The 139,426-nt window shown below is 41.3% G+C and overlaps 1 protein-coding gene and 2 pseudogenes across 2 annotated transcripts; 2 read left to right on the forward strand and 1 right to left on the reverse strand.

Annotated features, from left to right (window-relative positions):
• Window positions 1-478: 478 nt before the first annotated feature.
• Window positions 479-90,201, reverse strand: SLC4A8 (solute carrier family 4 member 8). Of its 2 annotated transcripts, XM_036251368.1 has the most exons (25): window positions 90,000-90,201; window positions 75,824-75,905; window positions 62,077-62,244; window positions 61,439-61,574; window positions 59,758-59,918; window positions 57,250-57,438; window positions 56,173-56,264; window positions 55,109-55,266; window positions 53,560-53,647; window positions 52,286-52,432; window positions 51,365-51,465; window positions 45,248-45,422; window positions 44,513-44,646; window positions 43,338-43,583; window positions 39,601-39,706; window positions 38,831-38,992; window positions 31,889-32,002; window positions 31,000-31,161; window positions 29,969-30,220; window positions 19,735-19,803; window positions 18,262-18,435; window positions 14,577-14,714; window positions 8,048-8,139; window positions 5,927-6,022; window positions 479-4,831 (listed from the first exon to the last, which is right to left on the reverse strand). In XM_036251368.1, exons 1-25 carry the CDS (start codon window positions 90,042-90,044, stop codon window positions 4,819-4,821), a joined length of 3,300 nt encoding a protein of 1,099 aa, XP_036107261.1. In that variant the 5' UTR covers window positions 90,045-90,201; the 3' UTR covers window positions 479-4,818. The 2 variants fall into 2 exon arrangements, with proteins under 2 accessions (XP_036107261.1, XP_036107262.1); XM_036251369.1 differs by lacking the exons at window positions 29,969-30,220; window positions 31,000-31,161; window positions 31,889-32,002.
• Window positions 28,548-28,663, forward strand: LOC118624904 (annotated as a pseudogene).
• Window positions 90,202-105,318: 15,117 nt separating the features above from the next.
• Window positions 105,319-106,416, forward strand: LOC118623778 (annotated as a pseudogene).
• The last annotated feature ends 33,010 nt before the right edge of the window (window positions 106,417-139,426 follow it).

Below are 139,426 nucleotides of genomic sequence, written 5' to 3' on the forward strand. Positions count from 1 at the left end.
GCCATTCCTTTTCTTTTCAGAAGGATTAGAAATCATTCCATTCCCTTTGAGCACAGAATCTCCTAAAAGAATTATGCCTATGGATGAATCATTCTACTTTCTGGATTTTCCCACTGAAAAGATTCACAGAACTCTCCCTTCCTCTTTTCATGATTCAAACAGTGATGGATACAGTGACTTCATACCTCTTTTGGTTACAAAAATTAGCCTCTTTTATGGTAAAAAAAAAAAAAAAAAAAAAGTTAACTGAGTCAACTGCGCATTCTCTATAATTAATGTAAGAGAACAAGGGTTCCAAGAAACATGAAGAAAAAGCCCTGGCCAGGTAGCTCAGTTGGTATAAATGTCATCCAGATATGCCAAGATCACAGGTCCCATCCCCAGTCAGGGCACATACAAGAATCAACCAATGAATGCATAAATAAGTGGAACAACAAATCGATGTTTCTCTCTCTGTCTCTGTCTCTCTCTTCCCCTCTCTCTAAAATTTATCAAGAAATAAAATATTTTTAAAAGAATCATAAACAATAGATTTGGTAGAAAAATTACTTCTATTTGGTTTTAGAATGTCTTTTTCTATTTATACTGAAATATGAGGCTGAGGGCTTGAGAATCCATAGCCCCTCATCCTAAATAAGAAAACAACTATAATGTCCCCTTTGCGAGAGCCCCAGAACTATTCAACCTCCTCACCTCTCTTGCCACCCCCAAAACTAGTGGTGGTTTTTAGAATCTCTGACGAAGAACGTCTTCTCTCTAAGGAGAACCTGAAAGACTGAGGAAAAGGCAGAAAGGAGAGGAAAGGGAACCTGACAAGGCTGAGTTAGTAAAAGGGGTAGAACTTGCATGTCTTCTTTGGCCAGACAGGCCCACAGGAAGGACTCTGCCTATGGGAGGCCCGACAGCTACAACCAAAAGTCAAGAAGGCTGAGAACCTTCAATGCAGGGCTCCCGGATGTCCTGCCAGGATGTGACTTGGAAATGTGAGAAGCCCAAAGAAAATGCAATTAACAAACTAGCAAACAGTGTTCAAAGTCTTAGGAGAAGATGTTAACGCTCTTGCAAAACAAGAAATTGAGAGAAGCTGGTAAGGCGGCAGCGAGAACATACTGTGTAGTACTTCTGATGGGACTTAAAAGGAAAGCCAGGGGACCTCGGGCCAAGGTTCTCCCGTGCTTCAGGAAAACATGGAGACTCGGAACATGGACATTGAAATCAATGGAGAAGATGCAGGGAGGACTGCTGACTCCTCTACTAAGAGAAAAGTCTGGAAAGTTGGGTAGGTAGAAAATAAAGTAGAACTGGGAACTGCCTGTTTTGAATGACCAGAAATCACAGATTCCTAGAATCAGAGACCTCTTGAAACTCACAGTGGTCATAGCCTGAGACTTCAACCAAGCCTGAGACTTAGCATATACCAGATTTTTATCAAATATTTATGACTAATTTAAAAGCCAGTCACATCCCAGACAAAGAGAAATAGCAAATGTTCACACTGTCCTTTGGAAATATATGGTTCACTATCCCTCTATCCTAAAGGCGAATGTATATGAATAAGGAGACAGGGATGGACGCTCTATGTGGTAAAGACCAGATCTCCTGGCTACTCCACCATTAGAAGTCTGAAATCATATAACTACAAAGGGCTAGCCTGCGTTTTATGCAACCAAACTTATTTGGCAACTTTATAGCATATTTTTGATCATTTTCACCTTTTCTCCAGACCCTTCCTAAAAGTCACAGACTAGGAAGTAAGCCACCCTCTTAGCAATGCCGGTTCTTCCTTCCCCCTTAGAAGCAAGATTCCACTCATTATCACTTTCTTAAATCCCTGTCCTCTCTACTATCAGCCCATCAGGGCACTGGCCTGCCAACACTCAACTAAAATCCACCCTTGTCATAAATGAGGTGGACTGTTTCACTGGCCCAAGCAAACCTGGGCACAGGAATTACCTAACTACCTGCCTTACTTTCCACCCCTAAGTCCGTTTCTCACCTTTCTCTTAGTCAAATCAGCCTATATTTGTCCTTGAGCTATTCTATTGGAGAAATCTGAGAGGGGACCCCTAGATGGGGGAATGATCATATTATTTTGATGTCCCCACAGTTTAGGTGTGCAGGCTGTTTAATAGCAGCAATGAATGCTTATGGATAAACTTTCATTGGTTGATAAGCACACATGCATATGCACACACATACACACATGCTGCTGTTTCACATCCACTCCGTTTCCTGCCCCACACACAGCCCAGCCTGACTCTGCCACCATGGTCACCAGCCACAAACCTGAGCGAGGAAGCAGCCAAGACTGAGATGGAGTGTTTGGTGGGAGCTGGGAAACAGGAGAGAGTAAGAATAGGAAATGATTCCTACCACTGAGATGTAGCAGAAATGAGTCTGGCTATTGTCTGAGAAAAATCTAATGGCCTAAAAATATTGGCACAACCTTCGAAAGCAGCTAACGCTCCTAAGGTGCAGTGACCTGTGTGGTCTGGCTCGGGAAGGACTCGAAAGTGCACACGTGGTCCTGTAACTGCTTTGCACAGTCAACAAGGACAAGGACAGATTCCCTACTCGGAAGAAGTCTAGCAGACACAAGGCATCATAAGACATCAGTGTATTAAGAGAGAGACTTTTCTGAGTGATATTGTCCCTCAGTTTTGTTATATGAAGGACTTTTCCCTGTTATGTTCCTTACAGCCTCACTGAGGTTGGGGAACAGGGGAAGCAGTCACCAACCTCCCTACACAGAGGTGGCAGGTGAAGATGGGAGGGGCAGATGGAGGGAGAGTGCGGGGTGTTCTCCAGAAACGAAGGTGAAAAAGAAGGCAAGCTCAAGGAAGCAGCCAGAGGGCAGGGAAAGCCCCTCCCATTGACAGGCTGCCTTTTGATTTTTCTAGATTAGGTAGGTAAATGGGCACAATTATTACATTTATCCCAAAATGACAAAATGTGAAGCTTTGGCTCACAAAGATTTTAATTCCCTTGTAGTTCAAATAATTCCTATTCTTGTCTGCACCACATGAAAGGAAATTGGGGCTGTCCCTAAAGCAGCCTTGTAAGTAGAAAATCATGAAAACAGGAACAATATCCACAACTCAAAGGGATATTACTTAAACATTTGAAAGCAGCATGCCTAGCAGAATAGTAAATACTGCTTGTTTACAGCAGGCATCCGTTCTGAGTGGAAGGTGTCCATCCTATACCAGTTGTTAAATATTTTGAAAATCATTTGTATATTAAAATAACTATGGCTCTAAGAGATAGGGAAATATGAAGGGAATGCAGGATTCCTTCAATATCAAAGGTCCTTAGAGTAAGCCTAGAATATACAAATCTATTTTAAAAGTCTAAGGAATGCAAAATTCCATAAAGTTATGTAGCCAACTCTTAACCTATGAAAGGAGAACACACTGAGGGAACATCCCACTATACAAAGATTTTCCAGGAGGGAAAACTAATATGATGGGATTCCTTAGGTGTCAACATACTTGCTAATCACATTCTGTGCACAAAAGAAGGAAAGGTCTATGCACACTGGAGCCCAAACCACTGATATTCATTGCAACAGAGAAGAGAAGAGAAAAAGTGTAAATGTAGTTAGTTGTAAATTAAATACCAAAATTAATTTTACCACTTACAGTTCATTTCCCAATGTGGCTTTTTACATCTGAGAGCCAGAACATTTGTCAACCAACAGAAATCCATGACAATGAAGAAACCACATGGCTGAAAGCGGCTTTGGTCCACTGAGTTGATGATATGGTTTGCTACTAAGGCAGATAAGGAGACATTACGTAAGCACTTGGATATTTCCAGGAATGGAATCAAATGTGTTCTCAAGAGACAGCAGCAAAACATGGATGTTTCCACAATGTGGCCAATAAAAACACCTTATCTTCCTTTCTACTCACAAACAACTATTATCAAACCTTAACCAGATATCTAGAAAGCAGACACTATGACGATATTCAGCCTCGAAAGTCCTTCCTAGTGTCTAAACTAATTCTTTCTGTAGCAATTTAAGTTCAGTCTCTTACTCTATCCTCAATGAAACCAAGAGAAGCTACTCATCCTCACTCATCAGTATTGATTTTCCTCTGAGTCTTTTCCTGTCTAAGCTCAACAGCTCTTGGCTCTTTCATCATCCAAGGTCCTTGCTGAGTTATGCAAACTGCTGCCAGGGAACAATGAAGATACCCCCGGGTCAGAGACGTCTTCTGGATGTGGTGGTGGGCATTGCCAATGCCCAGGTCGCTGACCTTCTTCGTAGCTGACCCTTCTGACAGCCTCTGAGTCTGACCAGCATCCCCCAGAGCAAGCAATCCAACCAAGGCCCAGGGCTGCCTCGGAGCCTACAGAAACTGGGGGAGTGGAGTGCCTTCCCTTTTCTCTCTGCTCTGCTCCTCTCCCCTACCCCATCATGTAGGAAGAGGACCTCATTGAAGGAATCCTCAATGGTAGAATGGATCCATATGGCTTGGCAGGCCAGCAGAGAGTTTCAGAAAAAATGTCTGGATGATGGGAAGCTGAGTCTTCAATGGTGGCAGTTCTGAAGGGAAAGAGACGGAAGAGGAGAAGTACCAACAGGAGGTGGTCTTCTGCTTCCATGTTACCATCTGGCTGCTGGTATGGGGATAGCTGGATGCCCTCCAACACACGCCATGAATTATGGAATGCTTCGGCATGGCTTTGACGTGACCTAGGACAGGGCCAGACTTGGTCTTGCTTCTTCTCTGAGAGATTCACCGTCTTCTCTGTAACCAGAACTTCCCTGAGGCACCTCGTGGCCCAAATCTTCCATCCTGGCAAAGACTTTTAGTTGAAGAGACTGAATAAAAGTGTTACAATTAGACAAAAAGGGAATACATGATTCATTCCTGCTTTTAACACAATACTTTGAAGATGTCACCACAATTTGGATCTGGCTATATTTTAAGTTCATTTACAAGTAGACTAGTTCTCAACTAAAAATAACCACGCGCGTTATACATTTTGACAGCTGCCGGGATTTTTCTCTAAAGGAAACAAGATTCTATATTTCACTCACATTCAGCACAGATTTATTTTAACCCATTGGATGGAGAACTAACCAGTTTCTCCTCAGAGCAGCCTTATGAGTGCAGCAGTTAGTAGTATCCCCATTTTTCTGCAGAATAAACCGAGAGCCAGAAACAGTGGCCAGATTGTATATGCAATTAATAACTAAATTAGGTCTTCTCATTGCTAGCTTACTGCTTTTTTTTTTTTTTAACCAGAATAGTTGCCTTTACTAAAACCTAAGAGCTCCTTTTCAGTTATCTGCCTAATTAAACTTAAATAGTGTTTGGACTAAATTCTTCAATTTGGGTCCATAGCCTACCTCACTGCAGGCAAAGATGCCTCAAGTCCTTCCATTTTCTTCATTAACCTGATTAAATTTGATCTATGCTATTGGCAAATGATATACAGAATTAAGTTTCCAAAATAAGAAAACAGTTGTAATTTAATACTTCAAAATCTTTACTTGGCAATAATTCTCATTATGAAGTTGTATCAATACTATCAACACTATCTGAGTATTTTAGCAGTTTCCCAGTTTGTGTACCTGCAGTAACCAGAGAAATGCTCTATAGATATTGAAATGGAGACTAGAAAGAAGATCAGGGGAACTAAGTAGATAAAGCAAGTGTACATCCCCAAATAACTGCATCCTGACTTTGGACCTGTATAAAAGGGCAGCTCAAAGCAGCATATTTGTTCAAATCATTGGGAAATGTTTTTACTTTCCTTAGGCTCCAATTATTCTTTGGGGTTAGTAGCAGTCCTGGAAGGGATATTTATTGCACAAATTCAATTTTACAATTAAAATATCTTTTACTTTCAACATGATTGCTATTTTTAAAAGCTAGAAATAAATAAAAATCAGCAGTTATAGTTCTTTTACCTCTTTTCCTTTGTATTTCCAGAATTCATACTGAGAGCTTTCCAGACTGTGGTTTTAGGCATTTCATCAGATATATTAATCTCAGAGGGGTCACATCTGAAATGAATACTTAGGATAGTAAATGTCAGACATACAAATAAAATACATAGCTCAGTCTATAATGACCACCACCCACCAGAAAGGAAAATATTAGGTCTGAAGGAGCTCAGCTAACAGCTCTTAGGAGGACTGGGAACCAGACAGTCAGAATGTGGAGAGGCAAGGTAACCCATGAGGCAGGTGCTTGCTGCTGAGGGCTGGGTGGTATGCCAGGTGGCAGCAACCCTGCCCCCACAATTCTGCACTCCTTCCAGGGGCCACTCTGGGGATGCTGATGACGGTGCCAAGATGCCATCAGAGGTAGCATCAGAGCTCCCACTTACTGAGTACTTGCTGTGTGGCAGCCACAGAGCTAAGCATTCTTCATTCATTTTCTCACTTACATGGCCAAATGTTTTCCATTTGTAGTTAACAAAGGACTTTTACAATATATTATCTTAACTATCACAGATTCAGAGACTATTAACATCCTCATTTGAAGGTACAGAAACCAAAGCTCCCAGGGCTAATTGACCATCCAAGGTCAAATGTCAGTAAGTGGAGAATCAAGACCTTGAATCCAGTCTCTGGTTTTCTAGAACCTCAAGCACTCTCAAGTTATCTATAAGTCAGACTGTCTCCTTTCAAAAAGCCAAGAGAGGAGGCAGCATCCTAGTAAATGAGGAACATTGCTCCTACTTTGCTGCCAGAGAATTCAAAGCCTATGGCTCCTTCTAGAACAACCTGTAGACAGTTTATTCAAGTCCAAAGATTCCATTTCTTTTGGGGTCAGTTTGAAAAAAAAATCAAACTTATAGTAACAGAGAGCAGAATGGAGGTTACCAGAGGCTGGGAAATGAGGGAAAAGGGAAGATATTGATCAAAGGGTGCAAACTTTCAATTATGAGATGAAAAAATTCTGAAGACCTATGAACAGCATGATGACCATAGTTAATAATAGTGTACTGTACACTTGAAATTTGCTAAGAAACTGGATCTCAATGTTTGCACCACACACACAAAAGGTAACTATAGGAGGTTATGAATATGTTATTAGTTTGTAGTGATCATTTAATACTATATACATTTAATACTATATGTTGTACACCTTAAATATATACTATTTTTATTTGTAAAAAACAAATATATTACAAAATTTTAAACCGTTCAAAGAAAAGACTTTCCTCACTTTCCCCTCAGTATAAACTATAATCAATTCAATGATTCAGCAATAAATTACCCAGGATCTAGATGACCCAGATCCCCTCTCTTCCTTTTCTGCCCCTTCTTGACCTCTGGGCTTCTTTCAGCTTGTGTATCTCTCTTCCACAGTAGAAACAAAATGCCAGGAAAGAAACCACATATGGACCACATAGCTTCCTGTGACCTATAGTGAGCAATAGCTTCAATAGAGAAGGGCTGAAATCACTGGCAGAAGCAAGGAATTTTTGTGACCCCAGTTCAGTTCCCCCTTGGCTCTTGGGACTGCAGATGTCGTGAGCCAAGCTGGAATGGGCTGTCTCTGCCCATCCCCAAAGGCTTGCCCAAGTGTGGGAATTTCATGCCCTCCGGGCTGAGAAATCTAAAAACAAAGACCATATCCTGTTCATCTTTTGAAGGTAGCAGAGAAAGGCTGAAGAAATACTGGTTTGGGGAATACAAACTTTCTACTTAGCAGCATTATGACCCTGGGCAAATTACCTAAAACCCTCCAAGCCTGTTTCCTCACTGTACAAGTGTGGATAATGAGACTTATATCAGAATGTTGTAAAGAGTAAATGAGAGCACATAGTAAATCTTCTAGCCCAGTACATGAGCTCCCTAGGTCTGTTTTCCTTGTGATTCCCAGCACTGGTCTAGTGCCTCACACACGGCAGGTACTCAATAAACCATGAAAGGAAAAGGTGTTTTCACATTTTCAAACTTGGAGGCTGAGTGTTAGCTTTTTATACCAGCACTCCTCCCCCCGCCCCAGCACACACACAAAGCCAGGTTTATAGAACAACCAAAACAGTCAACTCCTTGGTGTTTTGGGAATTTTACCTGAAACTGTTGTTCTTTCCAGGACTACTTAGTAACTTCCTGCTCTCTAAGGGAAACTTGTCTCCTCCCATTTCTAACATTTTCTCAGCCTCCTGGAAGAAAATGAGACATTGTTATACCCTGGACCACGTAAAATCGTAAAATCGTAAGTCTACACCAGTCCATTTTTTTCTATCACCACAATTTCTACCTAATTTTTCTCACATTTATTATTAAAAAGTATAATTATATTCTTTCCTAGATTTGACTCATCACAAAAAGAAAGACAACTAAATATTTGTACCTATGGTGTAGTATTTTTTTAAAATCTTGAATCTGAGTAAGCCTCTAGATCTATCAATTTACTGGAAACACAGGTGACAGATGAACATGTTCAATGACATCAAGGACACATTTAGTAAAATGTAAATGGTGGGAAAACCTATAGGACAAAGACCTAGTTTCTTCAACAAAAACTTAAAAAGATAGAAGAGGAATTCCTAAAGAGATTTAAGAAACATATCAACCAATTGCAATATATGCATCATATTTGGATCCTGATTCAAACATATTATTAAAAATAATAATAAGGCAATTGGGAGAAACATAAATACTGAATGTTCTATTTTTGTATATGTTTGAAATGTTCCATATTAAAATATTTTCTTAGAAATAATTCCATTAATACAAAAATAATGAAAGAGAAAAATATGTACAAATATGTTTAAATTAGTATAGTTAATAAAACCTAAAACAACTATAAACTTTAACAAAGAATATTTAGATTAATTACTAGATAATATTATAGAGTATTATGCAGCCATTTAAAGAATAAATATGATTACTTATTGTATGGACATGTAGAAACATAAATGTGTCATAAAATCAAGTTAAGGTGAAAAAAATAAAAAATATATATACCCCCCCAAATATACAATTATTATAGTTAAGCGAAAACTATGTTAAGGATTTGAAGAGAACATAAAGAAGTAAGCATAAATGTTGAATGCTGACATAAAATTTTGGGGTGAAATCTTTTTTTTTTTTCATTTGATTTCATTTTTAAAATAATTTCATAAAGAATTTTTGGAAAGAAGGAGTATAATGTTTACTAGCCACCTTATACTTAACAATCCAAAAGACATCTTTTGATTTTCTTCTCAAACCTGTTGTTGCTAGGTCTTTCTCATCTTAATAAATAGCACAGCCATTCATCTAATTGTTCACTCCAAAAATCTAAGTGTTGTTGATTCCTCTATTACCCATCCTCACTATAATTAGCAAAAGCTGTTGGCTCTATCTTCAAAATAAGTCCCAAATTCAGCCATTTTCACCAACTTTCCCTTAGCCTAAGCCACCATCACCCCTTGCCTGAACTATTGCCACAGATTTCTAACTAATCTCTGGCTACCTCTTTCCCCCTTCCAGCCTCACTACCTTTCTTTATGTTCTTCCAGCATACCAAGCTCACCCTGCCTCAAGACCTTTGAATTTTCTGTTACCCTGGCCTGAAATGTTCCCACTCCCAGATATTATTATGACTTGCCCTTCACTTCAGGTTACTATTGAGATGTCTCCTTAGAGAGTCATCCCTAATCACCCTGAATAAAGTGACTTCCTTACCCACCCCCCCTTACCTTCTTAAAACACATCACTACCCACAATTTTATACAAATAAGTAAATATGTGTGTATCTATCTATATCTATATCTACATCTACATCTATCTATATCAATATCTATATCTATCTATCTACACACATATATATAATTTTAAGATTTTGTTCATAGAGTATTTGGATGCCTGAAAGCTTCACATTTTATATAGTGAATTCTATCAGTCCTCTCTTTAAAGTTTTATTCCATTGATTTTGTGCTTATAATTGTTAAAGCTTATTTAGCAATACAAAACAGACATATAGACCAATGGAATAGAATAGGGAACCCAGAAATAAACATTAACAAGAGAGCCAAAAAGACTCAATAGAGAAAGGATAATCTCTTTAATAAATGTTGCTGGGGAAACTGGATATTCACATGCAAAAGAATGAAACTGCAGCTTTATCTTAAATCATTCACAAAAATTAACTTGAAATGGATTAAAGACGTAAATGTAAGACCTGAAACACTACAATTCCTAGAAGAAAATATACGGGGAAAGCTCTTTGACATTGTTCTTAGCAATGATGTTGTGGATATGACCCCAAAAGCAAAAACAAGAAAAGCAAAAATAAACAAGTGGGACTACATCAAGTAAAAAGCTTCTGTACAGCAAAATAAATGATCAACAAAATGAAAGGACAACCTACAGAATGTAAGAAAGTATTTGTAAACCATATATATCTGATAAGGAGTTAGTATAAAAATATATAAAGAACACATACAACTCAATAGTGAAAAAGAGACAAAGCACAAACCACCAAATAATGCAATTAAAAAATAGGCAAAAGACCTGAATAGACATTTTTCCAAAGAAGATATACAAAGGCCAACAGGTATATGAAAAGGTGGCTCGACACCCCTAATCACCAGGAAAAAACAAATGAAAACCACAATAAAATATCACCTCATACCTGTTAGAAGGGCTATTATCAAAAAGACAAGAGAGCCCTGGCCAATTTGACTCAGTGGTTAGAGAGTCAGCCCACAGACCAATGAGTTGCGGGTTTGATTCTGGTCAAGGGCGCGTGCCTCGGTTGCGGTTCATCCCCGACCCTGGTCAGGGTTGCAGGAGCTAACCAGTCGATGTGTCTCTCTCACATTGATGTTTGTCTCTCTCTCTCCCTCCCTTCCACTCATCTGAAGATAAATAGAAAACTATCCTTGGGTGAGAATTAAAAAAAAAAGACAAGGGAGAATTCCTGTCAAGATGGTAGTGGAGGTAAATAATGGTCCTCGCCTCCTCCCACAACCACATCAACAACAGAACCACCATAATCATTCAGAACTGCCTGACATCAAGGTGAACAGAAGTCCTGCAACTACGAAATTAAAGAAGAAGTCACATCAAGACTGGTAGGAAGGGTGGAGGTGTGAAAGGGCTGGTCCCACACCCATATGAGGTGGATAAAAATCAGGAGGGATGATACCTCGGCTGTGAAGGTCCTCCTTGAGGAGCAAGGGGTCCCTGGCCCACACAAGGCCCACCAGCTCAGGGTTCCAGTGCCAGGAAAAGAAGTCCCCATAACTTCTGGCTGTAAAAACCAGCAGGAACTGAGGCTGAAGGAGGCTGAGGGTGCTGGAGGCCCAGGCAGTTCAAAGAAACATGTCCCAATGAAATAACAAAACAAAACTCCCTGAAAAGAACTAAATAAAATGGAGGTAGGCAATCTAACAGATGCAGAGTTCAAAACATTGGTTATAAGGAAGCTCAAAGAACATAGTGAGGACCTCAAGAGCATAAACAAGAACTAGTCAGAAATGAAGAATTTACTAACTTAAATAAACTGGCCATGGCCAGTTTGGCTCAACAGTTAGAGCATTGGCCCACAGACCAAAGGTCCGGTCAAGGGCACATACTTCAATTGTGGTTCGGTCCCCGGTCCTGGTCGGGTAGTGAGGGAGGTAACCAGTCGATGTGATTCTCTATCGATATTTCTTTCTCTCTCTCTCTCTCTCTCCCTCCCTCCCTCCCTCCCTCCCTCCCTCCCCATCCCTCCCTTCCTCTCATGCTATTGGAAGACAAGTGGAAAAATATCCTAGGGTGAGGATTAAAAAAAAGAAAAGAATAATTTACAGGTAATCAGTAGTAGAGCAGGTAAAGCTGAGAATCAAATAATCAATTTGGAATATAAGAAAGCAAAAAAACACCCAATCAGAATAGCAAAAAGAAAAATGAATCCAAAAAAATGAGGATAGTGTAAGGAGCCTCTGGGACAACTTCAAGCATACCAACATTCACTTCATGGGGGTGCCAGAATAAGAAGGGAGAGAGCAAGAAATTGGAAACCTATTTGAAAAAATGACAGAAAACTTCCCTAATTTGGTGAAGGAAATAGACATACAAGTCCAGAAAGCACAGAGAATCCCAAACAAGATGAACCCAAACAGGCCTACACCAAGACACAGCATAATAGAAATGCAAAAGGTTAAAGACAAAGAGAGAATCTTAAAAGCAGCAAGAGAAAAGCAGTTTGTTACCGATTTCTCAAAAGACACTTTGCAGGCCAGAAGGGAGTGGCAAGAACTATTTAAAGTGATGGAAAACAAGGGTCTACAACAAGATTACTCTATCCTGCAAAGCTATCATTTAGAATAGATGGACATGCAAAGAGCTTCCCAGAGAAGAAAAAGCTAAAGGAGTTCATCACCATCAAACCAGTATTATATGAAATGTTGAAGGGTCTTCTTGAAGAAGAACAAAAATATGAATGATAAAATGGCAATAAATACATACCTATCAACAATTGAATCTACAAACAACATGAACAAGCAGAAGAGAAACAGACTCATAGATACAGAGAACTTTTTGTTGGTTGCCAGATGGGAGGGGGTTAGGGGGATAGGCAAAAAAGGTAAAGGGATTAAGAAGTACAAATTGGTTGTTAGACTGATGAACCTCAAAGGGAACGGGGGACGAAGGGGAAGAGATAAACCAAAGAACTTATATGCATGTATGCATAACCAATGGACACAGACAACAGTGTGGGGAAGGCAGGAGGGGGGCAGGAGCAGGGAGGAGGGATTCAGTGGGGGAAAAAGGAGGGACATCTGTAATACATTCAACAATAAGATATGTTAAAAAAATAAAATACATTTTTAAAAAATGACAAGATAATAAGTGCTGGCAAGGATGTGGAAATAAGGGTACCCTTATACAGTGTTGGTGGGAATATAAATTGGTACAGCCACTATGGAAAACAGTATGGAGATTCCTCAAAATATTAAAAATAGAACTACGTAAGATCCAGCAATTCCACTTCTAGATATATATCCATAGGAAATGAAATCACTACCTTGAAGTACTATCTGCACCCCCACCTTTTTGCAGCATTATTTACAATAGCCAAGACATGGAAACAACCTAAGTGTCCATCAGTAGATAAGTAGATAAGAAAGGTTATTACACACACACACACACACACACACACACACACACACACACACAGGAATATTATTCAGCCATTAAAAAAAAATAGAAATTCTGCCATTTACAGCAACATGAATGAATCTTGTGGGCATTATGCTAATTGAAATAAGACAGAGAAAGACACATACTGTATAATCTCACTTATATATGGAATCTAAAGAAACTAAATTCATAGAAACATAACAGATTAGTAATTACCAGGGGTGGGGGAAATGGATGAAGGTAGTCAAAGGGTACTTAGTTTAAGATGAATAAATATTGGGGATATAATGTATAGTATGATGATTATACTTAACAATACTATACAACATATTTAAAAATTGCTAAGAGAGTAGATTTAAAAGTTCTCACCATAAAAAATAATTGTGACTACGTAAGGTGATGGATGTGTTAACTAACACTATTGTGGTCATCATTTTGCAATGTATACATACATAAAATTATTATGTAGTACACCTTAAACTTATACAATGTTTTATGTCAATTATATTTAAATAAAACTGGAAAAAATAGCCCTGGCTAGTTTGGCTCATCAGTTAGAATGCTGGCCCACAGACCGAAGGTTCATGACTTCAATTCCCAGTCAAGGGCACATACCTGGGTTGAAGGTTTGGTTCCTGGCCCTGGTTGGGGTTGTGCTGGAGGCACCCAATCAATGTATCTCTCTTGCATCGATGTTTCTCTCTCTCTCTCTCTCTCTCTCTCTCTCCCTCCCCCTCCCTTCCTCCCTCCCTCCCTCTCTCCCTCCCTCCCTCCCTCCCTCCCTCCACTCTATCTAAAAATCAATGGAAAAATATCCTCAGGTGAGAATTAACCAAAAAAAAAAAAAAAAAAAAAATCTGGAAAAAATAATTTTTAAAATTCAAGATATTGAAACAAATATCTTTTAAAATGCATTGCAAAGGACACTATTTCAGGCACTGACTGTATTTTCATTTTGCTCATATCCATCCTTTGCAATGTATAGACCACTGATTGAGGGCCCACTGTGTAGATGACAGATGCCAAGTACTGAGGAAAATGAGGAAGGACGGAAAGTCCTATGCAAGTTATCTTTGCATGGTACCAACCAGCACATCATCTGCAATTAGGTACATAACAAATACTCTCAGAAAATAATAGGTTTTGTATACTTGTCAAATTAGACCTCTTGGGAGAACATGACCCATTAAATCTGATAATAAGAGCAGATTCTATGTTCATATTCTAAGTTTGAACCTGGTGAATAGACTGTAGACAAACAGAAAAAAAACAACAACTGATTATCAAATCCAAAAATGAAGGATAGACAAGGACAAGAATCCTTAATCCTTTCTCAGCTGAGAACAGCTCTGGAAGAATCTTCCTAGCTCCTAAATATAACCCTTGGGATTCCAGACATGCTGACTTTTCATGTGGCCCCTTCCTATGTTCTGTAATTTGAGGCTGCCCCAAAGTGTACAGTTGGTGCAAGAACTATGACCTCTTCCTCCTTGGCCTTCTTTTTGGCATCATCCAACTTCTTCTTTTTGCTTTCAGGCATGAGATCATCTAACCAGCTCAGCTCTCGCTTAGAGAAACAGAGATCCATAACTTTCCTGACAAAGACCAGGGCCAAAACCTGAAGAAGAAGAGGGGAAAAAAGTGAATTAAAGGGACTTCTTTACTTCCTGTACTTAAAAGCAAAATCTTATTTTCACAGCAGGCTAGGACATTTCATGCAAAATCAAACTCATAATAATCAGTATGGTTGTCTTTTATTGACTGCCTTCTTTGTACCAGATACTAATGTGTTTTATATACAACATTTTACTTAACTTTCATAACAGCTTAGAGAGCAATTACTTTAATTCCCTCATTAAAAAGAGAAAACCCTTCATTTGCAGATGGCCCTAAGAGCTGCCTTTCCCTGGCTTGGAGCCAGCAGGAAGGGCTACCGGGAAGCATGGGGTGGAGCGCCTCTGCAGGAGCACGCCACGGTGGGGCCAGTCACGCACAGCCCAAGCGTGCCTCACCATGGGGTGAGGGGACCTTGAAGGACCATCTGGATTCCCTCCAATCTTTTGCCCATACATTTCCCACAAAAACCTTGTTTTATACCCTGCATCATGGATCTGTAGTGTTTTCTGTCTTTGTGCTCTGGCCTGGCCTGACAGTCTTGTTATAAGTAGAAAACTGAGGCCCGGGGAAAGAGAGTAAGTTGCCTAAATTCTCACAGCGAATTGCCTCAATGGAAATAGCTCAAGATGTCTGATTTGCTGCTCCATGTTTCCCCGTAGGGCCATTTTAGCCAAAGGAGAATAACGGAGAATGACCTGCCTGGATTGATTGGTGTTCACCAGCTACCTCTGGTGGCTGGACAAAGAATGAGGCAAATCAGGCTTACTAAATTCAACCACATTTCTCCTGAATTTCAGTTACTGTTTTCCCAATCAATCCAACACTGATAGTATCCCTTCCAGAAGTTGTCAGGAATTTGTTGCTTTTTTAACCAAACACTCAATCTCAGAACATAACACGCAAAATGCAGAACCCAGATGTGAGGGCGATCTGACTGCAACATCTGTCACCCCACTGATTGCCAGGATTGAGTCGACTGATCTGGCTGGCTAGGCAGGCATCCCTCTCCTCTCTCACCGAGCCATGTGCATGCCCCCCGAAGCTGTGTGCTCAGTCGAAGAGGATGACCTTCCCCCCGAGGAGAGGACTGGTCTTTGGTCAAGAGTATACGAGTACCTGTGCTCCCCTGCTAGAACCTCCAAACAAGCTCTCAAATGCAGAACCCTACATCTATAATGCTTTCAACAACAACAACAACAACAATAATAATAATAATAAAAAGTGATATTCTGGCAAAATTGAGAAACCCATCAGGAGATGATATATCTAGGAGACTAGAGAAAAAGAACCCCTGTCCAGTTTCCTCACTCTTGAATATTCTCCCAATAGGAGTTCAAAAGTGCCTAAACAAGTACCAAACATTACCCTCATTGCCTTTTCTCTCTAAAGGCCCACCCTTTGGGTAACTTTTAAACAGCCCATTGAATTCTCAGCTTTCTCATGACACAGAATGAGCCAGAGAAAGGTGGTGAAATGGTCAGGTGGCAAGAATTTCATCACCACCCTAGATTTAGAAAATAGCTTGTTGCCTGTTGCACCACACACAGTTCAGCTTCTCTAGTCTCCTTTCCAAAGCCCTTGCTTTGGTTAGAAAGGATCAAGTAAGACCGTCCCAGTCACCTAGTGCTAGAGCAACCTCACCCTCTCTCGCAGTGGCTCAAAACTGCATTTCACCCTGGCTGGTTTGGCTCAGCTGTAAGAGTGTCAGCCTGTGAACCAAAGAGTCTCGAGTTTGATTCCGGTCAAGGGCAGGTACCTTGGTTGTGGTTTGGTCCCCAGCCCTGGTCGGGGTCGTATGGGAGGCAACCAATCGGTGTTTCTCTCTCATATCAATGTCTGTCTGTCTGTCTGTCTGTCTGTCTGTCTCTCTCTCTCCCCTCCCACTCTATCTGAAGATAAATGGAAAAATATCCTCAGGTGAGGATTTTAAAAAACATCAGTGCATTTCTACCACTTTAGGCACTTCTGATTGCAATCAATTGTAAGTTGAAACTCTACTGCTTTGAAGTAATATGCAAATTATTGTAAACATGAAGAATCCTTTCCACCTGGCCAGTGTAGCTCAGTGGTTGAGTGTCGACCCATAAACAAAGAGGCCACCAGTTCAGTTCCAGGTCACAGCACATGCCTAGGGCCAAATCCCCAGTGCGGGCGTGCAGGGGGCGGCCAATTGATGTTCTCTTTCATATATGTTTCTCTCTCTCTCCCTCTCTCTCTCTCTCAAAAAAAATAGAATCCTTTCCATGTCATATTCACAAAAGAAAGTAAGGGGTGGGGGAGGGAAGGAGGAAGAAAGAACAGACAGCCTGGAAAATAAACACAGTAAACTGTTATACACATGTATCCACACCTTAAGGTCCCCAAAATAATGCTGTTCCTACAAAAAAGAAAACCTTACCATCAATAATGGATTAATATCCAGATTTTATAAAGAATTTCTAAAACTCAACAACAAAAACCCAAACAACCCAATTTAAAAATAGACAATTTGAATAGGCATTTATCCAAAGAAGATATACAAATAGCCAATAATAGCCAATAAGCACATGAAAAGATGCTCAATTTCACTAGCTATTAGGAAAATGCAAATCAAAATCACAATGAGATACTTCACACCCATTAGGATGGCTGATATAAAAAACAAACAAACAGAAAATAAGTGTTGGCAAAGATGTGGCAAAATTGAAATCCTGTGCACTGACGGTAGAAATGTAAAATGGTGCAACTGCTATGAAAACCAGTATGACAGGTCCTCAAAAAATTAAAAAAGGAAGTACCATATGACCCAGAAATGCCACCTCTTGGTATTTACCCAAAATAACTGAAAGCAGGGACACAAACAGATATTTGTTTACTGTTGCTATTATTCAACGAGTCAAAGCATTATTCAAAATAGCCAAAAGGAAGTAATCCAAGTATCTAGCAACAAATGAATAAACAAAATGTGGTCTATATACATAATGTAATATTATTCATCCTTTAAAAAGGAAGAAAATTCTGACACATATTACAATGTGGATGAACCCTGAAGACATCATGCTCAGTGAATAAGCAAATCACAAAAGGACAAATACTACAGGATTCCACTCATATGAGGCACCTAAAGCAGTCAAATTCAGAGACAGAAAGTAGAATGGTGGTTACCAAGAGCTGGTGGGAGGACGGAATGGGGAGTTATTACTTGATGGTACAAAGTGTCAGTTTTGCAAGATGAAAAAAGTTCTGGAGGTGTATGGTGGCAATGTGAATGTACTTAAAAATGGTTATGATGATAAATTTTATGTCATGTACATTTTATCACAATTTTTTAAACTTATCTTTATTGTTGAATGTATTACAGATATCTCCCACTTTTGCTCCCATTTACTCGCTCCTCCCCACTCCCACCCCTCTCTTGCCTTCCCCACACTATTGTCTGTGTCCATTGGTTATGCATTTATACATACATGTTCTTTGGCTTATCTTTTCCTGCCCTCCACCCTTCCCTTTGAGGTTCATCAGTCTAACAACCAATTTTTTTAAATAAGTAAAAAAAATTTAAAACTCACCATCATTGGAAAGATAATGGCAGCTGGAGATGCCTTGATGACCCAGAGCAGGACAAGGCAGGTCAACTGGATGAGGGTGAAGAGGTGCACTTTGCGTAGCGGCACATGCCGAAGGTAAATGAAATCTGGCTGGTGCTTTGCAGGCATCCCGAAGAGTTTCAGCCGATCAAAGAACTGGAAGAAGGGGACTGTCATTCATTTTCAAGAGGCTTCTCTGGGTCAGAAACTTGTTAGGCCCATGCATGTCTCTTACATCACCTGCTCTGAAAGGTAGGCAATACCATTTCCACTGGACAGAAATGGAAACTGAGTCTTAGGAAGAACAAGTAATTTGGCTAGAGTTGGTAAGTGACAGAATCAAATTTAAGATTCCTTTTTTAAAATTTTAAGTTCACTACCTTACGCCAGCAGGCGTGGGTAACCCGTTGAACCCCATTAGTGAGGGAATCGGGGATTGCAATTATTCCCAGTAAGTGTGGGTCACAAGCTTGCATTGAGTAAGTCCCTGCCCTTTGTACACACCGCCCAAATAAAATAAAAATAAATACATAAAATACAGTTTTAAGTTCAAATTTCCTTTTCTATTCTACACTGTAGCTCCTGAGAGAGCTCTTTCTTGGAGAGTGTTGAAAATATACATCTTTCTATTATCAAAACCAAATCTCTTCCTGGTTATTGGAGGAATTTGGAAATTCTCATTATTATTTATAGTAAAAACATGAAATGAAACCTCATAACATATTGGATATAGAAAATATGACCATCCTTATATTATGAAATGGAAAACAGGTCCAGGGAGATTAAATAATATGTAATATGTAATATGTCCGAAGTCATATTACAATTCGGTGTATAAGAATAACCACTGGACATTCCATAAAAGCAAAGAGGAACTAGCCACCAATAGTAGAAGCAGCTAAGTCATTATATCATCTAGGGTACCCAGTAATGAGTGCCAAGCTCCTGAGTTTCTCTGTTCAAAAGACTCCGAGGAATGAATTGCTAGATGGGAAATGGCAGAGTGTGCAGGAAGTACTATCTGCTTATCTGGAGCAACTCCCACTACTCCCCAGTCTCTTCACCAGTGTACCCCAGTAAAAACCCCGCTCTCACTTTAGCCTGGCACTAGAACTAGCATTGTCCATGTGTGGAAACCAGTTTGGTTTTTGACCAAACTTTCATATCCAAGTTACCAGCATCTGACAAGGTACCCATTATTTAATGTGTGCCTATTGTCTGTTGAGAAAAATAACAAATGACTAGAACCATGACATCAAGCCAGGCTACTCTGTAAGTCCCTGTACCCTCATGGCTGCATTTAGCTCAGTATCCAAAGAAATGTCTAAAATAGATTAACCGGCAAAACTAGGAAAAGCTTTCTCAAGAAATAGTTTGTGCTGGAGCTGTCCCACCCTGGTCAGGACAAGTGAGCTCACAGTGAGAAGACATTGTCCTAGCTGAGCCATACAGTACCTGAATTCCCTGTAGTGAAGAAACTCCCATGTAGAGGAAGACTCCATAGAGTACTGGCATTGGGATGAACTGAAGACAAAGGGCAGAAAAACCAGAGATTACACTTGAAATCAACACACTCAAGACTATAACAACTTTTAAATTTCCAAGAAGAAAGTAAAGTCACAAAATCATAGAATAGACATTGCATTAATTTCTGCAGTCTTTTCATGATTTAGAAGTAGAAGCAAGACAGGCTATGATACAAATAATTTTGTTCTGAAATGAAATGATTACATGTAGGTGTAATCTGGTCCTGGTAAAATCATAGGCCTCATGTCTTACCATATCTGGCTCTTCCTCCTCTGTGAGGATGGACACACACACACACATCTTTATTTTTAACTAGTGAGAGAGGACAGGTACATCTTTTTCATTTTTAAAATTTTATTTTTCAATAATAGTTGACATTAAATATTACTTTATATTACTTTCAGGTTACAGCACAGTGGTTAGACAATTATATAATTTATAAAGTGATCCCCCTGATAATTATAGTACCCACCTGGCACCATACATAATTATTACAATATTAATGACTAAATTTCCTACTTTACATTCCTGTGACTATTTTGTAACTACCATTTAGTACTTCTTAATCCCTTCACCGTTTTCTCCCAGCCTCCCAACCCCCACCCCATTTGGCAACCTTGTTTATTCTCTGTATCTATGAGTCTATTTCTGTTTTGTTTGCTCATTTATTTTGTTCTTTAGAGTCTAACAGAAATCATATTAGTCTTTCTCTGTCTGGCTTATTTTATTTAGCATAATACCCTCTAGGTCCATCTATGCTGTTGCAAATGGTAAGATTTCACTCACTTTTATGGCTGAGTAATATTCCATTGTATATATGTACCACCACTTTTTTATCCACTCATCTACTGATGAGCACTTGGGTTTCTTCCATATCTTGGCTATTGTAATAATGCTGCAATGAACATAGGAATGCATATATCTTTTCCAATTAGTGTTTTAGAGTTCTTCGAATCTATGCCCAGAAGTGGAATCACTGGGTCATAAATTCTACTATTAATTTTTTGAAGAACCTCTATACTGTTTTCTACAGTGGCTGCTCCAATCTGCATTCCCACCAACAGAGCAAGAGGGTTCCCTTTCCTCCACATCCTCATCAGCACTTGTTATTTGTTCATTTATTGATGATAGCCATTCTTCTAGATGTGAAGTGATACCTCATTGTGGCTTTAACTTGCATTTTCCTGATAATTAATGACATTGAGCATCTCTTCATGTCTATTGGCCATCCGTATGTCCTCTTTGCAGAAATGTTTATTCAGGTCTTTTACCAATTTTAACTGGATTATTTTTGGTGTTCAGTTATGTGAGTTCCTTTATTTATTTTTAAATTTATCTTTGTTATTGAAAGTATTACAGATGTCCCCCATTTTTCCCCCATTGACCATCTCCTCCCTGCTCCCGCCCCCTACTGCCTTCCCCATGCTATTTTCTGTGTCCATTGGTTCTGCATATATGTATATAAGTTCTTTGGTTTATCTCTTCCTACCCCTCCCTTCCCTCTGAGGTTCATCAGACTAACAACCAATTTATACTTCTTAATCCCTTTACTTTTTTGACCCATCTCCCCAACCCCCCTCCATCTGGCAACCAACAAAAAGTTCTCTGTATCTATAAGTCTGTTTCTCTTCTGCTTGCTCATTACTTGTAGATTCAATTATTGATAGATAAATATTTATTGCTATTTTATCATTCATATTTTTCTCCTCCTCTCTTTCCCCCTCCTCCTCAGAGACACTTAAACATTTCATATAATACTGGTTTGGAGGTGATCAACTCCTTTAGCTTTTTTGTCTGGAAAGCTCTTTGCATGTCCATCTATTCTAAATGATAGCTTTGCAGGATAGAGTAATCTTGGTTGTAGATCCTTACTTTTCATCACTTTAAATAGTTCTTGCCACTCCCTTCTGGCCTGCAAAGTTTCTTTTGAGAAATCTGCTGAGTCTTATGGGAGCTCCCTTGTAGGTAACAAACTGCTTTTCTCTTGCTGCTTTTTAAGGTTCTCTCTTTGTCTTTAACCTTTTGTATTTTTATTATGCTATGTCTTGGTGTGGACCTCTTTGGGTTCATCTCATTTGGGACTCTCTGTGCTTCCTGGACTTGTATGTCTGTTTCCTTCACCAAGTTAAGGAAGTTTTCTGTCATTATTTTTTCAATTTCTTCCTCTCTTCCTTCTCCTTCTGGCACCCCCATGATGCAAACTTTGGTATGCTTAAAGTTGTTCCAGAGGCTCCTTACATTATCCTCATTTTTTTTTTTTTATTCTTTTTTTGTTGCTGTTCTGATTGGGTGTTTTTTGCTCCTTATATTCCAAATTGATTATTTGATTCTCAGTTTTACCTACTCTACTATTGATTCCCTGAATTATTCTTTATTTCAGTTAGTGCATTCTTCATTTCAGAGTGGTCCTTTTTTATGCACCTGAGGTCCTCACTAAGTTTCTTGACCATCCTTATAAACCGTGTTTTGAACTCTTTATCTGTTAGATTACTTATCTCCATTTTGTTCAGTTCTTTTCAGGGAGTTTTTTCTGTTCTTTCATTTGGGACATGTTTCTTTGTCTCCTCATTTTTGGCTGCCTCTCTATGTTTGTTTCTATGTATTAGTTAGAGTTGCTATGTTTCCTAGGCTTCCTAGGGTGGCCTATTATAGTAGGTGTCCTATAGGATCCAGTGGCACAGCCTCCCTTATCACCCGTGTTGGGCACTTGAGGTGTACCCCGTGTGGATTGTCTACCCTATGTTTTAGTTGAGTCTTGACTGCTGTTGGCACATCAATGGAAGGAATTTAATCAGGCTGATCAGCTTCAAGGACTGGCTGTGACCACTGACCACCGACCCCTGACCACCTTGGAGGATCAGCTGTGCAGGGGCCCACCACACAGAACAAGACTTACTTCAGCAGGGCTCTGGTACCCACTGAGTCCACTCCTTGAGTATGTCACTTGTGGTTGCATGGTGGTGCTTCAGTGTGGTCTGAAGTTATCCACTGGGTGTGCTGGCTCTGGGGCCTCCCAGGAGGTGCAGGCCAAGGTCAGCCACTGCCTGTGTTTTACCCAGGGCCACCAGGCATAATCTACAAAGTGATCTGCAGATGGCTGCATCTTGTGCTGAGCTTGGACATGCCCAAGCAAGGCCAAGCTGTGAACTAAGGCCAGCTACTGCTAGTGCCAGGCCTGGGGCCACTTAATGAGAGGAATGGGGCTTGCTGAGGCTGGATGCTGCTTGTTTGAGAGATTTCAGGAAAATTTGAAGCATGAACCAAGACAGGCAATTCTATGGTAAAGCGACTGGAAACATCTTGGGTGGCCCTGAAAGCTGAGTGGGGCAGAGGCTCAGGGGCAGGGCACACAGTGTGAGCCAGATTGCTGGAGTCCCAGACATGGCAGCTGTCTGCCTGCCCCATGGTGGAAGGGTTCACCAAAGGAACATCGGTCTCTGCCAGCACGTCTGTCCCGGAGAAAGCTGTCCCTCCAGATCTCATCCTGTTGCCAAACAACTAAGTTCTTCCCTGTATGTCTCTAATGCCTTTCAAGCTGCCTCCCTCATGCTGGAGCCCAGAGGGAGTGAGTCCAAGTAAGTCTGTGTGCAGGCCCTTTAAGAGGAACTGCCTGGGCCTCCAGAACCCTCAGCCTCCTTCAGCCTCAGTTCCTGTTGCTTTTTACAGCCAGAAGTTATAAGGACTTCTCTTCCTGGTACTGGAACCCTGAGCTGATGGGCCTGGTGTGGGACGGGGACCCCTTGCTCCTCAGGGAGGACCTTCACAGCCGCGGTATCATCCCTCCTGATATTTATTCGCTACACATGGATATGGGACCAGTCCTACTTCGCCCTTGCCCCTCCTCCCAGTCTAGTCGTGGCTTCTTTAATTTTGTAGTTGTGGGAACTTCCATTTGGCCCGATTTCAGGCTGTTCTGAATGATGGTTGTTCTGTAGAGCTGTAATATCGATGTGGTTGTGGGAGGAGGTGAGTACAGCATTTACCTATTCCACCATCCACAATGGTATCTTTATTCCCTCATTGTCCTCTATACCTAGATTCCTATCATGCTCCCTGCCACTTCAACTTCCTATTTTTCATGAGTTCTTTATAAATTTTGGATCTTAACCCCTTATGGGCTATGTCACTGATGAATATCTTCTTCTATTCAGTAGGTTGTCTTCATTCTGTTATGGTTCCCTTTGCTGCATAAAACTTTTTGATTTGATGTAGTCCCATTTGTTTAGTTTTATCTCGTTTCCCTCGACTGAGAAGATATATCAGAAAAAAAATGTTACTAAGAGAAATGTCAGAGATTTTCTTGCCTATGTTTTCTTCTAGGAGCTTTATGGTTTCAAGTATTACATTTAAGTCTTTCATCCATTTTGAGTTTATTCTTGTATATGGAAAGAAGATAGTCTGATTTTGTTGGAGAAAAGCATGGATGGTCTTTCCCTGTTGCTAGTGGGAGTGGGGTTCCAGGGGTACCACTGGAATAAGCACTTCTGGAGGCCCCCACAGGAGGATGAGAAGTGGTAGAAAGCTTTACTTTCATGGGATTACATCCTTGGGTTTCCAAAGTCCCATTTCCTTTAATCCACTCCTGGAAGATGTACAGCTGGACATTCAGTAAAGCTAGAGGCAAATCCAGCATCCAAAGTTTCCTTTCCATGGTGGATTTGGGTCCAGTATAGCATCAAGCTGTACATCTTCCATGGTGTGGAGTCCATTAGTCCATGGTGTGGGGAGTCCACATGTCTGTGGGTCATATGGGTGAGTGCAGGAGAGAGGAGCATGAGCGCCCCTGAGAAACCAGGAGTGCAAGAGGGCAAGAGCACAAGAGGGCCTTGTGTGAGGATTAACCATAAAAAAAAAATCTCAAATCTTCCCATGCTTGCAGTGGCCACGCCTACTCTGGCCAATGACCTGTTCCCAGGTGTGATTGACAAACAAGTACCTTCCCTATGTCACCTAGACTTTACTGGGCATGTGTCTATTCTTCCAGTGGTCTGTGGAAAATAAACTGGTGGCTACCTGGGGGATGTTATATGCAGTTTCCTGGCAAAGCTGCACAAATGACTATAATATTTGGCCTTCCTTTTGCCCATTTCCTGTTATTAATAACTGTTAATTAGAATGGTATCAGTTTCATTTTTTTTGCATATATATGTCCAATGTTACCAACACCATTATACACGGTCTTTACCCAATTGTATATTCTTTTTTATATATAAATATATTTTTATTGATTTTAGAGAGAGAGAAAAAGAGAGGAACATCAGCTGCCTCCTGCACACCCCCTACTATGAATCAAGCCCAAAACCTGGGCACATGCCCTGACAACGAACCAAACTGGTGACCTCTTGGTGTATAGGATGACACTCAATCAACTGAGTCACACCAGCCAGGGCCCCATTGTATATTCTTGCCTCCTTTGTCATATATTAATTGACTGTATAGAAGTAGGTTTATTTCTGGGCTATTTTGTTCCACATATGTCTGTTTTTATGCCAGTATCATGCTGTTTTTATTACTACAGTCTTGTAGTATGGTTAGATGTTAAGTAGCATGATACCTTCAACTTTATTCTCCTTTCTCAAGATTGCTGTGGATATTCAGGGTATTTTGTGGTTCCATAGAACCTTTTGAATTACTAGTTCTAGCTCCATAAAAAATGCCATTGTTATTTTGATAGGGATTGCACAGAATCTATAGATTGCTTTGGGTAGTGTGAACATTAATTATTCCTATCTTAGAGCATGGCATATGCTTCCATTTATTTGTATCTTCAATTATTTTCTTTAATGTCTTATAATTTTCTGAGTACAGGTCTTTTCCTTTCTTGGTTAAATATATTCCCAGGTATTTTATATTTTGATGCAATTATAAATAGGATTGTTTTCTTAATTTCTCTTTCTGATAGTTCATTGTTAGACATATACACACCTATCTTTTAAAAAACTGATACCTCTATTTTATTTTTTTTTTATTACAGTTTGCATTCAACACTTTGTTTTAGTTTCAGGTATATAGCACAGACAGACATTCATATAGTTTACAAAGTGTTTTCTTTGATAATTCAAGTGCCCACCTGGCACCATAAATAGTTATTACAATATTGTTAACTACATTCCCTATGCTTTACCTTATATCCCCATGCCTATTTTGTAACTACCAATTAGTACTTCTCAATCCCAACACCTTTTTATGCCCTGTCCTCCAACACCCCTTCCCTGTGGCTCCCATCAGTTTGCTCTCTGCATCTATAAGTCTGTTTCTATTTTGTTTGTTCATTTATTTTGTTCTTTAGAGTCCATGTATAAGTGATATAATATTGTATTTGTCTTTATCTGACTTATTTCAGTTAGCATAATACTGTCTAAGTCTATCCATGCTGTCACAAGTGGTAAGATTTCATTTATTTTTATGGCTAAGTAATATTCCATTGCATATATGTACACCACAGCTGCTTTATCCATTTGTTTATTGATGGATACTTGGGGTGTTGGGGTGTTTTCATATCTTGGCTATTATAAATAATGCTGCAATGAACATAGGGGTGCATATATCTTTTTTGAATTAGTGTTTTGGGTTTCTTTATACACATTCCCAGAAGTGGAATCGCTGGATCATAAGGCAGTTCTATTTTTAACTTTTTGAGGAACCTTCACACTGTTTTCCATAGTGTCTGCACCAATCTGCATTCCCACCAACAGTGCACAAGAGTTCCCTTTTCTCCACATCCTCACCAACACTTGATTTATTGATGATAGCCATTCTGATAGGTATGAAGTGATTATCTCACTCTGGTTTTGATTTGCACTTCTCCAATGATTAGAGAGGTTGAGCATATTTTCAAAGGTCTACTGGCCATTTGTATATCCTCTTTGGAGAAATGTGCATTCAGTTCTTCTGCCTACTTTTTAACTGAGTTAAAATGGGTAACTTTTAATCCTTTTGTAACTCATCTCTTCAGGGATTTTATGTATTTTAACATGGACTTACAAAGTTTCCTTTTTTACTAACCAAACTTGAGGGCAAGAGTAGAAAGGTGTGGTAACTTAACAGAGAGGGAATGATTTGGGAAGAAATATCAACATTATTATATTGTACTTGAGTATACATACACACACACGTACCACCTCACATTTATTAATCAAGGTAATCTTCAGACCATCTCTATGAGGTAGGGAAATGAGAAGCACAGACCTAAGACAAGGGAAGTCTCATAGCTGAAGACTAAACTCCACTTGCTTTCATTCTGGGGGTAAAGAACATTCTCAAACATAATTCCTCCCAGAACTAGAAAATCCCCTTGGAATTTTATGCTGTTACAGCCCCAGAGTGAGTAGACATCTCAGTCTGGTGTTAATTTGGTTTGTAGAACTATTGAATGGTTCCTAAAAGAATCCTCCTGAGGCAGTTGTAGAAAGGCCTGGTGATGCCCACCACCGTAACTTATGGTTACATTCCAGGAGAAGCAGCCATCTTTGGGCTCTTCCAGATGGCACCTAGACCAGAGGTGGGAGTGAGGTAGGGATGGGGACAGAGAGTAGAAGTGGGTGAGGGGAATGAGGAGAGGTGGCAAGATTGAGTGGAAACTAATGGGACAGAAACACAGTGCAGGGTCCTTTTCTATCCGTCTCAATTCTCACCCTTAAATAGCATTTGCAGTACAGGCTGCGGTGGTCGAACATTCACCAAAAAGGGGGAATGGAGGTGAGGGAGGTAACTGCTCCATAATGGTTGGGCCTGGAGATATCTGCACAGCTTTCCTTCTCACCCCATTTTCCCCAGATGCAGGCCTTCCACGCACACAAAAATTTTTTTCTCACGTTTATCTACCATCTTTCCAAAAATCCCCTTTTAAGCCCACATTTCACACCAGCCACTGTCCATTTTTCTGTTCCACTTCATAGAAAAACCTCTTGAAAGATCTGTCTGCTCACACTCTTTTCTTCCTCACCTCCTATTTACTTTTTAGTCCTCTGTAATTAAGCTTCTGCCCTATATTTTTCTTTCTTTTGTTTTTTTTTTTTTTATCCTCACCCAAGGACACTTCTGCATTCATCTTCAGGTACAGCGGGGGGGGGGGGGGGGGTTCACATCAATGTAACAGAGACACATTGACTGGTTGCCACCCACACGACCCCAACCAGGGCTGGGGACAAACTGCAAGCAAGGTACGTGCCCTTAGTGGGAATCAAACCCATGACTCTCTGGTCCACTCGTGGATGCTCCAATCGCTGAGCCAAACTGGCCAGGGCCTGCCCTATTTTTTTATTGTATCTGCTTTTGTCAAGTTACATTAGGCCTCCATGTGGCCAAATCCAATGGCTTTTGTTTAGTTTTCATCTTTCTACAGTTTCTAACCAACCCCTCCTGCTTGAAACACTCCCCTCGCATAGCTTCCCTGACACTACACCCTCCTGGTTTCCGTCCTGCCTCCAGCAGCTCCTTCAGAGTCTCTGTTGCTATCTTCTCCTTTACCCAACTTCTGAATATGGAGTTTCCTAAATCTGTTCTCTCTGCTCCTAGTTCTCTTTTATAGCAACGCTTCTCCCTACTCATCTGCTCCTGTGGCTTTCAATGCCACCTATGTGCTGTTGATGCCCACATTTATATTTTTAGTTCAGAACCTTCCTCTAGCCTCTTCAGATGCTTCCTAAATATCTTACCCAAAATCTGACCACAGCCTTGCCCCTTAAAAAATTACTTCCTCCTTCAGGCAGTCTTCTCCATCTTGAAGGCCATCACTCTCAGTGTTGTATGAAAGGAGAGAAAGTTAACACTCGCCTTGACAAGAACGGTAGAGGTTCTCGGCCCTAACAACATGCCTACACTTAAGGCATTGCCACCTATTTAAATGCCATGACTCTCCACACAGGTAGTCAAGTCAGAAACCTAGCAGGCAGTTTGCTTTTTCCATTTTACTCACCCCATTCTATATCCAGCAAGACCTTTGGATCTGTCTCCAAAATATATAGAATTTATGCCTTTTATCCATCCATACTACCAACTTCCTTAGCCAAGCCACCTGTAAAAGCCTCACTGGTCTCTCTGCTTCTATTCCCCTCCCCCCCCTAAAACTTAGTCTCTAATCATCAGCTAGAGTGATCTTTTTTTTTTTTTTAACTAAATGGATCATGTCTCTCTCCTGTTAAAATTCTTCAACGTTTACCTTTACTAGTGTCAACAAGGCCCTACACGATCTGCCCCTGCTCCATCTTCAGTCTCTTTTACTGTCCTTTCGTCTTGACTCATCATGGTTGAGCCACATGGCCCTGATGTTTCCTAGAACATATATCACTCTTTCCCACCTCAGGGCCTCAGTAGACTGCCTTTCTCCCTTTCTCCCATGCCATCTCCCACTATCCATCTCATCTTAAATACCATCTCCTGAGAGAGGCCTTTTCTAACCACACTAATTAAAACAGTACCACCCTAACTCTCTATAACACCATAGACCACTATATATTTCCTTTTATCACTTATACTCTTAATTATTATGTTTCTTCCCTTTTTTAAAAAAATATTTTTATTGATTTCTTAGAGAGGAAGGGAGATGGGGAGAGAGATAGAAACATCAATGAGAAAGAAACATTGATTGGCTGCCTCCTGCCAGTGATGGAGCCCACAGCCTGGGCATGTGCCCTGACCAGGAATCGAACCAGTGACTTCTTGGTGCATGGAATGATGCTCAATCCACTGATGTGCGGGAGGTAACCAGTCAATGTGTCTTTCTCACATCGATTTCTCTCTCTTTCTCTCTCTCCCTCCTTCTCTCCCTTCCTCCCTCCCTCCCTCCCAATCTGAAGATCAATGGAAAACATATCTTTGGGTGAGGATTAAAAAAAAAAAAAAGATTTTTAAAATTGATTTTTAGAGAGAAAGGGAGAGGAGAGAGGGAACATCAATGTGAGAGCAAAACATTGATTGGCTGCCTCACTCCCTACCAGGGATTGAGCCCACAACCTGGGCATGTGCCCTGACCAAGAACCAAACTGGAAACATTTTGGTGCATGGGACGACGCTCAATCAACTGAGACACAATAGTCAGGGCTTGTTTGTTTTCTTAATTAACTTTCTTAACTGCATCTTTCTTAACCCCATTAGAATAAGCTCTTTCTTATTTTCAAATCAGGCACTCAATATATTACCTAACGAGTGAATGAACAATTACCTTTAATATAGCTGTCATGAAGACTGAGCAGCCCATCAGCACAAAAATCATAAGGCCTGTCACTCTCTGTTCTCGGATGCCTAAGAACTTGGGTTGTTCTCCAGGAGCAGAGCACTCAGATTCCAGTTTGAGGCTGTTCACATGTGTGATGGACAGGACAGTTGCAGCCACAAACCAGGGCAGGCCCATGATGGAGCAGACACCCAGCATGATGGCCACCATTAGCAGGTCCAGGTGGTAACCACAGCCTTTCTGTGGGGAAACAGAGTCTCCGTCACCATCAGTCGGGCATAGAAGAATGAGCTAAGAGTATTCCAGCCCTCCTGGTTTGGAGGGAACAGAGAAGAAAAAGAGAAACTTTAGCCTGTCCAAAATTGCCAATAACCATTCTTTATGCAATTGTCCCCAGATCTCACTCTGAGTCTCACACATTCAAATTCATCCTTTCTTGGCAGCATAACCAGAGATCTAGCCACATCTTGACCATTCTAGATGGTAGACAATATAGAGGTTGAAGGTAAATGTCCTACACACACCCCCAGATCTCTGCCAAATATGCATGTTGCCTACTCTGAGTAAGAAAAGAACAGAGATGAACGCATGGAGCCTCTCACTAATACATGCACTGGAACCAACCCTACACCTTTGTAGGATCCTTGGTCTTAAGGCTCAGTCTGGAAACTCCAGTAATGAATAGCAATGAGAGAATACCTGCCTCTAGGAAACTGTGGCCCAACCTCAGGAAGATAAGCCTAACCCAGAGCATGGGGCTATATAAGGACCACCAGGAATTTACCTGACCACTTCTCCCATAGATTTGAATGGAGAGTGACGGAGGCCAAGCTTTTGTATCATATCGTCATGCTCCACTCTAGGGATTGGAAACCCCTAGAAACCACTTCTGAGCTTCTTCTGTGACTTCTTTTATCCAGATTCTACAGTTCCTAGTCTAAATGGGTTTATCCTAAATTTAAAAAATATATATAACAGGATGATGCCATTAATCCTTCTAGGTCAGAATTTCTTGTTACCTTGAGCTTGTGTTCCTTCCTGTTAATGATAACAGCTGTGATCTGCTGGTCCATGAATATTAAGATAGTGCAGAGTAGAGCCGGGATAATTGCAGCTATCACAGTCCACCAGGGATTGGGGCCAATGGGACTAATAATCCACCCTCGATCATCCCTTGTTGGCTAAAGGAAAAAACAAGATTTTATTTTTGTATTTTAAGTTAACTATAGTCATTTAATTTTTTCCTTCAATCCTCACCTGAGGATATTTTTCTATTTATCCAGATAGAGTGGGAGGGAGGGAGAGAGAGGGAAAAAGAGAAAAACATTGATGTGAGAGGGACACATTGACTGGTTGCCTCCCACATGACCCTAACAAGGGCTGGGGACAAACCACAACTGAGGTACGTGTCTTTGACCAGAATCAAACCTGCTACTCATTGGTCTGAGGGTGTAAAAATTTCGCTTGCCTGATTATCTGCACCTGCATACATATATGCTTCCTTATCTTCAATTACACTCAAATTGTATTCTATTTAATTTTTTTTTCTTTATTGATTTTTTGAGAGAAGGGAAAGGAGAGGGAGAGAGAGGTGGAAATATTGATGAGAGAGAACATCGAATGGGTGCCTCCAGCATGCCCCCCACTGGGGAACAGGCCCACAACCTGGGCATGTGCCCTGACTGAGAATTGAACTGGTGACCTCTTGGTGCATGGGTTGACGCTCAACCACTAAGCCACACCAGTGGGTTCGTGAGTCTATTTAAAGCCAGCCTAGAGCCAGCTGCTGTGGCTCAGTGGTTGAGCATCCACCCATGCACCAAGAGGTTGCTGGTTCAATTCCTGGTCAGGACACATGGTTGTGGGCCTGATCCCCAGTGGGTACCAAGTACCCAGAGATCTGTTTACCTTGAACACACTGGGAACTTGAAGCTTTGGTGATGGGACTCCAATCAAAAAATCAATAATCACCATAGTGAAGATCGTGAGGAAAACAGCAAAGTCACTAACCATGGAGCGTACCTGGCATACAAATGGATTAGAAAAGTGTTTTAGTATGTTGAATACAGTAGAAGAAAATTTAATATTGTAAATGGTTTTAAAATCCTCAGAAGAATGTTTTAATTTTATACTTAAATTAATACAAGAAAATTTAAACAACAGGAATATGTTAATATGCCCAAGTTAATGCCTCCATCAAAGCCCTGAAATGGTTGCTCATTTCACTGAGTTAAAAACCCAAAGGGCCTTCTTGGTCTATGAGGCCCCCCACATACTGGCATCATTACCTCTCTGACCTCAGCTCTTAATGTTCTCCCTCTCGCTCATTCTGTTCCAGCCCACAGTCCTCCTTGTTGTTTCTTAAACATGCCAGACTCACTCCCACCGGAGAGTCTTTGTACTTGCTCATCCCTCTACTCTGAATGTATTTTCTCCAGTAATCTTTTGGGTTGCTCCTTTACTTCCTTCATGCTCACTCAAATAACACTTTCTCCATGAGATCTTCTCTGATGACCCTACTTGAAATTGGTGGCCTCCCCAACCCCAGCAATTCTTCTACTACTTTCCTACTTTATATTTCTTCATAGCGCTTATCACTATTTTGTTCCTAAGACTACCCCACTTCATAGTTTAGTGTAACTTTAATAAAACGCAATGCCTTTGAAATTCTCAGTGCCTGTCTTAAGCAGAGCTTCCAACAGAGATAGAGCAAAATATATCTCAGCTACATTTGACATCACTAATACCTGAACCTGACTTTGCTTTCATTTGAAATGTGAACTTTCCAGCTCCCCTTCCCTGGTTTTGTTGGTTCTACTCTGAATGTTACTTAAATTCTCTGAACATGTGGCTATCCCCACCATGAAGCCCATCTTGACCATCCTGGGGCCCAGCGGCTCTTCTCTCCTCTGAACTCCCATGGCACTTATATCCTAGGCTGGCATTCAACTTTAAAAAAAAAAAATTATTTATTTATTTTTGTTACAGAAGTTTCTCCTTTTCCCCCCACTGATTCGCGCCGACCCCCCCCCCCCATCACTGCCCTGTCCCCAGCTTTGTCGTCCATGTTCATTGTTCATGCATACATGCATATAAGTTCTGTGGTTTATCTTTCCCTCACACTCCCTCTTCTGGAGATTGTCAGTCTGTACCCCACTTCCACATCTCTGGGACTACCCCATTCCTCAGACTGTTATGTTCATTATATTCCACAAATAAGTGAGATCATATGATACTTGTCTTTCTCTGTTTGGCTTGTTTCATTTAGGATAATACTTTCCAGGTCCCTCCATGTCGTCTCAAAGGATAAGAGATCTTTCTTTCTTATAGCTTCATAGTACTCCATTGTGTATATGTACCCCAGCTTTCTTATCCATTCGCCTACTGATGGACACTTGGGCTGTTTCCAGATCTTAGCTATTGTAAATAGTGCTGCTATGAACATGGGGGTACATAGATTCTTTCTGATTGGTGTTTCAGGCTTCTTAGGGTATATTCCTAGAAGTGGGATCACTGGGTCATATGGCAGTTCCATTTTAAATTTTTTGAGGTAACACCATATTGTTTTCCATAGTGACTGCACCAGTTTGCATTCCCACCAGCAGGTACTAGAGTTCCCTTTTCTCCACACCCTCGCCAACACTTGCTTGATGATTTGTTGATGGCGGCCATTCTGACAGGTGTGAGGTGATACCTCATTGTTGTTTTAATTTGCATCTCTCTGAGGATTAGTGATGTTGAGCATTTCTTCATATGTCTCTTAGCCATTTGTATGTCCTGTTTGGAGAGGTGTCTAGTTCCTCTGCCCATTTTTTAATTGGGTTCTTTGTCTTCCTTTTGTTGAGTTGTATGAGCATTCTATATATATTGGAATTTAACCCCTTATCTGATGTATCATTGGAAATTATGGCCTCCCATAGAGTGTTTGCCTTTCCATTTTGGTGGTTGTTTCTTTTGCTGTGCAGAAGCTTTTGAGTTTGATGTAGTCCCATGTGTTCATTTTCTCCTTTGTTTCTGTTGCCTTAGGTGATGTATCAGTGAAAATTCTGCTGCGTATGATGTCTGAAATGTTGTTGCCTACATTTTCTTCTAGGATTTTTATGAATTAATGAGTCACATTTAAGTCTTTTATCCATTTTGAGTTTATTCCTGTGTATGGTGTAAGTTGATGGTCTAGTTTCATTTTTTTTGCATGTAGTTGTCCAATTTTCCCAACACCATTTATTAAAGAGGCTGTCTTTACTCCACTGTATGCTCTAGCCACCTTTGTTGAATATTAATTGTATTAATATTGTATGGTATTGTCTTGGGTCCATTTCTGGGTTCTCTATTCTGTTCCATTGATCTATCTGCCTATTCTTGTGCCAGTACCAGGCTGTTTTGATTACAGTCGCTTTGTAGTATAACCTGAAAACTGGTAATGTGATCCCTCCAACTTGGTTCTTTTTTAAGATTGTGGCTATTCAGGGTCTTTTTTGGTTCCATATGAACTTTTGAAGTATTTGTTCTAGTTCTGTGAAGTATGTTGTTGGTATTTTGATGGGGATTGCATTGAATCTATAGTTCACTTTGGGTAGTATGGACATTTTAATGATGTTAATTCTTCCAATCCATGAACAAGGTACGTGCTTCCACTTTTTTATATCTTCCTCTATTTCTTTTTTCAATGTCCTGTAGTTTTGCGAATAGGTTCTTTATTTCTTTGGTTAAGTTTATTCCTAGGTATCTTAATTATTTTGCCGTGATGATAAATGGGTTTGTTTTTTCAGTTTCTCTTTCTGTGAGTTCATCATTGGTGTATAAGAATGCCATCGATTTCTTGACGTTAATTTTGTATCCTGCTACTTTGCCAAATTCATTTTTTTTTATTATTATTTTTTTATCCTCACCTGAGGACACTTTTCTATTTTTTGTTCAGGTAGAGTGGGAGGGAGAGAGAGGAACAGAGAGAGAGAGAGAAACATCGATATGAAAGGAACACATCGAGTGGCTGCCACCCACACGACCGACCAGGGCCGGGGACAAACTGCAACCAAGGTACAAGCCCTCAGCGGGAACCAAACCCGGGTCTCTCCGGACCGCAGGCCCACGCTCTAACTGCTGAGCCAAACTGGCCAGGGCACCAAATTCATTTTTTAAGTCTAGTAAATTTTTGATGGAGTCTTTGGGGTTTTCTACGTATAGTATCATGTCACCTGCAAATAATGACAGTTTCACTTCCTCCTTTCCAATTTGGATCCCTTTTATTTTTCCTTCCTGCCTGATTGTTGTGGCTAAGACTTCCAGTTCTATGTTAAATAAGAGTGGCGAAACTAAGCATCCTTGTCTTGTTCCTATTCTTAAGGGAAATGCTTCTAGTTTTTGCCCATTGAGTATGATGTTGGCTGTAGGTCTTTCATATATGGCCTTTATTATGTGGAGATACAATCCCTCTATTCCCATATTGCTGAGCGTTTTTTTGTTTGTTTGTTTGTTTTTTCTTATCCTCACCCGAGGATATTTTTCCATTTTTTGTACAGATAGAGTGGGAGGGAGAGAGAGGAAGGGAGAGAGAGAGAAACATCGATGTGAAGGGACACATCAAGTGGCTGCCACCCGCACGACCAACCAGGGCCGGGGACAAACTGCAACCGAAGTACGTGCCCTTAGCGGGAACCGAACCCGGGTCTCTCCGGACCGCAGGCTGACGCTCTAACCGCTGAGCCAAACTGGCCAGGGCTTGCTGAGCGTTTTTTTATCAGAAATGGGTGCTGGATTTTGTCAAATGCTTTTTCAGTGTCTATTGATATGATCATATGCTTTTTATAAAATTAATTTATTTTTGTTATAGGTGTTTCTCCTTTCCCCCCACTGATTCCCCCCTCCCATTCCCTCCCCACCCTGTCCCCAACTTTGTTGTCCATGTCCATTGTTCATGCATACATGAATATAAGTTCTGTGGTTTATCTCTTCCTCACCACCCCCTCTTCTGGGGATTGTCAGTCTGTACCCCACTTCCACGTCTCTGGGACTACCCCATTCCTCAGACTGTTATGTTCATTATATTCCACAAATGACATCAGGTCATATAATTTTTATCTTTCATTTTGTTTATGTGGTGTATCACATTTATTGACTTGAGAATATTGTACCAGCCTTGCATCCCTGGGATGAATCCCACTTGGTGATGGTAAATAATTTTTTTGATGTATTGCTGGATTCGATTTGCTAGTATTTTGTTCAGGATTTTGGCATCTATGTTAATCAGGGATATTGGCCTGTAGTTTTGTTTCTTTGTAGTGTCTTTTTCTGGTTTTGGAATTAGAATTATGCTGGCCTCATAAAACAAGTTTGGAAGTCTTCCTTCTTGAATTTTGAAATAGTTTGAGGAGAATGGGTATTAGTTCTTCTTTGAATGTTTGGTAAAATTCCCCCGTGAAGCTGTCCGGGCCTGGGCTTTTGTTTGCTGGGAGAGTCTTGATTACCTCTTCAATTTCCTTTGTTGTTATTGGTCTGTTCAAGTTTTCAATCTCTTCCTGGTTCAGTTTTGGGAGACTATGTGTTTCTAGAAATTTGTCCATTTTGCTTAGATTGTCAAATTTGTTGCCATATAATTGTTCATAATATTTTTTAACAATCCTTTGTATTTCTGTGGTGTCAGTTATTATTTCTCCTGTTTTATTTTTGATTTTGTGTATTTAGGTTCTCTCTCTTTGTTTCTTGGTGAGTCTAGCTAAGGGTCCATCAATCTTGTTTATCTTTTCAAAGAACCAGCTTTTTGTTTCATTGATCCTTTGAATTGTTTTTTTGGTCTCCATGTCATTTATTTCTGCTCTGATCTTTACTGTTTCCTTCCTTTCACTTGCTCTGGGATTTTCTTTTTGTTTGCTTTCTAGTTCTTTAAGTTGTGAGGTTAGATAGTCTATTAAAATTTTTTTTGTTGTTTCTTGAGCTAGGCCTATAGTGCTATGACCTTCCCTCTCAGAACTGCTTTCGCAGCATATCATAGATTTTGTGTTGTTGTGTGTTCATTTTCATTGGTTTCCAGGAAGTTTTTAATTTCTTTTCTGATCTCCATGGTAACCCATTGTTTAATAACATGCTATTTAGCCTCCATGTTTTCAAATGTCTTTGCATGTTCTTGTTGCAATTGATTTCTAGTTTCATGCCATTGTGATCTGAGAAGATGCTTGATGTAATTTCAATCTTCTTGAACTTGTAGAGACTTAGTTTGTGCCCTAACATGTGGTCTATCATTGAGAATGGCCCATGTGCACTTGAGAAGAATGTGAATTCTGCAGTTTTGTGGTGTAATTCTCTTTAGATATCTATTAAATCCATTTGATCTAGTGCTTCTTTTAGAGTCTCTGTTTACTTGTTAATTTTTTGTCTGGATGACCTATCCAGTGATGTCAACGGGGTGTTGAAGTCCCCTGCTATGATTGTATTGCTGTTGATTTCTCCTTTGAAGTCCTCCAGAAGATTTTTAATATATGTTGGTGCTCCTATATTGGGTGCATATATACTTACCAAGGTTATATCTTTCTGTTGGATAGAACTTTTCAATATTATGTAGTGGCCTTCTTTGTCTCTAGTTATGGTCTTCATTTTGAAATCTACTTTGTCAGATATGAGTATTGCTACCCCAGCTTTTTTTTCCTTTCCATTTGCTTGAAAGATTTTTTCCCATCCCTTCACTTTCAACCTACATGAATCTTTTGTTGTAAGGTGGGTCTCTTGTAAACAACATATATATGAGTCATGCTGTCTTTTTCAGTCAGCTACTCTGTGTCTTTTTATTGGATTATTCCAACCATTCACCTGTAAGGTGATAATTGATAAGTACTTATTTATTGCCATTTTGTTTAGTGACATCCAACTCTTTACTACTGTCTCATATGGACCTAGTTATTTCATATGTTTCCACTTTCTATCCAATGGTAGAGACCAGGTTTTAAACTTCTTTTGCATCCCCAAAGCACTTAACCCAGACTTGAAAAGTAGTACACAATTGCCACCTGTTTGTTCACTATTTGTCCAGAGTGAAAACAACGACCCAGAGCATATCTAGTATGTGCCTCCTTAACTACTGTGTAGACGCACTGAAGTCTAAGAATGTGCTTTGGTCAGATATATGTATACAGTAAATATCCATATGTATACAGTAAATATCCAATCAACTGAGCTGACTCCCCATTCATACACCCTGCTCTGCAAATGTGCCAAATGTGCCTGATTGAAACCTCATTTACAGAAAAACCACTAATTCCTCCTGACTTGAGCTCCTTTCCAAAGCAGTGGCCCCTTCAGCTACTCTGCACGTGGCCTATAATTCTGTCTACCATAAGTGGTCGTGACAAGCAGCGCCATCTGCACCAGGGAAAGGTTGTTGAGGCTTCAGTCATGCAAACCAAGTCAGGAGTGTTCTCACTGCTGCAGTCAATGTGACCAGTGATTTCATAAGGTATTACAAGACTCATCCCTGGGAGGAGACTTTGGGGTCCCCTATGTAACCAAAGCAATCATCCCAATTAACTATATTAAGGAGCCAGCTGTAGCTATTGCATTCAGGAAATAAAACTTAATCGCATTCTAGAAATGAGACTTAATAACTTGTGGAGAATACTACTCCACTTAAACTCACCTGGGACTTTTAAATCAAAAAGCTTTTACATATTAAGTCTGTATTCCACAGCACACATCTATGAAAGGGGCTGCTGGACACTAGAAGAAGGGGTGCTACAGTGTGGCTCATCAGGAAATGTAGAGCTCTCCACCTGCCACTCTACTCAGCAAGCGGCATGGAGGCTGAGAACAGGCCCTGTTATATTAGAATTCTAACACAAAAGAAATGTATGAACATGCTCCTACTCTGGTTGGGAAATAGCGGCTTGTCTTAAATGTCTTTAAGGTGCTCGAGAGGATGAAGGTGGTGAAGAAGAGAATGCAGGACCAAAACAGCACATCAGGAGTATAGGGTCCATGATGGCCACACGCAGATCCTGTGAACTCTCCATGCATCTCTTGGCATTCCTGGAGGAACAAACATTCTGGGTAATGAAAGGTAGGCAGCAGGGGGAACTAGCTGCTGTGTTCTGAGTCCACCACTCACTGTCATCCATGGTTGCTGGGGAGCACAAGCTGCCAGCAGCACTAACCTCCATGCACTGGTGGGCTCTTGCCGGCACAGGACCCTTCCAGGTAGGGTGACTACTTATGACCTGAACTAAGACACTTTTGAAAATGAAACCAGAACTGCCTTAGGCAAACATGAGATGCTAAGAGGGCCTACCAATTTGTATTATTTTTTTACAGAGGACTTCCTGATTTGAATGTCCATAAAACCTGGATATGCACCCCAGCCCTGCCTGGTTTCATCCCCACATATTCTTAGTGCAGGGTCACTGGGTAGGGGGTGGCTACTGCATGTGAGAGAGAAGAGGAGATAACATTCTTTTCCCTTTATGTACAAGAGAATTTTGAGAGGGAATAAAAAGTCAGTAAGAATAGTTAAAATTCTTTTTTAAAGCTTTGTATCTGTAAATGCCAAAGCTTGCTAAAGGGCTACCCACTTCTACCTAGGAGAACCCCCTGAACCTGGCAGTCACAATGCTAGGTCATCTGGAAGCTCCCCAACTTACAGTGACAGTCAGGTTAGCCCAGTGAACTTCTGTTGTCACGATGTCATGGTCCTTCCAATACTGTAATGTGTGATTGTTTGGATTCTCTGGGATAGTACACCTGCAGCTGGAGAGGGGAAAAAAGGATTCCTGAGGAGAGAGAGCAGCCAACTATTCAATTTAATAATTTTAGCCATGACTGGGCTAATGGCTCTATCATTAGAGCCTGCCTTGCTTCTCCTTTGTCCACTTCAGATCCCTGAGGTTGGTCCTATTGGTCCCATACCCTGATTTTTCAGTCAGTCATTAATAACAAATGACTCAAATCAGTGTTGTGGGTCTTGGATTCAGTTGTACTGAAAACCAAGCTTAGCATCTGATGCACCCAGAATGAACCCTGGACATTTCTTAGTTTCTGTCTCTTAGGCTCGTCCTATAGAATTCCATCTACATAGCAAGGAGGACATGATATCCTATTCAGCTCCCGACAACATCTTCTAAACCTGGATATCTTGCTCCCTATACCCCTGTCACATTCTTGTTCTAAAACTCAGAGTCTCCTGGAATCGTGATATAAGCTCTTCCTGACACTGTGTCATACCTAGTAATCCATTACCTTGGCCGTTCACTGGCTTCCCAGACCTCTTCTTCTATCTAAACAAGACCAGATCAGACCTGTCCCACTGGCTACCATGCTGCCTCCCTGTCCCAGCATGCTTCATGCTGACTGGCTCCCTGACCTGCAACCTTCGTTCCACCAACTTTGTTTCATCTGAGAACTTAATGGGCATGCCTTCTAATATAGCATGAATAGAATTAAAATTCAAAAAGATCTCAACAGTTTATAAAATAGAAGGAAATCAACAAAATGAAAAGTAATAGGGAAAACTATAATGTCCTACATTTAGGTGTAAAAAAATCAATTCCAAACTTGGAAGCTACAGAGATGTCCTCCAGTAGGTGAATGGATGTACTGTAGTATACCTAGACAATGAACTATTATTCGGCACTAAAAGGAAAAAAACCTAAGGGTCCTTCAATGGACAATTAGATAAAGAAGTGGTATGTGTATACAACAGAATACTACTCAGCCATGAGAAAGGATGAAATGCTGCCATATGTGACAACATGGATGGGTCTTGAGAATATCATGCTAAGCGAAATAAGTCAGTTGGAAAGAACCACATGATTTCACTCATATGTGGAATATAAAACAGAAAGAAACAAATGAATAAACAAAACCAGCAAACAAACTCATAGACACAGACAACAGGGAATAGGGGTGGGGGAGGATGACGGGGGTAAAGGGAGTCAAATAAAAAGTGGGGCAAAAGTAGGTTTACAGTTGTTTGTATGGAAAATAATACAATAATCAATAAATAGTAATACAAGAATAAACTTTGTGATTCACATACTCACAACTATAAACCTACTTTTGCCTCACCCTGTATGGTGACAGAAGGAGCCTAGCCTTTGTGTGGGTAGTGAACATACAATGCAATATACAGATAATGTATTATAGAATTATATACTTGAAACATATAATTATTAATCAATGTTATCTCGATAAATTTAATTTAAAAATTAATCAAATTCAGCCTTGGCCGAGTAGCTCATTTGGTTAGAGCGCTGACCTTATATGCCAAGGTTGTAAGTTTGACACCGCCCCCCATCATGGCACCTATGAGAATCAACCAATGAATGTATAAATAGGTGGAACAAGTCAATGTTTCTGTCTCTCTAAAAAAATAAAGAATAAAATATAAATATTTTAAAAATTAAAAGAAATGAGCTATCGAGCCAAAACCCATAGAAGACTTTCAAGTGCACATTAATAAATGAACAAAGCCAATTTGAAAGCCAAATACTGTATGATCACAACTATATGACATTGTGGAAAAGGCAAAACTATGGAGACTGTATAAAGATCAGTGGTTGGGCTGGTAGGGTAGAATGAATAGGTAGAGCACAAAGGATTTTTAGGGCAGTGAAACTAATCTGTATGATGCTATAATGATGGATATGTCATTATACATTTGTCAAAACTCATAGAATGTACGATACCAAGAGTGAACCCTAATATAAACTATGGACTCTGGGTAATAATGATGTGTCAATGCAGGTTCACTGATTATAACAAATGTACCACTCTAGTATGGGATGTTGATAGTGGAGGAAGCTGTGCACATGTGGGGGCAGAGGATAGATGGGAACTCTGTACTTTCCACTCAATTTTTCTGTGAATCTAACTAAAACTGCTCTTTAAAAAATTGTGTTAAAAAATTAGTTCCACACATATTAACATAAAGTCATTTAAAGAATTGAAAAGTTCTAGCTTCACATCAGCTCCATATGAACCAACATTGGAATGCAAATAAGAAAAATACCATTTGAGCCCTGGCCAGTTTTGCTCAGTGGTTAGAGCATCAGCCTGTGGAATGAAGGGTTACAGGTTCGATTCCAGGTCAAGGGCACATTCCTGGGTTGCAGGTTCAGTCCCCAGCCAGGGTTGTACACCAGGGTTGTATGGGAGGCAATCAATCGATGTCTTTCTCTCTCACATTGATGTTTTTCTCTCTCTCCCACTCTAAAAAATAAAGAAAAAAATCTTCAGGTGAGGATTAAGCAAAAAAGGAAGGAAGGAAGGAAGGAAGGAAGGAAGGAAGGAAGGAAGGAAGGAAGGAAGGAAGGAAGGAAAAGAGGGAGGAAGGAAGGAAAGGAGGGAGGGAGGGAAGGAAGGAAAGAAAAAAATACCATTTGAGCTTTATTAACAGAGAATTACAGTATTCAGAGCCAAAGCCTACTCAGTGCAGGGCTGATCACTTTTGTCCATCTTTTCCCACTTGGATAAAACCTCATGAGGATAGATTCTCTGTCTGTCATGTTGATCACTGTTTTCTGGGCCTAAAACAGTGCTGGCACATAGTAGATGCTCAACAAATATTTATTAAATAAATAAATGATTTTAAAAAGGCCAAAGAATGAACCTTACTCCAATGCCAATGGGCAATTCCGAACTCTAAGACCAATTGACAATCTACTAGGCTTCAAAGATTATACTCCCTTTATGGTTGTTATTTTGTGATAAAACAATTTTTAGAAATTCTAATAATTTTTTTAAAAATTTTGATTTGTTGTTGTTAATCCTCTCCCAGAAATATTTTTCCATTGATTTTTAGAAAGAGTGGGGGGGGGGGAGAAAGAGAGAGAGAGAAACATCCCTGAGAGAAACACATCGAATGGTTGCCTCCAACACAACCCCAACTGGGACCGGGGATCAAACCTGCAACCCAGTTACATACCCGTGACTGGGAATCAAACCTATGACCCTTCAGTTCACAGGCTGACACTCTAACCACTGAGCAAACTGTCTAGGGCTAAATTCTGATTTTTTAGGTGGATGAACAGATAACTAGAATCTATAAAAGAAGTTCTTCCAACAACCAACCTGAATTCTCCCTGCTACATTTGCGGCCTATTTTTGTCTCAGTGCCTGGAACCAAAAAACATGCTTGGGAAGCATTTCTCAAGTCCCATCTGAGTTTCACTCTTAGTCCATCCTCTCTGTCATCAATATTGACTGTCCTCTGGCAGCCCCCAAAGTCTCTACATCCATATCTGAGCTCTGTTTCCCAAAGGGCCAAGACAGTTCTGTAACAGAAGCTGTAAGCACTGCCTGGCATACTACATCAGCCATTAAACTCAGGCCCTTTGCTCAATTAAAAAAAAAAAAAAAGACCAGCAGAAAGCATACTTACTAATATAGGCTAAGGTGGTTCAGTTGGCTGTGCATGTGGATGGGGTAGGTCTCTGCCAGGTGAATCAGCTTTTCTATTGCTTCGTAGATGAAAATAATGCAAATCAGGGAGGCAAAGGCTTCTTCAGTGAAGCGGGTAATGTAGCAGACAAGGGAACTGGCATCAGTTGCCACAAGGACAATACATAGGAAGGCGGTCCACAGTCCGATACAAGCACGCAAGGAGAGGTATGAAAGAGCGTAGTCTCTGAAACAAGACCAAAGTTCATCAAGAAGCATGGATGGATGGCATTAGGAGACAAAGGGTCAGAAACACGGTTAGTTCATCTCATATTATTCATGCCAGTATTGCAACCCAATTTCTCCCTAATTCTAACTGAACTTCACTTTTTTTTTTAAGGCTACCCTGGGACGTTGTGACAAAGATTTGCTTCATGGGTGGTATCTGCTGTAGCAAGGACATGGAAACTGGAGAATTGTCCCACACACATATCTGCCATTACTGCCCAACAAGATTAAGATCTTATTCTTGCAGTTAAGAAAAAAGAGCTGTATGGCCCTTGTTCCATGTGCTCCTATTTCTAATACAAAATGAAAAAAAAAGTCTATTAAAAAATCGTTCTAAGAAATGAGGACATTGTTGAACGCCCACCACCAGCAACCAGAATTAAAGGGGTATATCAGGCGAAACGAAAAACTAACTTGAAATGGAGGAGTTTGAATTATTTAGGGAAAGCTTTTTTAAAGATAAAGTAAAGATTTAAATAATGGCCGAGGGGCATTAATAAAACTCTTTAAGACTAGAAGATCTCCCGCCTAGCTGGTGTGGTTCAGTTGGTTGGAGTGTCATCTCATACACCAAAGGTTGCAGGTTCGATCCCCAGTCAGGGCTTGTATGGGATATTTCTTTCTCTCTCTCTCCCTCTCCCCATCTCTCAAAAATCAATAAAAACATATATTCTAGTGAGGATTTAAAAAAAAAAGACTAGAAGATCTGCTGTTTTAGGTATGGTACCACCCAGAGGCAGGACAACAGACCAAATGATGTTCTTCCTTCAGGTTTTTACCATCCAGAATGATATTTGCCTACTTATACTCCACCTGGGACACTGGAATTGAACCCTAACAGCACAATAACACATCCAGTTAGAGTTTTCAGAAAATCAAGTGTCTTACTTGCAGAATTTGAACAAAATCTTTTCAAAAACAAGCACCGGCCCAGTGCTTCCCAGGATGGTGAGAGCCTGTCCCGCAAACAAGGAATAGGCAATTCCAGTCATGGAGGCTCCGAACAAGGATTCAATTGCACTCTGAGGGGGAAAAAAAAAAAAATCACTGAATCCACAGCTCATCTGCAATGAGCAATGTGGGCTTATACACATTCCTGACTTAGCTCTCATGTGCACCCCGATGGATCATTTGCTTGTATTTCATCTTAGCCAGAGTGATGTGTACACACTGTCTAATACTCCTGTAAATGGTATCACTCTGGTAATTCAGAAGCCCAAATCCATCCACATCTGATTCCTTAACTAAGTCCTGTTCCGCAGTGACTCACTTCAGTAGATTGTACAGAAAGCACATTGATATCATTCACACTATGGGCTGTCATACAGAGTCACCAACATCTTATTTTCAAATGACATTAATATATTATTTTCCATCCTTGGAGCAATGGGCAATTCAACTGGGCAATCAGCTAGTGAAATTGATATTCAAGTATAAGTGAATGTGTTCTAAAGGAAGAACTGTGTTGCTGCATGGTATGAAGTCAGAATACACAGTAATTCAATAGAAAGACTACAGTCTCCTTAGTCCTAGCCTAGGCCCTTTCTCTCCCAGTGGACTTGACAGCCACCACAATATTTCAAGTCTTCTTTGGGACCATTAGGAGTGGTTAAAAGTTCTTACTATGCGTCCCTCAGTGGCCTCTCCGAGTAATCCCCCAAAGGTGATGACAGGTGACATGCAGGCACAGTACAGGAACAGAAAGGAGGCCAAACACTGTAAACTGAGTGCATCCCGGTAGTCACTCCAGTACCAGGGGGTCTTCCGCTTGATGTCCAGCACCAAGCCCCCAAAAAGCCTGTGGAAACATGGCAGAGAGGCTTCTAGCACAGTCCCTCTTGCACAGAAGCATATGAACAGCACACATTTAAAAGCACTCAAGTACAAGGGATCTGTTCTAGGGTCAACACAGATTCTATTTGCAAACAAGGCATGGATATGAATGATTATTCCAAGCATAAAATGAATTAATCTAGGTGTGCATATTATCCATTCAATAGAAAGTTCCAAAAAATTAACATGAAATTAAATATTAGCTTCAAACTTCAAATCTGAGCTGTTAGGAGGAAATGTACAAAACCTATTCAAGGAATTAAAATTGTTAGTTTTATTACATCTTTTCTAGATAAAACGCCTCTTTCACATGCAATTTCTACTCTGAATAACTACCCACCTTATGCTTGAGAAATGAGCATAATTCATTCATGCTGTGGACAAGTAGAAGATACTTTGTGCCAGGCACTGTGCCAGGTTCTGGAGATGCAGCAGTAAGCAAAACAAACACAGCCCTTCTCTCCAGGACCAAAGGTCTAGTGCAGGAGACAGGCAGTACTGTGGGGTGCCACGGCAGCACGGGACAGGTAGGGGCATTTCAGCGAGGGCTCGGAGAATGGCCCAGGAGTTAGCCTGAAGAGGAGGGGGGCTAGCATGGATGAAACTTAGAGGTAAGAACTCAAAGCAGGTTTGAGGTTCTGAAAGAGATGTGGCTGGATAAGACAATGTGAGGGGCAAATACCAATAGCCGAGACTGGAGAAGCTAGAAAATCTGAGCCACAAAAAGCTCTGGAAACTGTTTTAAGGAATTAGAACTTTATCCTAATGGCATGTCAATTCACTGAAGGACTGTAAACAGGGGAGCAATATAATTAAACCTGCATTCTGGAAGGATCACTCTGGTAGGAGCATAATGAATGGAACACAAGGCAAGACTAGAGGCAATAGATTAGGATAAGGAGAAGTGGATTCAGGGGCTAATCAGGAGTTAGAATCAACAGAACTTGGTGGGAAGACTTCAGGGCCTCTGTCCACTTCTCAAGGATGAGACAGATCAAGTGCAAGATATCTCACACCAAGGGTGAGTAGTGTTCCCACAATGAGTTGCTTCTAAGAGTGGAATAACTGCACCGTGGTGAAAGTTGTCAGGTGAATAAGAGAAACAGCCATTCAGCATTCTACAGGACAATTTGCCTGGTTTCTTCTACAAATCAATGGCATAGAAAAAAAGGCGGGATGGCTGTAATAGAATGGAAATATAATAACCAAATGCAAACCATGACTGGATCCTATGTTAAACAAATTAACTCTAAAAAGGTGCTGCACATGGAATGAGCAATATTTAAATATAAAGAATTATTGTTAATTTTGTTAGATTTAATAATGGCATGGTAGTTGTTTTTAAAATGTCTGTATCAAATGAAGATACATACTGAAGTAATTACAAGTAAAATGACGTGCTATCGGTGATTTGGTTTAAAATCTAGAAAACATAAAAATAAAGCAATTAAATGGGGAAAAATAGGTGAAACAAGACTGACAAAATGTTGATAACAGTTGATGGGTACATAGAAGGTTCATTACACCATTCTCTCTTCTTTATCTGTTTGAAATTTTCTAAGGTAAAAGCTTAAAAAAAACAATCTAGCCCAACTGGTGTGGCTCAGTTGAGTGTCGACCCATGCACTAAGAGGGAGCCGGTTCAATTCCCAGTCAGGACACATGCCCAGGTTGTGGGCCCGATCCCCAGTGAAGGGCATGCAAGAGGCAACCAATCGATGTTCTCTCTCATTGATGTTTCTATCTCTCTCTCCCCCTCACTTCCTCTCTCTCTCTAAAATCAATAAAGGGAAAAAAAATTTAAAAATAATCTATTCTCTCATAAAAGCAAATTTGGCCAGCCCTTCCTTCCTTCCTCCCTTCCTCCCTTCTTTTCTTCCTCCCTTCCTTCCTTCCTCCCTTCTTTTCTTCCTCCCTTCCTTTCTCTTTTTAGGCCTGGAGGTGTACCACAAGGTCTGCAACCTGTATGCTGGGGAAAATACACAACAAGCTCTCTTTCTCCATGCAAAAACTCTCGCTCATCTGGCTAGGTACAATGAGTGTGCTGGTAGACACAGGGAAGACACTGTTCTATCATATCCACTTGCTCTTTCCTCTGGATTGGGTGGACATAGCTGTGATTCACCCTTTCTCAGTTTACAGCAGTAACATCCCAGTGTGGATCTGGGCTTAGGGGAGAGTAGCAGAGCCAGCCTTGTGGCCTGCTTTGGTTTTAGCCTGTCTGGCATACCTACTTAGGAAGGGACAATTTATAGGGTCCAACCTAGAGCACAAGAGATCTGCCTCAGGGTTTGAAACCAAGGCTCCAGTTTGTAATAAAGTGTTTTTTCTTGTTTTCTTGTCTGGGTAAATAGCCCCTTAAGGAACTTACAGGCAGCTGCAATTAGTCTGGGGCAAGATTCTAGTGTTTCTGGGTCCTTGGCCAACATAGCATCTTAGTACCACGAGAATATCACCCTCAATCACTAATGACCATCCTCTGAAGGATATTATTCTGACAGAAGAATCTCCTACAATAATGAGCCTCACCACACTGAGACAACCTGAGATGCTGCCATGATTGGTCAGCCCCTGGACGCAGGAGGCACCTTCAGGGAAGAGTGTCGGTGAGTAACAAACAAAAGATTCATGTGAAATGGATTTATGAGAAGCCGTAGAGAGGACATCTGTCTGCCTAGCAGTAATTAAAAGGGAAGAGAACAGCTCTGAGGCTCTTATTGATAATATAACTAAAAATTAATAAAATAATTTCCTAACACTGTTTATGGAGTCAGCCACATTCCTCACTCATGCAGAAAATCAGACCATAATTGCACATCTACCACAGATGTTAATCAGATATGGAATTTCCCCCCACGTTTTAGATTTCCTTTCCCTTCAACACTACCTTTAATGTTCAAATTGAGATGAGGTAGGAGGCACACAGGAACATGAATTTAAGCTGGATGCAACAAAGACTTACCTGAGCAGAGGGTCACTAGGCTCTGGAGCACTGACTTACAAAGCCCTTATCTGAAGGGCTTTAGGGACAGGACAGCCATCCATTTGTCTGGTGTGCTTTGGAAGAAACCTGTTTGAAGTGTTGAGGGGATCATAGAGATAGCAGCTCCTGATTCTTTTTTTTTTTATTAACCCTTCCCAAAAGTGGCATCCACAATTAAGTGCATAAATTTACCTTGGAAACTCCCTTTCCAGAGTACCTTCTCTGCTGTGAAGCATCTGGCCTAGGAACAGTCTGTCAGACTTCCTCTCGCTGTGTACAGGAGCGCACTGCATCACTGCCTATGCCAGCATCTAAGATGCTATCTGAGCCCTGGCTTGGTGACCAGGGAACACAAGACTCAGAGTGCTGTTTGCAACTCTGTCTCCTTTCCCCGTCTTAGAGTCTGCACTCCCACATTTCCAATACCTCTCCATCCAACGAAAACGGTAGCCTCCAAGTCTCCAAGTTCTACCCCAGGTTGTGCACCACCTCAAAGAAACACAACTAATAGTGTGAAGAATCATAAAACCCAGGCTAATGTATTTTAGTCTGTGCAGTCCAAGAGGGTCCAGAAAATTCTTGAATGTCCATCTGCAGGGGAAGGTTCACATTCACCCCCTACATAAATTGAGATTGGAGAAGAGGCCAGAGCTAGCATGGAAGGATAGTCCCTGATATAGGCATTAGGTCACCGGCCTAAAATAGGAGCAAAGCAAAGTGTTTTGGGGTCTTTTACAAAGGGCTCTGAGGAAAACTTCAGGAGCTTAGGAAGAGAAAGCATCTCCCACACCAAGCATGAATGATCCTCCCTCCTTCCCTCCCTCTCTCCCTCCCTCCCCCTCCCCCCTTCCTTCCTTCTTCCATTCAAAGCTCTCTCTCTCATCTGGCTAGGTACGATGAGTGTGCAGATGGACACAGGGCAGACACTGGACAAAAGTGGGCTCTGAGCTCAAATAACCTTTCCTCTTTCAGCTTTGTCAATTCCAGAAGTTCCTGACATGACATTATGGAAGAACTTCCTCAAACTTCATTTGAATTTGTGAGTAAAGCCATTTGTTTTTGGTGGGTAAACATTCGATGGTCCTAGCTATATAGAATTTTTTGGGAGGATGTCAGGTACCATTCCTAAGGTTCTATAACTATTGAAATCCAATCTAATAGTCTCCTAAACCCCCTATGAAGTTGATTATAGGGGACCCCACTCAAAAGGCCTGAAACTCAAGTTTCCTCTCCTCTCTCTGACACCAAAAGAAACCTGAAGTCTTACCTCTGCGTGGATTATCTATTTGGAGGAAGTCTTACTGCCCTCTTTTCTCCTACTTTCAAACTCTAAATCCTGGGGTGAAGATACCCTTTATATTCAAAAGATAAATCATAACTCTTAAATATTATCAAATCCATACCCCAAGACTCTTCTCCTTAAAAACTACCACCTCCTCTAAGACAGTCTCAATCCTGGAATCTATTCCAAGGACAGATGCTTCCCTTGAACTGCCTCTTGATACCAGGCCTCCTCACCCAATTCAGACCCCTCTCCACTTAAAAGAAAATGTTACACTTACTCTTAGAGGTTATTCCTTCTTTTCAGTGACCCTTCCATCAAAGGGATCCTCCATTCCTCCAGTGATGCCCTTCCCAGAACTTAACCTATCTTTCCCCATCCTCAATGCATTCCTCCAACCCAGAATCACACTCCCCTATCAGGCCACTGCTAATTAAGTGTGATTCTCTCCAGCTCCTCAGTCTCCTCTTACTCCCTCTCTCCCTGAATTTCCAAGAATGGAAAAAGAAATCACTCTCCACAAATAAACAAAACAAACACCTGAGTTTCCACTGGGTGGGGTACTAAAGATAGAAAAATAAGGAAAGCAATTGTAAGCAAGGAGAAAAAAAATAAAGTGAAAACAAAGGAGTAGAAAATGTTAAAAACTTCTTTCCATGATCTGAGTCTTGTTCTGAGAATCTCCTCCTCCCAGCAGATCATTCTTAGACAAGCACAACTTACAGAGCCAGGACCACAGTCTCACCTTCTCCCATTATCTGGGGGATACCAGTGGATATCACCCCAACCCAAAATCTCATCCTCTTTTACTACCACCTTACTTGGCAAATAAAACTTCCTAGTCTGGGGACCTGCTTCCCTCACCTACCACAGAACCTCCTTCTTGAACATAACCCTTAAAATCTTGGCCTAGAAGAACAGATTTCCTATTCTGAGACACACACCTAAAATAGTACCTATTTTTCTACCCTAAGGGAGTTTCATAAAATAATCGCTCAATACTTATCCATACCTGGTCCATTCATATTTCTGAATAGGCATCATTCTAAAAGTATTCATTCATTCATTCATTCATTCATTCATTCATTCATTCATTCAATATTGAGTGCCTGCTCTGTGCAGGGCTCTTTGCTGGGTTCTAGGAATATAATGGGGGTCCCAGCCCTTATGGAGCAAATATTCTAGCAGGAAAGACAATGAATCAAGCAATAATAATAAAGTATAATAAGAGGGCTAGGGGTAGGATGGCAGGCAGGCAAGGGGCAGAGCTCAAAGCTGTGACAACACATAGCAGGAACATGTAACCTCATCTACAGAGAGTCCCGGAAGGCTTTCCTAAAGAAGTGATACCTAACCCGAGTTCAAGGATAAGTATCAGGTTAGCCTGGAGATGAGGAAGGAGAACAATGTGTGGAAAGAACTGAAGGTGAGACAACATGGTAGGTGGTCTGAGAAACTTGAATGAGTGAATACAATATTTGGTATATTCATAACACTTATAGTCAATGGTTCCATTTGAAAAGTCATTCCCAGCCAATTAAGATCCAACAGAGAAGAAGGCTGAAAGCAAAAGGATGACTCATTGCTTTACGGGATGTCTGCCCAGCAGGCAGCATCATCTGTAAAACATCTCAGAACTTACCGCCCAGTGCGCTGCAGTTCTGGCCCGCTGTGGCCCCCGTGTGGTTCTGGTTCTATGTGGCAAACGTTTCCATTTGGAACACCAGGCATTTTCCTTTTTTCCTTTTAACAGATGACCACAAAATTAATTAGTTCAACCATCTAGTCTGTTCTTTCTCTAACAGGGGGGAGTGGAAAATAATCCAAAAGCAGCCAAAAAAAAATGCCCGAGTGTTTGCAGCTTTGAAATGCACTCATTGATTTGGGGCAGTTTGTCAACTTTCCTGAAGAAAAACAACATAATTTCTCCACCTATCTACTAGTATCTGATTTCTTACTCTGCCTTGCCCAGAAACAGAAAAATGGAGGCTTTGGCATCAGATATAACCTAAATTCCAGTTTCAAATATGCCTTTATATAATCTTACTTTACCTTAAAACCCTGAAGATTGTTTTACTCTTTATTCATAAAACTAAGGATAACAATACCTATTTGGGGATGTTGCTGAGAAAATTGGATTAGCATATGTAAAACACCTGGCTTACTGTCCAGTGCATAGTAGGAGTACCCTTCCCATCTTACCTGTCAAAAAAGTATGGGGAACTCTATTTGCTCTCTCTATATAACTTGCTCTTTTCATTTAAAATGGCTTATTCATGATATACTCCCAAAAAATGTCCTTCCCTCTCCTCTCTGCCATTCCACATCAATTCTACCAAAGTTGCCTTAAAATTCATCCTGGGTAATCCTGACTGAACCTATCACATCTGAGCCAATCTGTATTACTGCATATTCATTTTTTATTACTTTTCTGATATTCTAGGTGCCCTGAAACAGAGCCACATGTTGACTTATTTAACATATACACAACATGGCCTTTGCTTTGTCCACGGTTGGGCACTCAATGACACTAAGCCACCACTGGCAAACGCATATACATTACCTGGGAAGGGACGTTTTTGGGTGGTTCAATTCTAATGGAAGGGTCCCACTCCCCTGGAGGAAGCACCGTCACTTGGTCTAGGAACTCATCAATCCCTGCCAGGAGATCATCTCGCTCTTTTGCCTTATATGCCACATCATGAAAAATCTACAGAGAAGAAAAAACCCTCAGGAAAGGTGAAAATGGCTTTACTTAAAACAATCACCAATGGATATGGTGAAGAATTAATACAACCTCTTGGTTTTTATTTCTGTCATGGGGATCTAACATGTAGAAAACTTTAGCACTTAGAGAAGTGTAAGGATTTTTAAAAATAAAACTAAAAATGAAATAAATAAATAAATAAATAAATAAATAAATAAATAAATAAATACATGTCTATTTATATAAGAAGAGATAAGACAGCCCTGGCAGGTCTGGCTCAGTGGTTGGAGTGTCGGTCTGTGAACCAGAGAGTCCCGGGTTCGGTTCCCGCTTGGGACACGCATGCGCGCGTGCACACACACACACACACACACAGAAGAGATAAGACATTTGTATAAGACAGTCCATAATTCTACAGTTGTATAATTCTGTTATCTCCTCAAAGAATGGAATAAAAGATACGATGCATGGAAAACTTTTCCTGATCATAATGCTTGAAAAAAGTGGATGAAAATACTAATGAAGGTTCCTCCATGAAATAAGCCTCCCAATCAAAGAGAGCTGATTAAACAGCCTCCATCCCCTCTGCCTGCTAAGACATATGACTTGAAATCCCTGCTTTGCAACTTACATGAGTAGTGAAGTCCTCACCAGGGTATGCAGTGGGGGTTCAGCCCCAAAGCAGCCAAAAAGTCTACTTTTGTACATTCACACTACAGTGCTGAGCATAAATCCCTGACTTAACAAACTTGTCTCATCTATGTGGAACAGGACTGAGGTTTCTTTATGTAAATAGGTTGGACACATTTAATTAACAATCCTCTCCAGAAAGTTAAGTTAGCCTTAATATCTTTCTCTCTTAGTAGTCTACTTGGAAATAATAATTTTCCAAGAAAAATATTTCTATGCATCCTTGATTATTCAGAAAGGAAGAGATGACATAGGAAGAAAAACTCTCCAAAGGGCTCAGTCTTCCACAATAAGCATTCAGAGAAATAACCAGAACTGCTTCCCAGACGACACTGCAACTTAAATTATTTTATCCCCAACAACTAGCACAGTGCCTGGCACAGAGTAAATACTCAATACATATTTGAGATGAATGAAAGAAAAGCACAAATGGCACATACCTCATCTGTCATGATGGTGGCCATGGATCTGCCAATCTCATGGTACTGCTGACCTTTCCCTACTGGACCCAGTAGGATAAACAGAAATCTGGCAACACACACAAAGGATGAAAGTTTGTAAATAAACATAAAGAACTGGCATCTTCAGTCAGAGAAAGACAAGTATCACATGATCTCACTTATTTGTGGAATATAATGAACAAAATAAGCTGATGGACAAAATAGATTCAGAGACATGGAAGCAGGGAACAGACTATCAAACCTGAGAGGGAAGGGGGCAGGGCAGACAAGGTAGAGATCAACCAAAGAACTTCTATATGCATATATGCATAACCAGTGGAAACAGACAATAGTGTGGTGAAGATGAGGAAGGAGGTGGGACAAGGGGGGTGGAAAGGGGGGACATATGTAATACTTTCAACAATAAAGATAATTTCTTTTAAAGTGGCATCTTACTTCTTTCTAAACAGCAGAACATTTCTCTCTCCTATCAGACAGAAATTATCATTAGTGCCCTGGCTGGTTTGGCTCAGCGGTTAGAGCGTCAGCCTGCGGTCCACAGAGACCCGGGTTCGGTTCCCGCTAAGGGCATGTACCTTGGCTGCAGTTTGTCCCCGGCCCTGGTTGGGTCATGTGGGTGGCGGCCACTCGATGTGTCCCTTTCACATCGATGTTTCTCTCTCTCTATCTGAATAAAAAATGGAAAAATGTCCTCGGTTGAGGATTAAAAAAGAAAAGAAAAGAAATTATCATTAGTATGCCTCTTTTTATTATCACGGCAATAAAAGGAGGTAAACTAATGATGGAGCGATATGAACTGCCTTGATCTAATAATAGCTCCACTATAGGCATTAGAAGCTATTTGCATGACTCCATTCAATAACATGGTTGTAATTCCTAGGATTTTCATAGACACAATTCCTTGCTATAGAATAGACACTCTTTCCAAATGTGGCATTGTAATGCAAATTCAAGGTTATCATCTGAATCTCACTGATTGCTCTAATAAGAAAATCATGGGGAGAGGAAAAGAATAAGGAAGTTGAAATTATCAAGCCCTGGAGAGACGTCTAAATATTATTCTGGACATGTGACTATTCTGTAATTAATGAGGCTGTGAGTCACCTGAATCACCACCTTCAGAATGCATGAATAGCCTTTTGGACAAATGTGGACAACCTGCAAGCCAAACAAATCCTGCCGGAACTGTGGAAAGAGACATCAGTGCCTTTGCAGAGACATTTCCCTGGAATATGGCTCTGTGGAACTGGGAGGGTAAGACAGCCCTTGCTATGCACTTTGAATGCTCCTCAGTTTTCCATTTCCAAGGCTGCAGGTACTGTGCAGTCATAGCCTTAAAAGTCTTAGAATTCTTCTGCATGAAGGTTAACCAAATATACCCCAGTGAGATCGCTGCTGAATTTTAAGTAGCATTCCCCAAATTAATTAATTATCCTAAGTTTTGGTATTAGTTGGTTTCTCCCCTCAGAGAGCACATACATCTGTACTTCGGACAGAATATGCTGAGTTGTGCTGTCTCTGTCTTTACCTTGTTGGGATGGGCACTTCTGTCAGGCCTGAGAGAAGAACAGCTGGAGACAGCCTCACAAAGGCAACGATGGGGCGGTCCAGAGTATCCACTTCGCCAACCAGGACATTTGAGGCCTCTGCCCCAATGGGGATTTTTTTCATGAAATGAAGGTCCACCTGAAAATCCAAAAGAGCCTCTGAGAACCTGGGAGCCATCACTTCAAACATCAATCACCCGTCTCATGCCTTACATTCATCTCATTTTATAATTTAACAAATGTTTTCTCACCCTATTTCATTTGATCCTTACCAGAACTCTGTAAAGTACATAAGAAAGGTCTTATTAGCTCCATTTTTATTTTTAAGAAATGAAGCAACTGAGACCCAGAGAGGTGAAGTTGGCTCGCTCAGGGCCACAGAGCTTTTAAGAGAGAGAATTTAAAGCAGGTGTTCTGATTTGTATTTCATTACACCATGCTTCCTCAAAGAAAAATATTTTTGAAGCTTTAAGTCAAATTTTTCCCATTTTAAAATACTTAAATGTTTTGTCAGAGGTTTCAGGTTTTTATAAGGCTCTGTGCCTTATGAGCAGAGACGTGACCTGGCACTACCTGTATTTTAGAAAGACAGTGTCAAGGATAGACCAGAGCAGGAAGAGGCTGGAAGCAGATCATGGCTTGAACCAGAAACTGCCATGAGGCCTCAGATATCAAAGTCACAGTCCGAAGCACGAAGTCATTTTAGAAGACAGTAGCAAATATATTACTTTGACAAAACCCTTGGAGATAAGGAGGAGCTTGCTGGAGGGCAGGTGCCAAAAAAGAAATCTAAAAAATCTGGAGGTCTGAGTCAGGGAGGATTATCTGTGGCAAGTCTCAGTTTCAGCACGTTGAGCCTGGTGGAAATAACGGATGAGTCAGCCCCATCCAGGCTGGAGTAGAGGGAAGAAGACATGGGCAGGCCTGCTATTCTACAGAAGGGGCTCTGGTCTTGGAAAAAGGGTGTTAAAATACCAAAGCTTACTCTGGGTTCCACTAGAGACACTCTTAAGCCTATAGGCCAACTTCCCATGTCTCTGCTCACCTTGCTTAAATCCACGGGACTGTGTTCACAATTCACTCCATTTTTTACTTCAAGATTTGTAGTTGGAACAGACTGAGGAGACACAGTTTGACCTATTTGGAGAAAAGCAAACAGAATTCTCTGAGTTCCTGCCCTTTCCCGCTCTGACACACCTCATTCATGATTGTTTGGCTATGACTATCTCCTATGCAAAGCTCACATAGAGAAGAGGTTAAAGTGACTAAGAAGCTAGTACCACACATGCCTATCTCCTTACTACTCATTAGTGGTAAAGGGAAAACAGAGGTATTACTACTCCTGCACCTTCTTCCTGAACACCTTTGCAATCCTCTTTTCTTCCTCTATGAAGGTAGTAATCCTTAACCAGAAACGCATATCAGAGACTCCCATGGAGAGCTTTTCAAATGTATAGGTCCCCAGGCATATCCCCTGCACATTGCTATTCAGTAAATATGGAGACAAGGAGACCAATGTAGATTAGGCCCTGACTGGCCACCCAAAATGAAACCCGCAGCAGCTGAAATTCATTAGTGCACCTGGCTAAGGGCCTTAACATGAATTGAGTTATTGAAGCCTCACAATAAATGTATGGAGTAAAACCTATTATTATACTTATTTTACAAAGGAGAAAATGAGACTTAAAGAGGTTTAGAAGATTTCCTAAGATCACACACTTTGCAAGTGGTGAAACCAGAATCTCAAGCCTAGAAGTCTGAGACTAATCTAAGACATTTCTTTACTCTTTAAAAATCTCCAGCTGACCTTCTCTGGCAAAATTATCCCCAAAATGAATATCTTCCAAAAGCCACATCAGTTCTGAGGCCACTCTGGGCTACAAACTCTCACCCTGGGTCCACAGAGGTCTGTCTATGTGAGGCAGATCCCTAGTGCCACAAGAGATAGATGGTCACCAGTCCCAGCCACCCACCTGCCAATCACAAAAAGTAACTATGTCTAAGTGAGCATGGAAGCATATTAGATAAATATAAACCTGCCCTCTAGTAACTTAGTATCTCCAGCTAGTTCCCAAATGTCTGATTAATATAAAGAGAAAACAGTAACTCCTAATAATCTTACCATTTTTATCCATCGAATGTGGATCAGACTGCTTCTTGCCAACCTCAGCAAAGGAACGAACAATGGGAATGAGGTTATTTCTTTTCTTTTCATTCTGATGATGATGCTTTTTGAGAAGGGCTTCCCGTACTTTAACCCTCATGCTGTCACTCAGGTCACTGAACAGCTCTTGCTGGTCCAGGACCAGGTCTGGAAAACAGACACTAACATGAACACTCTGGTGGCCAATGGACCCAAATAGGCCAATGTCAGGTGGGGTAAGGGGTGAGGGTCAAGGAGTAGGAAGAAGTAGTTCAACCACTGTCACTGATATACAGTTTTCTCTTCAGTGCCTGAAATAGCTATTTGATGATAGCAACTGTGGCAAGTAATTATTTATATAGCAAATCATTATTATTAAAAATAGAAATTATTAAGCACTTTGTATGTGCCAGGAACTATATTAGATTATCTAATCTGATCCTTATAAAAACTCTAAAAAGTGACTGGTATAATAATTTCTACAGATCAGGAAACAGGCCCAAACATTACAAAATTCCTCAAGGTCTCATATCTAGTAAGTTGCAGAGCTGGGATTCAAACACAAGACTGTCTGACTCAAAAGTCTACAATATTACCCAGTTTGTTCTGTCATCTGACAAAAGTCCTTTATATTCCCTTCCGCCAAGATTTTAACATTGCTGTGATTCATCACTAACATTAATGCATCAGGTACCTAATGTGGAGAGCCATAGCAGTTTTATTTCAATCCTACATATCTACTCCCAAGCCTCCCCCAAACTTCAACCTATTCTCAACTCCAACTTCATCTATGACTATCTAAGTGCTGGTAGCAATAAAGAAAGTCTATTTCAAATGTTCAAACCAAAGATCCATGTTTCTCTATCTCTAACCTTTGTAAATTGATTGTTTCCTTGCCCCCATATTATAAACATGCTTCAGGACCCTTCATCTTGAAAAAAAAAATCCTCCCCAAGTCCTCCTTTATCTATTTCATTTACCTATCTCTCTCTTTCTCCCTCCCTCCCTCCCAATTTCTCTCCCCTCTCCCCCCCCCCCTTTATTGCTTCAAGTTCTCAAAATAAAAATTCCTCCACCCATTGCAATTTAACTACCTTGAAGAAACTGCTTTTGATAAAATTATCAATAACCTTCCAGTTGCTAAATCTGATGGGTGTTTCTAGTTCTTACCTAACCTGACCTCTCTATAGCATTTGACAGTGATGAATTAAAATTCTCTTCCTTCTTCATTTCTGTAGTGGGTTGAATGGTGACACCCCCCCCCCCAAAAGATATGTCTATGTAACCCCCACACCTGTGAATGTGTTCTTATTTGTAAAAAAAAAAAAAAGGGGGGGGGGGAGTCTTTGCAGAGGTAATTAAGGATCTCTTGATGAGATCATCCTGGATGATACTGACAAATAAGAGAGACACAGATCCTTATAAGACAGACACTAGAAGCTAGAAGTTAGAAACTAGAAGCATCAAGGAATAACTTTCCCCTAGAGTCTTCAGACGGGACACAGGATCCCATCAGTGCAGACCCCTCCCTTGGGTCTCCATGTGATCCCAGAGAGGCAGAATTACTTGGATACTTTAAATGGAGAAAAGTTTGGAGAAATCCTTATATAATCTGTTCAGTCGAACCAAGCTCAGTTGAGGGAAAATTCCTCATGTGCACCCAGATGTTTTCCAAACTCCACCACCAAAACATAGTAGCATAACACTCAACCACTCCACAAAATTCCATCAGACATCTCCCCTTCATATCTTGCTAAAGAAGTTGGGGCATTTTGGCTCAATTTCTTACATGTCTTCCCTAGCTGCTCTATTTTTTTTTTTTTTTTATCCTCACCCGAGGATATTTTTCCATTTTTTGTACAGATAGAGTGGGAGGGAGAGAGAGGAAGGGAGAGAGAGAGAGAAACATCGACGTGAAGGGACACATCGAGTGGCTGCCACCCGCACAACCGACCAGGGCCGGGGACAAACTGCAACCGAAGTACGTGCCCTTAGCCGGAACCGAACCCGGGTCTCTCCGGACCGCAGGCCGACGCTTTAACCGCTGAGCCAAACTGGCCAGGGCTAGCTGCTCTATTTTTAAAATCTTTCTTCAACTCCCTTTTCTCTTCACAACTCCTAGTTGTCCCTTTCTCTAATTATTATAAAAACATATCTCCATTGTTGCACTTATATTAATTATTCCATGGCTTTTTGAAGGTAGGAGTTGTGTTTTATCTTTATTCCTAAGTGCCTAGCACATAATCAGACAAAATAAATGTTTGCTGAATGAACAGACAAATGGAAGACTAAACACCATGTCATTTGAATTCCATAAGTCTGAGAAATAGGTAGTTTCTCAGTATGAAACCCAACTCACAGCTGAGAATGTTGAGGTCAGGAACATTAAGCAACTTGCCTCGAGGACACACAGCCATTTGATACTTTCCTCTATACCACACTTCTTGATTTTCGCAAACATTCCTGTTTCCCCTCACCTAACCTTACCTGAAATTTCTTCTATGCTATTTGCGCGCATATCCAGAAGGACTGTTCCGTTAATAAGGCAGCTCCTTAGCTCAAAGAGACTGTGCAGTGACAGCGTTGCCACATAGGGCTTGCTCCAGCGTTCGCCCCCGTCCTCCACATCTTCTTCAAACTTCAGCCACCTGAAAGCATTACAAAGAACTAGCTGCCAAAGATAAAAAATGAGGACTTTTCAAGAGAGAATCTTTCATGTAAGTCACAAAGAAAGATATCTGAATAATCATACTGAACTTGTAATGTAATCTCTATGTTCAGGGTACAATGGTAAGTGAAAACAGCAGGCTATAAAAATGCAAGATTAAGTATAGTTTAATTCCATTTTTATTTATAGAAATTAAAAAAAATACAAATACATACATGTATAAGACCCTAAATATTATATTCCTCATTATCCCTGGGGTTCTGCACATAATTTTCATTCTCTTTTTGCTTATCTTTATTTTCTAATTTTTTATAATGACCATATATTACTTATACAATTAAAAATAGATCTAATCTCTGCCCTGGATGGTTTGGCTCAGCGGTTAGAGCGTCAGCTTGCAGACCCAAGGGTCTCAGGTTCAATTCCTGGTCAGTAGCACGAACCTGAGTTGCAGGTTCAGCCCTGGTCAGGATCCTGCAGGAGGCAACCAATCCATGTCTCTCTCCTGCATCAATGTTTCTCTCTCTTCCTCCCTCCCTTCCACTTCATCTAAAAATTAGTGGGAAAATATCCTCAGATGAGGATAAAAAAAAACAAAAATAGATCTAATCTCTATCATTTGGATGCATTGAGAAATCACATTAATGAAATTATGTTTTTTTCCTTAAAAAGCCTATCCATGTGACCTTTAGCAATGTGCAAAGACAGAATGACAAGATTAATTGCCTTTTCACTTGGTATCAGGTCCACTGACTTGTTCAATCCTCTCTACCTGTAGAAAACATCCACAGATACAGCAGGCATCCAGGAAGAGCTGTTCCGATGTGAGCTGGAGCCACGCTTTGCTAGTTACCCACATTGCCTCTTACCCGGAGGCTCAGGCACACTGGCTTTGTATCATCCATAAGGCTCACTGGTCAGTTAGCAAAGGAGCATAGGCATGGCTCTAGTTAATCTAAGGGCTCATCTTGGGTTTGAGCCTCAGATAAGCACAGCCACTCTACAACTACCCCAGAAAGCCTACTGTTACACAGGCTATAATCTTGAGGGTCTCTATGAGGTTGGATTGTCCCATAGAAAGTTAGTCTCAAAAATTCTGGGAATTCCAGTGAATTAAAACCCAAATGACTCTATGGTTCACTGCAGGAAAAGTCTGGGTCTGTGCTCTGTCTTCTGGGCTAGATCCAAACCAAGGTGGCCCTGTCAAACATCACTCTAATCCTGACCTATAATATCAAAATAGCCCATGAAGTACTCTGGGCCTCAAACAAATAAAAGAGGACCTCAATCCCAGGCTCAAGGTAAACTGGCATAGGTGTGACTAGAGACACACACAGAGGCCAACAAACAGACTCTCCACAGAATACTCTGGAACTTCAGTCCTCCAGTCAGTCACCACTTCTCCCATGAAGGAATAAAAGACAGGCAGGCCTATCACTTGCTGAAAGGTAACATTACCTACCCGAGCAAACCCTGACCCAGTTTACTTCAGGGCCTTACCTGGCTGTCTCCTTCCACTCGGCATCTTCTCCCTCTTTCATACAGATCTCATCCAGCTCCGTGAACAGCTCATGAGGCACGTGCTCTTCATCGTCCTCAGTGCCAAGAATGAACTGAACACGCTGAGATGGTGTGTCTGGAAAACCAACCACAGAGAAAGACCTGCTCCCAGCCTCAGCTTAGAACAGAAATAGAATTCTGCCATACTTAGCATATCTGGGGGCCTTAAAACTTCAGAAGTATAGAGAAGGTAATCCTGAATGCAGATTTTTAAAAAATCTCTTTAGTCCTGGATACTTTAAAAAAAAAATCCCTTTTGTGAAAGTAGTGTTATGGAAGGAAAAAAATTATTAACTAAGACCTCTTGAAGAAAACCCACAAGAAACTGGAAATCTGATGAATCTGATCAAAAGGAATTATTAATTCTCTAGCAAATGATTTCACCTAGTATGGTATTGATTTGGGGGGCATGAACTGTATAGTTTTCAGGAAGATACTTTTGATTCTTAGAAGCATTTCTTCTTCTTGGAAGCAAGTTCTGAAAACTCTACAGAAGGGCTAAAGAATCAAGACCACCTGCTTAATGTCCATCACACTTTCCCTCAGCCTCACCAAGCCTCCGAGCCATGGACACCCACCTTCTCTTCCAGGGGTGATACCGTGGGCCAGGGCCTCCGGGCCTTCTTCCCCTTGGCTGGCTCCTTTGCCCCGGCCTCGTCTCCGGTGCTTCTGGCCATGGGTTCGGTGATGCCGATGGCTTTGCCGGCCCAGTGGCATCCGAACCCCCACATACAGAGTTCTATGACCTGAAAAGAAGCAGAAGGTCTGTAGAGAAAACCTTAAGTGAAAGGAGTCTAGCATATTTAAGAGGGGGGAAAAGATTATAGTTCTTTGGCCTGGTCACAACCCTGTAATGATAAAACTTCAAAGATTTCCAGAACTAAGGATACAGAGATCTTAGAAGTTGGAGGTCTTCTTTGCTTGCACGTAACTGCAAACCTTACAGGAGTGCTGTTAAGATCAAAGGAAACAATGTGCATGGACATTAAAGGCCAATACAATTGCTAGTTGTTATTACAACAACGATCTTATCAATTGTAAAAAAAACAATACAGCCACGCTACACAACTGCAACCAGTCTTGGCAGGAGGCAGCTTAGGAAAGTGGTTAAGTGTCCAGCTCAACCTGCCTGGGTCCAAAACTTGACCTCATCATTCACTAGCCTTGTGACCTTGAACACGTTTCTAATCTCTTTGTGTTAAAAAGGAATACTATAATTAATTATATAAAATATATATATATAAAAAAAAGGAATAGTATGCCCTGGCCAGTCGGGCTCAGCGGTAGAAGTGTCGGCCTGCGGACCAGAGAGTCCTGGGTTCAGTTTCCACTAAGGGCATGTACTTCAGTTGCGGTTCGTCCCCGGCCCTGGTTGGGGTCATGCAGGTGGCAACCAGTCGATGTCTCTCTCTCACATTGATGTTTCTCTCTCTTTCTTCCCCCCTCTCTCCCTCCAGCTGTATCTGAAGATAAATGCAAAACAAACAAACAAAAAAATGTCCTCGGGTGAGCATAAAAAAAAAAAAAGAGTACTGAAAGTTTATTATTTAAACTCAGAGGGGTTTTGTGAGCAGTATATCAGATAATATAGAGTGGGGTACTTCTGATCAAGACAGCAACATAGGTAAATGCGGTATTACCTCCTCCCACAACCACGTCAAAATCACAACTAAACCAAAGCACAACCATCATTCAGAACTGCCTGAAATCGAGCTGAATGGAAGTCCTACAACTATGAAATTAAAGAAGCAGCCATAACCCTGGCCGGTTTGGCTCGGCGGTTAGAGCGTCGGCCCAAGGACCAGAGAGTCTCGGATTCGGTTCCTGCTAAGGGCACATACCTTGGTTGCAGTTCATCCCCAGCCCCGGTTGGGGTCATGTGGGTGGCAACCAGTCGATGTGTCTTGCTTACATCCATGTTTCTCTCTCATCCTCCCTCTCCTTCTCCCACTATATCTGAATATAAATGCAAAAATGTCCTTGGGTGAGGATTAAAAAAATATTAAAAAAATAAAGCAGCAGCAGCCACATGGTGACTGGTAGGAGAGGTGGGGCAGAGGCACGAATGGGCTGGTCCCACAGCCACGTGTGGCAGATCAAAATCAGGGAGACACCTCCACTGTGAACGTCCTCCCTGAGGAGTGAGGGGGTCCCTGTCCCATACCAGGTGCCCAGCTCACAGTTCCAGTGCCAGGAAGAGAAGTCCCCATAACTTCTGGCTTGAAAAACCAGTTGGAACTGAGGTTGAGGGAGACTGAGGCTTCTAGAGCCCCAGGCAGCTCCTCTTAAAGGGCCCGCACATGAACATACTCGGACTTGCTCCCTCTAAGCTCGGCAGGAAGGCAGATTGAAATTCACCTGAGACATACAGGGAAGAACTGAACTGTTTGGCCTCGGGACAAGGGCTGGAGAGGCAGCTTTCTCTCAGACAGATGTGCTGGTGGAGGCCTTAGTTCCTTTGGTGAACCTCTCCCCGGGGTGGAAGACAGATGCCATATCTGGGACTCCAGCAACCTGGCTTACACTGTTTTCCCCACCCTGGTGATTCCCTGAGGCCCTGTCCCACCCAACTTTTGGGCCCACCCAAGCTGTTTCAAAAGGCTTTACCATAGGATTGGCCTGCTTTGGATCCTGCTTCAGAGTTTCCTGAAATCTCTAAAAAAAGCAGCATCTGGTCTCGGCAAGCTCCATATCTCTCGTTAAGTAGCCCCAGGTCTGGCAATAGAAGCAGCCAGCCTTGGTTCACAACTTGGCTTTTCCTGGGCACCTCCAAGCCCAACACTAGAAGCAACCATTGGCAGATCACTTTGTAGCTTAAGCCTGGCGGCTCCAGATAGAACACAGGCAGAGGCTGACCTTGTCCCAGAGTCAGCACACCCAGTGGACAGCTTCAAACCACATCGAAGCACCACCACCCAACCACCTCCACAAGTGACAGCCTCAATGAGTGGACTCAGTGGATACCAGAGCCTTGATGAAGTAAGTCTTGCTCTGTGTGGTGGGCCTCTACATGCTGATACTTCAAGGTAGTCAGAGGCCAGTGGGCAGTGGGCAGAGCCAGTCCTTGCAGCTGATCAGCCTGAGTAGATCCCTCCCATTGATGTGCCAATAGCAATTAAGACTCAATTACAACAGAAGGGTATACTGTCCACACTAAAGCTGCACCTCGAGGCCCAGGTGAAGTGATCAGGAAGGCTGTGCTACTGGATCCTACAGGACACCTACAACAATAGGCCACTCTACAAAGCCTAGGAGACATAGCAACTCTACTTAATACATAAAAACAATCACAGGGAAGCAGCCAAAATGAGGCAAGGCAAATAAACATGTCCCAAATGAAAGAAAAAAACAAAACTCCAGGAAAAGAACTAAACAAAATGGAGATAAACAATCAATCAGATGCAGAGTTCAAAATACTGGGTATAAGGTTGCTCAAGGAACTTGGCGAGATATTCAAAGAACTTCAAGGACCTTAAGGAGACCTCCAAAAAACTTGGTGAGAACATCAACAACATAAAAAAGGAACAGTCAGAAATGAGGGATGCACTAACTGAAATAAAAAATAATTTACAGGGAATCAATAGTAGAGTAGGTAAAGCCAAGAAACAAACCATTGTTTTGGAATATAAGGAAGCAAAAAGCACCCAATTAGATCAGCAAAAAGAAAAAAGAATCCAAAAAAATGAGGATAGTGTAAGGAGCCTCTGGGACAACTTCAAGTGTGCCAACATTTGCATCATGGAGGTGCCAGAAGGAGAAGAGAGAGAGCAAGAAATTGAAAACCTATTTGAAAAAATAATGACAGAAAACTTTCCTAACTTGGTGAAAAAAAACAGACATACAAGTCCAGGAAGCACAGAGAGTCCCAAACAAGATGAACCCAAAGAGGTCCACACTAAGACACATCACCATCAAAATACCAAAGGTTAAAGACAAAGAGAGAATCTTAAAAACAGCAAGAGAAAAGCAGTTCATTACCTACAAAAAAGCTTTCATAATACTGTCGGTTGATTTCTCAAAAGAAACTTTGCAGGCCAGAAAGGAGTGGCAAGAGATATTCAAGGTGATGAAAAGCAATGACCTATAACCAAGATTACTCTATCCTGCAAAACTATCATTTAGAATTGATGGGCATATCAAGAGTTTCTCAGACAAGAAAAAGCTAAAGAGTTCATCACCACCAAATCAGTACTATATGAAATGTTGAAGAATCTTCTTGAAGGAGAAGAACAAAAATATGAACAATAAAATGGCAATTAATACATATCTTTCAACAATCGAATCTACAAACAAAATGAACAAGCAGAACAGAAACAGACTTGTAGGTACAGAGGAGTTTTTGTTGCTTGCCAGATGGGTGGGGGATTGAGGGTGGTGGTGAAAAAGATGAAGGAATTAAGAAGTACAAATTGGTTGTTAGATTGATGAACCTCAAATGGAAGTGGGGATGGAGGGTGGGATGAGATAAACCAAAGAACTTCTATACATATATGCATAACCAATGGACACCGACAATAGGGTAGGGAAGGCAGGAGGAGGGCTGGATTGGGGAGGAGGGGTCAATGGGGAAAAATGGAGGGACATCTGTAATATATTTAACAATAAAGATGAGTTAAAAAACAAATAAAACATTTAAAAAATAATGTCTAAAATGCTTAACACAATGCTGGAATAAATTTTAGCAGCCAGTATATTCTAGGATCAGTTTCCACCATCTTTTTTTCTTCTGTACTGTTGAATGCACAGTGTAGACTAGCATGAGAGACTAGTTACAAATCAGAAGGAGTATAGGGTTGGGGTCATATGGGGATATATTAAATAATTCTACAAAAAGAGGGGAACATGAAAAAATGATCCAATAGCATTTCTCTCTAGTTCCTCCTTTCCTTGCTCCCTCATTCCTTCCATAAACCTTATTTTGTTCTGTTCATGACTTACAGGTCTCTCTCACCTCCATCTGGCTTCACTTGCCTTCCTGCCTAGCCAGAAGCTTCCAGGAGGATACGCCCACCCCCAACACACAGAGCTTTGGTTTACCCCACTCTGCCCAGTTACTGCTGATCTGCACTCTAGATCTCAGGCTGACTCCCAACATCTTCCATCACAAAAGCTGTTCCAGTCTTTAGTCACTGTCTTCAAATTCACAGCCTTCTCCACGTTTTCTCCCCCTGAGCAGGTGACCTCGCTTCACATTTTAACAAGAAGACTCAGGCCCTCTCACATAAGCTCCTCCACCTTAGCCTGGCTCACTTTCCTCCCCGAGTTTCTCCTCTTTGCCAGGCTAACAAGCATCTCTTCCCACCCCTCTGGAATTCTCCATCAATTATACCCGACTCTCCTTTCCCTCCACAAGTTTCTCCTGACTACATACACACGCACGTCTTTCTTATCTTAAAAAGAAACTTTCCCAATGCAGTGCTACTCTCCCACGTTTCTGACTGGCTTCTTCCCTTCTCCATCAAACCACTTACAAGAATGGTCTGCCAACCTAGCTCCCTTTCCTCACCGATTCCTTGTTCCTTTACTGCATACGACCATTCTCCACTGAAACTGCCCTCCTTAGATACACCCCAAAGACCACCAAATCTCTATCATCTTATGTCTCTCTCACTTCAATTAAAAGACTTTGTTGAGAGCCCACCATGTTGCAGACAGTATCCAAATCCCTTGACCACTTCCTCCCCTTGGTGGTCTGAGCTCCCTCACTCACTTGCCTGCCCTGCCGCCCTCCCTCACTCACTTGCACTCCTCTGACAGTACTTGTTCATCCCTTCCACAATCCCACGATCCACCAAAGAAAGGCTCCCCGGGTTTCCCTCCTTGAACCTTTCTTCTCTTTGTTTAGTGATATTTACTCCCCTGAGTTCACTTCAAAGTTCACTTCTACAAATGACCCCCAAGTCTTTATCTGAATTATTCAATTATGTCCCAAAGCAAATCACCATCCTCCATCTCAAAGCAGGCCCATACTAATTTCTTTATGTTTCTGTCCATGGCATCGCCATTCTCTCAACTTTCCAGGCTCAAAACCACAGAATTACCTTAGATTTCCACCTCTACCCTTCCCCCTCAGGGCTCCAATCCTATAGATTAGGGATGTCAAACCTTTCTCTCCTCCCACTTGGACCTCCTTCCTTTCTCCCAGACCAATTCAATCTTCCTGAAGCACTTTTCTGATCACTGCTCACTCCTACACAGCCAGCACCCATCATGCTTCGGCATGCTCGGGACCCCAGCCTCCTTTCTAGTCTTTTCTTCCTCTAGGACAAATTATATATTCAATAGGAAAATAAAGAGAAAGATCTCTAAAAGAACTGAGTGATCAGCTCAAGAGAGACAAAAGTGAAAATCCCACACATGCTCACATTGAATAAATGTTCTCGGAGAAAAAATATCTATGGATGTTTACCTTCTGCATCTACTTTAGCAAGAGAATGGCTTGGTTTTGACTCTGTCTCCTCCTCATGGTCTTGGCTGCTGCAGCTACTATCATCTCATACTCTTTCTTCAAACCACTATTCTACAAATGTGCCAGTGCTCTCTGGACATCAACATGGCTCACTCCTTCAAAATTTATTACAATGTACTTTCCTTCATGGTATTATTTCTGATCTTGCTGATCAGATGTGCCACCTCCTTCCTCTAAATCTCCAGAGTCCTTGGGTAGTAGTCTCTTGTGCACTCACTTTATGCCTTGCATTAATTAGAGTCAAGCCTCTAGCCCTGGCTAGTTTTGCTCAGTGGTTAGAGCATTGGCCCACAAACCAAAGGGCAATGGGTTTGATTCCTAGTCAAGGGCATGTACCTGGGTTGCAGGTTCCATCCCCAGCCCCAGTCAGGGTCTCATGGGAAGCAACCAATCGATGGATGCGTCTCTCTCACATAATGTTTCTCTCTCTCTCTCTCTCTCCCCCCCTCCCCTTCCTCCCTCCCTTCCATTCTATCTAAAAATCAATGGAAAAAAATATCCTCGGGTGAGGATTAACAACAACAACAACAAAATAATAATAATAATGATAATAATTGCCCTGGCCAGTTTTGCTCAGTGGTTAGAGCATCAGCCTTCGGACCAATGAGTCACAAGTTTGATTCTGGTCATGGGCACATACCTCGATTGCAGTTCATCCTCGGGCCTGGTCAGGTCGTGTGGGAAACAACCAGACGATGTGGCTGTATCACAGCGATGTTTCTCTCTGTCTCCCTCTCTCTCCCTCCCTCCCACTCTATCTAATGATAAATAGAAAAATATCCTCGGGTAAGGAAGGAAAAAAAAATAATAATAATAATAAAGTTAAGCCTCTATCCATGTTATCTCCCACTATTCATTTGCAAGCTCGTCAAGGTCCCAGGTCAGACCTTCTTCCTTTTGCAATCCTTCACATAACAAAGTACACAGTGTTTTATACATGGTCATCTCTCCACATATCCAGAAAATAGAATAAATCCTAGGAACATAAACCCGCAGGAGAACATAATATGACCTAAGAAGGCCTCTAATTTGGAGAGAACCACAAAAGCAATAAGTAACCAACATGAAGGTGTTTAGGGTGGATGAAATACTCACCAGGGCATGAGAGGATTGAGAAAATCCTAGCCAACCTGATCATTGAAAGCTTAGTCCTGGAAGATTTCCTAGATAAGGAGACTTCATGGAAAGTTAACAACTCTTCATTTTCTTCTCTACCCAGCAATGGGGTTTCCTAAGACTGTGCTCAACTTCTCCTTTGGGGGTTCCTTAATAGTGCTCTCCACTTCCAAGTGGGGTTAAAATGCCTTGGAGTGCTACTCTAACACCCTTTTCTTTATTTCTCCCTCCTTTTTTTTTGTCCTCTGTCTTTCAATTTCCAAAGTGATAATGCAAAATAAAAAAGAAACAGTGAGGATTAGACGGGAAGATGATCAGAGATTAGTTAAAGTGTTAAGAAGCAGGCAGGCCCTAGCCAGTTTGGCTCAGCAGTGATAGCGTCAGCCTGTGGACCAGAGAGTCCAGGGTTCAGTTCCCACTGAGGGCACATGCCTTGGTTGTAGTTCATCCCTGGCCCCAGTTGGGGTCATGTGGGTGGCAACCAGTTGGTGTGTCTCTTTCATGTTGATGTTTCTCTCTCTCTCTTCCTCCCGCTCTACCTGAAGATAAATGCAAAAATATCCTTGAGTGAGGATAACAAATTAATTAATTAATTGATTGAATAATTAAAAAAGAGGCAGGCAGGACTTGCCTTGGCCAGTTTGGCTCAGTGATTACAGTGTTAGCTTGCAGACCAAAGGGTCTTGGGTTTGATTTCAGTCACAGGCATGTACCTGGGTTGCAGGTTTGATCCCTGGGCCCCCATCAGGGTTGTGTGGGAGGCAAACCAATTGATATGTCTCTCTCACATCGATTTTTTTTTTCTCTCTCTCTCCCTCCCTCCCCCCTTCCACTCTCTTTTAAAAAAAAAGAAATGAAAAAATATCCTCAGATGAGGATTAACTAAAAAAAAAAAAAAAAAGAATAATAAGCAGGCAGGATAATAAAATATTTAGTCTGGTAGAATCCCACCTCTTCCACACTGCCTATCTCAGGATAGTCCTGTTGACTTGGGCACATCTCAGGACATTTTTGACAGGCAGGTTTCTACATATAATGTAGTCATCTTGCAACTTAACTGAAACAGAAATATAACTATGAGAAGTCATTTTCTTAGATGTGGGATTCCAGACCTCTAACATTATCAGTGAAAACGATAGTATGAAAATGACTAAATTGAATACTATCTTAATAAAATACCATCTGTTAACTAACAATGTTCATCTCTAGTATTTAATTAGGTCCCTGTAGTACACCACTGAGGTCAACTCAGGCTGGAGTTACCTAATTGTGCCAGGTCCTATCCCAAGGGCTGGGGATACAGTATTGAACAGCACAAAATCCCTGTCCTCAAGACACAGATTCTACTTGGGGAAGACAGACATCATAACAACAAAAACATATTACTTAAAATCTTGCTAATTATTATAAATAAATCCAGTGAAGTGCTAGAGTGCTTGTGGTAGAGGGCAGGATGGAGAAGGGAGACTTCAGCTAAGATGATGAGAACAGACATCCCAGTGATGAGAAGGTCATGAGAAGACCTGGAAGAAGAGTGTTCCAGGAAGAGAAAGATCGTGTGCCAGGCCCTACAGTGGCAATGTGTGGGGCTGGTTCCAAGGCAAAGGATAGCCAGTAAAGCCAAAACAAGAAGAAAGAGGAAAGGGGAGGAGGGAGAAAGGTTAAAGAGACAGACAGGCACAGACATGAAGAACTTGTGAGCCAAGAAAAGCATAATTAGATCCTAGAGAATCACTTCAACCACCCCCTAAAACAGTAACCTGAGTGTTGTAAAATCAGGTGTGTCTAGGTAGAGCTGGACTTAGGTGAAGAACAGTCTGAGGGGTGACTTTCAGTCCTTCAGTAGGGCCATGCCAACCACGTGCTGCTGCTTCTCAGCAAATCCCCCAGAATGTTACTGGCCAGGCTAGGACTTCACTTCTCCATAAACACACTCCAAATATTTCCACTGGGCTCGTGCTGTATATTGCTAGTATTACTTAACTATATTCTAAAGAGAAATTGAGAAGGCAGTGATTAGATATTAGAACCCATGTTATTAGATTTTATTTTCTTGGTTAATTTACTCCCTGACACTATTAAAGTGAAACAAGGAGGTTGGACCGAGTGACTTCTCAGGGCTTGTCCACATGATGGCCAGTCCAGGTTCTAATGTTCAAAACCTAAGAAAGGCTGGGGCTAAGGCTTTCTCTGAAGAAGTCACAATGGTTATTGTTCTCATTCTTCTTCTTATTGCTGCAAAAAGAGATTATAAAAGAGACTCAGTAGCCTTGGCTGGTTTGGCTCAGCAGTTAAAGCATCAGCCCATGGATCTGAGAGTCCCAGGTTCGGTTCCCACTAAGAGCACGCACCTCAGTTGCAGTTTGTCCGTGTCTCCAGTTGGGGTCGTGTGAGTGGCAATCACTCCGTGAGTCTCTCTCACGTCGATGTTTCTCTCTCTCTCTCTTCCTCCCTCTCTCCCTCCTACTCTATCTGAAGATAAATGCAAAAATGTCCTCGGGTGAGGATAAAAATAAATAAAAAACATAAAAGGGTCTCAGTAAATGTTTGTTGAGTAAATAATGTATGGCTTTGCTTGATATTTAAATTCCCACTAGGCACAACGGGGAAAACATCCTATAGATGCCTTTGATGGCTCTGTAGAAAGTAAAGTAAAGCCTAAATCTTAGAGAAAGAACACTCCTTCCTCCGAGTCTCAGTAAAGTTCTTTTAGCCTAATCAGTTCTCACAAACATTAGCCAACCACAGTGCCGGCCTTTTGAAAACACCAGCAAGACAAGCATTAATGAAAATAAGCCCTTGCAGAGGTCCAAGTAGCTATCAGAAAATTAGACATCAGTTTCTAGGCTGGGAACTCTGAAGCAGAAACTTAGGTTTTCTGAGTGAAATCAGCAGAAGAGATGACAAACGGATACAAGGAAATTAATATAGCACCAATAAAATCCAGTCATAGCTGGATTCTGGCAGCTTAGTGACCTCGATAAACTAATCCTATCTCACTTCACTAGCCATTCAACTGCTCTCCTACCTTCACAAGCCCCATCCCCCTCATATACCTATCAACTCAACCAAATTCCACCTCTTCCCATCTAATTCTCCATTCTTTTTTCCACTCATTGCCAAATCTACTCTTTGGGGGGTCGAGCTGTATACAAATATAAGTATTCATTTGGTAAAACTTATGGGAAAGATGTAACAGTGTATATTGTTAAAAATAATTATGTATACAAACATAGAGAACAATCATTAGTGAACTGGGACTGAATCTCGTGGAACAGGACAGAAGTCACAGCTGGGATGCACCCTTCAAATGCAGAATGGATTCACCATTCCCTACCTGCTGTTTCCCTACCAAGAGTACAGACAGAACTCATTAGCACACACAAAAGGTGTCCCTCTCCCCTGGGCTAGAGGTTGATGCAGTCAATAACCACCAGGGGGAATGTTACATGTGGTTTTTTTTTCTTTTAAACTTATAAATATGAGCAAATGGCTCTTACATATTTGTTAAAAACTTAGTAGAAGGCACTAAACGTATTCTAGGATTCATTACTCTAGTAGTTAATCAGGAACAATGATCTGCCTGAAAAAACTGGAAAAATCTATTCTTCTAACTAAAGCAACTGCTTCGTGTTCCTCTGGGCCTGGGAGAGGACATCATGGACTATTGCTATTCATGAGTTTATATTTGGAAATCAGTTCTAATGTTTGCTTTTGACTCCTCTCCTATATTAAAAAAGAAAAAAGCAATGTCATGGTTTAATGCACCATCTACTACAGATGGAATTAACTTACGCAAAAGTCCCACATTTACAAAAGTCTCTCACAATGTCAAGAGACTAAATCTCAGAGTAGATCTGAAAATAGACGAGGAAATGACTTATGTCACGTAGGGTAGACAGTGTGGAATAAAGGGGAAGGAAGATCAGGGATTTATCTGCAGCCACAGAACTTTGTATCATGGCCTACATATCGAATCAGAATATATTACACTTGTCTCCCATCCAATTGAGACTGATTTTATCCCACACCTTCAAGAGACGATGCCACCCTGAGTCTGAGTCTGAGTCTGAGAGCTGCCCTCACAGGAGGTTGGGGAAGAGCCCACAGCGTGGCCAGCCCTGGAGCAAATCCCTCTTCTCTCCAGCGCTGCTCTAGAACCACATCAGACCTGAGAAGCAGACGCATTTGTCTTTGATTTGCTTAGAGTGCTTTCTTAAAATAGTGCTAACATAAATAAGATTCTAGTTTTCAAGAAGGATCTATGTATAAAGGACCATTTTCCAACACACTACCACCTAGTAATGACATCATAATAGATGACTATCTTTTATGGCAAAATGGAGAATGCATGGATAGATGAGGTCATCATGAGAAGCTGCTCCTACTGCCAGTTACTCAGCTGACCTCTGAGGAAGGAACACAGTCCTCAGGATTCAAGAGAGATTGCCCAAGTTTTTTATTCTACTCCCCAATAGACAAGAGTGTTTATAAATGGTTACCTCCGTGCAGAGGAGGAAGGTCTAGTGGGCCCAAACAGCTACACTGAGAGTGACACTGCTCCCACGGAGCAATAAGAAGGCAGAGAGGCAACAGGATTATCAAGGCAGAAGGAGGGCAGATAATACATAAAAATGTTTGTATAATGGAGCAAGATGTTGTGATTGGGTGGTTAGTGCTGGACACTGTCCTCCCTCGCAGGCAGTGTGACAGAGCAGAGAAAGCAGACTTCCATCCTGTCTCACCTGCCCTCAGACTACATCAGCGACTTACAATACCCGACTATTAGTCAGGGGCACAGACCTCTTTTTCCTTAGATTGTCAAATGAAAAACTTTAAAAATGACAACATCCCTGGCTGGATGGCTCAGTTAGTTGGAGCACTGTCCCATACACCAAAAGGTTGAGGGTTCAATTACTGGTCAGGGCACATACCTAGGTTGCGAGTTCAATCCCCGGTTGGGGCACATAAGGATGTTTCTCTCTCAAATCAATCTCTCTCTCTCTCTCTCTCTCTCTCTCTCTCTCTCTCTCTCCTCAATAAAAAGCATATCCTCAGGTGAGGATTTAAAAAAAAAATCCCAGCTGGTGTGGCTCAGTGGACTGAGTGTCATCCCATAGACTGAGAAGTTCTGATTCGATTTCCGGTCAGGGCTCATGCCCGGGTTGTGGGCTTGATTCCCAGTAGGGGGGCCTTCAGGAGGCAGCCAATTGATGTTTCTCTCTCACATCAATGTTTCTATCTCTCTCTCCCTTCCTCTCTCTGTAAAAAAATTAAAAAATTTAAAAAATGACAACAGCCAACACAATAATAGCTGTCTGGTGTGAATGAATCAAAATTATACCTATTTTTTTGTCAGATCATCAAAAATTATGTTTTTTGGTGTGCTGCAAAATTTTAGTAATTAATTTGTATGCCGTGAGATTAAAAAAAAAAAAAGGTTGAAAATTATTGGGTTAGATGATCGTGGGTAGTTTCCCTTAAAATAGGGAAAAAACCAACCTGTCTTTGTCGTTGAGAAGATAAAAAAGACAGCTTGTACAAAAGCCACAAAAGGTCATTCAAATGTTAGCCTCCCACCCCCCATGCCCTTTCCTTCTCCCACTTTCTCCCAGTTGCTGAAACCCACAGTGGCTCTTCCATCTGATTAAAATAACTTGGGAAACTTGACCTTGCTATATCCAAACTCCACTGACCTCCACAGAGCCACCCACATAAGTTCTCATGGTAACAGATGCAGAGGCTGAGTCAGCCTCTAGAGCTTTCACTCTCCCCATCCAAAGGACAAGTTTTCTCTGGGGATTGTACAACTTTGATGAAAAAAGACGTCACGGGAACCAGCAGTACAGAGAGGATTTTTCACATGCTGTCCTTGTCATTAGAAAGTTGCTGTATCATAGCCTTCAACTTTGCAGGGAATGCTGCGGAGAGTTCACAAATGCTTTTGAGCCAAATGTGGGTTCTCATTAAAGCTATACTAGATAGGATCCTTTCTCTAATAAACCCGAGCATCACCGCCTCTCAGGAAACTAGGCCTCATGGGAAAAAGAAAAGCACAAGGACACCACACAGTGGGCCTGTGGGAGCTAAGGGTGCAGCAGGAGAGAAAGGAAGAAGAGCCTTAATAAGGTCAACTAGAAAGAATAGGTCAATAAAAATGCCTCTTTCTGTCCACTTCAGTTGGATTTTTATATAACTCTCTGCTATGAATCTTAAAGACTATGTTATAGGTATGTACGTGCTTTTCCCTTTTCTTGCTTAGATAAAAATGCCAGGCAGAAATGGGTTTAGTTAGAAGGAAAGAGTTCAAACACTGTAAATGGGGTAAAAGCAGGGTTTTATAGCCAAATGGAGCTTTAAAAAATCATTTTTCTTTTAAAATTTTGTATATATTTATATATCTAAGCAGTTGTCAGGAATCAATAAACTGATATGAGTACTTCACATTCTCATGGAATAGGTCATTTATTAATGTTTATATTGGACTTCACAATGCTCAGAGCACTGTCTCACAGGCTAACTATTAATTAGATCCTAATAGTAAGACAGGTATTTTATCCCTACTTTTATTTAACAGACAAGGAAATTGAGGCTAAAGGAAATTAAGGGATTTCCCCCCAAGGTCTCACAGCTAGTGAGAGTTAGGGCTCAAACCCAGGTCTCCTGATGACAAAACTGTTCCCTCCACACCAGGTTGCCTCTCACTAATTTCCCCCATTACATAGAACAGTGGCTCTTACCTTCCAACTCTTCTTTCTCATAGTGAATGTTGAGAATTGTGCTGGTCCCACCCTGATCCACCACAGCTTCTTCATCTGGTCTCTGTTAAAACATAAATAAATAGTCATAATAATACCCATACATTCATTCAAACATTCAGTTAAGTACCATGTGTCAGACTCTTTATGCAACACTTGGAAGAAAAACACAATGGTGTATATATATTTTTTAATTTGAACCTCACAATAACTTTGAGATACAAGCATGGCAGCCATTCTCTTTCTCATTTTATAAATGAGCAGCCTGAGACTCAGAAAACATTAAATAATTATTGCTCAAGATCCACAAGTAGGATAAAAAGCAGAGTTGGGACTGAGGACAAGTCTTATGACTGCAGATCTCATGCCTTCTCACCTCTGCACTCCATTTATACATCCATATAACAGGCTGGCATTTTGTAAGTGGTGCCAACCACATTGTCTCAGTTTGTGTAAATTGGTCTCCTTAACCTCTGCAGCACTTGAGCCTGTTTAACTCTCTGTCCTTGAAATTCTCCTTCCTGCTCCCTGACCAAGTCTTCTCTGTCTCATCTTAAGGCCCATCTTCTTTCTCTAAATATAATTCCCAAGGAAGAGTGGTCTACCTTTTTGTTTCCCTCACTTGAGTATTACAATTTCAACAGCAGAAACAGTGTGTCTCAGTATCTCACAAACCACTGGGATGCCACACCTCAAGACTCATGTGTCTAAAACCAAACCAATCTTCCTTCCAAAACTAGCAGCCTGTGCTCATTTACTTACTCTTTTCTATGGCCCCATCATTTCTTAGTCCACATTTGATTTATCAAACATATTTATTCATCCATTCCATATATATATGAAGTGCCTATTATATGCCTTCAGGGAAACAGTTCTCTTTTCTTATCAAGGCTTCCTTTGCAATTTCCCTCAAATTCACTCTCATCTCACATCCACTCTGTCCCATACTCTCCAACGCTTTCAGTCACGCTGAACATTCTCTTTTCAGTTCTGGAACCATACTCACTGTCTTCCCTGAGCGCTGCTCCTTCTGCCTGCAGCCACCATCCCTGCCTACTATCCCCACCCCCAACACCAGCAACTAATAACTTACTCAGCATCCCATAGATCTCAGCCTAAATGCACTTCTTGGAAAGCCTTCCCTGACTACCACTCTTCTAAACTAAGCTAGGCCTCCCAATTTTTATGCCCCACAGCACACTGTACTTCTCCTTGGGAGGGACCGCATCTGTCTTCCTCACCACTGTTTCCCCAGCACTCTGTACAGACTTTCCAAGAGTAGGTGCTCAGTAAATCTTTGTTAAAAGAAGAATATAATGGCACCTACTTTATCAAGACCTTCACCGTACCCTGAATTATTTAAAAAATATATCTTAGTTGATTTCCCTGCTAGTCTGTTTTCCTTACCAAACCTGCAGCTCCAGCCAGGCTTCTGATCCCACGAGCACCATGCACATTCCCACCTTCATGCCTCTGCTCACAACTGTCCAGTCATCTAACGCTCCCCCTTCCCCAACTCTCCAGCACACAAGTCCTCACCATCCTTCCAGGTCCTGCTCAAATGTCCAGCTTACTATTCTAATTTTACTATTTTGTAGTTATCATCTATGCCTCCAAATAAGGCAACCCTGAATATAAGACAATTCATTTTTCTAAAAAGAAGATTCAAAAAAAGTTTTTGAGGTCAATTTAAATAACCTTTTAGGAAAGTAGATGAAATACTCAAATATCACCTTAAAATATCTTATTTATTAATTTAGTTGTATAGACATATATTTAAAAGTATATATTATTACTACTATGGAATAATCTCCAAAATATAATATTAAGTATAAAAATTAAGGTGGAGCCCTGGCCAGTTTGGCTCCACGGTTAGAGCGTTGGCTGGTGGACCAGAGAGTCCCGGGTTCAATTCCCATTAAGGGCGCGTACCTCAGTTGTGGTTTGTCCCCAGCCCTGGTTGGGATCGTGTGGGTGGCAACCAATCAATGTGTCTCTCTCACGTCAATGTTTTTCTCTCGCTCTCCCTCCCACTCTATCTTAAATGCAAAAATGTCCTTGAGTGAGGTAAAAAATAATAATAATAAGATGGACCCTGGCTGGTGTGGCTCAGTGGTTGAGCATTGACTCATGCACCAAGAGGTCTCTGGTTTGATTCCTGGTCAGGGCACATGCCCAGGTTGTGGGCCAAATCCCACGTTGGGGGCATGCAGGAGGTGGCCAATTGATGCTCTCTCTCACTGATGTTTCTCTCTCTCTCTCTCTCTCTCTCTCTCTCTCTCTCTTTCCCTTCCTCTCTAAAATCAATAAAAAATAAAAATTAAGGTGAAAAAAACTACAATTTTTGTCTAAGAAAGGGTTTTGGGCCAAAAGCATCTGCTTATACTTAAAAATATATAAGGGAAGATTATAAGCCATAAAAGATGTTTTGAAATAGTTACTATAGACGGAGAGAGGACACAGAGGAAAGGAGACACAGATAGAAACTAAAATTCTATGAAGATACCTTATTTTATAAATATTTCACATAATTTTAAAACAAAATTTTAAATTTTAAAAGCAATTCCCAGAAATCAAAAACAAAATAAAAACAAATGCCAAATTAATGGCATAACTATTCCAAGATAAATTATTCCAAGTAATTTTAAAATATAATAAGTTGAATATCCTTAGTGGGATATTCCCTAAGGACAAAAAAAATTGGAAAAGATCTTAAACTGCTTTTTAGCTACCATATTGTTGGTTGTAGTGTCGGTGTTATTGTTCTGAGACTGTTGTGTATTGTGAGATCAAACAAATAATTATGTGAACTTTTTCTGTCACAGTGTGACTGAGAATTGGGGTTCTCAGCAGGGGTGAAAAGAGATATAATTGTAAGATAGAAGTCAAGTAAAAACCAATGTAGTCCTGAATTAATATTGGAAGTATCAACAAGAATATATGATGTATTTTTATCTGTAAATGTTTTTAAATTTATATTTTCTAGCTCTGTCCACTCAAAAGCCCTAGAAAAAATGGTCAGCCGATAGCAATGAGTATCATTAGCACCTAAATTGTGGTCTCTTAAAGTACCATTTTCTACTAAAAAGCATACAAAGACAACTAGAGTTGTGTTAAAAGGACTCAGTAGCCAACTTGAAGAGGTCCCTTGCCAAAAATAGGACAATTTGATAACCAATAAGAGTAATAATTGCAACAGATTGAATATATCAAATATATTACAATCCACGAGTTCATAATGTCACCTCAAAAATGAACTGATTGGCCTGGCTGGTGTGGCCCAGTGGACAGAGTGTCATCTTATGGACCGAGACCTCCCCGTTAGATTCCCAGTCAGGGCACATGTCCGGGGTTCAGGGTCAATCCCCAGTAGGGGGTGTGCAGGAGGCAACTGATTGATGTTTCTCTCGCACATTGATGTTTCTATCTCTCTCCCTAAAAAAATCAATAAAAACTTCTTTTTAAAAAAAATTAAATGGCCAACATTGGAAGATAATGCTAATAAACTAACTGATAAAAATTATTTCTGGTTTTCCCATATAAATTGTACCATAGAGTAGATGAAAGAAATTTTTTTTTAAATATGTTTTTATTGATTTTTGAGAGAGAGCGATAGAAACATTGATAAAAGAAAAACATCGATCCACTGCCTCCTTCACACCCCTCACTGGGGATGGAGCCCACAAACCGGGCATGGGCCCTGACCGGGCATGGAACCCGGGACCTCTCAGTCCATGGGACGACACTCAATCCACTGAGCCACACCGGCCAGGTGAGAGAAGTTTCTTATTATAAAAAAGAATAAGTGGAAAAGGAGTGTTAGAATTAGAAAATTGTTGTTTTGCAGTCCAAATGGATTGCATTGATTTTCAACAGCCACTAACATCACAGAGAGAGAGACAATCATTTGCCTCCTAATGGGAGACTTTATCACCACCCATGAGGCAATCTTACCAAATAAATTGTCCCTGAATCTGATCAAGCCTCTAAATCCAAATACCAATTTACTGAAAACACAGTGAATCAGCTCGACCAGTGTGACTCAATGGCTGAGCATTGACCCATGTACCAAGAGGTTACCAGTTCAATTCCCGGTCAGGGCACATTTGGCCCGTGTTGTGGGCCAAATCTCCGGTGGGGGGCATGCAGGAGGTAGCCAATCAATGTTCTCTCTCATCGATGTCCCTATGTTTCTCCTCCTCTCCCTTCCTCTCTCTAAACTAACTGAAATAAATTTTTTGGTTATTTTTTAAATACTTATTAAAAATTATGACTTTTGAGACAATGGAAAATTTGAATATTGACTAGATCCTTCATGTTTTTAAAGAAATTGTTAGTTTTCTTTTTAGGTTAGTATTCTGCTTATTTTTTTAAGAATCCTTATCTTTTAGTGATACATACTCAAATATTTATAGATAAAATTGAAAGATTACAGATATGTAAAATAATAACTTAGAAATATTAGTTTATTATTACATTTTATAAGTTGTTTTTTTTTTTTTTAATCCTCACCCAGGGATATTTTTCCATTCATCTTCAAGATAGAGTGGGAGAGAAACATCGACGTGAGAGGGACACATTGATTATTGCGTCCGACACAACCCTGACCAGGGCCGGGGACAAACTGCAACCAAGGTACGTGCCCTTGACCGGAATAGAACCCGTGGCTCTTGGTTCAAGGGCCAACACTCTAACCGTTGAGCCAAACCAGCCAGGGTTACATTTTATAAATGTTATTAAAAATCTTCAAATATACCTTTGACATAAATGTTTTTTTTTCCCTCACCTGAGGACATTTTTGCATAGAATGGGAGGGAGAATGAGAGGGAGAGAGAGAGGAAGAGAGAGAGAGAGACATCGATGTGAGAGAGACACATCGACTGGCTGCCACCCACACAACCCCAACAGGGTCGGGGACAAACTGCAACCAGCGTACGTGCCCTTAGCGGGAACCAAATCTGAGTCTCTCTGGATCGCAGGCCGACGCTCTATCCACTGAGCCAAACCGGCCAGGGTGACATAAATGTTTTTATTATCATAAGTGCTTTGGGTCAATTTTCTAAGCATGTCAGTTTCACTTCCAGCTAAGTTAATAAAAACTCTCATATAAGTCCTGTCTGAGAAATAACTCTCAGATGGAAAAATTTTGATTTATTTGTTCACCTAGCTTATGATTAAGATAATAAATTTCCTGACAGCAGGAGCCACATATTTTCTTCTTTGTGTTACTTCTCCCCAAGTCTAATATAGTTGCTTTACCATTTTAAGTAGCTTGCGCGCCTATAAGTCCCAGGAGGGTAGGTACTTATGTTCACCACTGTGTACCTAGCACCTAGTAAAATGTCCAGTATGTGGTAATTATGCAATAAATTTTTATGAATAAATATGTATTAGTTTTCTGAACTCTTTATTTAAGTCATATAACATATTTTCTCATAATAATTTTTTATGTTCGCTTCCCTACAGATTTGTAATATCCAGAGGACAAGGACGAATTAATTAGGATGCTTAATACTGTCTACAGATACCTCACACAACATAGAACACAGCAGGAATCTGGATGAAGAGGGGAACGAAGGGATGATTGATTTTTGACTCAAAGACTATGAAAGCAAAATACAAAGAGCAAGGTCAGCTGTCTGAAAAATCCAGGTTGAAAAATCGACTTCTTGTTTGTTTCCTTAATTAGATTGGTTAACAAGAGCCTAAATTCACTGAATAAACATTCATCTACTTTCTTTGTTTTGCCAAAGAAAACAGAGCCACTGTCAAACACCATTAGCCAGGGCATTTGAAAGGTCAGGCTTGAAAGTGAATGTGTGGATTTTGTTTGGATCCTGATTCAGATAAGTCGACTATTTAAAAAATTTATAAGGCACTCACAGAATTTTAAACAACTGAATGAATATTTGATTATATAAAGAATATGTTAATTTTTAAATGTAATAATAATAATAATATTGCAATATGATAGTTATGTCATTTTTTAAAAAATGGTCCTTAATCTTTAGAGATGCGTACTGAAGTTTATACTGATGAAATAACATGATGTCTGGTTGGAGAACAGCTGGAGACATAAATGAATCAATACGGGCTGTGTGTTTATTGTTGAAGCCAAGTAATTGGGTACATGACGATTCATTTTTACAAATTTTTCTTACTTTGTTACATGCTTGAAATCTTCCATAAATTTCAAGTATATATAAAGTTTGTTTAAAATCATAAAAATGAAACATCAAGTCTCATTGGTCTGTTCTTGTTGCAGATTCCTCACCAGTTGGCTATTATTTTCTCTGATGCCATCATTGTTTATGGCAGGGACATCTTAACCATGGATTTCTAGGGTTCCTGTGAGTGGGCTTCAGAGGATTATGTGTGAGTGTGCATTTTTCTTGAGACAGGGTCCATAACTTGCATCAGATTCTCAGGGGAGCTTATGACTCAGAAAATATTAGAATCATGTTAGCCACATTATATAAGTTTGGGAAAAAAAAGAAAGGAGGGAGTGAGAAGGAAAAAAGAAAGAAGGATGAACTAGAGCAAAGGCCCTGTTTCTAAGGCTCTTTTCTGTACTTCCTCCTAACTCACTGATAATGACCCACCCACTAGGTAAATGTGAATTGGTTTGGGTGCCTATCACAAGGACATGATAAGATAAAATGAACTAAGGGGTTTAAATAAACATTGAAATTGCAAGGCACATAGTGCCAGAGAAAGCATTATTATGAGCCTTGGAAAACGAATAAATTATGGCTGAGTAGCAAACCAGATTCTTATTTACAGTCAATGGACAAACTGAAAGGCAGGGGCAGGGCTGAGTCTTACATAATGGCTCCTGCTCCTAAAAGTAGCCACAGAGGCTGCAGAGGAGGGAGAAGACAGCAGGCAGTGGAGCCCACCTTGGGCCCTCTCTCTGCTGTTCCACTCTACCTGTGGGGTTGTAGTCCTGCCAAACTCAACCCTACCTTCTTTCCAGCAGTCAGTCTGATTTTTTACCTCTAAAGATCTCTTTCATCTTTTTTTCCTATGGATCCAATGTTTTCAGAGATAGTAACACTCTCCTACCCCTCTACCTTCCACCCTCCCCCACCCTGGACAATAAAAAAAGTCAAGCCTTTATTAAGTTCTAATATATTACACCAATTTTTAAAATATGTTTTCATTGACTTTTTAGAGAGAGAGGAAGGAAGACATAGAAATATCTATGTGACAAACATCAATTGGCTGCCTTCTGCACACCCCCCACTGAGGATTGAGCCTGCAACCTGGGCATGTGCCCTGACCGGGAATCGAACCAGGACCTCTCAGTCCATGGGACGATGCTCAATCCACTGAGCCACATGAGCCAGGCTAACCAATTTTTTTTTTTAATCAACAGATATATAAGTGGCTTCCCCAAGGTTTCTAATCGACAAACTGAGTTAATGCAATTAGTATTAGAAACAAATATTTATGAGCCCTTACTATATGCCTAGCATTGTGCTTTACATATATTACCTCACTTAATCCTCACAACAGACCGAAATCAAGGCTAAACACAGTCTCACAAGAGCTAAGTGGGATAAGAAGAACTCAAGTTTCTCTGTGTTCTTTACATTAACAGTATACTCTAATATTGCTAAAAGCAAAGAACCTGGTTGTTTTAGAAAGCTCATGTCCACAGTGAGAACAGCTCAAAATCCACATTATTACCTTCTTAAATCCTTAGTGCTCCAGAATCTAGTCCCTCAAACTGCCCCAAGACTTGCAATAGTTCTCCATCTCTTTATTCACTTCCATCTTCCTCTTCATCCAGCCAAGTCTGTGAATTCTGGTCCCTTGAAGACTCTGTCACTGAATCTGACCCAACTCTCTAATGACCTTAATTTGATTTCCTCACTGAATGAGCCATCCTAGAACAAGAGAAAAGGGTCCCAGACCTCTTCTCGGTGACCATGAGCTCCTGACTACCCATGAACTTTCTATTCAGACTCTTCAGCAGCCTTCTAGGGGCTTCAAATTTCAACATGGTTCTGGTTTCTCAGTGATTCTTTTATTGAACCACACTTGAAGTCACTCCTGTTCAGTATAGATTACTGGTTAATACATTATGGTAGGCAGAATAATGACCCCTGACATAAGGTTGCAGATGAAAATAAGATAGTTAATTCACTGCATTTAAAATTAAGAGGTTATCCTGGATTCTCTGGTGGGCTCCATGAATCACAAGGGTCCCTAAAAGTGGAAGAGGGAGGCAGAAGAGTAGAGACAGAGAAAGAGACATGATGCCAAAGGCAGGGTCTGAGACACACTGTGCTGCTGGCTTTGAAGGTGGGGGACAGGAGCTATGAGCCAAGGAATGCAGGTAGCCTCTAGAAGCTGAAGAAGTCAAGGAAACAGATTCTCTCCTAGAGCCTCCAGAAAGAAACACAGCCCCACCAACACTTTGATTTTTGCCCATTGAGACCTTGTTGGAGTTCTGAGCTACAGAACTGTAAATGTGTTGTGTAGCCACTAAATTTGTGGTAATTTGTTATGGAAGCAATAGAAACTAATACATACATTATGGCTTTCTAACTACCAAGACCAGAGTAAACGTGTTACTACCTTACAGGAAACAAGCAACCTCTTCATTATCTAAGATTTGTTGCTGTTACCTAGCAGCAGATTTAGAATAAACACAGTTGTTCTGCTGTGTCCTGATTACTACTGTGTGGACTTGACCAAAAGCCCTGTCTACCTTGCCAAGGCAAACCATGAGCTAAGACAATTATCTACAAATATTTCAGGAAGTAAGTTTGCAGCCTGAATCATCCCCCAGACGACCTCAATTCTTTGTTTGGCAGGACAGCCCACACCTCTCCTACTGGTTTCCCAATAGAACCAGTAAAGCCAGGTAAAGAGAATGCTCACAGCTTCCCACTTAGGGAAAGAACATCTGGCATGTGTTGGGAGAGGGTGCAAGAGTATGAATTGTATACTGCAATGTACTGAGAGAGCCGCTATGGTTGATATTTTTGTTCAAAAACATTCAGCAAATACTTACTGACTGCGTACCATAAACTGTACTCAGAAAAGTTGACCTGCCCTCTACAGAGCCATTCATTCATTCACTCAGAAAATACTTACGGAGCTCCGACATGTGCCAGAGTCATTGGGCATGGGTGTTCAGGTCTCATTCAGGGACTCTTAAATTTTTTTTTTATCCTCACCTGAGGACATTCTTGCATTTATCTTCAGATAGAACGAGAGGGAGGGAAGGGGGAAGAGAGAGAGAGAAACATCGATGGGAGAGAGATACATTGACTGGTTGCCACCCATACGGCCCCAACCGGGGCGGGGACAAACTGCAACTGAGGCACATGCCCCCAGTGGGAACTGAACCTGGGACTCTCCGGTCCACAGGCTGATGCTTTAACCGCTGAGCCAAACTGGCCAGGGCTCATTCAGGAACTCTTATCTTAGAGTTTTCTCAAGCCCACCATAAGACATACAGTGTGACTCTCTTCCCATTTGGCCAGGCTTCTCAACTATCACTCACTTACCAGGTTGTTATTCTGAAAATTTCTGCAAAATTTTCCATTCTGAGCAGACCTGGTTCACATAAAATCTTTAGTAATTGCCCAAATTCACTTGCTCCCCACTCCTTCACTTCCATGCTCCCTGAACCTCCCTGCAAGTCCCAGAACCACTTGACTGAAGCGCTGATGGTTCTGACCTCTCCAGCCTTCTCCTCCAGCACTTCTGTTTGGTTCTGAAAGAGCTAATCAGGAGAATTTCAAACAGCTTTGAAGATGTCCCCAGTTCCTGTCCAAACTAGGGGCTTTCCCTAAAGCTTTCTTGTCTCTTTCATGACTACCCCCTTAAGAGTTCACTGACTCCTAAAATTTCAATAATCACCTCTGGAGATCTCATCAAAATTCAATGAGACCTTATTGATTCATCCTAAATTACAGCCTCCTTGCTGGCTCCCTCATTCCAGTCTCTTCCCATCCTAATAATATCCTTTGTATACCTTGCCAAATATATTTTCCAAACACTTATTAAATGCTCACTCTGAGCCAGACACTAGTCTAGGAGTCAAAGACAAAAGCTATAGTAATGTAGAGTGATTAAGGGCACATCCTTTGAAGAGGGGCAGCCAGTTATTAGAAAAAGTGGCTTAACCTCTCTTCATACTGGTTTCCTTGTTTGAAAAATGGGGATAATAAGAGCATGTAACTCTCAGGATTATTGAGAGACTTCAATGAAATAATGCATGGAAAGCACTTGACACAGTATCTGGCACAGGGCAAGCATCAATAAAACCTTACATAAACATCATCATCAAAGGGAGCTGTCAGGTTAGCAGTAAAGATGAATATGTATATTCCATAAGTAAGGGGTGGGAGAAGTAACAGAACTTGGTGGGTGTCATAAGCAGAGAAGACAGAGTGATGAATTCTGATAGTGATGAGGAGTTTGAAGGTTAAAATGGGACATTTTGGACAGGAGGGGAGATTTTCCAGCTGGGAACACCTGGGCGAAGACATTACGGCACAGAAGGGAGAGCTTTTGTGTAACGGAGCAAGGGCAGTCTGCTGCCCTGTGCTAATCCTGACAAGGCCATGAGCTCCTTAAGGAGAGGCACCATTGGCTTTGGTTTTGAAAGAATCAATCATTCATTTACTCATGCAACTGAGCGCCTATATTATACCTGGCACTGTGCTAGATGAAAATACTTTGTACCTGGTCCCTGCTCTCATAAAGTTTCTACTTGAAAACAAGCAAGAAATTAAAACAAGAACACTTCAGATAAATTATATGTACAATTAAGAAAACAAAACAGGCCCTAGTTGGTTTGGCTTAGTGGTTAGAGCATTGGCCCATGGACCAAAGAGTCGAGGGTTTGATTCTGGTCAAGGGCACATACCTCGGTTGCAGTTTGGTCCCAAGCTCTGGTTGGGGTCGTGTGTGGGGTAACCAATTGATGTGTCTTTTTCATATTGATGTTTCTCTTTCTCTCTCTCCCCCCCTCCCTCCCTCCCTTCCTCCACTCTATCTGAAGGTAAATGGAAAAGTATCCTTAGATGAGGATTTATTTATTTATTTATTTTTTAATACTCACACGAGGCCATTTTTCCATCTTTGTTCAGATAGAATGGTAGAGAGAAAGAGAAACATCGATGTGAGAAAGACACATTGACTGGTTGCCTCCCATACAACCCCTACCAGGGCCGGGGATGAACCACAACCAAGGCACATGCCCTTGATTGATATCAAACCCACGACTCATTAATCTGCAGACTAATGCTCTAACAGCTGAGCCAAACCAGCCAGGGCTCGGGTGAGGATTTAAAAAAAAACAAAACAAAACAGGGTCATATGAAACGGAGTGACTGTGGTTAAAGGTCAGGAAGCCAATCTTAGGAGGTGGCACTTGAGTCATAAAAAGGCCTAGGTAGAAAATTGTCCTAGGCAGAGGGAACAGTACAAACAAAGGTCCTAAAGCATGAAGGAGAGTGCTATATTGAAGAAATGAAAAGCCAGTGTAGGGGTGCATGGTGAGAGAGGAGAGGAGAGGCAGTCAGGGAGGGTGGCTGAGGCCTTGATCATATTAAAGCTTGGTAGGCCATCATACGGAGTTTGGATTTTATTCTATAATGCACTGGGAAATCACTAAAACGTTTCAATATAGAATATAACATAATCTGATTTGTGATTTGTGTTTTTAAAAGCTCCCTCTGGCTGTCATGCTTAAAGTAGAATGGCAAGAGAGAAGGCAGAGGGAATCATTAGAAGTCTAGTGCAATAGTCCAAACCAGAGAAAATAATACAGACTTATGATATCTAGATGTGATGTCTGGAATCTCTCTATTTATATAAGTTATATAAACTCCTCATTTTGCAAGGTCTATCTCCCTTCCACACAGTCTACTTGGCACATAGGGTGCTTATCTGGTAATTTTCAGTTGGTTGATTATATCTCCCACAAGTCAACCCCATTTACTTTCCTCCTTCCACCCTCATTTATTTTCCCCCCTATAACCACATTCCCATTTGTCCATCACCTAACTCAGCCTTCATGGGATCCTACTGTTCCCACTTTATTCCTTTTCTTCTCCTCATCCCATCACCCATGAGAGTTTCATGAACTAGAAGTAAAGGAGGTTATTATTTTCTATCCCATGCCAGAAGCACTCAGGAACTATCAATTTCGCACACCAGTAAAAGCCTAGAGGTTATTATGACCTTGACAATACAACCTGTCAAATTGCACATTAAGGACACTGTCTCCTCACATTCATTCCAGCCTGTTCTCCCCACTGCAGCCAAAAAAAATCTTTTTTTGGGGGGGGGGGTACATGCCCCTAGCAGGAACCGAACCCCAGACTCTCTGGTCCTCAGGCCAACGCTCCAACCGCTGAGCCAAACCGGCCAGGGCAGAAAAATCTTTTTAATAGGAAAACCTGGTCATGATCTCATTGGCTCTCTCTCTCTGGCTTATTCTCTCTCCCTACCTGTCGCTCTTCTTTTCTCCCTATTTAAATCTCTTTATGGTTCCCCCTTGTTCCTCAGAGAAATACCAACTACCTCAGCATGGGCTACAATGGCCTGTATATTTGGACACCAGAGTACATCTCACATCATTCCCCTCATTTGCTCTTTGTGGCTCTAGCCACACTGGCCCTCTTTCAGGTCTTATAGCCAGATGTATCCCCTTCTGCCACAGGGCTTTTGCATATGGTGTTCTCTTTGTCTCCAGGGCCCTTTGAGCTCCCTCTTTCCTCAGGTGACACTTATTCTTTAGATCTTTGTCCACATTTTGTCTTTGTCCACATCTTTCCTTCAAAGCACTTACCACAGTTCATAATAATACATTTATTTGTGATGTTATTTCTTCTCCCCCCCCCCCAACACATACACACACACACACACGATGGGAAGCTCCAGAGGGCAAGGACATTGGCTATTTTTGTTCATCATTGTATCCCAAATATACAGTGAATACACTTAGTAGGCCTTAACAGGATTAGGTATGGATTTTCCAAAATCTTACGTAAGGTTCCTTTTTTGATGGAGCAAGCAAAGAAGGAATTACAGACCTACTAGCAATGAGTCAGTGTCTGATACCCATTTTACTACAAACTCAGAGTGTTTTCCCTGCTTCCTTACAGAAACCATCCCTGGTATCAATGTGGCACTTGTTTCCAAGACCCATTATCCTTCCCTTCCCAAGGTCCACCGTTCTCTTCACAGCCCTCCACTTCAGACTTGACCACCCTTCAATCAGTCCCTTTCCAGAGCAGTAACTATACCAACTGATTGCACAGGAAAGGGGGGTGGTAGTAGAGAATTCAGTGAGGTACCACTCACTTACTGGTTGTCACACAATAAACATTATTTCACAAAGCCCTTTCACAAATAGTACCTCGTTTTGTTCTCAAACCAACCTTGTAAGGTAAGGGAAACAGATATTATCATCCCCATTTTATTAGATGGGGAACTGAGGTTAAAAGCAGCGAGTGACTTACTCAAGGTTGCAAAGCCTGTGTGAGGCAGGTGTAGATGTGAACCTACAGACTGTGACACCTAGTCCAATGCTTTCCCTTACATTAGCCACCCCAACAGTCAGGGTATCGGTTACTTAAACCTGTTTCTCTCATTCCCTCCTCTGTTCCTGACTCCTCAACACTTCCCCAGCCCATTTCTGCTTCCCGACTCAGAACTTGTCGGATGTCTGCGCAGTGGGTGGTGGGAGTCATGAGGCTGGACACACTACCCGGGCTTGTTTCGAGCCTCCAGTCTTTCCAGCTCTTCCTGAAACCCCCAGAAATAACACAAAGAGGAGACTTGCTCCACCAGAGTATGGTCCCTGGCCACCCTTCCTCCCACGTTCCAGCTCGACACGGCGAGGCCAGAAGGCAGCCTCTCCCCGCCAGGGTGGGCGGGCGGAGAGAGGTCACCGCCGGCGGCAGCCGGGATGCCGCAATGACCCGCCAGCTCCCGATTCGGCCCAAGGTCACGCTCTCGCAGCCCCTGCCCATCCCCAGCCTCCCGGAGCGCCCCCTGGTGTCCCGGGACGGCCTCCCCTCGCCCTCAGGGAGTGGCCTGCGGAGTCCAGCTGGGGGGAGATGCAGGAAGGTGGACCGAGGATGAGGAGGCTGAGCCCCGGGGAGGGGCGGGAGGCGGGCCCTACCTGATAGCTGAGGACGCCGTCCGGCTCGTTACTCCCGGCGGGCATGGCGGAGCCGAGCGAGGTCTCGTCCGCGGGCTCCAGGCCGAGCGTCAGCCGCCCGTGCCCTCTGGTCGGGTCTCAGCGGATCGACCGAACGGCGACCCCTACCCTGGAGCCAACGGTCAACCATCAACCTCAGCCGCCTCCATGGCCACCGGCCCGCGAGGCATCGCCGCCGCCAATCAGCGCGCGGCCTGTGCAGCCAATCAGGGCGCGGAGCACGAGAGGACGCTGTCCGGCGGTACCCTGGGCTACCAGGGGGAGGAGGGAGCAGCCGGAGGAGCCCAGGTTGCCGTGGAAACCGCCTCCCTCCCTTCAGGGGCCTCTGGGCGTGAAGGTCCTTCCAACTGCTTGTTAGAAAGTGAAAATCTCATTCTTCTATTTGCAGCTGCTCCTAACCCTTGGAAAGTGGGAAAGTGTTGGTTTTGTCTATTCTGATTGTATTCCTTGGATGATTTTTAAATTCTAGGGAAACATCCCTTGGGGGTTGCAGATCGAAGTAATTGAGGATGAGGGGAAAGGGCCTTCCAAGGTTACTTGTTAATCTCTGAGCCAGTGGCCAGATTAAAGAGCATTAAGATAAGCAGACAGGCAGTGATCCTATCTCCTCCACAGATTCACTATAATTTAGGTCTCCTCCTTAGGTCTCAGGTTGGCAGCAAAAACCACAGAGTTGAGCTAAAGATGATTGTTAATGTAATTCCACAAAAACGCTTCCAACTTTTCCAAGAAATAATCTAAGGCAAATTATTACTTAATAACAAGCTCTAAGGCAAGTTTAGAAAATCATGAGTAACTCATTCAATTTGATTTGTGTGTTAAAGAAAAGAGAGGCTGGCCATAATCCAACCAATCCTCTGTCCCCAAGAGGAGTCAAGGGGCCTTTTGCTTTGTATGTACTATCACATCAGACTGTAGGCGAGTCACATTAGAACAAAAAGAACTATTGCAAATCATTCTCAATCTCCAAAGAAGCTATACTTGAGGACCATAGTCAGGAACATATTAAAGTTTCAACCCCTGCATACCACTTTTTGCATTGTCCCTGAAATGTGAAATAAGGTTGTGCTTCAGTGTAAATGAGGCAGAACCATATTTCTAATCTCTTGTATGAGCCCCTGATCCTGTTTCTGAGTCTTACTGTTCATTGCCACAGTCTTGGTCAATCTCTTCACTATACTCGACCCTTCACTCTGGCATTCATCCCATCTTTTAACATCAAAATCTTAACCTTTCCTCAAAGTCAATCTCTTTTTAAATTAAATTTATTGGGGTGACATTGGTTAATAAAATTGTATAGGTTTCATGTGTACAATTCTATAACACATCATCTGTATATTATATTGTGTGTTCACTACTACAAATCAAGTCTCCTTCCATCACCATTTATTCCCCTATACCTTTCTCTACCTCCCCCCACCACACCCTTTCATCTGGCAATCACTATGCTGTTGTTTGTGTCTATAAGTTTGGTTTTTGGTTTGTTAGTTTGTTTGCTTAATCCTTTCGCCTTTTTTACCTGGCCCCACAAACCCCCTCCCCTCTGTCAGCTGTCAGTCTATTCTCTATCTAAGAGTCTGTTTCTATTTTGTTTGTTAGTTTATTTTGTTCATTAGATTCCACATATGAGTGAAACAACGTGGTACTTATCTTTCTCTGACTGGCTTATTTCATTTAGCATAATGCTCTCTGTGTCCATCTACGCTATTGAAGAGTAAGATTTCCTTCTTTTTTACAGCCAAATAGTATTCCATTGTGTAAAGGTACCACCACTTTTTTATCTATTCATCTACTGATGGACACTGGGCTGCTTCCAAATCTTTGCTATTGTAAATAATCCTGCAATGAACATAGGGGTGCACATGTTCTTTAGAATTAGTGTTTCAGGTTTCTTTGGATATATTCCCTGAAGTGGAATTGCTGGATCAGAAGGCAGTTCCATTCTTAATTTTTTGAGGAATCTCCACAGTGTTTTTCATAGTGGGTGCTCCAACAGTGCATGAGGGTTCCATTTTCTCCACATCCTCATCAACACTTGTTGTTTGTTGATTTATTAATGATAGCCATTCTGACAGGTGTGAGGTAATATCTCATTGTGGGGTTGAGGGGGTTAATCTTCACCTGAGAATATTTTTTCTATTGATTTTTAGAGAGAATAAAGGGAGGGAGGAAGGGGAGAGGAGAAACATCAATGTGAAAGAGACACTTCCATCAGTTGCCTCTCACACACACCCCAGCAGGGCCCAGGGATTGAACCTACAACCCAGAATCGAACCCATGATTCTTTGGTGCATGGGACAATGCTCTGTCCACTGAGCCTTACCAGCAAGGGCTCACTGTGGTTTTAATTGGCATCTCTCTAATGACTAGAGATGTTGAACATTTTTTTAAAAAATCTGTTTGTCCATCTTGGCTTGTCCAGACAAGCCATCTGTATGTCCTCTTTGGAGAAGTGTCTATTCAGGTCCTTTGCCCATTTTTAATTGGATTGTTTGTTGTTTTGGTGTTGAGTTTTATAAGTTCTTTATACATTTTGGATATTAACCTCTTTATTAGATGTAGCATTGGTGAATATGTTCTCCTATTCAGTGGGTTATCTTTTCATTTTGTTGATCATTTCCTTTGCTGTGCAAAAATTTTTTGCTTGATGTAGTCCCATTTGTTTACTTTTTCTTTTTTTCCCCCTGCCCAAAGCAATGTAGCATGGAAAATATTGCTACGAGAAATGTCTGAGATTTTTACCACCTATGTTTTCTTCTATGATTTTTTATGGTTTCAAGTCTAACATTTAACTCTTTAATTTTTTTTAGTTTATTCTTGTGTGTGGTCGAAGAACGTAGTCTAGTTTCAATATTTTGCATGTATCTGTCCAATTTTCCCAACACCATTTATTGATAGACTATCTCCACCCCATTAATGTTCTTGCCTCCTCTGTCAAATATTAATTGACCATAAAGGTGTGGGTTTATTTCTAGGCTCTCTATTATGTTCCATTAATCTACATGCATGAAAGTCAATCTCAAAGGCTACCTCTTCCAAGAAGTCTTTCTTATAGCAGTTATCATGCTATGGTTATTTAATCACTTAGATTATATTTTGACTTTAACTTACTCTAATATTGTAAATGTTTGAAGGCAATAGCTATTTTTCTTATGCTTTTCTATGTATTCCACAGAGCTTCAAAGAATGCTGGGCACATACTGGTGTGGCTCAAGGGTTGAGCATCAACCTGTGTCCAGGAGATCCCCAGTTTGATTCCTGGTCCAGGGCACATGACCAGGTTATGGAGTCCATCCCCAGTAGGGGACATGCGGGAGGCAGCCAAATGATGTTTCCCTCATCATTGATTATTCTCTCTCTCTCTCTAAGCAATCAATAAAAACATTTAAAAGAAGGAAGGAAGGAAGGAAGGAAGGAAGGAAGGAAGGAAGGAAGGAAGGAAGGAAGGAAGGAAGGAATCTTGGGGACACAGAAAGCAGTTAGCAAATATATGTTTGAACACCTACTGTGTATAGGCCCAAATGGCACTGAAGATGCAGAGAGATCTAAAAATATAGCACGTATCTTTAAGGGGCTTACAATTTAATCAGAAAAACAGGATATACTGTATGTTAATATAATGACAAGCTAATAGAACATATAATAAGAACCATATGAGTAATATAAACAACAAAGATTGTAAAAATTCAAAAGAGAAAATGATCTTTATGACTTGGGGCACTTTAGGAACATGACAGATGGAATGGATTTGAGCTAAATCAATGTAAGGAGAGCAAGCATCTTAACTCTTGGGGAAAGATTTAAGAATGCACATGGTCCATTCAGGGTGACAATGATTTGTGATAGGGAAGAGCAGTAGGAAGTAAAAATTGTGGTAAAGAGCCCGGTCGGTATGGCTCAGTGATTGAGCATTGACTCATGCACCAAAAGGTTGCCAGTTTGATTCCCAGTCAGGCCACATGCCCAGGTTGTGGGCCCGATCCCCAGTGGGGGGCATGCAGGAGGTGGCCAGTCGTTCTCATCAATGTTTCTATCTCTCTCCTTTCCTCTCTCTAAAATCAATAAAGAAAAAATATATTTTTAAAAATTGTGGTAAAGAAATTCTGCAATACGTCATCTGTTTATTGTATTGTGTATTTACCACGTGGGTCAGGTCTCCTTACATCACCTTTTTCCCCCTTTACCTTCTTTTTTCTTTTTTTTTTATCCTCACCCAAGGACATTTTTCCATTTTTTGTTCAGATAGAGTGGGAGGGAGAGAGAGAGAGAGAGAGAGAGAGAAACATTGACATGAGAGAGACACATCGAGTGGTTGCCATCCACACGACCCAACCAGGGCTGGGGACAAACTGCAACTGAGGTACGTGCCCTTAGTGGGAACCGAACTTGGGTCTCTCTGGACCACAGGCCGATGCTCTAACCATTTAGCAAACTGTTCAGGGTACCCTTTACCCTCTTCTACCTCTCCTCACCTTATTTTTTTTCTTATTATGACTATCTTTCCATGTCAGTAGGAGTACAGATTTATAACTGCAGGATTCATTGCACACGTGTTCCTTTATTTATTTATTTATTTATTTATTTATTTAATCTTCATCCGAGGACATTTTTGCATTCATCTTCAGATAGATCAGGAGGGAGAAAGGGAGGAAGAGAGAGAAACATTGACGTGAGAAAGACACATTGACTGGCTGCCACCCACATGACCCCAACCAGGGCCAGGGACAAACTGCAACCGAGATACGTGTCCTTAGCTGGAACCAAACCCAGGTCTCTATGGTCCATGGGCTGACACTTTAATCACTCAGCCAAACCGGCCAGGGCACGTGTTTCTTTATTTTATGTACCACTCTTTGGAGGCATAGATCTCTAGTAACTTAATATCTATTTATTTTAATATTGTTTATTGTCCTTTGTCATTTTTTCTCCTTTTGGCAGGTTCTATTTTCCCTTAATGAACTGTGAAAACCCTAACACATAAAGGGTTTGTTTATGCAGTCACATCTTTCATTGCTTATTAAAAAATGTTTGTCCTACGGAAAAAAAAAATGTGGTAAAGAAAAGCTATGGCCAAATTGTGGAGAGTTGGCTAATTCATTCAGACACTATTTTCCTCACATGATAGAAAGGAAAACACTGTGGTTTTAGAGAACACTTCCACGTCAGGACCCGGGTGTAGTGGTGTAAATACATCGTGTCATTAAATATTCATAACATCTCCATTATTTCTCCATTTCACTGGTAGGAAAACTGAGACTCAGAGAAGTTTAGCAGTTTTCTCAAGGGTAAGCAGTCATAAGGTTGGGATTCAGTCATTTATTAATTCCAAATGTATTTTCTAAGAATCTATGTATTCAGCCCTATGTTGGGTGTTGGGAAAACAGGGTCTTGCCCTCTTGAGCCTTACAATCTAGTGGGAAGAGAGAAAACAAGTAAACAAATAAGATAATTACAGGTTATGATCGTTTCTATGAAGCAAATAATAGGATTATATAATAGAGAGTAATCGACATGGGAGTTGGGGAGAGCTATTTCAAATGGGGTGGTCAGGGAGGGCTTCTCTGAGGAGGTGAGATGAGTCAGGGACAGGTTTGTCTGATTCTAGTAGTTCTTGGCCACTGCGCAACATGTCCCACATAAAGTGGTACCATTGCCAAAATCTGCCATTAGACAAGCCGGTGAGAGGAGAAAACCTGAGGCAGGGCAGTTAGACTAGCTCTGGCAACCTGGAAATTCTGGAGGGGTCAAGGAGGGTGACCAACAGAAAGATATGTCCACATTCCTCCTTCCCAGAAAGACAGCTCTCACCCATGGAAGTGACTTGAGTGGGCAGAGCAGACTGAGGAGGTAGAGGGTTCCTGGGAGCTCTGATGGGTCTGATTTCCCTCCAGTTCAAACGTGGAACAAGTCAGAGTCAAGAGCCCCATCTTCCGGTCTATTGTGCAAATTACAAAAGGAACTAGGCCACTGAGGCTGCCTCCGAGGCTGCCTGAGGCGACTGCCACCTGACACTGCATATAGGCTCTCCCCTCGGGGCTGATTCAGGCTCTCCTTCCCCGAGGCTGGCTCCCTCGGCTCACAGGCTCCAGGCTCCCAGCTTCTACTGCTCCCTACCGCCTGGAAAAGTGCAAATATGCTGCTCTCAGCCTGCCAGATAGCTGGTGCTGGGGGAGCTGGAGAAAGGATACTCAGTCAAGGACATCACCTCACAATTTTCTAAAGAAAGCAGAAAAAAACAAACAGTGGAACAGAACTCAGAGTTTTCTGCAACTTGCACAGGACGCTTGGCCTAGAACAAGGAACAAAATTCAAAATTCACATAGAGACAGAGACTATACACACACACACACACACACACACACACACACACACCAACAGGGAAGCAAGGACCCATGCTACATGGATAATATTAATTAATCCTATGTAATCCTAATTAATACAATGTTAGTTAATTATCACTTTAATTAATTCTATGAGGTAAGTGCTGTCATCCCATGTTATAGATGAGAAAGCCAAAGACTGAGGCTTAGGGATGTAAACTGCCCAGGTCACACAGCCAACACAGTTAATACGTGGAGACACTGGGCTCTGAGATCAGATGTATCTGATTCCAAAGTTCACATGCTCAACCACCTAGGCCTCTCGTGGGGCTGTGTGGGGCCCCCATCCTTCTCTAACGTTTATAGGCTCCACCCTCTCTTCATGGCTTTCAAATGTGGCTCTTCTTTTAGATTTTGTCTCTAGATCCTTCTCTTTTCTAATACCAGTAGGGGATAGGTCTTGAAGCCCCTGGAGACATGATAAAATATATGGCGCTCTACTTTCAGATAAGTATACCAAAGCCCCAAATTGTGTATATAATTATAAGGATGTGTTCACAGCCTTCCCAGGGAGGCACTCGGCACCTGACATGTATTATCATTAAATACTGGCTGAGAATCATTGACATTCTTTTATTCAGAGAAAAACAGACAAAACACAAGAAACTCAAAAGGTCTGAGAAAGTGTTCTCATATGATTGCAACCAACTTTTCTATCAAAAGTATTTTAATTCCTCCGTCAATTTACCATGCCTCTTAACCTGTTTAAACTGTTCAAAGAGCCACCGGGGCAGAGGTTCTAGTCTTTACTTGTCACTAGGGACTCCCAATTCCCAGCTGCATCTCATACCTGATTTAGTTTCTCCCACTTCCTCTTAATTACACATCTAAACCCAAGGAAAGGTTGGTGGAAGAAAATGTCAAGACTCGAGGAAAGACTTAATTAGGGCTTGTTGGTGCTGTGCTTGGGAGAATTTCCTGTGAAGGGAGGGGAAGTGGGAAAGAGACACCATTTTTCATCAGGCTAAAAAGGGTATGCAGGTGCACGATTTGCCTTCAGCCCTTGCCAAGTCACCGCACATCTAAGGAGACTACAGAACACAATTTTCTTTGTTCGCAGAATGCTGCCAGCTTGGAACACGGCACCTCACAGGGAAGAACAATGAAGCACCACGAAACTGACTCGACTGGGAAAATCCGTCCCCCTCCATTTGTCATCACCAACGTTACCCGTAGAAATTCCTTATACATCTACATCTTGCTCCAAACTAAGTGAAGCTGAACACTAAAATAGTAAAATAGCAAAAACCTGCTTTCTGCCTTCTCTGGAATCACAATTGAGATTCTGGGACAGAGGGAGAGGTGGTGGGAAGGACCTGACCTATAGAAGGGACACAACAAAATAGAAAAGCAGGCGTTGGATGTAAGATGTCATGGGACTTCCAGATCCAGATGGAAAGTCCATCCGGAATTTTGGAGAGACAGGTTTTAACCAGATACCACTTGCCAAGACCTCCATGTCAGATCTGAACACATTTGTATTACTTAAATATATTTGTCTTATTTGTTTCGAACCCACTCTACATTTTATCTACTTGGGGATAAGACCTTTGGAGCTTGTTATAGTAAGTAGAGAAATTCTTGCTGTTATCTAATAGACCTGGGATATCCTTAAGGTGGAAGTAAATTCAATACCTCATATTTGTATAATTCTATATACTCTTACCCTCTTTATCACCTTATCTCATTTCTCTTCAATGCATCTGTAAATGTACACAGAACACTTCATGGACTAGGAAGCTGATTTGTGGCTAGAACAGGGACTTGCCCAGGCAAGTTAATAACAATGTTGGGTCAGGCACTACTGATGCTTTCCACTTCATTGAGTAGCTTTCTAGAAATATAATTCCATTTAGTCACTTCTTGCATAAAATTGAATTGCTTTCAATGGAACAGTGAAAATGTTCATTTCTTTTAAAATTGACATGAACTCCCCATAGCAAAAACCCAGGGTTTCTCCTCTGTTACCCTTTCCTATCAGTTGACAGTTTCATATAATTTCCACTTTGGAAAGCTTGTCAGTGATACCCATTCGTTAGTTTACTTCACAAACACTCATGAAGTTCTGAAAATAACTATCACTGCTTTTTATCTCTGGAAGCACATTATCTGACATAGACATAAATTTAGTCCAAGCTACTCGTATTCCCCAAGAAACATCCCTTGAGGCCTTTTATTTTGCAGTTAATAAAAGAAAAGAAAAGCAATCCATTCAGATATTTGAGCTGGGGCAAAAAAAAGAACAGACAGACTATTAAGATATTTCATGATTTATTTTGTTTTGTTTTTTTATCCCTACAGTCAAATTGAAAAGGCCAGCCTCCTCTTTAAAGGAGGCAGAATTTCTCTGATCCTTTTTTTTTTTTTTAATCTTTATTGTTGAATGTATTACAGATGTTCCTCATTTTTTCCCCATTGACCCCCTCCTCCCCAATCCCGCCCCCCTCCCGCCTTTTCCCACACTATTGTCTGTGTCCACTGGTTATGCATATATGCATATAAGTTCTTTGGTTTATTTCTTCCCACCCCCCAACCCCTTTCCCTTTGAGGTTTGTCAGTCTAGCAATGAATTTGTACTTCTTAATCCCCTCACTTTTTCCACCCATTCCCCCAACCCCCCTCCCATCTGGCAACCAACAAAATGTTCTCTATCTATGAGAATGTTTCTGCTCTGCCTGTTCATTTTGTTTGTAGATTCAATTGTCGATAGATATGTATTCATTGCCATTTTGTTTGTTCATCTATTTTATCTTTTTCTTCAAAAAGACCCTTCATCATTTCATATAATAACGGTTTGGTGGTGATGAACTCCTTTAACTTTTTCTTGTCTGGGAAAGTCTTTATATGGCCATCAATTCTAAATGACAGCTTTGCAGGATAGAGTAATCTTGGTTGTAGGTTCTTGCTTTTCATCACTCTGAATATTTCTTGCCACTCCCTTCTGGCATGCAAAGTTTCTTTTGAGAAATCAGCTGAATGCCTTATGGGAACTCCCTTGTAGGTAACTAACTGCTTTTCTCTTGCTGCTTTTAAGATTCTCTGTCTTGAACCTTTGCATTTTGATGATGTGTCTTGGTGTGGGCCTCTTGGGGTTCATCTTGTTTGGGACTCTCTGTGCTTCCTGGACTTGTATGTCTGTTTCCTTCACCAAGTTAGGAAAGTTTTCTGCCATTATTGTTTCAAACAGGTTTTCAATTTCTTGTTCTGTCTCTTCTGGCACCCCCAAGATGCGAATGTTGGCACGCTTGAAGTTGTCCCAGAGGCTCCTTACACTTTCTTAAATTTTTTTGGATTCTTTTTTCTTTTTGCTGTTCTGATAGGGCATTTTTTGCTTCCTTATATTCTAAATCAATAGCTTGCTTCTTGAATTTACGTACTCTACTATTGAATCTTTGTAAATTATTCTTTATTTTAGTTAATGTCTCCTTCATTTCTGACTGTGCATCCATCATTTCTGACTGGTCCTTTTTATGCTCTTGAGGCCCTCACTAAGTTCGCTGAGCATCCTTATAAGCAGTATTTTGAACTCAGCATCTGTTAGGTTGCTTATCTCCATTTCGCTTAGTTCTTTTCTTGGGGTTTTGTTCTGTTCTTTCATTTGGGACCTGCTTCTTTGTCTCCTCACTTTGGCTGCCTCCTTGTGTTTGTTTCTGTGTATTACTTAACGAGAGGTATGGGGCTATCTGAGACCAGATGCTGCTTGTTTGAAAGAATTTGGGAAAACCTGAAGCAGGATCCAAGACAAGCCAATCCTATGGTTAAGCAACTGGCAACAGCTTGGGTGGGCCTGAAAGTTGGGTGGGGCGGAGCGGGGCCTCAGGGAGTCACCAGGGCGGGGCTACCAGGGTGAGCCAGGTTGCTGGAGTCCCAGATATGGCTTCTGTCTGCCGCCCCAGGGAAGGGCTCACCAAAGGAACAAAGGCCTCTGACAGCACGTTTGTCCCGGAGAAAGCCCTCTCTCCAGCCCTAGCTCCAGTGCCAAACAGCTCAGTTTTTCCCTGAATGTCTCTGGTGCCCCTCGAGCTGCCTCCCCCCCAAGCTTAGAGGGAGAGAGTCCGATAAGTCCGTGTGCGGGCCCTTTAAGGAGCTGCCTGGGGCTCCAGCCGCCTCAGCCTCCCTGAGCCTCAGTTCCTGATGGTTTTTCCAGCCAGAAGTTATGGGGATTCTCTTCCTGGCACTGGAACACTGAGCGGGGCACCTGGTGTGGGACGGGGACCCCTCAGTCCTCAGAAAGGACCTTCCCAGCCGAGGTGTCCTCCTGATTTTTATCCGCCACACTTGGGTGTGGGACCAGCCCGACCGCCTCCGCCCCTCGCGCCTCCGCCCCTCGCGCCTCCGCCCCTCGCGCCTCCGCCCCTCCTCCTACCAGTCTCGATGCAGCTTCTTTAATTCCGTAGTTGTAGGACTTTCATTCAGCTTGATTTCAGGTGGTTTTGAATGATGGTTGTTCTGTAGTTTAGTTGTAACTTTGATGTGGTTGTGGGAGGACGCGATACCGCGTGTACCTATGCCGCTGTCTTGACCGGAAGTTCCTCTGGTCCTTTCTTATAAAATAAAAGAAAGAGTATATGCTACATTTACCAAGAACTATTAGGGCTATGAGATGGTTAGCCAGTAAATACCAGAGGATTTAAAAATCCAACCTTGAGACAGAAATAGATACAATCAGCTTTGTTGGGGTAGATAAAATGAACAAGGGCCACTACAATTTGATTGTAACCTATAGATCAGTTTGGGTCTCTCCAGAACATCTTGTTCCTATCTCCTAAAAAGTATTGAAAATGGCCCTGGCCGGTTTGGCTCAGTGGTTAGAGCGTTGGCCTGCGGTCCGGAGAGACCCGGGTTTGGTTCCCGCTAGGGGCACGTACCTCGGTTGCAGTTTGTCTCCAGCCCTGGTTGGATTGTGCGGGTGGCAACCACTCAATGTGTCCCTTTCATGTCAATGTTTCTCTCTCTCTCTCTCTCTCTCTATCTGAACAAAAAATGGAAAAATGTCCTCGGATGAGGATAAAAAAGAAAAAAAAAGAAAAAAAAGTATTGGAAATGACTTAAAAGTCCTAGAGACTAGTTTCCTAGTCAACACAATCCCCACCCCCCCAACAGCGTCCCCAAGAGGGACCATTCAATTTTCCCTGGATGTTTTTAGTGACCAGGAACTCACTGCTGAATATAGGCCAGTAGCCCCATTCCTGATACAGTTTGTCTCCTTGAAACTTCCACTCTTTAAAATAAACCACAGAACTTTATGCATGTATGTGTAACCATGGACATAAACAATGCTGGGGACAGGGCGGGGAAGGGGGGGGAGGTTAAGAGGAAGGTGTCAATGGGGGGAAAAGGAGAAACATCTATAACAAAAATAAAGTAATAAAAAATTAGAAATTAAAAAAAAGAAACTTCCACTCTTTATATTTCAAATGTAGATCCAAAGAGAAAATCTGCTCACTCTTCCACATAGTAGCCCTTCAAATATTATAGCCAGCTATGATACCCTCCCTTGTTCTTATCTTCCTGAGAGGGCATGATCGGCATGGGACTGCTGTCTCGGCAAGTCCCCTGCACCCTATGGTTCTAGACCACTAGAGGAACTTCCAGCAATGAAACACACAATTTAAAAAGGTTCCACCATGGTTATTTTTGTATGTGATGATGGTTTGTGGTTAGTCTTAGGAGATGCACGCTGCAGTATTTAGGAGCAGAGTATCATGATGTCTACAACTTATTTCCAAATAATAGAGCAATATAGATATACAAATAGATAGATAAGCCTAGATAGAGATGGAAAAAGAAAGGGAAAAAAAAGTAAATATGGAAAGATGTTAACAATTATGGAATCTGGTGGAGGCTTTACAGATGTTTGTTGTCCTCTCTATGTTTGAAATTTTTCGTAATTGAGAGTTTGGAAATAGAAGTGGGGGATTAAAGTAAAATAAAAACATTTTCAAAAACACAAATCACCTAACAAATAAAAATTCTTCATTGACTTCCCAGGCCAGTGAGCACTGCTTCAGAATATCTCCTGCCCCAAACTGGCCAAATGCCAAAAGTACAGATTGTCGCCAAACTATAATGAGAGTCATGATTAAAGCAAGATGACTCACAGTCTGAGAGATAAAGAATGTACAAAGGGCCATGGCTGGTTTAGCTCAAGTAGTTAGAGGCTAGGCCCAAGGAACCAAAGGGTTGCTGATTCGATTTTAGTCAAGGGCATGTACCAGAGATGCGGGTTCAATCCCTGTCCCCGGTCGGGGCACATGCAGGAGGCAAACTAAAGACTTCCTAAAGATAAAAGTAGAAATTATTAAATAGGAAAACAGAAAAACAATAGAGCTTATAAACATATTCAAGACTATTTCAAATTAAATTACAAAGCTATAATTATCAAAATAGTATGGTACTTGCATAAAATCAGACACAGACCAATGCAACAGAATCTAGAGCCCAGAAACAAATCTATACATATTGGTCAACTAATATTTAACAAAGGAGCCAAAGATGTTCAATGTGGAAAAATAGTGTCTTCAATAAATGTGATTGAGAAAACTGGATATGCACATGCAAAAGACTCAAATTAGACACTTATTTTACACCACTCACAAAAATTAGCTCAAAATGGATTGAAGACTTAAATGTAAAACCTAAAACCATAATACTCGGGAAAAAGTTCCTTGACATTGATCTTGGCAATGACTTTTTGGGGTATCACACCAAAAGCACATGATACAAAAGCAAAGCAGGCAAGAGAGACTACATAAACTAAAAAATTTCTGCACGGCAAAAGAAACAATGGACAAAATGAAAAGGCAACCTATGGGATAATTTTTTTTCTCAAAAATTAAAAATAGAACCTATGGGAATGGGAGAAAATATTTGCAAACCATATACCTGACATGGGTTAATATTTAAAATGTATAAGGAACTCATACAATTCAATAGCATAAAAAACAAGCAATCCAATTTTAAAATGGGCAAAAGACATGGATAGATATTTTTCCAAAGAACACATACAAATACCCAACAGGTACATGAAAAGGTGCTCAGTATCACTGATCATGAAGAAAATGCAAAGTAAAACTACAAAGTGTTATCACCTCATACCTATTAGAATGGCTGTTATAAAAAGGACAAGAGGTAACAAGTGTCGGGGAGGATGGGGAGAAAAAAGAATCCTTGTGCACTGTTGGTGGAAATGGGTAAATTGGTATGGCCATTATGAAAAACAGTATGGAAATTTCTCAAAAAATTCAAAATAGAACTATCATATAATCCAGCAATCCCATTTCTGGAGATATATCCAAAGGAAATGAAATCACTATCTTGAAGAAATATCTGCATTCTCGTGTTTATTGCAACGTTATTTACAATAGTTAAGACATAGAAACAACCTAAGTGCCCATGGACAGATAAATATATAAGATTGTGCGCACGTGCACACACACACACAGCAGAATATTATTTAGCCATAAAAAGAAAAATCCTGCCATATGTGACAATATGGATAGAACTTGAGGACATTATGCTAGGTGAAACAAGTCAAAGAAGGATGAAATAGTGTGTAGTATCACTTATAAGTGGAATATAAAAAACAAGCAAACATAGAAACATAGTAGAATAGTTGTTGCCAAGTGCTGGGGGTGGGGGAATCTGGAGAGACTGGCCAAAGGCGACAAGCTTCCAGATAGACAGAAGATAAATAAGTTCTGAGGACCTAATGTACAGTATGGTGACTATAGTTAACAATACTGTAATATATACTTGAAAGTTATGTAAGGTGATGGATGTATTAAGTAACTTATTGAGGCAATAATTTTGCAAATATACATTAATCAAATCATTAGACTGTACACCTTAACTTACACAATGTTATATGTCAATTATTTATCAATAATATGGAGAAAATATATTCAAAACAAATTCTTTGGGGAAAAATAAACCAAATCACAGTGTGGGGGAAAAGTATGAATGGAAAAATAAAAAATAATGAGGTTATTTAACCTCATTTATTTTTTTTTTTTTTTTTTTTTTTTTTTTTTTTTTTTTTTTTTTTTTTATCCTCACCCGAGGACGTTTTTCCATTTTTTGTACAGATAGAGTGGGAGGGAGAGATAGGAAGAGAGAGAGAGAGAGAGAGGGAAACATCGATGTGAAAGGGACACATCGAGTGGCTGCCACCCACACAGCCAACCAGGGCCGGGGACAAACTGCAACCGAGGTACATGCCCTTAGCGGGAACCGAACCCGGGTCTCTCCAGACCGCAGGTGGACGCTCTAACCGCTGAGCCAAACCGGCCAGGGCTATTTAACCTCATTTATAGAAAGAAAATGTGCTCAACTCTGTGTAAGTAACTGAAAACTTCAACTACATGGCAAATGCTCTGCGAAAAGAGAGATTGTTAGAAGAGATAGAAGATCCAAATCATAGTTAGGGGAGGAGGGACAGGAAAGTTTAAAAGAAATACTGTCCACTAAAAAGGTGAATAAATTCTAGTCCAGATGCATTCACGGGTGACTCTAGCCAGAACAACAAAGGTCAGCATCCTTCTCCATAGAAAAACACTACAAATATTCCCAGTAAAGCCGAAAACTAGTAAAGAGTGATCACACTCTGCCCTGGCCAGTGGTGGTTAGAGCGTGGGCCTGTGACCCAACGAGCCGCGGGTTCAATTCCCATCAAGTGTACCTACCTCAGTTGCGGTTCGTCCCGGGCCCTGGTTGGGGTCGTGTGGGAGGCAAGCAGTCAATGTGTCTCTCTCACATTGATGTTTCTTTCTCTCTCTCTCCCCCTCCCTTCCTCCCTCTCTCCTCCTCTATCTGAAGATAAATGGGAAAAACATATCCTCGGGTGAGGATTTAAAAACAAAGAATGATCACACTCCCCCTGGCTCCCACATGCACTAAGGATGGCAGCCCCGAAAGAGACTGCTCCGGGTTCGGTTGCCCTACACAGGCACGCCATTCCTTGGGGCATCTCTGCCTCTGCAGCCCGAGGCTGCTGCTTCCCGCACTCGACAAGTGTACTGTGGTTTGCTTCCAGTCAAGTACCCTTGCCTTTAGCACCAGTTCCTCATACCATGCTCCTGCCACCACCCAGCGTGAGCCCTATTTTAAGCAAACTGCCCTGGTCAATGGGGAATTCAAAGAACTAAGCCTTAATAATTTTAAAAGGAGATATTTTATGCTTTTATCCTTTGAATTTCACCTGTGTGTGTCCTGCAGAAATTATTACCTGTAGTGACAAAGCCAGTAAATGCCATGATGTGAGCCATCGTGCCTGGGAAAGGCATGGAGAAAAAATGGAGGTTTGAGCCACATGAACATCACGCCCTTGTCAGATTTAACTAAGCAGATTTTCTGAGACTACAGTGTGCTGTTAGAAGGTCCTGGTCTTGCTCTAAGAGGTCTCTTTAGAAAGACAAATACCACATGATCTCACTTATTTGTGGAATATAATGAACAAGGTGGGCTGATGAACGAAATAGACCGAGAGACATAGAAAGGAGTATAGTTCAGACTGACAAACCTCAGAGGAGGGGGGCTGGGGGGATGGATGAGATGAACCAAAGAACTTATATGCATGTATGCATAACCAATGGACATAGACAACGATGCTGGGAGGTGGGGGCAGGATGGGGAGGAGAGGGTCTAGAGAGGGAAAAAGGAGAAACATCTGTAACAAAAATAAATGAATAAAAATTAGGGGAAAAAAAGAGAGGTCTCTTTATAACTGACCCCCGTGGAGTCATCAACAGTTGAGTGTCAATGGTCTCCCAGTGGGCCGAAGTGTGGAAGAGACCCTCCGCCTGGTGAAGACAGTCCAGTTTGTGGAAGCCCATGGAGAAGTCTGCTCAGCAATGTGGACACTGGATTCTCCTACGATTGAGCCGCATCTGACTGCTTCCAAAGAATACTTTGAGGCAAATCAGTACATCATCCCATGTGCACTAACCTCTTCTCAAAAGAACCACAGTTGGAACTCACTTTTAGCATCTCAAAGATGATTATGTATAGAAGACAAAAAGAGAAGTATGCTTGCCCTGGCCGGTTTGACTCAGTGGTTAGAGTGTCGGCCTGCGGACCAATGAGTCTCGGTTGGATTTCCATCAAGGGCATGTACCTCGGTTACAGTTCAATCCCAGCCCTGGCAGGGGTCATGTGGGAAGCAACCAGTCAATATGTCCCTTTTATGTCGATGTTTCTCTCTCCCTTTCTCTTCCTCCCACTCTATCTGAAGATAAATGGAAAAATATCCTCGGGTGAGCATTTAAAAAACAACAACAAACACAAATATGCTTGCCTTCATAAATATTACTCTAAAAGTTTTTTTGTAACACTGGTTAAATCTTTTATCCTCACCCGAGGACATTTTTCCATTTTTTTTTTTTTTGTTCAGATAGAGTGGGAGGGAGAGAGAGGAAGAGAGAGAGAGAGAAACATCGATGTGAAGGGACACATCGAGTGGCTGCCACCCGCACGACCAACCAGGGCTGGGGACAAACTGCAACCGAGGTACGTGCCCTTAGCGGGAACCGAACCCGGGTCTCTCTGTACCGCAGGCCGATGCTCCAACCGCTGAGCCAAACCGGCCAGGGCAGGTTAAATCTTTTAAACATGGTTAGTTACTAACATGAGTCCTTTATCAGTAACTTCTTGATGACTAGCTAGTTTTTAGAACGTTTAGTTCATCTATTTCTTCGGTCATGCTTTCAATGGGAGACACTTCTTAGCCTTATTTGAACCTTCATGTACACCAGATAGTACCACAAGTATTGAAAGCTTCTGATCAAGGGTCCTGAAATGTTCTTCTTGATTTTCTCTGTATTAAACTAAATTATCTTTTTTAAAAAAAAATGCATTTTTATTGATTTCAGAAAAAGAAAGGGAGAGGGAGAGAGAAAGACAAACATTGACTGGCTGCCTCCTGAAAACCGCCCCTGCCTCTCTCATCCCCAGGACCCAGTCCAAAACCTGAGCATGTGCCCTGGCTGGGAATGGAATCGGTGACCTCCTAGTTTCATGGGACTTACCCAACCAACCAAGCCACCCTGGCCAGGCTAAATTATCTTTTAAGGTAACAAAGATCATAGTGTTAAGTTGTTAGCATCAGCAGTCTAATTTAACTCTTGGAGTGGATGTATATGTGATTGAAACAGATGTGAATCATTGTTTTAAATAACACAGTGGCACCCTGGTGGGTGTTGCTGCGTTGTTACAGCATGGGCCCATGCACCAAAGGGTTGCAAGTTCGATTCCCAGTCAAGGGCATATACCTGGGTTGCAGGTTCAATCCCTGGCCTTGTCTAGGTTATGTGCAGGAGGCAATCAATCAATTTGTGTCTCTCTCACATAAATGTTTCTCTCTCTCTCCCCCTCCCTCCCTGCCTTCCACTCTCTAAAAATCAATGGAAAAAATATTCTTGGGTGAGGATTAAAAAACAAAAACAACACGGTGACAAAGTGACTTAATTGATTATGCATGTTCCTCATTTTTTAGATTTCTAGTTTATAGTTATTTGATTATTTGTTAGCTGACTTAGTGTTCACATACATTTCTAAATATTGATTGAGTGTAGTTATAAAGGATATTTATTTAATCCAGAGATAGCATTTTGAAATCATTGTAATTATTTTGTTTTCTGATTTGCTCAATGTAAATTATACAGTGATACCTCGGTTCTCGAACGCCTCGGTTTTCGACCAAATCGGTATTCGACCAGGAGATTCGAGAAACTTTTGTCTCGGAATCCGAACAAATATTTGGAACTCGAACTTCCGAGATGAGCCGAGTTGAGCCGAATGGCGTTCATTCGGCCCAGCGCGCCTTGCTTGCGTCATCAGTGTGAGTGCAGAGAGAGAGTCACGCTTTGTGGAGTCACGCTTTCCTATTGGTTTCATTGCTTCGGTTCTCGAACAATTCGGTTCTCGACCGTCCTCCTGGAACGAATTATGTTCGAGAACCGAGGTATCACTGTATAGTAAAAAAATAAACATTTTAGCCCTGGCCGGTTTGGCTCAGCGGTTAAAGCGTCGGCCTGCGGTCCGGAGAGACCCGGGTTCGGTTCCCGCTAAGGGCACGTACTTCGGTTGCAGTTTGTCCCCGGCCCTGGTTGGTCGTGCGGGTGGCAGCCACTCGGTGTGTCCCTTTCACATCGATGTTTCTCTCTCACTCTCTCTCTCTCTCTCTCTCTCCCTCCTGCTCTATCTGAACAAAGAATGAAAAAGTGTCCTCGGGGGAGGATAAAAAAAATAAATAAATAAATAAACATTTTAAAAAAGGAATGATCAGCCTGGCCGGTGTGGCTCAGTGGTTGAATGTCAACCCATGCACCCAGAGGTCACCAGTTTGATTCCTGGTCAGGGCACATGCCCAGGTTGTGGGCCTGATCCTCAGTGCAGGGCATGCAGAAAGCAGCCAATCGATGTTCTCTCTCATTGATGTTTTTATGTCTCTCTCCCTCTCCCTTCCTCTCTCTCTGATATCAATAAAGAAAAAGAAAAAAAAAAAAGATCACAATCACCACTATTACTTAATGCTTAGGGAGGGGATTAGCCAGTGGAATTTGACAACATAAAAAATAAAATATATAAAACATCAGATAGGAAGAGACTAAATTACAACATTATAATCCTGGAAAACCTCAGAGAATCAATAAAAAATATTGCAAACAATAAGACAATTCAGAAAAGTGACTGGACACAAGATTATTATGCAAAAATCAATAGCTTTCCTATAACAGAAAGCACAACTGATTAGATAATAGAGTGCAAGATAATATTCCTGTTACAGTAACAAGCAAAGAAGCAGAAGATCAAGCAAACAAGTAACAAGCAAGAACTACATGAAAAAAATCAACTACTACTGAATGATGCAAAAGAAGTCGTGAGCAAATCAAATGGCACACCTCGTGTCTGGTAGAAAAAACTCAATTTTATGAAAGCTGTTAATTTTCCTTTTACTCGTCTATAAATTTCAGGATATCACCATAAAATCACCCAAGAGGGTTTATTTTTTTAATTGGCAAGCAAAACTATCCAAGAAAACTCAGCGTCAACTCATGGACTAAAGAGTCATGGGTTCGATTCCAGTCAAGGGCACGTACCTCAGTTGCGGTTCGTCCCTGGCCCTGGTCAGGTGATGCGGGAGGCAGCCACTCGATGTGGCTCTATCACATTGATGTTTCTCTCTGTCTCTCCCTCTCTCCCTCCCACTCTATCTGATAATAGGTAGGAAAATGTCCTCAGGTGAGGAATTAAAACAAACTGGGTAGTTAGATCCCTTCCTCACTTCTCACCTGCTCTGGAACAAAAATGCCCCAGAGTGAGCATTACACTGGGGCCCTCTTTCCTTGAAGAATGACTGTAAAAGGTCCCCAAAATGGCTCCCCGACAGGAACTCAACCTCACCCCCTCCCTCCACACCAACATCACTGTGCGTGGCAGAACTCCTCTCCCCGAAGCCCAGCCTTCCTGCAGCCACAGTCCTGGGTGGCCGTGGACCATCAAGCAGAGAGGTGTAAACACCTTGCTCCTGAGCAGCACTTCAGAGCCCTGGGATCTCCAGTCCTTGCCATCAGAAAGCTCTGCCACGTGTCTGAGAGATGCTGTATGGGTTGAATTGTGTCCCCCCCCCCCCCAAAAAAAAAGATATGTTGAAATCCTAACCCCCAGTACCTCAGAATGTGACTTTATTTGGAAACAGGGTCATTGCAGGTGTAATTAATTAAGATGAGGTCATACTGAAGTGGGCTGGGCCCCCAATCTGATATGACTGGTGTCCTTACAAAGAGATGGCCATTCGAAGACAGAGGACTGGAGTGATGTGTCTGCAGTCCAGAGAATGACAAAGATTGCCAGGAAGGGTTTCTCTATATGTGTTAGATGGAGCATGGCCCTGCAGATTTCTCCAGAACTGTGAGACAGTAAATTTCTGTTTTATGCCACCCAATTAGTGATACTTTGTCACAGCAAACTAATACAGATGTCTACAGTCAAAATCTGTGCGTTGCACACCACTAGGGCAGGCAGCTGAGCACCCAGTGGGAGTCGCCAAGAGTTTTAAACATGAAATCGTGACCAGTTGAGCTAGGAGTGCAAGGATCCCGTGTTTGAGAGACACACCCTGGAGGCAAGACATCACTTTCTCACGCCTCCTACCTTCGCCCAGTTTCTATCCTGATGACTTACTGGCTTGGGCTGGCTCCTCCTCTTTAACTGGGGACTCCTGCTGCAGGAGTCAGACCCAAGTTGGCTCCGTTGTTACATAACACTAGTAACCCCAGGAATCCTAGGGAGAGCGCGGAGCCTCCGAGGGCCCAGACTGGAGTTCTGGATCTGATGTAGCTGCATGGACTAAGTTCTGGGGACTGGCTAAGACATGTTACTTGTAGTCCAACTTGTGGGGGGCCCTCACTATACCTGGGTCTCTCCCATTTGCCCACCAGGCAAACCTTTACTCATTCTTCACAAACCAGGTCATGTCACCTCTTCTTCCAGCAGGTGAGTTAATCATTCCCTCCTCTGTGTCATCCCTGGGCCCCCTACACACATGTCTCTGTCACAGCTTTCATCACACTCCAGAGGAATGGTTCAATAGGAAGGCAGCTCCTTACGGGTAGAGACTACTAGTCTTTTATCTCTGACTCCCTAGTACCTAGCGCTATACCCCACACCAATAATGCTTAATGGCTCCCACAGTGCTTTCATATATACCTTTCCACCTGTGGATACAATGTTAGAATGTTCTTGCTTATACCAGGACAAAAATCTTTCTCTTTTTCTGAGAGAAAAATGCTAGTTCTTTGCACGCCTCTGGTCCTAACCCCATGCACACAAAAGTTGCCCTCAGTAAATGCAACTTCAGCTGCTGCCACCACCACAGTTCCTACTTTTAAGGAAGCATCTGATAACCCCATTATGTCTCTCTGATGCTTTCTGTCCCATGAATCTCCAGGCAGTGCAATTTGTTTAATGCCATGTGATCGGCTGCTCTCAGATCACATTTTATGGTCTTAATTTAATTTAGACATTGTGACATGCCTGTTTTTCGGAAAAACAGGCCACCTCTTACATTAGTTATTTGGCCATCAGCCCTAAGTTGACAAGGCAGGAACTTTTTACAACTCTCTCTCTCTCTTTTTTTTTTTTTAGTAGTGGATAATATCTCATTCTGGAATAAGAATTAAAAACCTTAATAATGTCCATAGCCTTTGATCCAACAAGCTCCAATTCTAGAATTTTACCCTATAAAATGGGGTTTTACAGCAGCACTGTTTCTATGTGACAGAGGAGACTTTACTGGGAAATTTGGTGCAATCTCTCCAAAGTAAACACAAGGGACGTGGTTGGACACAGACATCAATAGGCCTGAGTCTAAGGTTGTAATGAAATGAAGAAATGGTGACCACCCAGGCTCACCCAGCATTAAGAGGGGTTGAGGTGCAACATGTCTTGTGGGATCTTGGAGGTAGACCAGACACTGGACCAGCCTCTTACCTCTCTAGTTTTGGGGTCACTTGCTCTCCCAAGGTGAAGTCCTCAGTTCCCCTGGTTTCTCATGTATCTTTCAGTCTTTCCTGGAAAATTGCCTGGTTCAAGGGCATCTTATAGGATAAAGTCTAGAAGAATAGGAGGTCCATCTTTCCCAATCCCGTCTGTGGTATGTACCCACCTCCCCACTATGAGTCACCACTCAACTCTCTTTCTCTGGCCTTTAGAGAGTCAGAAGCATCATTTCCTAAGTTTTTTCTTAGGAGTTTTTCTCTGCTTCCTCCCTGCCAGGTCTGCATTCCTCACGGCGGCCCACACCACACTCTGGGGCACGCCTCTGTGAATTCACACAAGAGGCCGTGCGGAGCAGCGGCCGCCACTGGATGTACCTTTGTCTGGTTTCCATTCTTGCACTGCTTTCAGTAGCTGTGGGAGTAAACCAAAATAAAAGAACTTTGAGAAGGACCAAAGTGGTCATTCTTGCCTACCTTCAAACTCAGACAAAAGTTTATGAATTAGCCAAGCTCACCAATAAGCTGTGAGGCTCCTGTCCCAGCTCTGAAAACAAGTAAGTAAAGAAGAAGCCACATGTGGGCTCCACTGACCCTTGCCTCCAGGTCTGAGTATCCCTAGCACATTAGTAGAGTCCGATGGCTCTCCTTGTCAGCAGGGAGGAGTGGCCCAGTGTGTCTGTGTTGCTGTTGTAGTTGAACTCGAAACATCATATTCTGAGTGACTTACATACATGATCTCACCTAAATTTCACAATAGACTCGTATCAGTATGCTCTTTTTAAAAAGAGAAAACTGAGGTTAAACAACTTCTTACAATTCCTGCCAGCTGAGGGACTTCAGTCCTTCACTCTGCAAGTCACTCCTTTGATTGGGGGCATCCCAGCCCCATACACTGAGAGTGCCTCCCCCATAGCACCTGGCCATGGGATAACCCTGTGAAGAACGGATGAAGTGAACTGGCACCTCCAGAACATTCCCTGGGCTCCAACTCTGGTTCCAAAGGCAAGGAATGCATGAGTCCCAGCACCAGGACGTCACTCCTCTTCAGGGTCTCAGAGAAGCTGCTCACGTATGCACAGGCTAGGCTCCCATTCAGAGATAGATTTCTCCGCTTTTTGAGTTAAAATGTTAGATTCATATTGGCAGTAAGGTTCTCTGGCTCCCTAGGTAGGATTGTCTCCATGGTCACATTCCAGGTTCTGTAGACACTTCTGATTTGGGTAGACTCAAAGAAAAACCTTACTGCCCTTGGAGGAAGTATGGGCCCCTCTGGGATAGTACCTCATATTTTCTCTTTGGTTCCTCCCTTGGCTCAGGAACACTCCACTGAGTTATCTCACATAATGGACATCAGGGTGGGGTGAACCCCAAGAGCTGTCTAAGCTCCAGCTCAATAATGTCAACAGGAGCCTAGGTTCTATCATCCATCTCCTTCACCCTGTCACTGTGTGGGCTTTGTCTTCAGATAGGCTTCTGAGGGACTGTCTTATAGTTGTGTCTGTTTTGTTTCTTCCCCCCAAAGGAATGAATGAAAACTTTCCCAGAGGCCCCCAGCAGACAACCTTCTTTGCCCATTACTGACAAGGAGAAGGATCACCATGGTGAGCTTAGACTAATGGTCAAGGGACCAAAAAATGCCAGGAAGTCAAATACCCTGACCACTATAACTTTCCAATTTGGTACCTGTGGGTCCATCAGGTTATTGAATGTCAGGATAGGATAATACACTGCAGAGCCCACCAGGGTCCTGAACGTTCATCTCTAGCTCTTTACAGTGGGGCTTCTGTTCTTGGCACCCTTGCTTTGTGCCTGTTAAGTCACTCAGTGGTTTGGCAAGCCTGCAATAGTTTCCCACAAATCTCTTATAACAGTTAACCCCCCAGGATATTTTGTTTTGATAATTAATAAGCAGAGCCGATATCTTTTTAAAGTTTGAGCTCACCCCTTGTTGTGACAATATATGCCTGTCACATCTTTCTGTGGTCTGTCGGAATGGATATATATTAAAGCCCCACTTGGTCTGTCTTCTGGTAGTATGAGCTATGAAGGAGTATATTCGTGCTCCTCTAAGGACCTGCTGAAAAAAATTATGTCATGTAAACAAACTAGATAATCTACATCCCCAATTACCTTTTTCATGGAGTGGTTAAAGAGAGCAAATGTTCTGGGGCATCCCTTCAATATGATAAAACTCCATGAACAAATAAGATTTTGATTTTTTTCCCCCTCACTAACCGAAGGTTTTTCTTAGTACCACTTCTCACCAAATACCACCAGCTCACTCTCTGGCAGCGGGTCCCAACTCTGAGAAAACCTACGTATATCTCCATTGTGTTTAGCTGTTTAGCCACTACTATGGCTGTGGGCCCGGGGATTACAGGGCTTCACTGATAATCAGTAGCTCTTCAAAGAGTTTCTATAAATCCCTGATTTCAAACAATAAAATCTATTTTAATCTGCTCTCAGCAAACGTCACCCACATTCCATTCATTAAGAAAGATTATTTTAGTTTAGGGGTTCCTTTTTAGTCTCTCCTCCTGATCTCTGGGTGCTTAGAAATCCTGAGATCAAAGGCCTCTGGATTTATCCACAGCTCCAGGTAGAACAAATCCAGGAGAATGCTGAGGGGAGTACTTGACTCTGCAGCCTCTGCCCATTCCACCCACCACACCTTGGGGGAAGAACCGCTCTGTACCTACATGCTGCCTTTGGAGAGTTTCAACATTTTATAAAGGCTGGATTTAAAATTAGACAGCAGCCCTGTCCGGTTTGGCGCAGTGGTCAGCCCTCGGATTAAATAAATAAATAAATAAAAATAAAATTAGACAGCAGGTAACTGGAGGAGCCAGTATTCTACTCAGGTCTCACTCCAGAAACTGTTTTCACTTTGCCAAAACCAGAGGCTGTTGATGTGTGCGTCTACCTAGACAGCAACCCAGGAGAATCAGTTGGAGATGTATCAGCGCCACGAAGAGAGTTCAGTAAGTTAACTGCTTTTAAAATAACTTGAATCATTTCAGACAATATCATGAAAAAAGTTACATTTAAGGTACATGATAAAGTTAGCATGACTTCTGGAAGTAACAATGACTGCCTCTGGGGAGAAAAACTAGGTGACCAGGGGTAGGAGTAGAAAGGAGACTTACACTTCACTAGACTTTTGAACTTTTAATTCTTGTGCCCTATGCACATGTTACCTATTGAAAATAAATACAATTCGATGGGAATTAATAAGTAGTAAGGCAAAAATTTCAGGGCATTAAGAGGACACTAGACATCAGGACATTAGAACAGCTGTTGAGTTCTTCTATCGCCTCTCCTTTACTTTCTTTTATTACTATTTTTTATTTTTAATTACAGTTTATATTCCATATTATTTTGTATTAGTTTCAGGTGTACAGATTAGGGGTTAGATGATCATATACTTTACAAAGTGTTCTCCCAATATCTCCAGTACCCACCTGGCACCATACATAGTTATTACAATATTATTGATTATATTTCCTATGCTGTACTTTACATCCCATGACTGTTTTGCGACTACCAATCTGTATTTCTCAGTCCCTTCACCTTTTTCATCCAGTCCTCCAAACCCTCCCCTCTGGCAACCATTACTTTGTTCTCTGTATCTGAGTCTGTTTCTATTTTGTTTGTTCATTACATTGTTCGTTAAATTCCACATATAACTGAAATCTATGTGATGGATCCTTAGGAACTGAAGGACAGCCAAGGACGAGTTTCCTGTGTGATCTTGCAAGCGAGACATGCAGATTAAGGAACTGTAAGCAGTTCCCGAAACAAATTCTTGAAACTGTCTCAAAGGTCCATGAGGCCCATTTTGTTTTCCCTATAGAGTAAACAAACCATAAATCTTAAAAATTAAATAATAACAGCATTGGAAATAGTCACTGCTTGATTAGCATCATTTGTGCGCATATAGTTAAAGGTTAGATATTAACATAAAGATCATCTCTGTTATGCATTGTTTGTGCTAATGTAGTTACTCACATACTCTGCAAATGTAATTGTTAAATATTGTAATAAAAGCCATGGTGAGCTTGAGATCAATGCTACATGCCAGAGTGAGCTGTAGCCCTCCGTTCATCTTGAATACATCTTGCCAGCTGATGCTTTCTTCGCATCTCCGATCATTTTGAATGCAATATCTACGGTGTTTGTCTTTTTCTGACTCACTTATTATAATACCCTATAGGTTCATCCATGCTGTGGCAATGGTAAGATTTTATTCTTTTTATGGCTAAGTAATAATTTGTTGTATGTATGTATGTATATATTCCACCACTTTTATTTTATTTATTTATTTATCCTCACCTGAAGATATGTTTATTGATTTGAGAGAGAGAAATATGGATGTGAGATACATTAATCTGTTGCCTCTCGCACTTGCCCTGACTGGGAGTTGAACCCACAATCTAGGTATGTGCCCGATCAGGAATTGAATCTGCAACACTTTGGTGAATGGGACGATGCTCCAACCAACTGAGCCACCTGGCCAGGGCCATACCACCACGTTTTATCCATTCATCTATTGAAGGGCACTTGGGTTGCGTCCATATCTTGACTATTGTAAACAATGCTGCGATGAACATGGGTGTACATATATTCTTTCAAATTAGTGTTTTGGTTTTTTAGGATATATACTAAGAATAGAATCACTGATCATAAGGCAGTTCCATTTAAAATTTTTTAAGAAACCTCCACAATGTTTTCCATACTGGCTGTACCAATATGCATTCCCACCAACAGTGCACGAGGGTTCACTTTTCTCCACATTCTCACCAGCATTTATTTGTTGTTGATTTATTAATGATAGCCATTCTGACAAGTGTGAAGTGATATCTCACTGTGTGTTTTTTAATTTTTTAAAATTTATTGATTGATTTTTAGAGAGAGAGAGGAAGGGGGGAGGGAGAGGGAGAGAGAAACATCAATTTGTTGTTTACCTATTTATGTGTTCATTGGTTGCTTCTTGTATGTGACCTCATTAGAGGGCGAGCCTGGAACCCTGGCATATGGGGATGATGTTCTAACCAACAGAGCTACCCAGCCAGGGCTATCATTGTGATTTTAATTTGCATTTCTCTGATGATTAGTGATTTTGATCATCCTTTTTTTTCATCTGTCTACTGGCCATCTGTATGTCCTCTTCAGAGAAGTGTCTATTCAAGTCCTTTGCTAATTTTTTAACTGACTGTTTTTTTGGTGTTGAGTTGTATGAGTTCTTTATAAATTTTGGATATTAACCCTTTATGGGATGTATCATTGGCAAATATCTTCTCCCATTCAGTACATTGTCTTTTCATTTTGTTGATGGTTTTCTTTGCTGTGCAAAAACTTCTTAGTTTGATGTAGTCCCCATTTGTTTATTTTTTATTTATTCATTGATTTTAGAGAGAGAGGAAGGAGAGAGAAAAAGAAAAACATCGATTTGTTATTGTACTTATTTATGCACTCATTGGTTGATTCTTGTATGTGCCCTGACCGAAATTCTAGCCCACAGTCTTGGTGTATGGTTGATACTCTAACCAACTGAGCTACCTAGCCAGGACCTGTTTATTTATTTTTGTTTGTTTCCTTTGTTCAAGGAGAAAAAATATTGCTAGGAGAAATGTCTGAGATTTTACTGCCTATGTTTTCTTCTAGGAGTTTTATTGTTTTGAGTCTTACATTTGAGTCTTTAATCCATTTTTATCTTATCCTTGTGTATAGTATAAGAAGGTAGTCTAAGGTTCCATTTTTGCATGTATCTGTCTAATTTTCCCAATACAATTTTTTGAATTGACTGTGTTCACTACATTGTATGTTCTTGCCTCCTTTGTCAAATATTAATGACCATATAGACATGGATCTCGCCTTTAACATTTTTTTCTTAATTAATTTTTAGAGAGAGAGAAAAGGGGGATATATATATATATATATAAACATCAGTGAGAGAGAACATAGATTGGCTGCCTCCTGCATGCCCCCCACTGGGGATCAGGTCCACATCCTAGGCATGTGCCCTGACTGGGAATCAAACTGGAGACCTCTTGGTGCATTGATCAATGATCAATCACTGAGCCATACCAGCCAGGCCTTTTCTTTACTTTTAATCCAAAACAATATTAAATAATATTTAGATGCTATCAGATAGATTTCAACCATTTCTAACAAAATTCATTGTTTTTTCAAATGTCTAAAAAGATTAAGAATTTCCTTTTCTATTTTTAGGGACAGATAACAGAGGTTTTGCTGTTAGCTGTAGTTTGCTCTGGGGGACAGTTTATTAACTCCCTTTGAACAAACTAATTGTTAGGTTGGGATCCAATTACCTCTGTTTCAGAAGGTTCAATGTGTATAGCTCTTTTTTTTTTTTTTTTTTAAAGAGAGCATTAAGTAATAAGATACCATACTTTTGGGAAGAAGGAGTACTCACAACAAAACCTTGAAACATTTATGTGTTTTATTCTTCACAATTATTAACTCTCTCTTTTTCAAAAAGTACACACAGATCCTGAACATCTTGGGTGCTTTTCAGGAGAGAAAATCTTGTGTTATTTAAGTAGAAGAGCCCATAGTCACAATTTTCCAATCCCATGTGTTTTCTAAAAGAGGAAAAATCATTCATTGTTGATATAAGGAGACTTCAATTATATTTTTAAAAATGGACCAAGAGTCTCCTGGAAAAGATAATGTTTACAATAGGAATCAAAATATAAAATGCTGAGGAGTAATTTCAACAAGAACTGTGCAGATTAGGGAGGGAGAACAACAGAAAAATTTTCTGAATATCATAAAATAAGGGTTCGAGTAAATGAAGGAACTTGCAAAAAGTAGTGGCAAAGAGAGTTCATTACCCTGGGGTCACAGGGACTTGCTGTGCTAATACACTGCTCACTTATTAAAAATAGGAATACAAGCCCTGGCTGGTTTGGCTCAGCAGTTAGAGCATCGGCCCGTGGACCAACGAGTCCTGTATTTGATTCCAGCCAAGGGCACATACCTTGGTTGTGATTTGTCCCTAGCCCCAGTTGGGGTCGTGTGGTGGCAACCAATTAATGTGTCTCTCTCACATTGATGTTTCTCTCTCTCTCCCTCCCTCTCGCTCTATCTGAAGATAAATGGAAAAATATCCTCAGGTGAGGATTAAAAAAAAAAGAAAAAAGGAATACTCATAGTACCCATTTTCTAGTCCTTCCTAGAGAAGGGGTGTTGTATGCTTGGCTGGTGTGGCTCAGTGGATTAATCATCCTCCCATGGACTGAGAGGTTCCAGTTCAATTCCCGGTCAAGGTATATGCCCAGGTTTTGGGCTTTATCCCCAGTAGAGGATGTACAGGAGGCAGCAGATTGATGTATCTCTCTCACATCAATGTTTCTATCTCTTTCTTGTTCTTTCCCTCTAAGAAAATCAATAAAAACATATATATATATTTTCAAAAGGGCGGGGGAGTGCTGTTTCCTGTGATGTTGTCTATGTTATTCCAGGTTTCACAGAGGCCAAGACAAGCTGGGCCTAAACTTGTAGAAAGCTGTATTTTCCAGCAGAATCTCTGCTGAGTTCTTGCCTGGGGTCTACAGTCTTATCTCATGCATAGTCACTGTATTAGTTATGGTTCTCTAGAGAAAACATAAAAAATGCATATAGATAGATTTATTTTTAAAGAATTGATTCACATGACCATGGGTACTGGCAAGTTTGAAATTTGTTGGGTAGGCCAGCAGGAAAAACTCAGACATGGTTTCCATGTTGCAATCTTGAGGCAGAATTGATTCTCTCTCCTCCCTCCACGTTGCCCCCTAAATCTCAGGCTTTGCCCTTAAGGCCTGCAACTGATTGGATGAAGCCTGCTCAGATCCTGGAGGGTAACCTGCTTTACTTAAAGTCCACTGACTGTATATGCTAATGACATTCACAGGTATCTTTGCAGCAACCTCTAGACTAGAGTTTGACCAAACAACTGGGTACCATAGCCTAGTTAAGTGGATACATAGAGACTTCCACAGCAGCATAGGTAAATGCGAACTCATCTCCTCCCACAACCATATCAGAATTACAACTAAACTTTAGAATCATCATTGAGAAAAGCCTGAAATGGAGCTGAATGGAAGTACTACAACTACAAAATTAAAGACGACACTTCGAGGCTGGTAGGAGGCATGGACAGGCTGGTCCCACACCCACCTGTGGCGGATAAAAATCAGAATGATACCTGGGCTGTGAAGGTCCTCCCTGAGGAACAAGGGGTCCCCCATCCCACATCAGGTGCCCAGCTCAGGGTTCCAGTGCCAGGAAGAGAAGTCCCTATAACTTTGGGCTGTAAAAACCAGCAGAAATTGAGGCTGAGGGAGGCTGAGGCTTCTGGAGCGCCAGGCAGTTCCTCTTAAAGGGCCCATGCATGGACTTACTCGGACTTACTCCCTCTAAGATCGGAGGAGAGGCAAAGTGAAAGGCACGAGAGACATATGGGGAAGAACTGAGTTGTTCGGCCTCAGGAAAAGGGCTGGAGAGGCAGCTTTCCCTCAGACAGATGTTCTGGTGGGGGCCTTTGTTCCTTTGGTGAGCCCTTCCCCAGGGGGGCAAAGGGCCACTATATCTGGGACTCCAGCAACCTGGCTCACACTATTTGCCCTGCCCTGGTGATTCCCTGAGGCCCTGCCCCACACAACTTTCAGGCCCACCCAAGCTGTTTCCAATGGCTTTATGATAGAATTCGCCTGTCTTAGATCCTGCTTCAGATTTTCCTAAAATCTCTCAAACAAACAGCATATGGTCTCAGTGAGCCCCAAACCTCTCGTTAAGTGGCCCCAGGTCTGGCACTAGAAGCAGCCAGCCTTGGTTCACAATTTGGCTTTTCCTGGGCACCTCCAAGCCCAGCACAAGAAGCAGCCATAGCTGATCACTTTGTAGCTAATGTTGGGTGGTCGCAGATAAAACAAAGGCAGTGGCTGACCTTGCCCCAGAGCCAGCACACCCAGTGGACAGCTTCAGACCATGTCAAAGCACCATCACCCAACCACCTCTACAAGTGACATACTCAATGAGTGGATTCAGTGGGTACCAGAACCCTGCTGAAGTAAGTCTTGCTCTGTGTGGTGGGCCCCTACACAGCTGATCCTCCAAGGTAGTCAGAGGCAACTGGTCAGTGGGCATAGCCAGTCCTTGCAACTGATCAGTCTGAGTAAATCCCTCCCATTAATGTGCCAACACCAATCAAGACTCAATTACAACAGAAGGGTGTACAGTCCACACTAGGGGTGCACATAGAGGGCCCAGCTGGGGTAATCAGGGAGGCTGTGCCACTGGAGCCTATAAGACATATACAATAATAGGCCACCCTATGAAGACTAGGAGATGTAGAAACTCTAGCTAATACATAGAAACAATCACTGGGAAGCAGCCAAAATGAGAAGACAAAGAAACATGTCTCAAATGAAAGAAAAGAACAAAACTCCAGGAAAAGAACTAAACAAAATGGAGATAAGCCATCAATCAGATGCAGAGTTCAAAACACTGGTTAAAAATGCTCAAGAAAGTTAGTGAGAACTTTAAGGAACTTAAGTAGAACACCAAGGAACTTAGTGAGAACATTAATAATATCAAAAAGGACCAGTCAGAAATGAAGGATGCACTAACTGAAATAAAGAATAATTTACAGGGAATCAATAGTAGAGTAGATAAAGCCTAGAAGCAAACCACCAATTTGGAATATAAGGAAGCAAAAAACAATCAGATCAGAAAAAAATAACAACAATAATCCAAAAAAAAACAAGGATAGTGTAAGAAGCCTCTGGGACAACTTTAAGCGTGCCAACATTTGCATCATGGTGGTGCCAGAAGGAGAAGAGAGAAAGCAAGAAATTGAAAACCTATTTGATAAAATAATGACAGAAAACTTTCCTAACTTGGTGAAGGAACCAGACATACAAGACCAGGAAGCACAGAGAGTCCCAAACAAGATGAACCCAAAGAGCCTCCATGTGTTGCAATGTCTTTGCATGTTCTTGTTGCAATTGATTTCTAGTTTCATGCCATTGTGATCTGAGAAGATGCTTGATATGATTTCAATCTTCTGGAACTTGTAGAGATTTAGTTCGTGTCCTATCATGTAGTCTATCTTTGAGAATGTCTCATGTGCACTTGAGAAGAATGTGTATTCTGTAGTTTTGGGGTGTAATTCTCTGTAGGTATCTACTAAATCCATTTGGTCTAGTGCTTCATTTAGAGTTTCTGTTTCCTTGCTAATTTTTTGTCTAGAGGATCTATCCAGTGATGTCAATGGGGTGTTGAAGTCCCCTGCTATGATTGATCACAGTGGCATGAAACTAGAACTCAATTACAATAAAAACACACAAAAACACTTAAAGACTTGGAGGCTAAATAGCATGTTATTAAACAATGAATGGGCTACTAACGAGATCAAGGAAGAAATTAAAAACTTCCTGGAAACCAATGAAAACGAACACACAACAACACAAAACCTATGGGACACAGCAAAAGCAGTTCTGAGAGGGAAGTTCATAGCACTACAGGCCTACCTCAAGAAACAAGAAAAATTTCTAATTGACTTTCTAACCCTACAACTTAAATAACTAGAAAGAAAACAACAACAACAAAAACACAGAGCTAGTAGGAGGAAGGAAATAGTAAAGGTCAGAGCAGAAATAAACGACATAGACACTAAAAACAATTCAAAAGATCAATGAAACAAAAAGTTTCTAGTTCTTTGAAAAAATAAACAAGATCAATTGATCTTTAGCCAGACTCACCAAGATACAAATAGAGAGGAACCAAATAAATAAAATCAGAAATAAAAAAGGAGAAGTAACAAGTGACACCACAGAAATACAAAGGATCATTGAAATATACTACGAACAATTATACGCCAACAAATTGGACAATTTAGGAAAAATGGACAAATTTCCAGAAACACACAGCCTCCCAAAACTGAACCAGGAAGAGATAGAAAACTTGACCAGACCAATAACAACAAAGGAAATTGAGGATGTAATCAAGAAACTCCCAGCAAACAAAAGTCCAGGCCTGGAGGGCTTCACGGGGGAGTTTTACCGAACATTCAAAGAAGATCTAATAACCATTTTTCTCCAACTATTCCAAAAAATCCAAGAAGATGGAACACTTCCAAACTCATTTTATGAGGCCAGCATAATCCTAATTCCAAAACTGGATAAAGACACTACAAAGAAAGAAAACTACAGGCCAATATCCCTGATGAACACAGATGCCAAAATCCTTAACAAGATATTAGCAAATTGGATCCAGCAATATATCAAAAAAATTATTCACCATGACCAAGTGGGATTCGTCCCAGAGATGCAAGGATGGTACAATATTCGCAAATCAATAAATGTGATACACCACATAAACAAAATGAAAGATAAAAACATATGATCATATCAACAGATGCTGAACAAGCATTCGACAAAATCCAGCACCCATTTCTGATAAAAAACGCTCAGCAATGTGGGGATAGTGGGATCATATCTCAACATAATAAAAGCCATATATGAAAAACCTATAGCCACCATCATACTCAATGGGCAAAAACTAAAAGCATTCCCATTAAGAACGGGAACAAGACAGGGATGCCTACTTTTGCCACTCTTATTCAACATAGTACTGGAAGTCTTAGCCACAGCAAACAGAAATGAAGAGAAAAAAAAAGGGATCCAAATTGGAAAAGAGAAAGTGAAAATGTCATTATTTGCAGATGACATAATATTATACATAGAAAACCCCAAAGACTTGCTCAAAAACCTACTAGAGTTAAAAAATGAATTTGGCAAAGTAGCAGGATACAAAGTTAACATCAAGAAATCGATGGATCTACGGCCATACCACCCTGAACGCGCCCGATCTCGTCAGAAATCGACGGCATTCTTTTTTTTTTTTTTTTAATCCTCACCCGAGGACATTTTCTATTTTTTGTTCAGATAGAGTGGGAGGGACAGAGAGAGAGAGAGGAGAAACATCGACGTGAAAGGGTCACATCGAAGGCATTTTATACACCAACAATGAAATCACAGAAAGAGAAACTAAAAAAAAAGACAATCCCATTTATCATTGTAGCAAAAAATTTAAGATACCTAGGAATAAACTTAACCAAAAAAAGTAAAGGACTTCTTCCCAGAAAACTACAGGTCATTGAAAAAATAAATAGAGGAAGATATAAAAAAGTGGAAGCACATACCTTGTTCATAGATTGGAAGAATTAACATCATTAAAATGTCCATACTACCCAAAGCAATCTATAGATTCAATGCAATCCCCATCAAAATACCAACAACATATTTCACAGAACCAGAACAAACACTCCAAAAGTTTATATGGAGCCAAAAAAGACCACAAATAGCCACAGAAATGTTAAAAAACAAAAAAAGAAGAAGAAGAACAAAGTAGAAGGGATCACATTACCAGATATCAGGTTATACTACAAAGCCACTGTAAAACAGCCTGGTACTGGCACAAGAACAGACAGATAGATCAATAGAACAAAACAGAGAACCCAGAAAATTGACACAAGACAATATGCTCAATTAATATTTAACAAAGGTGGCAAGAGCATATAGTGGAGTCATGATAGTCTCTTCAATAAATAGTGTTGGGAAAATTGGACAGCTACATGCAAAAAAATGAAACTAGACCGTCAACTTACACCATACACAAGAATAAACTCAAAATGGATAAAAGACTTAAATGTGACTCATGAATCCATAAAAATCCTAGAAGAAAATGTAGGCAACAAAATTTCAGACATCATACGCAGCAGAATTTTTACTGATACACCACCTAAGGCAACAGAAACAATGGAGAAAATGAAAACAATATTGTGTTACCTCAAAAAGTTAAAAATTGTATTGCCATTTGACCCAGTGATCCCACTTCTAGGAATATACCCTAAGAAACCCGAAACATCAATCAGAAAGAATATATGTACCCCTATGTTCATAGGAGCACTATTTACAATAGCTAAGATCTGAAAACAACCCAAGTATACATCAGTAGATGAGTGGATTAAAAAGCTGTGGTACATGTACACAATGAAATACTATGCAAGTGTAAAAAAGAAAGATCTCTTATTTTTTGAGATGGTATGGAAGGACCTGGAGAGTATTATGCTAAGCAAAACAAGCCAAGCAGAGAAAAACAAATATCACATGATCTCACTTATTTGTGGCATATAATGAACTAAACAAACTGCCGAACAAAATTAACCCAGAGACATGGAGGTGGAGTACAGGCTGACAAGCCTCAGAGCAGGAGGGGTTTGTGGGGGAAGGAATAAACCACAGATCTTACATGCATGTATGCATGACCAATGAACATAGACAACAAAGCTGAGGATGGGTTAGGAAGGATGCGGAGGGGATGTTAATGGGAAAAAAAATAAGAAACACCTATAACAAAAAAAAAATTAAAAAATAATAAAAGAGAAAAGAGAGAAAACAAAGAAAACCAAGAGATAGGGAAAATGAAGAAAATGGAGAGATTCAGTACAGAAAGGAGAGAACACAGAAAACAGAGAATATCAAGAGATAGAGGAGAAAACGCAGAAAATGGAGAAATTCAAGAGAGATGAGAGAATGCAGAAAACGAAGAGATTCAGTACAAACAGGAGATAACACAGAAAACAAAGAAAATCAAGAGATAGAGCAAAGAACAAAGAAAACGAAGAGAATAAGAGAATCAAGAGACAGGGGAGAGAATATATGGAACAGAGAAAATTAAAAAATAGAGGAGAGAATGCAGAAAATGTAGAGAATCAGTTTAGAGGGGAGAGAACACAGAAAATGGAGAGAATCAAGAGATAGAAAAGAAAACGCAGAAAATAGAGAAAATCAAGAGATAGAGGAGAGAATGAAGAAGATGGGGAGATTCAGGATATATTTGAGAGAGTGCAGAAAACAAAGAAAATCAAGAGAGAGAGGAGAGAACACAGAAAATGGAGAAAATCAGAAGATAGAGCACAGAACAAAGAAAACGGAGAGGCCCTGGCCAGTTTCGCTTAGCAGTAAGAACGTTAGCCTGTGGTCCAAAGAGACACGGGTTCGGTTCCCGCTAGGGGCATGTACCTTGGTTGCAGTTTGTCCCCGGCCCTGGTTAGTCGTGTGGGTGGCAGCCACTCGATGTGCCCCTTTCACATTGATGTTTCTCTCTCTCTCTCTTCCTCTCTCCCTCCCACTCTACCTGAACAAAAAATGGAAAAATGTCCTCAGGTGAGGATAAAAAAAATAAAAATAAAATGGAGAGAATCAAGAGACAGAGTAGAAAATGCAAAAAACAGAGAGATTCAGTATAGACAGGAAAGAATGCAGAAAACGAAGAAAATCAAGAGATAGAGGAAAGAACACAGAAAACGGAGTGATTCAGTACAGAGAGGAGAAAAGGCAGAAAACAACGAGAATCAAGAGATAGAGGAGAGAAAGCAGAAAATGGAGAGATTCTGTACAGAGAGGAGAGAACACACACACACACACACACACACACACACACACACACAACAGAGAGAATCAGGAGATACAGGAGAGAATGCAGAAAACAGAAAGATTCAGTACTGAGAAGATAGTACACAGAAAATGGAGAGAATCAAGACATAGAGGAGAGAAGGCAGAAAATGAAAAAAATGAAGAGATAGAGGAGAGGAAGCAGAAAACAGAAATTTGCTACAGAGAGGAGAAAACACAGAAAATGAAGAGAATCAAGAGATAGAGGAGAGAAAGCAGAAAATGTAGAGAATCAAGAAATAGATGAGCGAACACAGAAAATAAAGGAAATCAAGAGATAGATGAGTATACAAAGATAGCAGAGAGAATCCAGAAATAGAAAAGAGAACAGAGAAAACAGAGAGAATCAAGAGATAAAGGAGAGATTGCAGAAAATGGAGAGATTCAGTACAGATAGAAGAGAACACAGATAATTAAGAGAATCAAGACATAGAAGAGACAACGCAGTAAACAAAGAAATTCAACAGATAGAGGAGAGAACAAAGATAATGAAGATAATCCAGAGATACCAACGAGAAGAGAGAAAATGAAGAGAATCAAGAGATAGAGGAGAGATCGTAGACAATGGTAAGAATAAAGAAATAGAGAAGAGATCACAGAAAACAAAGAGAAGCAAGAGGTACAGTAGACAGCGCAGAAAATGGAGAGATTAAGTACAGATAGGAGAGAACATAGAAAACAGAATCAAGACAGAGACGAGACAACGCAGAAAATGGAGAGAATCAAGAGATAGAGGAGAAAATGCAGAAAATGGAGAGAGTTAAGAGATAGAGCAGAGAATTCAGAAAACAGAGAGAATCAAGAGATAGAAGAAAGAATGCAAGAAAACAAAGAAAATCAAAGAGAAAGGGGGGAATGCAGAAAACAGAGTGATTCAGTACAGAGAGGAGAGAATGTAGAAAATGAAAGGTTCATGGGATAGAGGAGGGAATGCAGAAAACAAAGAGAATCCATAGATAGAGCAGAGAACACAGAAATTGAAGACAATCTGTAGGTAGAGGAGAGAATGCAGAAAACGGAGAGATTCAGTACAGAAAGGAGAGAACACAAAAAACGAAGAGAATCGAGAGAGAGAGGGGAAAACGCAGAAAATAAAGAGATTCAGGAGATAGAAGAGAGAATGCAAAAAATACAAAAAAAAAAAAATAAGCCCTGGCCAGTTTGGCTCAGCGGTTAGAGTGTCGGCCTGCGGTCCGGAGAGACCCGGGTTCGGTTCCCGCTAAGGGCACGTACTTCGGTTGCAGTTTGTCCCGGCCCTGGTTGGTCGTGCGGGTGGCAGCCACTCGATGTGTCCCTTCACGTCGATGTTTCTCACTCTCTCTCCCTTCCTCTCTCTCCCTCCCACTCTATCTGTACAAAAAATGGAAAAATATCCTCGGGTGAGGATAAAAAAAAAATATTAAAATCAATAAAGGAAAAAAAAATTAAAAAAAAAAATAAGATAGAGGGGAGAAAGAAGAAAACAGAGATATTTAGTACTGAGAGGAGAGAACACAGAAAGTGGAGAGAATCAAATAGAGAGGAGACAATGCAGAAAACGGAGAGAATCAACAGAGGAGAGAACGCAGAAAACAGAATCAAGAGATAAAGAAAATGCAAAAAACAGAGAATATCAAGAGATAGGGGAGAGAACATAGAAAATGGAGAGAATCTCGAGATATAAAAAAGAACAGAGAAAAGAGAGAATCAAGAGATAGAGATCACAGAAAACGACAAAAATCAAGAGATAGAGTAGAGAATGCAAAAAACAAAGAGAAGGAAGAGATAGTAGACAGAATATAGAAAACGAAGAGATTCATTATAGAGAGGAGAGAACACAGAAAACGGAGAAATTGAAGATATAGAGAAGAGAACGCTAAAAATGGAGAGAATCAACAGATACAGGAGAAAACGCAAAAAATGGAGAGATTCAAAACAGCGTAGAGAATGTAGAAAATAGAAAAAATCAAAAGATAGAGGAGAGATCGCAGGAAACGGAAACAATCATGAGATGGAGGAGATAATAAAGAAAACATAAAGAATCAAAAGATAGAGAAAAGTATGCAAATGATTTTTAAAAATCAAGTGACAGAGAAGAGAATAAAGAAAATGAAGAGATTCAGGAAAGAATTGAGAGAATGAATAAAACCGGAGAGAGTGTAGACACAGAGAAGACAACAGAAAAAAAGGAGAGAATCAAGAGACCAAGGAGAAAATGCAGTAAAGAGAGAAAATCAAGAGACAGAAGAAAGAACACAGAAAATGGAGAAAATCTAAAGATAGAGAATGCAGAAAATGGAGAGATTCAGTACAGAAAGAAGAGAAGGCAGAAAATGAGGACAATCTAGAGATAAAGGAGGGAATGCAGAAACAAAAGAAAATCAAGAGATGGAGAAGAGAACGAAAATAACGGAGAGATTTAAGAGATAGAGGAGAGAACGCAGAAAATGGAGAAAATCAACATATAGATGAGAAATCGCAGAAAACCGAAAAAATCATAAGATGAAGGAGAGAACACAGAAAATGGAGAGATTCAGTACAGAGCGTTGAGAATGCAGAAAATAGAGAGAATCAGAGATAGAGGAGAGAACATGGGGAAATCAAAATATAGAGGAGAGAAGGCAGAAAATGGAGAAAATGAAGAGAGAGAGAGAGAGAATGAAGAAAATGGAGAGAATCATAAGAGAGAGGACAAAACACAGAAAACATGGAGAATCAAAAGATAGAGGAGAGAAAGCAGAAAAAGAAGAGATCAAGGAAAGAGAGGAGGAAACTCAGAAAGCAAAGATAAATAGGAGATAGAGGAGAGAATGGAGAAAACGAAGAGATTCAAGAGACAGTGGCAAGAACATAAAAACAGAGAGAATCAGGAACGAGAGAAGAGAACACATAAAATAAAAAGAATCAGGAGAGAGAAGAGAGAATGCAGAAAACAGACAGAATCAGGAGACTGAGGAGAGAACACAGAAAAAGGAGAAATTTAAGAGAGGGTAGGATAATGCAGAAAACAGAGAGAATCAAGATATAGAGGAGAGAATGCAGGAAACGAAGAGATTCAGGAGAGAAAGTAGAGAATGTAGAAAATAAAGAGCATCAGGAGACAGTGCAGACAATGCAGGAAACAAAGAGATTCAGGAGAGAGAGGAGAGAACACAGAAAATGGAGATTCAGGGCAGAGAGGAGAGAATGCAGAAAAGAAAGAGAATCTGGAGATAGATGAGAGAATGAAGAAATGGAGAGAATAAGAAGACAGAACACAGAAAACAAAATCAGGAGAGAGAGGAGAGAACGCAGAAAACAGAGAGATTCAGGAGAGGCAAGAACTCAGAAAAGAAAGAAATCAGGATATAGAGGAGAGAATGCAGAAAACAGAGATGCAGGAGAGAGAACAGATAACGCAGAAAATGAATAGAATCAAGACATAGTGCAGAGAACGCAGAAAATGGAGAGAGTCAAGAGAATGAGGAGAGAAGGCAGAAAATGGAGATATTCAGGAGAGAGAGGATAGAATGCAGAAAACGAGGAGAATGTAGAGATAAGGAAAAAAGGCAGTAAATGGAGAGAATCAGGAGAGAAAAGAGAGAATGCTTTAAAAGGAGAGATTCAGCAGAGAGAGGAGAGAATCAGAAGACTGAGCAGACAATGCAGAAAATTCAGAAATCAGAAAGAGAACGCAGAAAACAGAGAATCAGGAGGGTGAACAGAGAACACAGAAAACGTTAATAATCAGGAGAGAGAGGAGACTCAAGGGAGAGAAGAGAGAATGCAGAAAACGGAGAGATTCAGGAGAAAGAGGAAAGAATGCGTAAAATGAAGAGAATCAGAAGAGAGGAGAGAGTGCAGTAAACGGGGAGAATCTGGAGAGAGTAAAGATGTCGCCGAAAAAGGAGAGAATCAGAAGACAGAGAAGAGAAGCCCCCAAAATTGGGAGAATCAGAAAAGAGTGAAGATAATTCAGAAAATGGAGAGAGAGAAAAAGATGGTGTTGGGCAGGGCTGGAGCATGGTTGAGTATGTGAGATAGTGAGTGAGTGAGTGTGAGACAGAGTGTGAGTGAATGCGAGTGTGGACAACCATCCTGGAGCAGTGCAGTGATGCCAGACGGAAGGTTCCTTTGCTGTGGAGTGAAAGCAGATGGCAATACAATAAGTATCTGGTCTGCGAGCTTCTCCCTGGGCGGCGAAGAGACCCCTCCATTTTGAAAGATCCCTGGTCTGCCCTGGGTGGAGGAAGTGGGGAGTGGCTAAGACCGAATGACCTGAGTCTACCAGAATAACTTGCACCATTGGTTTAGTGGATCCTGCTATTTCAATGTGGATCAGTGCACAGCTGCAGTGCTATTCAGGTGCCTGTTGCAGTAGCCCAAACTGGCAGGGAGTCGAGCACCAATCCCCAGAGCAAAAGCCTGATCAGAGCCCAGCACCTTCCCTCCAGTAGCAGTGACTAGGCAGAAGTGGAGCCCACACCCAACAGCAGTGGAGGCTCGAGGAGTCTTGGGAACTGAGACACACACTCAGCAGCACCAGTGCCAGCTTTGGGGCCCAGCACCTTTCCTCACAGCAACAGTGACTCTGCAGGAGTGGAACCCTACCCCCAACAGGCAGTAGCAGCTCAGAACGGCAGCTGAGACCCATTCCCAGTGGCATAAGCAGAGGCTGATCAGGAACGGTTTTCCCAGTCCAAGCAGCAGGGTTCAGGAAGCCAAGACCTTCCCCTGACAATTGCAGGAGAGGATTTGGAGTTGAGCCCCTCCCCCCAGCAGCAACAAAGTCCCAGGAGAAGAGCATCCTCAGCCCCCAACAACAGCAAAGGATTGTGACCAGAGAGCACACCCTGGCAACAGCAGCAGCAGTAGCAATGCAAACTGGAAGCTGACACTGCCCCTAGCAGCGACTGATGAGGATCTAAGCCCCACCTCCCCACCCAGCAGCAGCATACCCCAAAAGCACACCAGCGATACCCACGCACCCCAGAAGCATACCAGCAGTACCCCACACACCCCTAGAGAATATCAGCAGGACCCAGGCATCACAGTAGTGCACCAGCTGGACCCAGGTGCCCCAGGTAGAATTAGCACAGATTGGCAGCTGAGACTCATCCCCAGCAGCATCAGCAGAGGCTGATAAGGAGTGGTGCTTCAGCCCAATCATCAGCAAGACTTGGAGAGCCAAGACCTGTAGGGCAGACCAATACCAGCCCCCAATGTGTCAATCCTCTAGAACACACAGCAGGCAAGAGGCACCATACACCAAAACAGTCTGGGAGGCACAGCAGCCTTAGTTGATACACACTGACCTGCCTACACACTCCAACATTCCTAGAACTATCAAATTGCTAAAATAGTGAGACAAAGAGACAACACCCAAATGAAAGAAAAAGAGGAATCAGCAGAAAAGGAACTACAGAATATGGAAAGAAAGAAACTTGTCAGATAAAGAATTCAAAGCAATGATTTTAAGGGTGATCAAACAATTTGGTGAGAACTACAAGCAACTTAATAAGAATTATGAAGAGCTCACTGGGAACTATTTCAGCTTAAAAAAAGAGATAGAAGCTATGCATAAAAAGCAAGAGGAAATAAAGAATGACATAGCTGTTATGAAAAATACCTTAGAAGGGGTCAATAGTAGATGAGAGGAAACTGAAGACCAAATCAGCAACTTAGAAGACAAGGTAGAAAAAAACACCCAAATAGAGCAGCAAATAAGAAAAAAATTAAAAAGCAGAAGGAGAGTTTAAGGGAGCCGTGGGACAAAACAAAACATAACAACATTTGCATTATAGGGGTACCAGAAGGAGAAGAATCAGAGAAAGGAATAGAGAACCTGTTTGAAGAAATAATGACAGAAAATTTCCCTAAACTGGCGAAGGAAAAAGTCACACAAGTCCAGGAAACATAGAGAGTCCCAAGCAAGATGAACCCCAGAAGACCCACAGTTAAACACATCATAATGAAAATGGCAAACATTAAAGACGAAAAAAGGATCTTAAAGGAAGCAAGAGAGAGACAGAAAGTTACCCACAAGGGAGCTCCCATTAGACTGTCAGCTGATTTCTCAGTAGAAATGCTGCAGGCCAGAAAGCAATGGCATGAAGTGTACAAAGTAATTTAAGGCAAGGGTCTGAATCCAGCAAGGCTATCATTCAAAATTGAAGAAGAAATAAAGAACGTCGCAGATTAAACAAACAAAAAACAGCTAAAGGAATTTACCACCACCAAACCAACACTTCAAGAAATGCTGAAGCGACTGTTGCAAGAAGAAGAAGAAAGAGAAAGGGGGGGGGGGGACACGGACATAAAATAAAAATGGCAACTAATAAGTATCTACCAATAATAACTTTAAATGTAAATGGCTTAAATGCTCTAATCAAAAGACATAGGGTAGCTGTTTGGATAAGAATACATGACCCATATATATGCTGTCTACAAGAGACCCACCTCACAACAAAATACACACGCAGGATGAAAGTGAAGGGATGAAAAAAAATTTTCCAAGCAAATGGAAATGAAAAAATGCTGGTGTTGCAATACTCATATCTGATAAGATAGACTTCAAAATGAGAGCCACTATAAGAGACAAAGAAGGACACTACATAATATTAAAAAGATCAATCCAACAAGAGGATATAACCCTGGTAAACATATATGCACCAAATACAGGAGCAAATATGTGTGTGTGTGTGTGTGTGTGTGTATACATGTGTGTATATATATATACACACACACATATATATTTTAAATTCTCACCTGAGGACATTTTTGCATTCATCTTCAGATAGAGTGGGAGGGAGAGAGGTAGAAAGAAAGAAGAGAGAAATATCGATGTGAGAGAGACACATCAAGTGGCTGCCATCCACACATCCTCAACAGGGGCCAGGGACATACTGCAGCCAAGGTACGTGCCTTTAGCAGGAACTGAACCTGGGACTCTCTGGTCTGCAGACGGATGTTCTAACCACTGAGAAAACTGGACAGAGCCCAAAATATATTTAAAACCTTCCAGAGAAACCTCAAGGGAGAGACCAATAGCAATACAATCATAGTGGGTGACTTTAACACCCCACTGACACCACTGGATAGATCTTCTAGACAAAAAATTAACAAGAACACAGAGTCCTTAAATGACTAATTAGATCAGTTGGACTTAATTGATATTTACAGATCATTTCACCCCAAAGCTATAGAATATACATGCTTCTCAAGTGCACATGGAACATTCTAAAAGACAGACCACATGTCAGGAGCCAAAATAAATCTCTACAAATTCAAGATGACTGAAATCATATCAAGCATTTTCTCAGATTGCAATGGCATGAAACTAGAACTCAAGTACTACAAAAATATTCAAACACTTGGAGGCTAAATAGCATGTTATTAAACAATGAATGGGTTACCAAGGAGATCAAGGAAGAAATTTGAAAATTCCTGGAAACCAGTGAAAATGAACGCACAACAGTACAAAATCTATGGGATGCAGCGAAAGCAGTCCTGAGAGGGAAGTTCATACTACTACAGGCCTACCTCAAGAAACAAGAAAAATTCCTAATTGACTTTCTAAACCTACAACTTAAAAAACTAGAAAGTAAACAAAAAGAAAAACCCAGAGCCAATAGAAGGAAATAAATAGTAAAGGTCAGAGCAAAAATAAATGACATAGAGACTAAAAGAACAATTCAAAAGATCACTGAAACAAAGAGCTGGTTCTGTGAAAGATAAACAAGATTGATGTATCTGTAGACAGACTCACCAAAAAAACAAAAAGAGAACCTAAATAAAATCAGAAACGAAAGAGAAGCAGTAACAATTGACACCACAGCAATACAAAGGATCATCAAAACATACTATGAACAACTATACGACAACAAACTGAACAATCTAGGAAAAATGGACAAATTTCTAGAAACACACAGTCTCCCAAAACTGAACCGGGAAGAGATAGAAAACTAGAACAGACCAATAACAACAAAGGAATTGAAGATGTAATCAAGACTCTTCCAGCAAACAAAAGCCCAGGCCCGGACTGCTTCACGAGGGAATTTTACCGAACATTCAAAGAAGAACTAATACCCATTCTCCTCAAACTATTTCAAAAAATTCAAGAAGAAGGAAGTCTTCCAAACTCATTTTATGAGGCCAGCATAATTCTAATTCCAAAACCAGAAAAAGACACTACAAAGAAAGAAAACTATAGGCCAATATCCCAGAGGAACATAGATGTCAAAATCTTGAACAAAATACTAGCAAATCGAATCCAGCAATACATCAAAAAAATTATCCACCATGACCAAGTGGGATTCATCCCAGGGATGCAAGGTTGGTACAATATTTGCAAATCAATAAATGTGATACACCACATAAACAAAATGAAAGATAAAAATCATATGATCATATCAATAGATGCTGAAAAAGCATTTGACAGAATCCAGCACCCATTTTTGATAAAAATGCCCAGCAATCTGGGAATAGAGGGATCATATCTCAACATAATAAAGGCCATATATGAAAGATCTACAGCCCAGCTATAAGAAAAAAAGATCTCTTATCTTCTGAGACGACATGGAGGGATCTGGAAAATGTCATCCTAAGCGAAACAAGCCTAACAGAGAAAGACAAGTATCACATGATCTCACTTATTTGTGGAATATAATGAACATAACAGTCTGAGGAATGGGGTAGTCCCAGAGACGTGGAAGTGGGGTACAGACTGACAATTCCAGAAGAAGGAGTGGTGGGGGAGAGATAAACCACAGAGCTTATATGCATGTATGCATGAACAATGGACATGGAAAACAAAGCTGGGGACAGGGCGGGGAGGGAGGGACAGGGGGGAATCAGTGGGGGAAAAAGGAGAAACATCTGTAACAAAAATAAATTGATAATTAAAAAAAAGAAAGAAAAAAATAAACACCTACAGCCAACATCATACTCAATGGGCAAAAACTAAAAGCATTTCCCTTAAGAACAGGAAGACAAGGATGCCCACTTTCACCACTCTTATTTAAAATAGTACTGAAAGTCTTAGCCACAGTAATCAGACAGGAAGAAAAAATAAAAGGGATCCGAATCGGAAAGGAGGAAGTGAAACTGTCATTACTCTCAGATGACATGATACTATACGTAGAAAACCCCAAAGACTCCATCAAAAATTTACTAGGCTTAATAAATGAATTTGGCAAAGTAGCAGGATATGAAATTAACATCAAGAAATCAATGTCATTCTTATAAACCAATGATGAACTCACAGAACGAGAAACTAAAAAACAATTCCATTTACCATGGCAGCAAAAAAATTAAGATACCTAGGAATAAACTTAACCAAAGAAATAAAAAACCTATTCGCAGAAAACTATAGATCATTAAAAAAAATAGAGGAAGATATAAAAAAGTGGAAGCACATTCCTTGTTCATGGATTGGAAGAATTAACATCATTAAAATGTCCATACTACCCAAAGCAATCTATAGATTCAATACAATCTCCATCAAAATAAAAAAACGACATACTTCACAGAACTAGAACAAATGCTTCAGAAGTTCATATGGAACCAAAAAAGACCTCGAATAGCCACACCAATCTTGAAAAGAAGAACAAAGTAGGAGGGATCACATTACCAGATTTCAGGTAATCAAAACAGCCTGGTACTGGCATAAGAACAGGCATATAGACCAGTGGAACAGAACAGAGAACCCGGAAATGGACCCAAGGCAATATGCTCAATTAATATTTAACAAAGGTGGCAAAGCATAGGGTGGAGTAAAGACAGCCCCTTTAATAAATGGTGTTGGGAAAATTGGACAGCTACATGCAAAAAAATGACACTAGACCATCAACTTACACCACACACAAGAATAAACTCAAAATGGATAAAAGACTTAACTGTGACTCATGAATCCATAAAAATCCTAGAAGAAAATGTAGGCAACAAAATTTCGGACATCATGCGCAGCAGAATTTTCACTGATACATCACCTAAGGCAACAGAAACAAAGGAGAAAATGAACACATGGGACTACATCAAACTCAAAAGCTTCTGCACAGCAATAGAAACAACCACCAAAATGGAAAGGCAACCCACTCTATAGGAGAGCATAATTGCCAATGATACATCAGATAAGGGGTTAATTTCCAATACTTATAGAGAGCTGATACAACTCAACAAAAGGAAGACAAAGAACCCAATTAAAAAATGGGCAGAGGAACTAAACAGACACCTCTCCAAACAGGACATACAAATGGCTAAGAGACATATGAAGAAATGCTCAACATCACTAATCCTCAGAGAGATGCAAATTAAAACAATAATGAGGTATCACCTCACATCTGTCAGAATGGCCGCCATCAACAAATCATCAAACAACAAGTGTTGGCAAGGGTGTGGAGAAAAGGGGACTCTCGCCCTGGCCGGTTTGGCTCAGCGGTTAGAGCGTCAGCCTGCGGTCCAGAGAGTCCCGGGTTCGGTTCCCGCTAAGGGCATGTACCTTGGTTGCAGTTTTTCCCCGGCCCAGAATGGGTCGTGCGGGTGGCAGCCACTCGATGTGTCCCTTTCACGTCGATGTTTCTGTCTCTTTCTCTCTCTCCCCCTCCCACTCTATCTGAACAAAAAATGGAAAAATGTCCTCGGGTGAGGATTGAAAAAAAAAAAAAGAAAAAAAGAAAAGGGGACTCTAGTACACTGCTGGTGGGAATGCAGACTGGTGCAGCCACTATGGAAAACACTATGATGTTACCTCAAGAAGTTAAAAATTGAACTTCCTATTGACCCAGTGATCCCACTTCTAGAAATATACCCTTAGAAGCCTGAAACACCAAGCAAAAGAATATATGTACCCCGTGTTCATAGCAGCACTATTTACAATAGCTAAGATCTGGAAACAGCCCAAATGTCCATCAGTAGACAAATGGATAAAAAAGCTGGGGTACATATACACAATGGAGTACTATGCAACTGTAAGAAAGATCTCTTATCCTTTGAGACGACATGGAGGGACCTGGAGAGTATTATCCTAAGCGAAACAAGCCAAGCAGAGAAAGACAAATATCACACGATCTCACTTATTTTTGGACTATAATGAACATAACAGTCTGAGGAATGGGGTAGTCCCAGAGACATGGAAGTGGGATACAGACTGACTATCCCAGAAGAGGGGGTGAGAGGGAGAGATAAACCACAGAACTTATATGCATGTATGTATGAACAATGGACATGGACAACAAAGCTGGGGACAGGGTGGGGAGGGTGGGGGAGGGGTGTATCAGTGGGGGGGGGGAGGAGAAACATCTGTAACACAAATAAATTAATTAAATAAAAAATAAATAAATAAAATAAAACTACAAGCTTTAGTAAAAGTCAGGGCCAGGAATTAAGACATTAATAACATAACATTCAAACTTGGACATGGGTGTGTCACACCCAGAAAAAGACTCACAGGTTCATGAACTCGTGCTTTCCTCTCACATTCCACCCGCAGCCCTGACCACAGCCAGGCAGCGCTCACCTGGACCGCAGTTTCACTGCTACGCAGGCGTCTGTACCTGTCACTAGCACTGGCAGTCAACCCTTCTCTGGGACACTCTGTCTTTCAAGAAAACATTCTCCCATGCACTTACGTTTGTCAGATTATATTGAAAGAAATCTACCATTTAATGAAAATTCTACAAGATAGTAGAGATCAAACTGGAAGAAGAAACGTGCGCACATGCGCCCTCTGCTGGCCGCAGGCTGCCCCGCCCGCCTCACTCGTCCTTGAAGTAGAGCAGGTAACACTTCAGGGGCTCAGGCAGGGGCCGGCTCAGGGCCTTCTCCCTCAGGCAGTTGGGGGCGGGGGGTTCTAGCTTCCTCTCAGCTGGCTCTGCTCCTCTTCCTGCTGCTCCTCTTCTAAACCTTCACAGCTGTGGTCCTCTGACGGCTTGGAAATCCGACTGGCAAAGACCTGTTTGTCCAAAAAGAATACGGTTTCCAGTCGAGGGCGGCGAACTCTCCTTCGCTTGAACCTGGGAGTGGTCTTCAGTCTGTTCCCATTTCTGCTCACTGCTTCCTGGTGAATGACCTTCTTAATGGTGCCCCGGATGGCGATGCAAGGTAAGTCCTGGAGGCTGCGGACGGCCAGGGGGGTTGCCGGGCGAAGGACAGGAGTCAGTGTCTGTGACAGCACAGGCTAAGCAACCGAAAACTGCATCTTGATAACACAGCCCAGAATGTGAGCTCTTTTCGGAAGGCACTTTAAACACATAGCCCTGAACTCTGACAAGGAAAGGAAGCGCCCTGCTGCTGCTGACTCAGCAGTGAAAGTCTGGCTCCTCTTCTCCCGTGGTTGTCCTGTCTCGTCACTCTGGTCCCTGTGTCCACGCACAGTCTTTCTGTCCAGTGCACCCAGCGCTCCCCTGTCCACGTCACTGTTTCCAACGTGCTTTACGGAATGTTTCCTTTCTGTGAAAGTAAAGTGGGTCACAGCATTTTAAAGAACAAAACTATACAGCACACCCAAGAAAAGTTAAACCTGGTGATTACAACTCCGTTTAATGCAGGCCCTGCACACGAGGATGGTGAAGGATTCTCTCAAAGGGAAAGGAACTAGGGGGTCAAGTGTTTCAATACATTAAACTCAGAATCAGCATCTCTTTTCCCCTCCAGCACCCAAGTCCTCCAAAAATCCAAACCCACAGTAGGGGTGCTGTTACACTGAAACATTTATTTCACAAATTAGAGAGGCCTGTGCAGAATCTCAGCAAATGCCCACTGGTCCAGGAGATCCCTGGAAACTCCCGTGATCCCAAGCTCTCAGCACCTTCTCTACATTGTCAGCACCAACTCTTCTGTCTGCTCATTGTCCTCCTCCTGCAGGAAGGGCTCCAGGGCTCATCCTGCCACTCAGTGCTCCTAAGGAAGCTAGAAGGAGTCCTGCACAGGCCACCAGGCCTCCCCCTGCACAGGGGACCACGTGGGGAGGAGCCTACTTCTGGCAGCCAGAGCCCATCGCTGGCTCCTTCCCTGCCCGGCCCCAGTGGGGT

The sequence above is a fragment of the Molossus molossus genome, unplaced genomic scaffold (assembly GCF_014108415.1).
Source record: "Molossus molossus isolate mMolMol1 unplaced genomic scaffold, mMolMol1.p scaffold_m16_p_10, whole genome shotgun sequence".
Lineage (NCBI taxonomy): Eukaryota > Metazoa > Chordata > Mammalia > Chiroptera > Molossidae > Molossus > Molossus molossus.

What these genes read in the sequence shown, in the direction of transcription:
- SLC4A8 (XM_036251368.1), bottom strand. Translation starts at nt 90,044, where the DNA reads ATGCCCGCCGGGAGTAACGAGCCGGACGGCGTCCTCAGCTATCAG. An exon ending in ATTTTGTTCAAATTCTGCAA is followed by an intron (nt 43,584 to 44,512) that starts GTAAGACACTTG and finishes GTCTTGTTTCAG; the next exon opens with AGACTACGCTCTTTCATACC. An exon ending in GGAAAGAACAACAGTTTCAG is followed by an intron (nt 6,023 to 8,047) that starts GTAAAATTCCCA and finishes TATTCATTTCAG; the next exon opens with ATGTGACCCCTCTGAGATTA.